Source organism: Tenrec ecaudatus, chromosome 2 (genome assembly GCF_050624435.1).
Source record: "Tenrec ecaudatus isolate mTenEca1 chromosome 2, mTenEca1.hap1, whole genome shotgun sequence".
Lineage (NCBI taxonomy): Eukaryota > Metazoa > Chordata > Mammalia > Afrosoricida > Tenrecidae > Tenrec > Tenrec ecaudatus.
In genome coordinates this window covers 98,593,368-98,737,546 of record NC_134531.1, presented here as the reverse complement: position 1 = coordinate 98,737,546, position 144,179 = coordinate 98,593,368, and the positions used below count along the sequence as shown (strand labels likewise).

Sequence of the window (144,179 nt, the reverse complement as noted above, 5' to 3'; positions counted from 1 at the left end):
GCATCTCCAGGATTCATGATTTTTGGTGATCAGCAGAGGTTGGAGAAGGTTCGGGGATAGCGGAGTTAGCGTGTTGTCTAAGAAGGTTGCAGAGCAAGGACAAGTATGGGAGGTATGAAGCTAGCAGAGGACAATCAGTTGCAGGAAGAGGCGAGAAAATGAAAGGTCGTCTGTAGAGTATTTCGAAAGGACTGAGGCTGGATGGCTCCCGGGGGGCCGCGCACAGGTGAGTAAGAGCAAAGGGTAATAGTTGAGGCCAAGAAAGTCACAGTTCTAGGGAGAGTTTGGTAAGCTGTTGTTTTATGAGACTGTTAGCTCGCTCAACCTTACCAGAAGACTGGGGATGGTAAGCTGTGTGGAGTTTCCAGCAGATGCCTAGTGAGGCACTAACTGCCTGCTGCACCTTAAATATGAAGGCTGGGCCTTTGTCTGACTGGACTGAAGCAGGCTGGCCAAAACAAGGAATGGTGTCTTGAAGAAGGTGAGCGGCGACTATGCTTGCACTTTCAGAGGAGATGGGAAAGGCTTTGATCCATCCTGAAAATGTGTCAACCATAGTGAGGAGATATTTAAACTGCTTATGCCTTGGCATGTAGTTAAAGTCTATCTGCCAGTCCTGTCCCGGTAGGTGCCCTCGCATCTGTTGGAGCTGTTTATGAGGGTGTTGAGCTCTCTGGCTATTGAAGAGGACACAGATGTTGCATTTTGCATGTACTGTGTTGATAGCGTTCCACAGTCCACTGGGGTGAAACATGGGGGTTAGAAACTTATAGAGAGTTTTTGGCCTGGTGTGCAGAGAATTGTGAATATCGGTGAGGATGGCTTCCTGTTGTAATTTTGGGAGAATGAACAAGTTACCTTTGTATATCCATCCCTCTCGTTGAGGAAGGGAGCGGTACTGTTTTCCTAATCAATGTAAGTTGGAGTATAAGTGGGAGATAAAAAGCATACTGAGCTAGGAGCAGGAAGGGGAGTTTGCATCAGGGAGTGAGCAGTATGGTCAGTGAAGGCATTACCTTTGGCCACGGGGTCGCTGGAGGCCTGGTGTCCTCAGCAGTGAATAATAGCTAGTTTCTTTGGTAGGGGGATGGCCTGTAATAGCTTAGTGATTAGCTTCCCGTTTATAAGAGGGGTTCCTTTTGTGGTAAGAAAGCCTCTTTCCTTCCACAACATGCAGTGTGTGTGTACAATTAAAAAAACATACCTGGAATCGGTGTATATGTTGGCAACCTGTCCTTTGGATAGGGTGAGAGCCCGGGTGAGGGCGACTAGTTCTGCCTGTTGAGAGGTGGTACCTGAGGGAAGCGGGGCTGCCTCCATTACTTTGGAAGACGTTACCACCGCATAAGCTGCCTGTCGACTTCCAGAGTTATTTAATAGGGAGCTTCCGTCTACAAACAGGATGAGCTCGGCATCTGGCAGAGGTTGATCTGTGAGGTCAGGTCTGGGAGATTAGAAGGTGTGAATAACTTCTACACATGAATGAGTTTTCATGGGGACCCGTTCTGGATCAGGGAGAAGAGTTGCTGGGTTAAGCAAGCTGCAATGAGACAGAGTTGTCAAGGGGTCTTCTAGTAAAAGTAAATGGTACAGTTGAATCTAAGAGGGTCGCAATTGGGGAAGTCTGTTGAGACAAAAGGTCAGTGAGGCGGTGGGTGGAAAATACAGTGAGGGGTTGTAATAAATTGATTTTTCTAGCTTCAATGGTAAGTTCGGCGGCCACTGCAAGAGCTCAAAGGCACGGTGGCCACCCGCTAACTGTTTGGAGAGATAAGCTACTGGGATGGGAGAAGAGCCCATAGGTGCAGTAGGACTCCCAGTGCTAGTTGCTGTTTTTCATCTGCATACAGAAGGAAAGGCCTAGAGGGGTTCGATAAAGGAAGGGCAGGAGCGGTATAGAGAGCTCTCTGTAACAATAGGAATGAACGATGTACAGTCTGGGGGGAGTGAAAAGTTAGGGATCCACTGCCTGAAAAAATCCCACTAGACCTAAAAAGGATGAGATTTCTGACGCAGACCGGGGAGCAGGGAGAGCTTGTACGGCTTTGATCCTGTCATATGTAATTGCTCTGTGGGTAGGGGTGATGGACAGGCCCAGGTACGTGACTTCGGTGAGCGCTATTTGAGCCTTGGAAGGAGACACCTGGTAACCTTTGGAGTTTAGAAAGTTTAGCAGAGTAGTGGCAGCAGGCATTATCAGATTCAGAGGGAGAACACAACAGCAAGTCATCTACATACTGTAATACAACCGACGGAGGCAGGGGACATTGTATTAAGTCTTTGGCGAGAGCTTGTTTGCAGAGATGGGGGGATTCCCGGAACCCTGGTGGGAGAACGGCCCAGGAAAGTTGTTGGGCTAAGTCAGTAACAGGATCATGCCACGTGAATGCAAACAGAAACTGAGAGTCTGGGTGAATGGGAATAGTAAAAAAAGCATCTTTGAGATCCAGGATGGTAAAGTGGGTAGTGCCCGCAGGGATCTGGGAAAGGAGAGTGTAGGGGTTAGGGACTACAGAGGTGATAGGGACCACTACAGCATTGATTAGGCAGAGATCCTGCACAAGGCGGTATTGTCCATTAGGTTTCTGTACTGGCAAAACAGGGGTGTTACATGGTGAGTTTACATGGGTGAGCAAACCTTGCTTCAATAATCTGTCTATTATGGGATTGAGGCCTAGTCGGTGGGTTTTGGAGATAGGAAACTGTGGCCGGTTAGGGTAAACTTTAAGATTTTTTAGCCTAATTAAGACCGGGGTGTGGTGAGAGGCTACGGAAGGGGTACTTGTGTCCCATACCTCTGGCGACCCTCCTGGAAAACGGGAGATGGCAGAGGGTAACGGGGTGCAAGTAATGGGGTCCTGGCTGCTAAACATAACCATTAGGATGCTAGAGGAGGTCGAAGGACTAAAAAAACCTTTAATTTAGACAAAATGTCTCTGCCTAGTAGTGGGGCCGGGCAAGAGGGGATAACAAAAAAGGAGTGTGAAGACGGAGTTTTGTCGAATGTGCAAAACCGGGAGAGGGTATGCCTGGGGGTTGAGGGGTACCCATCAATTCCCATGACAGAGATCTGGGAAGGAAAGGTAGAGCCTGAGTGAGAGGGGATCACAGAATAGGTAGCCCCCGTATCCACCAAGAAAGAGATGGAAGAACCTGCTGCCTGGAGCGTGACCCTGGGCTCAGCAAGGGTTACCGGAGTCGAGAAGTCAGGGCCTTTTCAGTCCATAAATCCCAGCAGCTCCATACCTTGCAGCTCTGTGTCTGGAGTTTCCTGGATCTCGGCGCCTTGGCTTTGCAGAGCCAGAGGCAGAGCCAGGGTCGGGCAGTCTGACTTCCAGTGGCCCGGCTGTTTACACTGCGGGCAGTGCTTGGTAGGAGGCTTAGGATTGGAGCAAACTTTTTCCCAGTGGCCGTCTCGGCCACATTTGAAGCAGGCTCCTGGCGGTAGGCGCTGGCTCCCCTGGGGAGCACGGCGATGGACAGGACTACCTGCCGGCCTTAGGGCTGCTACCAGGGTTTGGGAATGGAGGCTAACCATCTGTTGGACCCTCGCCTGGCGAGTGGCCTCAGCCGTCTCCCCCTGAGCGTTGAAAACTTTAAATGCCATTTTAACCAGATCCTGTATAGGGGTTTCAGGGCCCTCCTTAGCCTTTTTCAGCTTCTTTCTAATGTCAGGGGTTGATTGAGAGATGAAGCGAGAGGCTAAGATAGAGGGCCCGCTTTTAGACCCTGGGTCTAAACGAGTGTATTTTGTGAGTGCCTCCTGGAGGCAGTTAAGAAAAAGAACAGGGTTCTCATCTGCCTTTTGAGTAACTTCTCTTAGTTTGTCATAGTTGACAACCTTGTTGGAGACTGTTTCCAGACCTCTAAGGTACATGAGCATGAGGTTTCTATGAGGAAGGTCAGACCCCCAGCCGGGCTGGTAATTCCAACCGGGGCCCTCTAGTGGGATGGCATGTGCCCACAAGGGGACATTTGGGTCAATAGCATGGTCTTTGCTAGCTGGCAGCCTGCATCGGATACCCATGCACGTTCCTTGAAGGTGAGGGTGGAAGCAAGGATCACTTGGATGACATGCCAAGTTAAATCATACATTTGGGAAATGTAGGTAAATTCTTTAATAAACTTAGAGGGGTCTGCCAAGAAAGAGCCCAGGTGGGTCTCTATCTGTAACAGGTCCTGTAAGGAAAAAGGGACGTGGACTCGAACGAGTCCCTCCACACCTGCAACCTCTCTTAACAGACAAAGGGCAGCGGGAGGGTTGTGGGAGCGGGTATGAGAGGCAACCGGTGAGGACAAGGGAGAGCTATCGGGCGGGTGATCGGAAGGCGCAATGGGAGGGGGAGACTGATAGGGCGGCAGGAGCGGTGCACTGAGGAGCTCGCTAACTCTTCAGGGGTTTGAATGGCAGGTTCCTTCTGCTGAGGGGATTGCGCTAACAGTATCTGGTGGGTGGAACAATGGCTACAGAGGTCAGGGCGGGAACCAAGTCCCAAAAAACCTGCACATAGGGGACTTCAGAATCCTTACGAGTCCTCCTGCAGAAATTGTCCAGGTCCTATAGAACTGTGAAATCAAAAGTGCCAGTCGGAGGCCAATGTGACTGATTGTGAAGCTGGTACTGGGGCCAGGCAACTTGGGAGAGAAAAACAAGTCTTTTCTTCCGCAAGGTCTGAGTATACCCCAGGCTGGAGAAGATTTTTAAGAGACAGCCCAGTGGAGTCAATGGGTCAATTTTTGACTGCCTGGCACCCATAGTGAGAGTAAGAGGGAGGAGAAGATCAAGAGATTCAGCTTACAGACACTGCAGAGGTGTGAATAGGAACCACACAGCCAGGTAAAACAGCCCTAGGCTAACCCTTTGAGGGTTAGTCCAATATGAGGGGGAAGTTGCCCGCGAGGTCTTTTGCCAAAAGTCCCATCAGTGGTAGGACCATCAGAAAATGAATGCCAGCGCAATAGGAAAAAGGCCACATGGAAAGAGGGAGAGGGAGTGAGCAGAGACAAGATTTCGGTTTCCAAGTGAGCAGGACCAGGCAGGAGGCACCCAGGCATCCCCAAGTGAGTCCTGGCTGGGACAGCAGTGAAGGATGGAGGGAGGGATTGGCAAGACATCTCAAGAACAATCATTCCCTTAGGCCCCTGGGGCCAATGGAATGAGAATTCCTGGTGCAGCCGAGTGGGAAGACTCCGGTGGAGCTCAAAAACTGAAACCAAGCCCGGAGGGCGTAAGAGGGAGAGAGAGAGGGGGAGTAAGGGAGAGAGAGAGAGACAGAAAGAGAGAGAGAGACAGAGACAGAGAGAGACTCACCAGGGCAGCCATAGACTGGTTTTGAACACATTCAAGCGCTGAAGGCAAGCGCCGCGCCTAAAGGTCCTGGAGATTTGGGGGAGATAGAGGGCTCTCGGGACCCTCAAAGAAGGGGGGAGCCACACACCTATCTCGGGTTTACGGCGCCAAAATATAAGGTTTATTTGGACACTGAAACAGAATCAAAGACCCAATTAACAAAGTTTTAGAAGCAGGCTTTATTGAGAAGCTTGCGGGCGGGTTCAGCAACTCAGGGTATTGAGCTATTGAAGCCGCGCCAGGAAAAATCCTGGCGGCGTTTTTATGCCCACTGCTGGCAGGCACAGCTGGGGATGATCAAAGCTGGGGAGGATCTACGCACACAGGTGCTTCAGAAGGGAAAAGGTCATTAATCGTATCTATATGCCCGGGACGGGTGGAGTGGAGTGAACATATCTTCAGAAAACATTCTGGCTCCGGGTCGAGCTGGTTCCAGGAATTTGGGGTTGAGCAGGGGAGGAGAGGTCGGTTAGGGTTCAGTCTGGAGAGCTAAGATGGAGGTGCAGGACTCAAAATGGAGTCTGTTGTGCCAAGACCGGATATTTACCCTGTTACTTATTCCTAATTTAAAAAAGACTAAATGTCACTCATTTTTATTCTATATACTCTATATTGATTCATTCCAAATATATATATATTGAGCTCTTATTATGTGCCGGTAGCCCTAGTGGCACAGTCAGTTACAAGTTGGCCTGTTACCTTCAAGGTCAGTAGTTGAAAACTACCAGCCAATCTGAGAGAGAAAAAAGGTGCTATCCACTCCACAAAGATGTACAGCCTCGGGAACCCGATGTAGGGTTGATGCTGTTGTTGTTGTTTTAGGTACTAGAAATGTGTCGTGAAATAGAGCAGATAAAAATCCCTGCCCTCATGATAGCTCACTTTTTAGTAAGGGAAGACAGACATTAAATAAAAGAGTTGAAACATTGAAAATAAAGAGAGATGGCATAATAGTTGTGGTTTCCCTGAGTTCAATCAACTAAGAAATCCATCTGTACAAAGCAACAGCTCATGGACTGCAGCTGGCATTTGGACTACGCATGAGTACATCCCTTCCCTCCACAGTACCTTAGATCATAACTGGATATGTTGTTGATGCTATCACTGAATCATCACCCAACGGGGATGATTAACAATGCGTTTCATTTTTGTTTCTTTTGGTTTTTCCTTATTTGGAGTTTTTTTCATTTTTTAATTGGGAGTTAATACACATGAAGGGGTACCCCCCAAAATGAAACTTTTTTTTCAAAGCTATGTACTTCTTTTTTTTTTTTTTAACAAAGCAACCTTATCACCTTCAAAATACTCTCCATTACTTTTAATACATTTGTCAAATCTGCAATTCCATACTTGGAGACATTTTCAAACTCATTTTTTTTGTTTTTTTCACTTCTACATCGAGAAACCACTTTCCTAATGCACTATGCCCCTCACATCAAAAAAACCAATGAGTATCATCTTGATCTTTTATTTCACTTGACGAGTTTTTTTGGTCAAGGTGATGATGGCATCTTCCACTGGCTTGATTGATGTTTGCTCCCAGGGTCATAAGAATAGTACCATGTCTCCTCACCAGTAATGACTTTGGTGAAAAGTCTGGGTCACTTCAGAGCTGTTCTTTCAAAGCATGACATGTTTCCACTAGAAGCTCTTTATCCTGGTCAGTCAGAAGCCAAAGCACAAATTTCACTGTGACCCTTCTCATTCCAAAATCTTCCATTAAAATTTGATGAACTGAACTCCAAGATAGTCCAGAAAACCTCCCCCTCTCTTCAGTGGTCTGTGGTCAATCTTCGGGCACAAGTGTGCAGATTTTGTTGACATGTTCAACATTTCTGGAAGTTGGCAGATGTCCAGAACTAGGTTTGCCATCAATCAACACTTCACCATTTTGAAACGAGAAGATCATTTGTACACTTGAGTTTTTCCCATAGTTCTGTCTTTGTGAGCTGTGTTTAATATCACAACAGTTTCTGCGGCATCTTTCCTGAGCAGGAAACAACATTTTACAGCCACACACTGTTCTCTGAAATTGGCCATCATAAAGAAGGCAACAAGTGTTGGGGGGCTCTGGGGAGAAGGGAACTCATCCACTGCAGGTGCTCTGTCGGTATGTACAGCCACTATGGAAATTGATATGACAATATCTAAAACAAATCGAAATTGAGCTACTATATGACCCAGCAATCCCCCTACTGGGCACATACCCAGAAGAGGCAAGAAACAAACCATGGCCAGACATCTGTGCTCCAATGTTCATCAGGGCACAGTTCACAATTGCAAGGAGTTGGAAACAATCCAAATTTCCATCAACAGACAAATGTATAAAAAATCTGTGGTACATACATACAATGGAGTACTACGCATTCCTAAAAATCAGTGATGAAAGCATGAAACATATTGCTGCATGGGAAGAACTGGAGAAAATCACGCTAAGTGAAGTAAGTCAAGCACAAAAGGACAAGTATAACATGAGTCCACTGACAAGCTTAAAAGGGGGGGGCATAGGGGAAATGTTACTATGTACATAATCCCCGGGGTCATGTCTAGCAACTGTGACAGGGGCCAAACCCAATCCAGGGATACACATGGCAGCCAACTAAATAGGAGGAGGAAAAAAAGAGAGGGTAAAAAGACATGGGCGGGGGGTGGGGGAGGAGCAGGGCACTAAGCTACCCAAGGGAAGATATTATTTATATCTCCACAAGAGAGGGAGAAAGAGAAACCAGGCTTCAACCTGATGCACCAGGACATGAATACAACATACCGGTATGTACCAGGGGACCAATAAAGAGGTCTGTGGGGCCAGCCCCTATCCCAACTGTGTGGACTCCGCCCCCCCCAGACACACACACACACACACACACACACACACACACACACACACACACACACAGAAAAATGCACTTCAGAGGACACCACCAGGGCTCTCTATAGCTTGGGGAGAGGGACATGTCTGATTAGAGCACATGGGGGAAACAAAAAGGGATAGAGAGGGAGGGGAGGACATCCTGGCCCACCAAGCCCTAAGGATGAGATTCCTGCTCAGAGCAGACAATGCACAAAAAGGACCACAAGTCCAGCCCCACCACAAGACTCTACGTCCCTCACTAAACTATAATACTGCGGGGACAACACTGGAGACAGTGCACAACCAGACCTCATCATGCTGGGGTGAAACACTAAAATCATGCAACAGAGCAGAAAGGGGAGTAAAGTGATGAAATCCCCGGGGAATACCAAAAATAGACTAGAGACAGAGTGTGGCACCCACTCGTCAAGGCCAACAAACAGACCTTGGAATATTTACAGGCTTTTCTATTTCTGTTAGTGGCTTTCTTTTTGTTGTTGTTGCTATTGCTTGTTGGAACTGACTTCTTTTGTTGTTTTGTTTGGCTTTGCCTGTTTTTTTGCACTTATTAATGTATCTGCATGTCTATCTAGATAAGATAGGCAGGATCAACAATTCGGAGATGAAAAGAATGGGACCGATGTTTCTGGGGGGGATATGGGAGAAGGGGAGGAGGAAGAAAGGAAGACGTGTGTGTGTGTGTTTGGGGGAAACTTACTCAGGGACAAGGGAACAAGTCGACTAAAATCAATGGAGAGAAGGGTGTAGTGCCTAGTGGGGCTTAATCAAGGGTAATGTAGCAACAGGAATTACTAAGCCCCAATGAAGGCTGAACATGATGGTGGGACAAGAGGAAAGTAAAAGGAAATAGAGGAAAGAACCAGGAGGCAAAGGACATTTATAGAGGTCTACATACAGGCATTTACATTTGTAAATATGTGTGTGTGTGTGTGTGTGTATATATATAATGAGAGGGGAATAAAACTATGTACTCAAATCTATATGTTAAGAATTAAGGTAGCAGATGGACATTGGGCCTCGACTCAAGTACTCCCTCAACACAAGAACATTTTGTTCTAACAATCCAGGATTCTGTGATACTTACCTTCCCAACACAATTGCTGAAGTCAAAGTGGGTGCATAAACAAATGTGGTGAAGAAAATTAACGGTGCCTAGCTATCAAAAGATATAGTGTCTGGGGTCTTAAATGCTTAAAGATAAACATGCAGCTATCAAGCTGAGAAGCAACAAAGCCCACATGGAGGAAGCACACCAGCCTATGTGATTATTAGGTGTCGATGGGATCAGGTATCAGGCATCTAAAACCCAGAACAAAATCATACCCAATGTGAATAGGGTGGGTGTGGTGGGGGCATGGAGTGGCAGCCACAATTCCCATCTGTAGACAAATGGACATCCCTCACAGAGGGGTCACAGGGAAGAGATGAGCCAGTCAGGGTGCACTATAGCATTAATGAAACACAATTTTCCTCTAGTTCTTTGGTGTTTCCTTCCCCCCACTATCATGACCTCAATTCTACCCTGCAAAGAGCATTAGATCAGAACATGCACACCGCTAGAGATACGAGCCCGAAACACAGGGCCAACAATGAGAGTAGACATACCAGGAGGATTAGGGGAGGGTGGGAGGAGAAAAGGAGAATTGATCACAAGGATCAACATATAACCCCCTCAGGGGAGATAAACAACAGAAAAATCGGTGAGGGGTGACAGAGGACCATGTAAGATAAGAAAACAATAATGTATATTTATCAAGGGTTTGTGAGGGAGGGCGGGTGGGGGAGGGAAAGGGAAGAAATAGGGAGCTGATATCAGGGGCTCAAGTGGGAATTGCATGCTTTGAAAATGATGATGTGCAAATGTGTTTGACATACTGGATGAATGTATGGTTTGTGAGAACAGACATCAGAGCCCCCAATTAAAGTATTTAATAAAAAAGAAAATGAAAATGAGGTTCAAGTAAAACTTCTTTTATGAAAAAATTCACTGTGAACAGAGAGAACCTTCCCAAGCGATGCCAATAGGTGTACTAACTCAGAGCGAGTTATTCCATGCTTGCCTAGTTGGAAAAAAAATGTGTACTGTGAAAACTTCACCTAGTGGAGTGTTTTCCATTTTTTGTTTTGTTTTGTTTATTTTTGGTTTTTTTTTGTTGTTGTTGTTTTTTTGGTTTTTTTTGTTTGTTTGTTTGTTTGGTTTTTTTTGTTTTTTTGTTTTGAGGTCCTCCCCAGTACCTTTTAGAAGTGAGGATGGCAAAACTTTGTCTCACACTCTTTGGGCATGCTATCAGAGAAGACGAGTCCCTGGAAATAGACCTCATGCTTGGTGAATTAGAGAGTCAGTGTGAGAAAGACCTTTCATGAGATGATTGGCACAGTGACTGCAACAACGGGCTAAACCTAGCAGCAACCGTGATGATGGCGCTGGACTGGGCGGTGTTAATTCGTTTGGACGTCAAGTCACTGTGAGTCCGAACTGACTTGACTGTACTTTCCAACAAGGCAAAGATCGGGGCAGAGCTGCCTCATCGGGGCGCCGAGGCAGCAACTTCCCGTGGAAGCAGGCCTTCTTGCTCCCATGTACATAGGGGACATAGGCTTTCCGTTCGCAGCTGAACTCTAAACCATGGTACAACCAGGGCTGTGCTATAATCTATACATACTGAATATTATACACATTGTGAACTAAGTCCTAATTCAAAAGGTGTTTCTTGCTGTCAGTACAGGCGATCCAGCAGCCACAAGGCCATTTTGTTATGTCAAATGCAAATTTTTTTAACCTGGAAAACATTGTTTTTAATTGGGAAAGCATTTTAATCTCCAGGTTTACAAAACAGTTATTTTCCTAGAGAGCTCAGGGAAGTCAGCTTTTGAGTTACAGTTAATCAATGCCCTTTTCTAAAATAAGCTTCAAATGCAGGGGGAGCAAGGTGGCAAAGAAACCTTAATTTGTACCAATGCAATAATGCAAATATAAAATCCCTTTTAGACATGCCCGTTAGGGGTCTTTGGCATCTATATGGACTTGGAACTGATTAAGCAAATAAGGCAGTTTCTCTTATTGTTCTTAAACCATGTTTGAGGAGGGTGAAACAAAGGTTTGTAGTTCCCTTCACTCATGATCGACATCAAGCAGATTCTGACTTGTAGCTATCTTCTAGGCCAGGATAGAATTGCCCAGGGCATTTTCTGAGGCTAGTAGAAAGCCTCATTTTTCTCCCTCAGAGCAACGTGTGGTTTCAAACTGTTGATCTTGAAGTTAGCTGCCCAGTACAATATCACACTACCCCTACAAGGCAGTTCCCCAAAGGAGAAATATTAATGCATACAGATTCTCCCCTTTTTTAACAGACTAGTTCAGCCGGTTGAGCATGAGCATATATTGAGGTCAGCATTCCATCCCAGAGGTAACCCTGGTGGCAAAGCACCTGTATCCCCTTGCAGTCTCACCAGCAGTCGGTGATGGTCCTGATTTGTCCACATTCTCTCTAACACCCAGTACTTTGTTCTATTGATCTTAGCCATTGTTGTGTGGCTGGAGTGACAGCACACCGTGACCTTGCATTTCTCTAATGATGATGATGCTAAACACCTCTTCATGTGCCTGTGGACCATTTGTATTTCTTCTTTGTGTGGCATGTCTGTTTAAGCACTTCAACCATTTCTAAAATTGGGTTGCTTGTCACTCCTTACATTGTAAGAGTTCATTATATATTCTGGAAATTAAACATTTACTAGATGTATCCTTCCAACACACAGTCCTCAAATTTTTCTCCAAATTTTTAGGTTGTCTGATCACTTTTTGAGGAAAAAAAAAGGCAAATTAAGTTGAATTCTTGTGCTTTGGCTTTGCTGCTTATACTTTCATTATCATTTCTGAGACACTATTTTTAAAACAAGTTTCCAAAACAGAACTATTATGTTGCCCTGTAAGAATTTTCTGGTTAAAAAAAAAAAGAATTTTCTGGTTTACATTCTTACGTTTAGGTCTGAAGGAAGTATTTTTAAAGCAGGATTGGAGTATTTTGCCTCTAATATGTTAAGAGAATTCTTTCACCGTAGTCTGTGACTGCCCTCTCCTGTTGATTACATATTAAAGTTAAGAATCAAACCAAGTGCAAAGGGTTTTGCTACTAATTTATAAGATTCCTTCCCCAACAAATAGCTATATTGGTGCTCAGAAAGGAGGCGGCATATTACAACTTGAATCTATGTGCGTTTACACTCCATCGGTTACTCACTCTGATGCTGCTGCTGCGAGGTGCCATCCAATCAGTTCCAGCTCGTGATGGGGTGCACCCTCTGAGCCCTCAGCTGCTGCCTCATGAGCACTAGCTGTGGATCCAAACAACAGGATATCCTTCGTGATGTGACCTGTTGTGAGGACCTGGGTCTTTTTACCCAGTGTTGTAATCCACTCTGAAGGATGCAATCCTTGATCTGCATCAGCAAGTGCTTCAGGTCCTCCTCACTTTCAGCTAGCAAGGTTGTGTTATCTGCATATGGCAGGTTGTTAGTAAACAAACTTCCTACAAACTTTTTTTTTAAGATTTAACTACTTTATTATTTTTTCTTTCTTCCTTTTAAAAATAAATCATTTTTGTTGGGGATCTTACCACTCTTATAACAAGCCATACATCGATTGTATTAAGGACATTTGTATATATGTTGCCATCATCATTGCCAAAACATTTGTCTTCCTACTGACTTGATGCCACATTCTTCTTCATATAATCCAAGTCACTCCCGATTTGCTTAGCACACAGATGGAGTAAGAATGATGAGCATAAACACCCCTGACACACACCTGTCTTCACTTTAAACCATGCAGTGTGCCCTTTTTCTGTCTGTTCTACATGAGCACAAAGTGTTCCAGGATTCCCACTCTTCTCAAGGATGTCTATACTTTTATGGTCCACACAGTCAATGCATTTGCACGGTCATATGCATACTCTAAACGTACAGTTGATGTTTGAACGAAACTGAAGTTAGCAGCTTTGAGCCCGCTCTCCCCAGTGCACAGTCCCAAAAGTTGAGAGTATATGAGGGGCGACCCCAATCCCAACTATGTGGACAGCCTCCCTCCCCACAGAAGAATTCACTTCAGATGACAGCACTGAAGATACAGTTCAGGGACAGGGACATGTGTGAAGAGAGCACACAGGAGCAAATGAAGGGAGAGGAAGAGAGAGTGGAGCACATCCTAGGCCCATCAAACCCTAAGACGATATTCCCACTCAGAGAAGCCAAAGCACAGAGAGGAACATAGGGCAGGCCCCATTACAAGACATGATGTCCCTCACTGACCCATAGCACTATGGGGGACAACACTGGGGACACAGTGCAGGAATTGTGCCCCATCTGACCCCAACACATTGAGGCAAAACTCTAAGGGTGTGCAACAGGGGAACAGGCAATGAAGTCCCCACAGAATACCAAAAATAGACTTTGGGGCCAAGGCGTGGTTTCTCAACAGACTAGAGGGGAAAACACTCCTAAAGGTCAATAAACAGACCTTGAACTATTTACAGGCTGTTCTTTTCTTCTTGTTGTTGGGTTTTTTTTTTTGTTGTTCTTGTTTTGTTTTATTTTGTTGATTTGTTTTGCTCTGTTTTGTTTTTTGTACATACTATTTTCTCTGCAGGTCTATCTAAATAAGATAGGCAGGATAAACAATCTGGAGGAGAAAACAATGGGACTAACAGTTCCGGGGGAGATGGAATAAGGGGAGGCAGGGGAAACAAAGTGGATGTTAACAAACCTAGGGACAAGGAAACAATAAGTGATCCAAATCCGTGGGGAGCTAGGGTGTAAGAGGCCTGTTAGGGCATGACCCAGGGTAATGTAACCAAGAGGAATTACTGAAATCCAAATGAAGGCTGAACATGATAGTTGGACAAGAGGAAAGTAAAAGGAAACAGAGGAAAGAGCTAGGAGGCAAAAGGTATTTATAGAGGTCTAAATGCAGGCATGTACATATTTAAATATATTTATATATAATGATGGAGAAATAGATCTATGTGCACATATTTATAGGTTTAGTATTAAGGTAGCAGATGAACATTGGACCTTTTACTCAAGCACTCCCACAATGCAAGAACACTTTGTTCTATTAAACTGGCATTCCATGATACTCACCTTCCAGACACGAATACTGAAGACAAGCTGGGTTCATAAGCAAGTGTAGTGAAGAAAGCTGATGGTGCCAGGCTATCAAAAGATATAGCATCTGGGGTCTTAAAGGCTTGAAAATAAACCAGCAGCCATCTAGCTGAGAAGCAACAAAGCCCACATGGAAGAAGCACTCCAGCCTGTGTGATCATGAGGTATCAATGGGATCGGGTATCAGGCATCAAAGAACAAAAATATCATATCAATGTGAATGAGGAGTGCTGAGTGGGGACCCAAAGTCAATCTGTAGGCAACTGGGTATTCCCTTACAGAAGTGTCACCGGCAGGAGACAAGCCAGTGAGGGTACAATATAGCACCAATAAAACATACAACGTTCTTCTAGTTCTTTCATGATTCCTATCTCCCCTCCTCGATCCTACCTTACAAATCCAGCAAGACCAGAGCATGTACACTCATACAGATAAGAGCTGGAACCACAGGGAATCCAAGACAGATAAAGCCCTCAGGACCAATAATGAAGTAGCGACACCAGAAGGATAAGAGGAAGGTGAGGGAGAAAGGGGGAGAACCTATCACAATGATCTATATATAACCCCCTCCCTGGGGGACAGACAACAGAAAAGTGGGTGAAGAGAGACATCGGACAGTATAAGACATGAAAAATAATAATTTATAAATTATCAGGGGTTCGGGGGGGAAGGGAGGGTATAGGAGGGAGGGGGAAAATGAGGAGCTGATACCAAGGGCTCAAGTAGAAAGAAAATATTTTGAGAATGGTGATGGCAACAAATGTACAAACGTGCTTGACACAATGGATGGATACATGGATTGTGAGGAGTTGTATGAGCCCCCAGTAAAATGATTTTTAAAAATTAGAGTATAACTTTTGATTCCCTAAAATTAAACTACTAATAGCTTACTTTGACCAGACACCTTATCAATAACATAATTAATTAACACATACTTTGTATATATAAGAGAAAATTATATTAAGAAAACCACAAGAAAGAGAAAATACATTTACAGTACTGTACTATGTTTATTGGCACTGTAAGTTTACATAATCTGTTTACAAGTTGAATTAGCTTCATGTTGAGTATGCTGAGGATGAGGACAAAGAGGAGAGGCTAGTCTTTCTGGCTCAAGGTAGCAGAGACCAAAAAAAGTGGAATGAACGTCTGGGTCACCCCAGCAGGCAAAAAACCACAGCCATCTGGGGTGCTTGCTGAGGGCAAAGGTAATACAGAATGGGTAGTATTAGAAGGTAGTTGTACCTATCAATTACGACTATGTGATCAATTGCAAAAGCAAAGTTTGTAATTGCCAATGTATTTTCTTTTTATGTGCTTATTGCATATCTTTCTTTTGTTCAGGTAGATATATCAGATACAATTGGACTTAGTGTGTTTTCATTTATATGTATGATAGATGATTGATGATAAGTATAAGTGTGATTTCATCAATGTCCGGTCATTATATAAGTATATGTGGCTAAAGAATTGTGTACATGTGCCAGCTTGGCAAGGAGTGGATTGAGATAGTTAGTTTATTGTGCCAGCCTGGCCAATAAACACAAGTGGGATTAATTGAAGGACAGAGAGATAAATGGCTTGCTGAGCCTCGCCTTTCTTTTCTCTCGCTCTTTGATCATCAGACCAGTGTGCGGCTGCCTTGCTTGCTCTGTGCCTCAATTTACAGGCTACACTACCTGTGTGATGCCTAGCATGTGGACTGTGTTGCTGTAAGTTGAGGTTCCTTTAAGACTACATGAATGAAATTTGTATCTCTTGAGCTGAGGACTGACTGCTGGTGACCTGACGGACAGTTGGTGACTTGTCTTGCTGTTTGCTGCCTGTGCTGAGATAGCCTAGCTCTCTCTACAGAGGACTACCTGGAAGCCCTCAAGACTTGAAGGACTGCTAGTGTCTTACAACTCTCTCACAAGAGTGAGTTGCACTGAGCCATTTGTACTGCTTTATAATTTAACTGTTCATTTCTTGTATTATCTATCTATCTATCTGTATATAATTTAACAATTCATTTCTTGTGTTATATATCTATGCATATATATATATATATATATATATATATATATATATATATATATATATATATATATATATAAAATTATCAGCTATCTGGTTTTATCTCTCTAGAGAACTCTGTCTAATACAGTGATGAAAGAGGCAGGTATACTCAGTATCACTTTACAGAAATATCTTGTAATTTCTGTCTGATTTCTTTTGCATTCTTGATAACTATACCTACACAAAACATTAGAGTTAGCCTGTCCCTTCTTGTCTTAAGTCCTGGTGCTCACTTCTTTCTTATTAATAAATGACATTCTTCTTCCAGAATAGGGCACTTAGGATGGCGAGACTTTCTCTCGTGTACTTTCGGCACATTATCAGAAGGATTAGTCCCTAAATACCATCAGGCTTCATAAAACAAAGGGTTAGCAAAGAGGGGAGGGCTCTCAATGAGGTGAATCGACGCAGTGATTGTGCGGATGGCACAGGAGCAGGGAGTGCATCTTTCTGTAGGATACCAGCTTGGTAAGAGGAGGGAACAACTCTAAGTTTTGCACCTAACAATAACAACAGCCTGTGGGATGATCCTGGGAACACAAGCTTCCGCATACGCTTTGTCTTGGGGTTCTTGATTAGTGAACTTAACTTCTAGGAAGACAAAACCATGAACCCAGAGTCTTCTTCTAGTTAAAGGAGTGAAGTGCTCTGAGATAGTGGAATGTGGACTCCTACTGTGCACGAGCAGTGTTTGGAAACCGAGGTCAAGGTAGGCTTCATCAACAAGTTAGACTTGGGCAAACACCTGAGGAGGTGATGAAGTGAGCCCTTTGAAGGAAGTAAGTTCAAGGAAAAATTAACCACTCATCTTCCAAGCTAGGAACATGACTGGCAGAGTCAAGAAGTAGAAATGAGACCAGTTTGATCAGATTAGGGGGAGGTGATTGATGATTCCAGAGGGATTATGCAACCCTGAAACATGGAGCGCTTCTGGGAAAGCTATTGGAATGTAAGGTCTCTGACTGACCTGTAGGAGATTTTGAGCAGAGGAGTGACATGATTTTGACTAAGTTAGGAGGTAAATCAGGTTGTTTCTGTGGAGACTAAACTAGCTGAGTCGTTGATGGTGGAATCTGACAGTCTAATTGAGATAGTAACTTCAGTCATCCATGCAAGAAACTATGATAGGCCAGAAAATGGTGGTAACCACGTAATTGAGTCAAAGTGGGGAGTCTCGGTATATTTTGAAGTTAATCTGCAAGTGAAGTGAATTATTTAATATGCCTCTTCTAGCCAAAGTCTCTATAACTCCTGTGAAATGACCTTTTCCTGCACAGGTCTAGTAAAAAGTGGGGAGAGAGAGCAAATGCCTTGAGAATGATTGGGGCAGGGAATGTATGGATGTGCTTTATACAATTGATGTATGTGTATGTATGGATTGTGGTAAGAGTTGTATGAGTCCCTAATAAAATGTAAAAGAAGAAAAGAGAAAAAAATGATTAGGGCAAAGACTGTACAGATGTGCTTTATACAATTGATGTATGTATATGTATGAACTGTGAAAAGAATTCTATGAGCCCCAATAAATTGTTAAAAAAAAAGTGGGGAGAGACACTGATAGGGTTTACCTGTGAGTAAATGTGAACATGCTTCATTGTTATTTCCATCCCATGTGAGTATAAGCAAGCCCTTGAGGAAGTAGCAGGGGGAAATCTCACCACTAGCAAGAGGCAGGAGTAAAGCAAGTCTACAGGACTTGAGATCCCTGCACAGCGAACCGCCTTGATTCAGAAGACAGCTGCGGAGGAAGATGTGCAACATACGCTACAGAACTAGGAGCTCAAGCAGTAGACTCCCCTCTCCACAGAGCAAGCAAAACTGCGTTCTTTTGGCAAGGAGAGTGCCCTTGGAGTGGGGTGTCTTTGGGCGCTGAATTGAAATAGCTGGGTTTGCTGACCCACAGGGCTGAAGCTGAGTGCTTTGGGGGCTGAGGTGGGGCCTGGAGTGAGGTAAGTGCCTAAAGGCAGTTACTCAGGGAGCTGGGTTCCCTGACCCAAGGAGCTGGAGCTGAGTACCTTCGAGTGGAGGCTTACAACAGAGGCTCCCTGTGAGCAATTATTAGCGATCCTGAAAGAACTTTCTGACTGAACAACTGTATCCTGAGTTGTATTGTGTAATTTTCATGTTCATTGTACAAGTTTCGTAATAAGCCCTTTAATCATGACTATTTGTGAGTGCTGTGTGGACATTGTAATAAAGCGTAGACAATAAAAGTGGAGAGGATTGTACGAGACAGAGCACATTCCTTCTTCTTTAATTGCCACTTAATGACTTTTCAAAAATCACATTAAAGGCTATCGGTATGCCTCTCTCACAGCAATGCGGCATGAACATAAAAGCTTCATTATCAATATGAGATAAAATGATATTTCACTAAAAGTACCAGATTTTCAGGTCTGTTTGCATAGTTGCAGAGAGGGCTCACAAATTTCCTTTCCTTTTTAATTTTTTTAACAGTCTTTATGCTGGATCCTTTTATCTTGAAATAGCAGGCAGCTGCTGCAGCAGCCTCTGATCTATGTCACATATCACGCAATTAAACTTTTCTTGGAAAGTGTCATAACTATTCTCTGCTTCTTGGGAGCATTTCCAGCATCGCTTTAAACAAAACAACAAAACCCCTCATGCCTCCAAGTTGATACCTACTCACAGTGACCTTACAAGACAGCTTGGAACGGCTGCACGAGTTTCCAACCAGTGCCAGGGGTCTGAAAGCACCAGCTCCGTGGGAGCAGAGAGCCGTCTCTTTCTTCTGCGCAGTTGCGGGTTTCAGAGCGCTGACACTACAGGCAGCAGCCCAGTGTGTAACCACTGTGCCTTGGGGCTCCAGAATCCCCACCAGCAGTTTCGACAGGGCTCATGGTATGATTCAATGCGTAGAGGTTACTCGTTGATCTTCCAGTTCAAAACCACCAAGAGCTCAGCAAGAGACAGACGGGGCTTTCCACTCGCATGAACAAAGTCCCCCAAATTCGCAGGGGGAGTTCTACTCTGTCATAGAGGTGGGCTCCGAGTCCGTATTGACTTAAGGGCAATGAGTTTGGATTCTTGGTTTGGTAGGATACACGAAGAAAAATACAAGTAACAACCACAAAATAACATCTTCTCCCGTGATTCGGAAATTTACTAGTGCATGAGGGAAGGTTAGTGTTACCAGGTGTTTAAGAGGATACTCAGAACACAAGCTCACTGCAGTAGTGAGAGATGGCTACAAAATGACTACAGAATTGGATGCATTACAGGTAATTTTATGCAAACCTGATTTAATACTGCATTTTTACATTCGTTTATATTTCTCCCGGTTAGTGGGCTTCGAGTTGAGGGCTAAGTCCACGGCCAGCAGCCGGAATCCCCTGGTTGCTCTGCGGAGGAAGCTGCGGCTCTTTGCTCGCACAAGGGTTTACCGTTCCAGAAACCCAAAGCAGCCAGTGCTGGTCTATCCTATCAGGATGCTGTGCGTCAGAATCAACTGATGGCAGTGAGATTTGTTTTGTTTTTGTTTGCAAATGGAACCGTGTACTGTCGGTGTGTTCATACATTTTGATAAAGTATAGCTTCTTACAATACTATTGTAGATAAAATAGAATAGGTGCATATATTTTATGCATTCATAACACACTTAACTTTTTCTTAGATTTCCTTGATATATCTAGGCTGCAAGAAGAAAGACAAGACTTTCTACTCCCATAAAGTATACAGTCTCAGAAACACACAGGGGCAGTTCTACCTGTCTTATCAGGTCGCTATGAGTCAGAATCCTTTGGAGGGCAATGAGTTTGGTTATTGGTTTATCTAGGCTGAGTTTATCAGCTCTGAGTTTTTCCAAAGTTGGCCAAAACTCCAAACAATGTTCCAATATAGTTGGGGAAATTCCATGTGTACATGGCCCTGTGAAATCCAAGCCCGTGTCATTCAAGGATCTACTATATTTACTTGATATACTTTCGTGTGGTTGGAGTGAAATGGTGGCATGAGATCTGCAGAAAGATGGTGGTGGCTGGCTGCCAGGGCAGTCACATCCTACTGAAGGGGCTGGTGGTGCAGCTGCACTGCTTCCTGCACTGGGGACCTTGGTCAGTATCCAGGCCATACCAGCAATGATTCCTGCTCAGGGACTGACTGCTGCCCCGCCGAGCTCAGGAACTCAGCAGACGCCAGCCTGCAGCCCAGGTCACCTCCTAAGCCTGGCTGCAGCTAGCATCCTTGCTGCATTCTTCCACCTCAAGAGGATGGAGTAGGGCAGTCCTATGGAGCGGGGTGATAGGTCCCCCTCTGGAAACATAAGCCAGGCAGCATTCCTAACTCCAGTCCTGAGAAACGCTGGAGGGGAGTGTGGGCCAGGCAATGCTCCCACAGGGGACCCCGCGGTCACCCACTGTGGTGGTCAGTGTAGTCTGCACCCTCTTACCAACCCAGACATACCCCTGCTTCTGGTCGAAGATGAATACCACATTGTTTTTTAAGCTTTCATTCTGATTGCCCATGTTATCAGTATCTCTGTAAATGCAACATTTATTTGTCTTTGGAAACATTACATATAATCCTAGAGATTTATTTTGATACATACATAGAAAAAGAAACCAAACCCACTGCATTCAGGTTCATGCCTACTTAGAGCAGCCCTAGAGGTCCTCCTGGAACTGCTCCATAGGCTTCCTGGGCAGGTAAACCTTTACAGAGGCAGTGGGGCCATCTTGCTCCCGCAGAGAGACTGACAGGTGCAAGCTTCTCTGTTAGCAGCCCAGTGCTTAAGTCCTTAGCACTAGGCTCCTTTATATGCATATTTTATTTACATATAGATTTACATACACAGGCATGTGTGTATATATATGCCTAGATAAAATACATAAATTGTAAAAATTTCCTCCCACAGTGAAAAAGAATTGGGTAAAAGCGTCATGTGTCAGTTGTATCGATAGCTTTACTTGCACATTCAGGGTCATCTGGATTATCTACGAGAACAGGATGACATTTATAGTCATGAAAATAGTGAAATCTGTTTGCTTGACTTCCCAACCCTCCCAGCCCCACACACATTTTTAAAAAATATTTTGAGGTACTATCCCAAATTTGCCGACCAAGTTTAGCAAAGCAACCAGCATTAGAATTCACGTTGGCAAGTAACTGAAGTCCCTGGTTCAGTTTAAGAAGAGGATCGCTAATTCCTTCACTGTAAAATATTGACAGCTTCTTTTCTTTCTTTTCCTCATTTGTGTTTTCCTTGCTCTTCAAAATCTTTTAAGTTCAGATTTATCAATTCCCCTTAACTTCAACTTTTCTGACATATGGATGAACTTCCACCGCATTCTTCTGTCCTATTATTCCTATCATTTCCTGAAACCTTTCAGGACGATGCACTGCCCTGTATACACTGAAGAAGAATATAATTCTCATAGAAATGTAAGAGGGTTACCACCCCTCTATTGTCTGAACAAAGGTAGCCCATAGCAATATCCCCGAATGGTCCCAACTCCGCCTTGGTCCAAAGACTGATTTATAACTGTTGTATTGAAAGGTAGACGCACTACTTTGCTATCTTTTTTTTAGTTACAAATATGATTTTATTATGGTTTGTTTGAAAATTACATATGGTTAGAGTTATGTGAAAGTGGCAAATTGACAAGGGATGGTCTGTGGTAGTGTTATAATTATCAATTTTTAAAACAATTTATTAGGGGCTCATACAACTCTTATCACAGTTCATACATACACATACATCAATTGAATAAAGCACATCTGTACATTTGTTGCCCTAATAATTTTTTTTCCTCCTCTTTTCTTTTTTTACATTTTATTAGGGACTCATAAAACTCTTATCACAATCCATACATATACATACATCAATTGTATAAAGCACATCCATACATTCCCTGCCCCAATCATTCTGAAAGCATTTGCTCTCCACTTAAGCCCTTTGCATCAGGTCCTCTTTTTTTTCCCCTCCCTCCCCTCTCCCACATCCCTCATGTGCCCTTGGTAATTTATACATCGTTATTTTGTCATATCTTGCCCTCTCCGGAGTCTCCCTTCCCCCACTTCTCTGCTGTCCCTCTCCCAGGGAAGAGGTCACATGTGGATCCTTGTAATCAGTTCCCCCTTTCCAACCCACTCACCCTCCACTCTCCCAGCATCGTCCCTCACACCCTTGGTCCTGAAGGTATCATCCACCCTGGATTCCCTGTACCTCCAGCCCTCATATGTACCAGTGTACAGCCTCTGCCCTATCCAGCCCTGCAAGGTAGAATTCGGATCATGGTAGTTGGGAGGAGGAAGCATCCAGGATCTGGGGGAAAGCTGTGTTCTTCATCGGTACTACCTCGCACCCTAATTAACCCATCTCCTCTCCTAAACCCCTCTATAAGGGGATCTCCATTGGCCGACACTTGGGCCTTGGGTCTCCACTCTGCACTTCCCCCTTCATTTAATATGGTATATATATATATATATATATACACACTTATATATATATACACACTTATATATATATACACACTTATATATATATACACACTTATACATACACACACACATATATACATACACACATATATCTTTTTTTTTTTTTGCATGATGCCTTATACCTGGTCCCTTGGCACCTCGTGATCGCACTGGCCGGTGTGCTTCTTCCATGTGGGCTTTTCTGCTTATGAGCTAGATGGCTGCTTGTTCACCTTCAAGCCTTTAAGACCCCAGACACTATCTCTTTTGATAGCTGGGCACCATCAGCTTTCTTCACCACATTTGCTTATGCACCCATTTGTCTTCAGCGATCCTATCATGGAGATGTGCAGTCAATGATATGATTTTTTGTTTTTTGATGCCTGGTAACTGATTCCTTCGGGACCACTCGATCACACAGGCTGGTGTGTTCTTCCATGTGGACTTTGTTGCTTCTGAGCTAGATGGCCGCTTGTTTATCTTCAAGCCTTTAAGACCCCCGTCACTATCTCTTTTGATAGCTGTGCACCATCAGCTTTCTTCACCACATTTACTTGTTCACCCACTTTGGCTCCAGCAGTTGTGTTGGGAGAGTGAGCATCATAGAGTTCCAATTTAATAAAAGAAGGTATTCATGCATTGAGGGAGTGTTTGAGTAGAGGCCCAAGGTTCTTCCGCCACCTTAATTCTTAGCCTATAAATATAGACACATAGATCTATTTCCCCATCCTCCTATATATATTTGCATGTACATGTCTTTGTCTAGACCTCCATAAATGCCCTTTGACTCCTAGCTCTTTCCTCCATCTCCCTTGACTTTCCTCCTGCCCTACTACCATGCTTTGTCGCCACCTGGGCTAGAGTATACCTCTTCTCTAAGCAACCTTACCCTTGATCGTTTCCCACCAGGCCTGTCACTTCCCCCTCTCTACCATTTGGGGTCCCATGTTTTTCCCTTGTCCCTGTGTTTGTAAACACCACTTCCTCACCCCCCCTATCCCCCCACCCCAAGTCCCCCCGGAACTGTCGGTCCCGTTGTTTTTCCTCCAGATAGTTCATCCAGCCTGTCCTATTCTGACAGACCTGTGGAGACACTAACATGCATGAAAACAAGACAGAGGAAAACAAAGCAACAGTATACAACCAGACAACACAACAACAAAAACAAACCACTGACAAAGAACAGAACAAAACAGTTCACAAGAGAAAAGCTTGTAGTTAGTTCAGGGATCGTTTGCTGGCCCTTAGGAGCGTTTTCCAGTCCAATCTGTTGGGGCACCACGCCCTGACCCCAAAGTCCACTTTCAGCATTCCCTGGGGACCTTGCCACTCCATTCCCTTGCTGTTCCACTGCACTCCCCCAGTGATTTGCCTCGGTGTGGTGGGATCAGGTCAGTTGCAATTCCCACACTGTGTCTCCGGTGCAGTCCCCTGTATTGCCCTTAGTCACTGATTGGCATCATTTCTCATAGTGGGGCCAGCCATGTTGTTCTCTGTGGACTGGCTGCTCTACTCAGGAACATCATCCTCACGGCCTGGTGGGCCAGGCTGTGCTCCACTCTCTCCTCCTGCCCCCTCATCTGCTCCTGTGTGCTCTGATCAGATATGTCCATCTCCCGGAGCTACAGAGTCAATGTCGTCCTTTGGAACAAAATCATATTGGGGGAGGGGCAGGAATCCACTTAATTTATGGTGCTGGGGCCAGCCTCCCAGACCTCTCCACCGGTTCCCTCCTCCACGCTGGGATATTGCATTCACACCTTGCCGCACTGGGTTGAAATCTGGTCCCACTTTCCCTGTGGAGATATAAACAATACCCTCCCCTTGGGTGGATTAGTGCCCCATGCCCCTACTCCCCTTTTCTTCCTTATATTCATCCTTTTGTTTTCCTTTCCTCCCCTCCTCCACCATTGTCTACCATGTACATCTCTGGTTTTGGTCTGGTCTCTGCCATACTATACAGTCTTCACCCCTAAAATGTTTGTATACAGTAGCTTTTTCCCCTATGCCACTTTTGCTTTTTAAAAAAATTTTTAATTCTTACCTCAGCGGGCTCATGTTGTACTTGTCCTTTTGTGCCTGACTTACCTTGCTTAGCATGATTTCCTCCAGTTCTTCCCATGCCGCTATGTGCCTCATACATTCATCACTGCTTTATAGTGGTGCGTAGTACTCCAGTGTATATACCACAGTTTTTAATCCAATCGTCAGTTGACGGAAATTTGAGTTGCTTCCAACTCCTTGCAATTGTGAACTGTGCCGCAATGAACATTGGAGCACAGATGTCTGGTCTTGGTTTGTTTCTTGCCTTTTCTGGGTATATGCCCAGTAGGGGGATTGCTGGGTCATATGGTAACTCTATTTCCATCTGTTTTAGGTATCGCCAGATTGATTTCCATAGTGGCTGTACGTACTTACAGTCCTTCCAGCAGTGGATGAGAGTTCCTGTCTCCCCACAGCCCCTCCAACACTTGTTGCTTTCTGATTTTTTGAATTGGGCTACCTTTGAGGGTGTCAGGTGGTACCTCATTGTTGTTTTAATTTGCATTTCTCTTATGGCTAAAGATCGGGAACATTTTCTCATGTTTGTTGGCCATTCGGATTTCTGTCCCTGTAAAATTTCTGTTCAAGTCCTTTGCCCACCTTTCAAGTGGACTATTGGTTTTTTTCTTTTTGGAATCTAGCAGAGTATTGTAAGTTTTAGTAATAAGGCCTTTGTCTGATGTGTCATTGCTAAAGATGTTTTCCCAGTCTGTGGAATCTCTTATTACTCTTTTGGTGAATTCTTTAGATGTACACAAGTGTTTTATCTTCAGTATATCCCATTTGTCAATTTGTGCCTCCTCTGTGTTTGTGTCCTTCCCTATTTCTGATAGCCTGTGTATTCCCTGCGCCAGAGTTCTCAAGTTGGTCCCAATTCCCTCATTGATGGCCCTAATAGTTTGGGGTTTAACTTCACGGTCTGTGGTCCACCTTGAGTTTATTCTTGTGCATGGAGTGAGATAAGGGTCTTGCTTCATTTTTCTGCATGTTGATATCCATTTTTTCCATCACCACTTGTTAAAGAGGGCATCTGCCTCCCATTTGATATTTTTGGTGCCCTTGTCAAAGATTAGCTGTGTGTTTGCTGATGCTTTTATTTCTGGGTTTTCAGTTCTTTTCCATTGGTCTGAGTATCTGTCATTGTACCAATACCATGCAGTTTTGAGAACTGTGTCTGCATAGTATGTGCCAAAGTCAGGTAAAGCAAGCCCTCCCACAGTGTCCTTCTTCTTGAGGAGTTCTCTGCTAATCCTGGGCTTCTTCCCTCTCCATATGAAGTTGGTAATGAGTTTTTCCATTTCTTTGAAGAAAGATGATGGTAATTGTATCAGGATAGCATTAAACTTATATAGTGCTTTTGGCAGAACTGACATCTTAACTATATTAAGTCTCCCAATCCAAGTGCATGGAATATTCTTCCATTTGTTGAGGTCGCTCTTGGTTTCTTGTAATAGTGTTCTATAGTTTTCCCTATATAGATCTTTTGTTTTTTCAGTCAGGTGTATCCCTAGGTATTTCAATTTGTGTTTGGCTATTGTGAAGGGTACCACCTTTTTGATCTCTTCTTCTGTGGTCTTATCTGATGTGTATAACAGTCCGATGGACTTCTGTTTGTTGATCTTGTATCCTGCCACTCCGCCAAACTCCTCTATTGCTTCCAGTACTCCCCTTGTGGAACTTTTGGGATTTTCCATATATAAAATCATATCATCTGCAAATAACAGTAGTTTCACCTCTTCCTTCCCCAGACGAATACCTTTGATGTCACTTCTTTGCCTTATGCTGTTAGCTAAAACCTCCAGCACAATATTAAATAGGAGTGGAGACAAGGGGCATCCTTGTCTGGTTCCCTTTTTCAGTGGGATTGTGTTAGTCTTTTCTCCATTGACTACGACTTTGGCTGTTGGCTTTTCATATATAGCGTGTATTGTCTTGAGGAACTTTCCTTCCATTCCTATCTTCGCTAGTGTCTTAAACTGGAATTGGTGTTGGATGTTGTCGAATGCTTTTTCTGCGTCCATTGATATTATCATGTGATTCTTATACTTTTTCATGTCAATGTGACGAATAATACTAATGGTCTTTCGTATGTTGAACCATCCCTGCATCCCTGGTATGAATCCCACTTGGTCATGGTGAATTATTTGTTTTATATACTTTTGTATTCTGTTGGCTAGTATTTTGTTAAGGATTTTTGCATCAATGTTCATTAGGGATATCGGTCTGTAGTTCTCGATTCTTGTGGGATCCTTGCCCGGTTTGGGTATCAGAGTTATACTAGCTTCACAGAAGGAGTTTAGGAGTTTGCCATCTTTTTCTATTACTTTGCTATCTTGATGTAGCTGAAGTTATTTACCTGATGAGTGAGTCCTGGGGCATGGTCACTTAGCAGCAGAGTCTGGAAAAGGCATGCTCTTTTCCAAGGGAGCATTTATGGAATGAAACAATTAAAAAAACAGTCTTTAAATAGCACAATCATTACCTAGGCTTTACAGTTTTGATTTAAAATGCACTGCCATTGAGTCGATTCCCAACTCATAGCGACCATATGTGTCAGAGTATTTAGCCCCTTTATGTTTTTGAGACTTTAAATCTTTACAGAAGCAGACAGCCTCATCCTTCTCTCCTAGCACAACTGGTGGGTCCGAACCACTGCTTTTGTGGTTAATGGCACAATTTATAATCTACCACATAAACAGATTAGTATCTCTTGAATGGCCAATGATCACAAATATAGTTTCATAATATCTGTTAGCTTATTGAAATTTTTTTGGATAAATGTTCATGTCTGTGATAGTTGAGGTTTATTGTGCCACCCTGGCCAATGAACACATGAGGGATTAATTGAAGGGCAGGGAGATCACTGCCTTGGCAAGCCTCGCCTGTCTGGTCTCTTGTTCTCTGATGGCTGGATCAGCTGCCAAGGCTCATTTCTTGAGAGACATCCCTAAGGAGAAGCCACATGGTCCTATCCTGATGCACCTCTGGGTGCTGGAGCAGCCGTGTGGAGACCCCTGCCAGCGCTGAGATGCTTACACGCTCACTGATTTGGCTTTCCTCTTGCATTTAGCATCATTGCGTGTGTTTTGTAAGTTTGAGGAGGACTTTGTGGACTGGTGTCAGACATATGGGCTAATGTTGGACTTATGAGCATGGACAGCACTGGGTTGGGATGCTTTCTTATTGTACACTTACCCTTTATATAAAAATCTCTTATGAAATATGAGTTTTGTTTCTCTAGTCTACCCACACTAACACAATGCCCTTTGTCCATTTAAAAATCGGATTTTTTGTCCTTTTGTTATCGAGTTGTTAATGCTTTCTATGTATTTTAGAGATTAGACCATTATTAAATAAATTGTTACCCAAAACTTTTTCCCTGTCTGTAGTATCTTTTTCACTCCTTTTGTTAGATCTTTTGATGAGCACAGTAATACATTTTAGGAAGATCCAGTTATTGAATTTACTTTCTACTGTTTGTTCATTAATAGTGGTGCTTGATATTTGAAGGAAAAAAAATTAGGCCTCACATTGTTGGCTCTGTTTCCTTCCAAGACCTTTATAGTTTTAACTTTAAAATTTAGGTCTTTGATCCATTTTGAGTTAGTTTTCCTGTATGCTGTGAAGCTTTAACTAGTTTCTATAGCATTCATCTGAATTTGAAATTAGGAAGTAAAGTAATATCAAGCTTTAAAAGTCACATTTTACCCAAGTTTTAAGTTTGAAAAGTCAAATTACACCAAAAGGACTAATAAAGATGCTTTGCTTACTTTATATGATCAAATGTTCGCTAGCATAAATTATATTAATATTGATAATAAAAAGCTATATCTCATGTTATTATGTCACATTATTTACTTTATCTTTCTTGAGTTTAGAAGTAATTTTGTTTTGGTCTTGAAATTGCTTTCTCTTGATGAAATTAAAGGTAGCCATTGAGAGCATACACTTTGAGTGATTGTAAGAGTTTTGAATTCTCTGCTTAATTTGCAAAATAAGTGGTTAATCTCATGGCATGGCCATTTGGAAAACAACTGTGCCTTCTCCACTCACATGCTTTATAAATGTGAAGCTTCAGCTGTCAGTGATATAAATGAAAGTATAGTTCTATGTGTGTGCATTTTAGTTCAGTAAAAAAATACTTTCCTAATATGAATCCTTTAAAATCATTTTATTGGGTGCTCTCACAGCTCTTACAATATTCCATACATCAATTGTATCAAACATATTTGTACATATGTTGCCATCATCATTTTCTAGACATTTACTTTCTATTTGAGCCCTTGGTATCAGCTCCTCTTTTTTCCCTCCCTCCCACCCTCGTGACCCCTTGATAAATTATAAATTATTGCTTTCATATCTTACACCAACCACTGTCTCCCTTAATCCACATTTATGTTGTTGATCCCACCTGGGGGCGGGGGATTATGCATCAATCATTGTGATCCGTTCTCCCTTCCTCCCCCACCCTTCTCTCTACCCTTTTGGTATCACAACTCCCAATTCTGTTCCTGAGGGGTTTATCTGACCTGGATTCCTAGTGTTGTGAGGTCTTATCTGTAACAGTATACATGCTCTAGTCAAGCCAGAACTTAAAGGCAGGACTAGGGTCATGATAGTTAAGGACGAGGAAGCCTCAAAGAACTAGAGGAATATTGTGTGTTTCATCGGTGCCATACTGTGCCCTGGTTGACTCATCCCTTCCTTGTGACCCTTCTGAGAGAGGATGTCCTATTTTCTACAGATGGGTTTGGGATCTCGGTTCCTACCCACTTCGTTTTTATCTATATATAATTTGAGGTGTGTTGGGGTCTTCTGGGGCCTGTTGTGTGATTCCGTCGACACTTCATGATCTCATAGGGTGGTGTGCTTCTTCCATGTGGGCTGTTGCTTCTCAGCTAGATGGCTGCTTGCTTAACTTCAAGCCTTTAAGACCCGAGACGCTATATGTTTTGATAGTCAGGCACCATCAGCTTTCTTCATCACATCTGCTTATGCACCCATTTGTCTTCAGAGAGTGAGCCTCACAGAATGCCAGTTTGTTAGAACAAAGTGTTCTTGTGTTGAGGAAGGACTTGGGCAGAGGTCCAAAGTTCATCTACTTTCTCAATGTATTGCCATATAAATATATGTACATAGGCCAATACCGCTATTTTTATTAATATATTTACATAAATGCACACCTATGTCTATACCTCTATCCATAGCTTTGCTTCCTAGATCTTTCCTGTTTCCTTTTACCTTCCTCTTGCCCCACCATCAAGCTCATCTTTCTTCTGCCTCTTAGCAATTTCTCTCAGCTAGATTGCTGTTGCTCCAACACCCCAAGATCTCTATGTCCTCCTCGCTTGTTGCTTTTAATGGCACTGCTTGCTCACCACTCCTGTACCCTGCCTCCTCCTGCCCCCAGGTCCCTCTGAAACTGTGGGTGTCACTGCTTTCTCCTTGGGCTTGCTTCCCGTGCCTATCTTATATTGGTAGGCAAAACAATAATAACACAGACAAAACAGAAAGAAAACAAAAAATGAATAAAAAAAGGAAAACTAGCTAAAAACAAAACAAAATGAAAAAGCATACATAATTCTGGGTCTGGCCTTCATAACTATCTCCCCAGCAGTCCTTGGGGGTTCCAGGAACTGTCCTGCTTAGCCTGAAGTCCACCTCAGGCATTTTTTGACTTGACTTTGGTCCTGTTGCTCATCTGTTTATGTGTATTCCCTTCTTGGTTCACCCCACTGTTGGGGGGGGGGGGTTTGGACTGGACTCACTCCCCACCAATGTGTCCCCAGTATTGTCTTCTGTCACGCTTATGCTCCAGAGAGGGGGCATTATGTCTCAAGCTGATGTAAACCCTACAGCCCTAAAATAATTTTTTATCAAAGAACATGAAACTTCACATCTCTATTTTCTAGTTGTTAAGTGATCTTTAATCAGTAGGTGTTATTGGCTCCCAAACACTTCCTTTTATTGAGTAACTGATAAAATGAGTAAATATGTAAGTCCCTTGTCGTTCTCCTATTATAGTTACTGATGCATATACACTGGGCATTCAGTAAATATTTATTGTTTTTCAAAATGATGAGACAGAGTTTGTTACACATATAGAATACTAACTGGGCAAATCTTGTTTCAAATGTTTTACTGACCTTAAAGGTCATCAGTTAAGTTTTATGGGATCTTTTTATTCTTCTGAGATATTGGACTATTTATTTTCCTGATCAATTTGATGTATTTCCACCTTTAAATGTCCTAAGTCATACCAAAGGAGTCCTCACGACACTGTAGGTTAGGTGTTGGGCTAGGAAACACAAAGTTGCTTTGAACTCATAGTGATGTTATAGGACAGCGCAGAACTACTCCTGTGGGTTTGTTTCCGAGGCTGTCACTCTGTCATGCATGCAGCAAGTCTCCTCTTTCTCCTTAGAGTGACTGGTGTTCAGCACAGCGAGCTGGAAGGGAGCAGTCCAAACCATTGCCTACTATCTCACTAGGATTCACCAAAGCGAAGTTGGGGCATTTGTGGGTGGTGCACAGCCCCCTAGAGTCAGTAGTTTTTTTCTGCAGAAACTAACTTTTCCAGGTCACTTACCATTCACCGATTAATGCTGCATGTAAACGTTTGACAACCAACTCTTTGAAATAGCTTGACCTTGAATTGCAACATTTGATGATTTCTGTAGGAAGCTCTCTCCCATCGTGCCAAACTCAAACGACTAAGTTTATTTCAGTGAATGCAGAGTTTGGAAGTGGTCTGCAGCAGCACACCGTTGTATAGCACCTCTACCCATAGAGATATACTACCGGCCCAATCTCACTGCCAGCAAGTGAATTCTGACTCATCATGACCCTATGGGACAGACCCTATCAGCCTGCCTCTGTGGTTTCTTAAACTGGAACTCTTTACTGGGGTAGAAAGACTCGTCTTTCTCCCACATAGTGGCTGGTGATTTCAAACTGCTGACCTTATGGTTAGCAGCCCAAGTCCAGGGCATAGATCAAGCATCATCAAATGTGCTCTATAAAGAGCTAGATCATATTTTTTATTTGCTCAACTCTGTGTCCAGGAAACAGCTATGTAACCGAATGGAAGTGGCCATATGCTCAGAACGATGTTACTTTGAAGATTAAGGTGCACCTGACCCAAGTCATGGTATCTTCAGTTGCTTCCTATGCACATGAAAGTTGGACATTGAATAAGGGAGACTGAGGCAGAATCACCACATTTGAATGGTGGTGCTGGAGAAGCATATGGAAAGTGCCATGGTCTGCCAAAAGAATGAACAACTCTGTCTTGGAAGAAGTACAATTGCAATGCTCCCTAGGGGCAAGGATGGAGAGACATTCTCTCATGTACTTCGGTTGTTAGGAGTGAAGAGTCCCTGGAAAAGGACCTCCTGCTTGGGAGAGGGGCAGGGAAACAGAGGAAAACCCTAACAAGGGCTTCCATTCTCTGCTGTAAATGGAATCAGGACTGATTCAACCGCACTTAACAACGACGTTCCAATCTAATTTTATCTAAAAAGGAATTTCCAAAGTAATAGTGCTAAGATTGTACTAATTCTTCTGTTTTTCCTCCAGGTTCCTTGCATAGTGAATTGAGTATGAACATCTTGTCAGTCGTATCCAACAGTTGGTTTCCATTCACAGGGAGCATCGGAGAAACAGGAAGAGGAAATCATATGCGAGACTGCTCAAGTTCCCCAGAGAAGCATTTGTGAATTCTCGGTCTGAAGGAAAAAGGACTCATAAGCAGCATTCTGGGAGTCCAGAGGGATAATAGGGATGAGTAATTGGAACTCTGGATGTCCTTTGTAATAGGTTGAGTGGTGCCCCCTCCCCCAACACATTTCTCTTAATCTCAAACTTGTGAATGTTACCTTCCTGGCTGGACTTGTGTTACCAATGTGAGATTTACAAACCACAGACTTATGTACAGACTATAGTTATGAAGTAACCCCTTCAAAGCCTATTACCCTAAAAATTTGAGGTACACACCATGTTTCATTATAACAAATAGCAGGCCCTATTTTGCAATAAACATCACAATGTTGTTATTGTATTACTATGTTAAAATGTTTAGTGTATCTGGAAATGTTTTTAATGTATAGAAGTGTATGTAGACTACATATAGTTGACTGACATTAGATATTAACTGACCCTGTTATGACTTTCATACAAATTAGAATTAAAGACAGATTTAGGAATGGAAATCATTAGGGATCCAGGACTGCATGTATTTGGAAGAGTCTTTGCAGATGTGATTGTTAAGATGAGATCATACTGGATTATCTGGGTTGGCCCTAAATCCAGTAACGAGTGTCTTTACATCTTTATAAGATCTATATGTAAGAGAATACAAATTATGTGATTATGGAAGTTAAAGATGAGAGTGATATGGCTATAATTCAAGAAATATCAGCATATACCAAAAGCTGGAAGAAACGAAGAATGGGTTCTCTTGCAGAGCCTCTGGGATACATGATGCTACCAGCTTTCATACTTCTGGCCTCCAGAACTATGCGAGAATAAATTTGTAACATTTTGTTAAGTGCAGCCAAAGGAAACAATACACATTCTTATAATATCTCTCTTTTCAGGAAGTTACCCAAACTTTTCTGCATCTCATAGCCTATGTAGGCACATTTCATAACTCTAAAAGTCAATCAAATCCGTTTTCAGCCGTTGTCCAGTGATAGGGAATCAGGGAGATCCTTTGTTCTAATGGTTTCATTAGAAGTTTTCAACCAGCCCTCCATATTTATAACTCCCCCTGACTGCCCACTAGTTCTTGTGTTTCTGGTTGCTATAGAGATCTCTGCCACTCCTTGAGCCTTCTGGAGAGCCTCAGGCTAGTTCAGTGTGGCAGCCACAGAGACGCGGTATTCACATCAACCTTGAAGATTTAATTTGCTGTTCAGATGCATGGAGTACAGTTAAGGTGTACCTGACTGCAGCACTTTCGAAGATCTGTCCCAGCATTCCAGTCGTGGCAACCTGATTCCGAGACACCTCCAGCCAGTGCCTGAGCATAACAATGGCACAAAACCAAAGGAAACAAAAACAAACTCCCTGGCTCAGAGTCTATTTCTACACATAATAACCTTACAGGACAGCTAGAACCGCCCCACAAGTTTCTCACTTTTGATGGGAGTAGAGAGCCTCATGTCTCTCCCATGGAGTGGCTAGTGGTTTTGGACTGATGACCTTTCAATAAAGAGCCCACCATATAACCCAGTAAGCCACGAGACTCCCTCAATGGCACCAGTTCCTGGCCATTTCTGCACAATACAAGACTTCCTAAGGCGGCAGCTTTTGGTCCAAAATAGTGAAGCAATTTCATTGTCCTTGAATACATTTCATGCAGAGGTGACATTTCTCTCTCACACACACTCTTCATCAGAATATTCTCCCAAGTACTACTGAGAGTTTTAGTAATGGAGCCAACACCTTCCAGCAGAGGCTGTCCGTGCCCCTTATCCTATGGGCAATGAAGGAGGTCCTCGTTGAAAATGAAATAGTATGATAAAGGAGGGGAGATAACAGGATTGAGGAAGAAAAGTCTCAGACGGTGGTGCAGATGTGATAAAAGTCTCAGGCAACTGAATACGCATGGGGGGGGGGTGTACGGGATTCTGGCGAATAAATAAAGTCCTGGACAAATGCTGGCTCATAGTAGCTCTCAGCCATGGAAACAGGTAGTAGTCTTTTCCCTAGTCCCTCATGTCACATAACATTCATGGACAAACCTGCAAGTTAAGAAAACTCCTATATTGGGTCTTTAGTCCCTGGGAAAAGAGCAGCTAAAGTGAGAAGACCAACTAGAAGCTATGTAAAGTGACCCCCAGCCCACCCCAGACAATCTAATGTAAAACAGTATATCACATTCTGGGTAGAGTAATTGACCAGCTGCAAGCATTTAGAAATTCAGCATTCCATTAGCAGAAGTCAGTGTGTTTTACAGATGGACTAAAGAGGGTCGCTTATTCATTCCAAGATTGAGGAAATTATCAAACCACATCATTAATATTACACAGAAGTAAATTTTGCTGAAGATAATTTAAAAATGCTTACAGCAGTACACCAACCAGGGACTACCAGAAATACAAGCTGGATTCAGAAGAGGATGTGGAATGAGGAATATCATTGCTGTTATCAGGTGGATCTTGGCTGAAAGCAGAGAATATCAGAAAGATATCTACTTCTGTCTTGATTATGCAAGGACATTTGAGGATAATGAGGATGATAACATATTATGGATGACATAGGGAAGAGTGGGAATTCCAGAACACTTAATTGTGTTCTTGCGGTCTGGGGGCTGGCCCTATTACCAAATACTAAGTGGACGCCTGCCTCTCCCCACAGAAGAATTTATTTCAAAGGACGGCATTGAATCTGCAGCTAAGGGAGAGGGACATATCTGATCGGAGCACACGGGAGCAGATGAAGGGGGAGTTTGAGAGAGTGGAGCACATTCTGGCTCACCAGGCATTGAGGATGATGACCCCAATTAGAGCAGCCAGTCCACAGAGAGGACCACATGGCCAGCCCACTATGAGACATGATGACCCTCACTGACCCTGCAGGAACAGCACCTGAATCAGTGTGGGAATTGTGCCCGACCTGATCCCGCCACACCGAGGCAAAGCACTGGGGGAGAGCAGTGGAATGGTGAGGGAATGGAGCAGCAAGGTCCTCAGGGAATGCTGAAGGTGGACTTTGGGCCAGGGCGTGATGCCCCAACAGACTGGAATGGAAAACACTCTTAAAGGCCAACAAATTATCCTTGAACTAACTACAAGCTTTTCTTTCTTGTTGTGTTTTGTTTTGTTCTTTGTCAGTGGTTTGTTGTTGTTTTGTTGTATATTGTTGCTTGGTTTTGCTCTGTCTTGTTTCTGTGCATGTTGTTATCTCCGCAGGTCTGTCTAAATAAAATAGGCTGGATGAACAATCTGGAGGAGAAAACAACGGGACCAACAGTTCCGGGGGGACATGGGAGAGGGGGAGGTGGGAGGAAAGGAAGTGGTGTTAACAAACCCAGGGACAAGGGAACAACAAGTGATCCAAATTGGTGGTAAGGAGTGTGTGGGAGGCCTGGTAGGGCATGGTCAAGGGTAATGTAACAAAGAGGTATTGCTGAAACCCAGGTGGGGACTGAGCCTGATAGTAGGACAGGAGGAAAGTCAAGGGAAATAGAGCAAAGAGCTGGGAGACAAAGGGCATTTATAGATATCTAGATAAAGACATGTACATATGCAAATATATTTATATATGAGGATTGGGAAATAGATCTATGTGCCTATATTTATAGGTTTAGTATTAAGGTAGCAGAAGGACATTGGGCCTCCATTCAAGTACTCCCTCAATGCAAGAATACTTTCTTCTATTAAATTGGCATTCTGTGATGCTCACCTTCCTGACACAACCGCTGAAGATAAAACAGGTGAATAAGCAAATGTGGTGAAGAAAGTTGATGGTGCCCAGCTATCAAAAGATATAGTGTCTGGGGTCTTAAAAGCTTGAGGGTAAACAAGTAGTCATCTAGCTCAGAAGCAACAAAGCCCACATGGAAGAAGCACACCAGCCTGTGCAATCATGGGGTGTTGAAGGGATCAGGTATAAGGCATCCTCAGAACAAAAAATCTTACCATAGTGAATGAGGGGGTGAGTGTAGAGTGGAGACCCAACATCCATTTGTTGGCAACTGGAGATCCCCTTGCAGAGGGGTCTAGGGGAGGAAATGAGTCAAGGTGCAATGTAGCAACGATGAAAAATACAACTTTCCTCTAGTTCCTAATGTTTCCTCCCAGCCCTCCCCCCCACCCCCACCCTCCGCACTATCATGATCCAAATTCTACCTTGCAAGTCTGGCTAGACCAGAGGATGTATACTGATGCAGATAGGAGCTGGAGGCACAGAGAATCCAGGGCCGATGATACCTTCAGGACCAGTGGTGTGAGTGGCAATTCTGAGAGGGTAGAGGGAGAGTGGGTTGGAAAGAGGGAACTGATTACAAGGATCTACATGTGACCTCCTTCCTGGGGGATGGACAATAGAAAAGTGGGTGAAGGGAGATATCAGACAGGGAAAGATATGACAAAATAACAATTTATAAATTATCAAGGGCTCATGAGGGAGGGGGCAGCAGGGAGAGAGGGGGGAAAAAAGATGGCCTGAAACCAAGGGGTTAAGTGGAGAGCAAATGCTTTGAAAATGATGGGGGCAATGAATGTACAAATGTGCTTTACACAATGGCTGTATGTATGGATTGTGATAAGAGTTGTATGAGCCCCTAATAAAACGATTTTTAAAAATTGTGCTCTGGCAAAACCTGTACACAAAGAAGCAGTCAAGGGGTACTATAAGAAGTCTGCACACAGAGAACAGAACCAGAGGATACTGTGGGATTAAAATCAAACGAGGTGTCTGTCAGGGTTATGTGCCTTTGCCATGAGTATTCAATGTGAAAATCGAGCTGTTAATCTGAGAAGCTGCACTATGTGAAGACTATGACTTAGGATCAGAAAAAGATTAATTAACAACCAGGGATATGCAGATGATACCGCTTTGTTAATTGAAAGTGAAGAGGACTTGACATACTTGAGAGGATCAAAGACTTTAGCTACCAGTAAGAATTATATCTCAACAGAAAAAAAAATCTTCACAACTTCATCAGTAAACAACACCATGATAATCAGAAAAGTTTCATTTTCCTTGGATCTACAATCAATACCCACGGAAGCAGCAGTCAGGAAATCAAATGACTTCATGCATTGGGTAAAATGGCTGCAGGCGAGCTCTTTAAAATATAAAAAAGCAAAGATGTCACGTGGAAGACTAGCTCAAGCCATGGTACTTTCAATGGCCTCACGTGCACTTGAAAACTGGGCAATGAATAGAAAAGACTGAAAGAAGAATCGATTCCTTTGGATGACAGATATTGGAGAAGAGTATCGAACGTGCCATGGGCTGCCAAAAGAATGAACACACCTGGCTTGGACAAAGTAAGCCGGAATGCTCATCAGAAGTGAGGATGGGCGGGACCAGCCTGCAAAGCACATGGATGGGTGGGGGTGAGATGGGGGAGGAAAGAAAAAGACTAGATTGTGTAACTACCATGCAATGAAGGAAAGTTGAGCGGATGTTGGATCAAGCGTCAATTGACGTGATGGCGTGAGCATTCACACACTACTTTCACCTCCCTCTACCGCGTCTATAAAATGGTATCGGTATATTAAAACCAGTTCAATTTTTTCATTATTATTTTAAAAGTTGGCAAATAGGTATGTGTTAGTCTGGGTTGACTAGAGAAACAAATTCATAGACATGTATACGTGTATAAGGAAGAGCCTTATATCAGCAAGCAATTGTATCTTAACATGCCAACCCAGTCCAGATCAAGTCCATAAGGCTGATATTAGCCCATATGTCCAATAGGAGTCCATAAATTCCTCTTTAGACTCACACAGCCATGCAATGATGCCAAGTGCAGGAAGATCACAGGCCAGTGGGTAGAAAGTCTTGTAGATCTAGTGATGGTGGAAGCATATTAGCACTGTTATGGGTCTCCCCGTGACTCCTCCAGTTCCAGAGCTCTGGCTCCTTCAGTGTAGCTCCACGTGGCTTGTCAACAGGAATGTGTAGCAGAGTGTGTGTCCCACCTCCAGGGACGAAGAAAAGAATTCCTAGACTCCTCAGGCAAAAGGCTATGCCCACACCGAAGCCTCATTGACTATGACCTGATTGACAGGCTGGACTCGACCCTTCCCTCAAGTTGACAGTCGATTATGTAATCGTCACACAGTATAATTTTATTTCCCATCTTTATAACTTTTATGCTTCCCCTTTAATTTTCATTTGTCTTTTAAAAAATCCTGAAATTTTTACTTTGATCATATGGTTAACTTTACCAAATGTTTCATATCAGTTTATCAGGGTGCTTAGTTCTGGTGGAGGATAAAATAATACATAAGTTAGCAAAAGAGGTAACTGTAAGTCATGATCCGCTAACGTAAATAAATCGGGGGACTCAAAAATAACCGAGGAAGGCCTTTTAAGTTCTAAAGGCCTCTCTGAGAAAATGACATCTGGCCTGAGACCAAAAACATAACATTCCAGACATAGAAACAACCAGAGAAAAAGTCTGAAAGAAAAAAAAACAAAAACGGATTTGGCAGGTTTGGAAACAGAATGAAGGCCAATTGGCTGGATGAGTAGCAGAGAGTGATGGAGATCTGACTGGAGGGTCAAGCGGAGTGAGATCATGCAGGCTCTTGTAAGACTGTGGAAAGATGGATTTTTCCTAAAGGCTTTTAAGAAATGTAGCAATGTGATTTATGTTTTTAAAGAATCCTCCCCTCCCCCCCTTGGTGTCTATGTGGAAATTAGGAGGGGACTTCAAAATTCATGGAAAATTAGAATAAAAAGATAACAATTTCCCCTAAACTTTTTGAAGTCCTCTCATATATTGTAGGTAGTAAACAGCGAAGAAATATAAAAAATACTTAGTGATGAGTTGATTCAAATTTATGATGGAGATTTCATGTACGTATAGGCATAGGGGGGAGTGGAAGGGCAAAAGGAAGCTGATGTTAAGGAGTTCAAGAAGGAAGAGAATGTTTGAAACTGATTGTGGTAGCAATCGTACAATACTGCTTGATGTGATAGAAGTATGGAATGAAGGGCCTGTATTAGCTCCCAATGCAATGCTTTCAAAAAAAGGAAAAAGGCTAGGGCTTCAGAGAACAGAAGTGAAAGTATGACAAACGAGCAGGATGTATTTGCAGTAGTATATTGAGCATTTTCTTTTTCATACTTTCACTAGTTTTTCGGAGACGGTAATGGCTGTTGTAGCTGAAGTCATGGAATTGATTCCAAGACATGGTAATCCCATGTCACAGAGAACTGCTCCCCAGGGTGTAAATGGCTAGTCTTTATACTAATTAAGGTTTTGTGTTAACTTTGCTGGGCCAGGAGTCTCAGTGGTTTGCCAGTTAAACTGTCGTCATTGCCATGCTGAGATCTCCTTGGGGGTGTGGCCCATTTCCAAGGTGAGTCCATGCCGTGGAAACATGCAGGAGTCCTTTTGGCTAGTGCTTATGTGTTGGCCTGCTAACCACAAGGTCCCTAAGGTCAGCAGTTTAAAACCATTAGCTGCTCTGTGGGAAAACGATGGGGCTTTCTATTCCTTGATTTTTCTTTTTTGGGGGGCCTTTCTATCCCTGTCAAGAGTCATAGTCTGCGAAAACCACAGGGATAGCTCCAAAAGGGTCAACTCTGAATCAGCATGGACTCCATAGCACAGAGGGTTTTGAGTGAGTGGAAAGCATGCTTGTTTTTTGCTGGGTCTGCAGTCTGCATCTGGCTCAGAAACATCTGGTTCTTCAGACATGAACCAGTGACCTGCAGTATGGCCGGCTGCTCATTCACCTCTGCATCAGCTCTGCGTGGGCACGTTATGAGTTTTTGCTTTGACATATGATCTGTAGATGAAGATGGGGGTTTCTACTATGAATTAACATCAACTTGATGGCAGTGGGGATTTTTGTTTATATCTCTACAACTGTGTGAGCCATTTACAAGACATACTCTCTTACTCTCTGTATAAACACACATACCTAAGTTTACTGGTTTTGTTTCTCTAGAAAACCCAGTCGAAGGAAACAGACTACCCCACCTTCCTCTTGAGGAGCCTCTGAGTGATTCTGAACCACCCACCTTCAATTAGCAGTCCAGAGAGTAACCACAGCTAGAATACAGCAGTGTCTCACTACCATCAAGTCAATTTTGACTCATAGTGATGCTATTGGACAGAGTAGAAGTGCCAATATGGGTTTCATCTTCATCCCATGGAGCACCTGGTGGTTTTGAACTGCTGACCCTGCAGTTAACAGCCCAATGTGTAACTGGTATGACACCATGGTCCCTGTTGTATAATGTCTATAATTCATATGTCAGATTAAAAACTTCTCTTGTGGAGGCCAGACCCACTCTTTGCCTTTCCTTTCCTCCTGAGACATCCAGAGCTAGACACACATGTGGAAACCTGTTCCAACGTTGAGATGTTTCCACTGCCACTTGATCCACAAAACTTTCCACCCGTGTGCCTGTGATCTTCCTGCATTCGGCATCATTGCATGTGCTTTGAGTCTAAAGAGAAAATTATGGACTAGTATCCAACATATGGGATAATATTGGACTTATGGACTTGATCTGGACTGGGATGTTTTCTCAATATACAATTGAGTGTCTATGAATTTCTCTAATCAACCCCCAAACTGATAGGGTAGAGCTATCCCTTTGGGTTTCCTAGACTTTACAGGAATAGAAAGCCCCACCCATACTTCTCCCACAGAGCAGCTAGTGGTTTTGAACTGCTAACCTTATGGTTAACAGCCCAATGCATAACCCATTATACCACCAGGGCTCCTAAGAATGAGAGGATGGATGAAAAGGGACTTGTCAGTATTGATGCGCACACAAATAGAAAGTAGGTGGAGAGATGGATGCATTTGTGGTTTTGTGGTAGTCACTTTCCACGTGGGGGATCTGGGTTGGATTCCAGGTCAGTGCACCTCATGAGCAGCATCCATTGTTTCCTGTCAGTAGAGTTGTAAGTTGCTCCATAGTTTTCAGTGGTGTTAGTGTACTGGGAAAAAACCGTCATCTTCTCAAAAATCAGTCAATAAAATTATTGGTCTGATTCCCCATGCACAGAATCACGAGTCACAGGCTACCTCAGTTATAGCTACCAACAGACAGACAAATAACATATTAAAGAAAATTAAGTGCCAGTGTTGTTGTTAGGTGCCATTAAGTTGGTTCTGACTCATAATGTCACTAACACACAAAAGAACAAAACACTCGGAGGGAAAGTGCTATGTTTTCAATAAATGGAAATAATAGACCATTGGTGTGGCCAGAGGATTTATGGAGCTGAAGCCTTGCAAGTTCAAAAATAACTTTTAAGTGATGGGAGATTTTAGGTAGAGGGAATATATGAGTTTTAGAAAAAGCAATTTAAAATAGTCTAACCTTGGCAAACAAGAAGGAAATGTTTCTCCGTAACAAGAAAAGCAGCCGGATAAAGCTGGAAAGCAGTGCGGCAAAGTGGGAGGGGGGAGGGGAAGTTTTTGAGAAACTAGATTTTTACTCTTAGTCTCCTAATCACTATGATCACTTTGGATTTGAGAGAAATGGGAAAAGCCGGTGTAGTAAATATGTAGAGGTAAGAACCCTTTTTATATAACTGAAATAGACATTTATAGGCATAAAAGATAAATAGAATGGATGTGGGTAAATTGGAAACCTTATCCACTTCTGGTCAGAATGCAAAATAATTGAAAACAGTAAGGTGGTTTCTTACTGTTGGAAAAAAAAAAAGTAAAAAACTAGAACTACATTACCCACCAACTTCACTCATGAAAGCAAACTCAAAAAGAGGCTTGTGTACTCACTTTTGTTCTAACAACCTGGCATTCTGTGATGCTCACCCTCCCAGCTCAATCGCTAAAGACAAAATAGGACCATGAGCAAATGTGATAAGCAGATGGCGCCCGGCTATCAAGATAGAGGATCTGGGGTCTTAAAGGCTTGAAGTTAAACAAGCGGCCATCTAGCTGAGAAGCAAAATGTCCACATGGAAGAAACACACCAGCCTGTGTGATCATGAGGTGTCGATGGCATCAGGTAACAGGCATCAGAAGATCCCAAACCAACAAACAAAATAAAAACGTATTGTTGAGAACAAGAGGGGTCAGAGCAGAGACCCCAAATCCATCTGTAGATGGATCACAAGGAGGGGATGAGTCAACCCGGGCACAGTGTAGCACACAATGAAACACACCATATTCTGGTCCCTTGAGGTTTCCTCACCTCCACTATCATGACCCCAGTCCTGCCTTTCACTGCAGGCTAGACCAGAGAATGTGCACGGGTACAGAGAAGAGCTCATGACACACAGAATCCAGGAACAGGAATGGGAGTAGCAATACCTACTAGGTATAGTAGTAGTAAGGTAAAGGGAAGGTGGGGAGGAAGGGGGAACAGATCAACAGAAACCATGGGAGGAGATAGAGGTTGGTGTGAGATAGGAAAATAATAATTTATAATGTATCAAGGGGTCATAAGGGGGGGCAGAGAGGGGAGGGGAAAAAAGAGGAGCTGATACCAAGTAAATGTTTAGAGATGGCAATATATGTACAAATAGGCTTGATACAATTAATATATGGATTGCTATAAGAGCTTTAAGAGCCCCAACTAAAAAGTATTTTAATAAAAAAAAAACTAAACAGAAACAACTTAAAAATGGCTCCAGAAATTAAATGAGAAAGTGTTACATTTGAACCAGACTATATCTGCTATAATCAACTTAAAAAAAAAAGACTTGTGGACCAATGTTTATTGTAGTACTATTCACCATGCAAAAGGTGGAAACAACTCAAGTGTTCACCAGATGAATGGACATACACAATGTGGCAAATTCATGCAAAGTACTACAACTTAACCAGTAGGATAGACGAAGGCTTTTTTTTTTTAATATATGAAGTCTTGATACATTCTTTTGACCTTGAAAACTTTAGGACAAATCGTGAAGGAGATCACTTAAAGACCAGAATAGGCAAATGCATAGAGACCCAAGTTTGTTCCTGGTTATCAGGAGTTTAAGGTGTGTGGGGACAGGTTTATGGCAGTGGAATAATTACATTGGTTAAATGTAGGGCCGCACAGCTGATTATAATTGTTAATAAGCTGCACACCTCTAAAAAGATGCATTGGCAAAGGCTGTGATATACAAAGTGGACTGACACAATGGCTTCAATGGGTTTAGGCATGATTGTGAGGGTGGTCCAGGACTGGGCAGTTCTTTGTTCTGCTGTAAATAGGGTCTCTGGGAGTGGACAGCACATAACAAAGAGTAGCCATAGAGGCTGCTTTTGTACAAACATTTTGGTTCATTTGGATGTTTGCGATTTGGGGCTTTTCCAGTTACCGCATATACTCATGTATCAGCAGCTTGAGTTTTTCAGCATATTTTTTATGTTGAAAAAGCCACCCTCGGCTTATACTTAAGGGTCCTATCTCTGCTAATCTCACACCAGCTAAAGCTGAAGCTCTGTTTGGACATACAGATGATGAGGAATCCAGTTTTGAAGGATTTTAACTCTTGTGTTTTAGCTTGGTTGATTGGGCTAAGGATTTTGTACTTTTATAATTATTTATATCATACTGTTTTTGTTGACCCTCTTCCACGTACAGAGGTAGTTTTCCTGGGTTTTTTTTTAAACTTATTTTAAAAAATATTTTACCTACTGATGCCTCAATTAATGTAATTTTATTGGTATCTATTGTTTTTTTGAAATTTACCAGTAGCTGCTGCATTTCCCACCCTAGGCTTACACTGGAGTAAGTTTTCCCAGTTTTTTTTTTTTTTTTTTGCCAATGGTAAAATTAGGTGCCTCGGTTTATATTCTAGTGGGCTTCTACTCGAGTATGTACGGTAATTGGCCTAATAACAGGTCTAAAACCTCTGTGCTACCTCCTAGTTCCATTCAAAATGCCTGGGGTCTTAAACTAGTGACCATCAAAGGCCCAACCCGATTTGCCTGGAGCAACAGAGGAAAAAGTTGGAATTAGGACTGAGAATGCTTGGCTGTTTCCAAAATAATGACAATAAATACTGAATATTTAGCTCAGAGGCCATTGACAGTCCTGATCAAACCTGAATTTCAAATTCTCATGGTCTCTAAACTTTCCGGAGTCATGGGGAATTAATGAACTGCTGGAAAACTATCTTTATCAAACCTAAAACAGTCCCTTAAATTTTCTTAATTAAACGGAATAGTTTAGCTTAACTAGTTAGTAAAACAGTCCTCTTAATATGCTCTTTTAAGAATTATCTGTACGGTATGAAAATGACAAAAGTGGCTTGACAGGAAACCTAAGGGCACTGAGTTTATGTAAATGAGAGAAATAAATCACAAAAGGAGATGGCAATTGTAAAACTTGAAGATTGTAATCAGTGTCACTAAATTGTATGTGTATAAACTTTTGGTGTGTTCTGCTGTGATTATTCTCAACAACAAAGTAAGCTTTAAAGAAAAATAAGTAAAAGCGAGAACTATGTAAACAGATGTCCCTCCCAAAGAAACGATTTCCATTATCAATTGACTTTTTAAAAAATGTAACACAGAAAGGTTGTTGCAATTTTCCACTTACCTTTCATTCCTCCACATTCTCATTGTAAAACTTATTGGAGTCACATTCTAATATATTACCCAAAATATCAATCTCCAAGACTAAACACACTTGGAAATGTGTTTTCTGCAAAAATGTACCTGGAGCTTTTAAGTAGCATATCACTTCTCCAGGCACAATCAGCAGTTGAAAGGCAGCTTTTAAACACAAGAACAATCAAACACCACAGTCATTGTTTTTTAAGCACAGTAACACGTGGTAGTGACAATTAAGATTGTAGTATTGGACTCATGCTTGCAAACCACAAGTCTTAATCTGCTATGGCTATTTCTGAAACTGTGTGGGCTTACCATTCTACTCATCTAAGAAATTCGTTGGAGGCATAAAACGTTTCTAACATTAAAAAAAGTTTCTAACAATAAGGAACCTTTGTCGTTTTCTTAAAAATATTTAAAAAGAATATATAGTTAGTGCTCTTGAAGACTTCAGGCTGGAGATTTGTATCATTCTGATTTTCTGCAGCCGGTCTGTATTATAGTTACTAAGGAAGGAGAAAAGAGAGGTACGGAGGACACACTATTTTGCAAACAATGGCACTGTTCCCTTCTTTCTTCATGGGATGGATAGTTCAGGTTTCCTTCGGCCTTCCCTCACTGCCCACCAGTACAATGGGCAACTATTTGGAATTACTGTTTTGATATTTCTTCATAGTTTTGAACGAAACTGTTAAAACAACTGATAAGCTGAAATGTTTATTTTCAATATGCAAAACTAATTATTTGAGGGAATCATGTTAGCACAGGCAAACTTATTCTACTTGAAAAGTGGACCTCTGTACCAAGTTGAAGAACGTGAAGAATGGAGAATTATTTAAATTCTCAAATGATTTATGGCCAATCTGTAAACCTGAAAAACAAATGGGAGTCAAAGAGAATTTTGATTAGAAACAAAACAAACTCAAGGACAGTGAAACAGGGCGCCACTGTGCCTGGAAAGATAAATGTTTCCTTCAAGACACCTAAAAGATTACAGTTATGAAAGAAACTGTCAACTAAATTGCAGTACTCTGAGACAGTTACTGGAGTTGGTAGCTTTTTGTTGCGATTCAGCGCCGCACCCTTCACCCCGCCTTCGAGGGAGGGCCCTAGAAAGGAAATGATTTGTTTTGTTTTCCTTCCCTAGAACCAGGAATGGCCCACCCACAAGTGAACCAAGACAAGTGAGAGGATGCCATCAACGCGGTCTAGTTTCTCCGTGGCCCCTCCGCACAGCATCGTGTCCCAAAGAGAGTTTCTGTCGCAGGTTCCGCAAGCGTAGGAGGCCGCGAAGGAGACCGCAGTTGCCCAACAGTTGGGTTCCCAGGCTGCCCGGTGTGACGTAGCAGCCTCCGCCCTGCCCTTCCAGCCCGGCGCTCGGACGCGGCCGGACGCCCTCGGGAGAAGCGGGGCGAACGTTCCCGAAGTGCGACCAGCCACTGAGGGCAGCTGCCGCCTCGCCGTCGCCAGACTCTCTCTACCCCCGGTTCCTTCTCCTTTGCCGCCACGACGTCCAGGCGCAACCGTCCCAACTTGACCGCAGCGCCCAAGTCGGCGCGGAGCAAGCCTGCAGCTTCCATTTTCTGGAATTTAACGCCTGGCCGCAGAGACCAGGCGCCGGACCGAGGATCAGCGGGCCGCGGGCAGAGTCCGGTGGCCTAGGAGCGATTTGCGTGCGCGCGCCCAGCACTGCGCGTGCGTGCACGCGCTCTCCACCTCCGACCAACCACCAATCGCTTCCTCTCTGGGCCTCGTGACTCCACAACGTGGCTCCTCCCACCACCCGCGCGCCTGCTGAGGAGGCTCTGCGTGCGCGCGCCCGCTCGCCCGCCTCGCGCTTTGGGGAAGGGGAGTGAGCGGAGCAGCTTACGTCGCGCGGGAGGCGGAGGCGGAGGCGACGGCGACCTCGGTGGCGGCGGGTACGGTTGCTCTCGCTCGCTCTCTAGGCGTCATGGCGGCTGCCGGGGGCCGATAAGCGGCGGGAGCGCGCGCGCGGCGGCGGCGACAGCGACGACACATTACTTTTCACTCTCGGTGCCTTCGCCGTTGGTGCTTCAATCATGAATTGATTGTTGGATCCACTCCTCGGGGGATCGTGCGTTGGTGCCGCGGGCCGGGGCTTCCCTTTCCCCTCCGCGTCCTTCCCCCTCCCCCTCGCCAGACGGACACCGCCACCCCGAGCCGCCCGGAGCTCGAGGACTTGGCGGCTTAGACTGCGGGCCCGGGCGCGGGGGAGGCCGCCGACCGGAGCCGGCTCCCGCGGCCCCGCGAGGCCCGCCCGCCCGCCGAGCCGCTGGTAAGAAAGGGGGCGTTGGGTGGGTCAGGATGTGGCGGGGAGGACGGGACCGGAGGGCGGGGGCGGTGCGGTGCCCGAGCGGTGGCCCAACCGCCGGGCGCTGGGAGAAGGCCGGGCGGCTCCGCGAGGGCTCCGCGCGGCGGCCGGGCCGGAGCGCGGGGGGCGTGTGAGCGAGGAGCGGCCGCGCAGAGCGCATCTCCGCGCCGGGCGGCCGGGCCGGGCCTTGTGGGCTTGGGGCCGGCCGGGACCTCTCCGAGAGTCACTCCACTCGGCGGGCGCGCCGGTGCGGCGGCGACCCGGGCTCCCCAGCACGTGGGAGCGGCGCGGAGGGGGAGGGGGCGGCGGCTCCGGCGAGCCCGGGAGGGCGCGGGGCGGGTCTGCGGGAAGTTTGAGGCGGGAAGGGACCGGGATGGGAGGCTTGGGAGAAGGCTAGTGGGGAAGGGAGTGGGAGTAGGGGGGCCCGGAGGGAGGCTGGTGGGAGCGGAGCTGCGACGGGCACGGGGAGCGAAGAAGGAGGTTTCCAAGCCCCTTACGAGTACCGCTTGGAAAACTTAGCAGGAGCAAAGCAACTAGTAAAAGCCTGTGTAGCGGAGGAGAAGCGATTTAAGGATTTAGGGAGGAGTCATTGTTGGGACGTGTGAGAGGCTAGAAAGCGGCATGTGCTCCGAGTTTTAGAATTGTTGTGGAAAAGCTTTCAGAAAGGGTTTAGAGAGGGGATGAAGGCAAAAGGAAGTTCCAGTGTACCGAGAAAGCCATTTTGGGGGAGGGGAAAAAAGAAAGGAACGAGTGAAGAGTGAACTTTCTGGAGAGACTTTCAGAAAGGCAATTGGTTAAAAGCACCAGTACTTAGATTTTTTTCAAAGAGCCAATTACTAGTAAATTGCTCTGGCTAGGGTTGGGGCTGACACAGCATTGGGTATAAATGCTGATTCGGATGATCACTTTTTAGAGAACCTGTCTGCAGAGTTTCCTGGACTACTCATAGTCTCCAGAGAATTAAAATCCTACTCCAGGTGCAGAGTTTGCGATAATTGACTAGGTGGCAGTCTCTTTCCTCCTTTTTTAGTGGAATAGAAATGATCGTAGGAGGGAATTCTCTGCTGAGGTCGGAGGACAAGCTCTGCTCTCGGCTGCCTCGGTACTTTTTTGCCTGGGGAAGGATCTGACGTCTACTTCCCCCGCTTCTTCCTCTCCCTCCCCTGTCAGAGATCTCCTTTGTTTATTCGTGGATGGATGGGGGGGGGGGACGAAGACTCTAGAGTGTTGTGCTGAAATCTTGAAAGGTGGAACTGCTGTGTAGTGGTCCATTATTTCTACCCAAACTCCTTACTTAAAGATACAGATGCTTACTGTATTGATCATCTGTTACCTTCTTTCTCCTTCTCTAATTCACGCATCTGTACATGTCCAAAACTGTTAAATCTTATCACTCTGCTTCAGTTTGTGTGGGAGCATTATTTTGACTAAGACATTTTTGTGAAGATTATATGGTTTCCATTCTCTTCTCATGGGAACATTTTCAAAACTTTCCCCTATGAGTATATGAAGTTTTTGGTGACAGGAATTAGCATTCATAAAAGATGATGCCAACCCACCCCTCCCCCATTTGCTTGACCAAGTGAATAAGATTCTATTTTTAAATCGTATATATGCCTATCCCATAGTAACACTTTACTTTATTAATCTATGTAAATAATACTACATGGTTGCATCTAATTCCTATGGATTTTATTAGTGTACAAATATTTTAATTTCTGACAAAAATTAAGTAGTAGTGCTTCAAATTCTAGTAAGAAATCAGACACTTAACAGGAGCCTAGCTATTTTAAGTAGAAGACATCATGTCTTCCTTACGATTTTTTGTTACATTGGTCTTAGGTAGGTTGGTGCATGTTCTAGAGAAGGTAAGATTTTTTTTCTGTAGAAAATATTCTTACCCTTTTAATATATTTTCCTTAGGTAAATCAGCAGTCCTGAGGAATCTGAATGTTGAAGAAAATTACTTGAATTTTTGATATTCAAGCAGTCAGTATTTATATTCATCATTTAAACTGAGGAGATTTATATTTTAAAACTTATTTATATTTACAATGAATGGACACAGTGATGAAGAAAGTGTTAGAAACAGTAGTGGAGATTCAAGGTAAGCACTTTATTATGAAGTTTTTGTATGAGTTCTGAAAGCTTGTTTGACTCTGCTTAGTTTTCCTCATAAGCAGTGGTTTCACATTGTTGCTGTTAGGTATCAAAATAGTAAAGAGTTTCTAACAGAACTATTGAAACTTTGTTGATAATGCAAATGTTAATGATTTTGAAAAATTGGGATGTACCAAGAAGAGTTTAAGTAGCGAGACGAGAATGTTTATGTTGTTTAAGTTAGCAAGTAACTAAGGAAGGCATTACAATTTATTTGGTTGTTTAAAGTTACAGGATATTAGAAATGAGTCAAAGTGGCTATGCTTCATGTACTTAGTAGACAGGACTGTCTGTAATACTGGATCTGTAGAACATTTCTGTCACTGAATATACTTTTGTTACCTTTAATGGAGACATTTATCAAAGTGTCACTGCAGCCCATTTAAAATTTTTTTTTCCTTTCAATTGGGACCTATAAATGAACCAAGAGTTCTTACTTGAAGTATGTTTTTGCAAAGAATAAATGAATAAATTTATGGGTGGGAGCCATGTGCACTAATGTGTTCAAAACTTTTCTAAATGAAAAGGAAATTGTAATTTTGTCCATAATTTCCAAATTTTGATTTACCTGCACATTAATAAACTATGTAGTTATATGCACTCATCAAATTTACAGATTAGGGATGTGCACTATGAAGTTAAAGTGCTTAGTTCTGTCTTACGAGCTGTGAATTAAACTCTAGTCAGGATTTTGCACATACAATATTAGGATTACGGTGTTTTTGCTTTGTTGAAAATTAAAGAAAAGTGTTGCAAATAACGACTTTAATTCGTTTGGGTTATAGAAAACCCTCAATTTTTACTTATAATTAACATGTTTTATTTACCATGATAACACCTAACTAACATTAAATACAATGATGAAAGAATGGGATGTAGGAAACAAAGTTTGGTAGTTGGGGGGGGGTGTCTCTGAAAAACTGCTGGATAGGAAATAGAATAGAGGTATGTTTGACCTGTGACTTGGAAATTTCCAGAGCATGTACAATTTCGATATTCATTCCCATGTTTTTCTAGGTATATTTTAGTTTATCTGCTTTCATAGCACATTGGGCTAATAAGAACATACATGTATTTTCTTTAAAGAAAAAGTAAGAAACTGTTGTGAGAGCAGCATAGTTTTGACCAGGGGTCCTCAAACTTTTTCAACAGGAGGCCTGGTCACTGTCCCGCAGACCCGTTGGAGGGCCAGACAATAGTTTGTGTGTTTTTTTTACTATGATCAAATTCCTATGCACACTGCACATACCTTATTTTGAAGTGAAAAACAAAACGGGGAAAAACACCCGGTGGGCCTGATAAATGTCCTTGGCGGATCGCATGTAGCTCGCCGGCTGTAGTTTGAGGACGCCTGGTTTAGAAAACCAATATTGGTTTAAGAGTTTAAAAAAATCTGAATTGACATCATTTATATTTTTAGTTAACACCATGACATGTTCTCTAATGATTTTCTCAAGTATAAAAGGAGAGAGGAAATGTGTAAAGCTATAGCATACCGTCTCTTTGCAAATTGTAACATTTCTGACGAGATTGACTAAATTGATAGGTTGAATTAAAACACCATTGAATCCAGCTTTGCAAATCTTTATAGATACTTGACTTTAGTAGGTGAGTAGAAGAATCACTTGATCATTTTTTTATTAATGAGCAATGAAATGGACTATCTAGAAAAAATAGGCATCAAACTACTTCGAACAGAAAATTAGATTCTTGAGAGTAAACCTACTTGAGTAACGTGCAGAGATCACAATCTGGTCCTCCCTCACCTATTGGAGAAACTTGTTGAGATAGTTTGTAGTCTGCAACTCTGTCAAAAGCAAGGGGTCTGAGGCAGGCCTGGGAAGTCAATAAAGGGAATCTTTTACAATGAATATTCATCATAAACAGTTGCAAAATGTATTCAATTCTGTTACTTCTATGTTACTTCCTGAAAATGTGGTTGTCAGGTTACCTAGTTATTACTCTTAACTGAAGTAGAGACTGCTTCCATTTTGCTTTCATTTTGTTTCTTACTGCGCTTTTGCTATGTGTTTCCTTTGTTCTAATGTCCTTCTTACTAAGATTTAATCCTGACTCTTTCAAAGCTTCCATAATAAGGCTGTACGGATAAGGGAAATTGTGCCTAGTTAAAAGACTGAGGGAGTGAACTTTTTAGATACAGGAATTTCCATACTTAATTCTAAAAGTTACCATAACTTTTTGAGTGTTTATTGAATGTACAATAATGAGGAGAAATACACATAGATTTGAAAATGGTAATACATTATAAGTAGTTTTTTAAAGGGAAGTTTACTTTTCCTTAAAATTTTCCATCTATTTTTACGGAAGAACTTTCCACTCCTTCACTCTTTTTGTGTTTATGTGTGTAAGTTGATGACATGAAACGGAATTCAAGAAATTGTCATTTGGCAATTTTAGTCTCTGAAATTTCTTTTTCCCCTTTGGTTGTCTCTGTGTAGACAGTTCTCTTTGACCATTGATGGAAATGAAGAATCAGATGTAGGAAGAATTTGTCTCTTGACTATGCTGTGACAGATGACTTTGAATGTTATTACTAAGAAATGTGGGCCAGGATGCACCTGTATAACAGTTTCAGCACAACATAAAGCTTCATATAACTGAAGTTAGCTTTCTAAAGATATTCTTGTCAGATTTCAAAGAAAGAATTCCCAGCTGTGTGGATTTGTGGTGTTACTTGCAACCAAGTTTTTCAAATCCTGGTTAGACAATTTCCACTTCAGAATATTTTGAATGATGATTTGCTCCAGGAATAGACTGAAGGGGAAGGATCAGAGATAAATGACCACATTTTGCTCGCTTTTGGATGATTGGAAGGTGCTTCATACTCAGCAGAATGTCTACATGCATGTAAATTTGTCCAGACACATTTGAAAATTTATTTTAATCATTTTAAATTGAGTAGACTCTAGATAGTATGTGCTGAAATAATTCTTAGAGGATGTGGGAAATGGTGATTCGTTGTACTGACACTAACTTTGGAGCTGGCACTGGTGCTTTGCTGGCCTAATGTGATAGAGCTTTTTTTTTTTTTTTTTCAATTTTGCACTTTACAATATTAGGAATGCTTTATTATATTGAAAGCATGCATTAGGAGGTATTCAACTTTCTATTTACATAGAGGAATTCTGTGTTGTGCTTACATTGTCTTGTAGAAAATAATGTTTCACATTTCATCTATCTTGATGATAACTTTTAAAACAGTATTTTTGGGGAAGCAGTCATGTATAGTTAGTGAGAAAATATATCTGAGAATGCTTTAAACAAAAATCTTAAAAATTAACAGGCTTTAAAGATGTCCTACTTGACCTCATAAATAAAAGAAATATTCAATCAAAGATTGAATACAGGCCACATTTTCTACCATTTGTCTGTTAGTGTCCTGGTGACTGCTACTGTAGCACACCAGTTTGTGTAACATTGCACTTATAGAGAACTTTTCTGTAAGCAGTACCAATTATAGAGTGTCCCCCCACCCCCCATTATAGTTTTTATTTAAATTCCAAGCACTTATATGAAAAATAGGAAAAGTCATAGGATTGAACCACTGGCTCTTAATTTTTCTCTCTGTGTGTGATACCGTTAATTACAGGAAAAATGAATGCTATACCTCATTTTTGGTTAATTTTAGTTCAGTATTTGCCCTTTTTAAAAATTTTCTTTCCCTAGATGTTCTGTTCACATTACACCCATTGGCATCAAGTTGATTCTGATGCATAGTGTCACTATAGGACAGGGGAGAACTGCTCTAGAGTTTCCAAGGGTATAAAGCAGACTGCCATCTTTTCAAAGCAGATTGTCACACACATCCCCTCTTTAATTGGAGCAGGTGGTGGGCTCCAACTGCCAACTCTTGGGTGAGCAGCCAGGCACTTAGACAAACTGCATCACCAGGGCTTAAACATTCAATTTCTTTTGCTCTGACAACTCAGTAATGTAGCTGGAAGTTTAGTAGTAGGTATATGCTCCTCTAAAGTTTAGACATAAATGATGAAGGATAAGAGAACTGTACATGACTTTAAAAACATTTTTTGTACACAGGTATGAAATAATACGTAAGCAAGCACAAATGCAAAGTTGCCTCTATTTACTGCTTCAGTAGTTGCTTATTAAAGCAGTGGTTCTCAACCTGTGGGTCACAACCCCTTTGGGGGTCGAACAACCCTTTCACGGGGGTCGCCTGATTTATAGCAGTAGCAGAATTAAAAGTAACAATGAAAATTATATGGTTGGGGGGTCACCACAACATGAGGAAATGTATTAAAGGGCCACGACATTAGGAAGGTTAAGAACCACTGTATTAGGTGGATATTGTTGGTACTAATTAGTATTTAAAAATTAAGGGTATTCATAGAGTAGAGATAAGAGATGGTGAACATTTTTTGTTTCTTACATTTTATTTTAGAGATGTTAAAGTACATAAAGCTGGCAGCCCTAATTGTGACCCTTGAGCTAGTACCATTTGGTATCAGTGGGAGTTGGTTAGAAATGAAGACTCTTGGGCACTACCCCAGGACGAGTGAATCAGAATCTTCATTTTAACAAAAATCACAGGTGATTTTTATGCATATTAAATTTAGACCGTGCGGCTTCAAAAAGTTTGTAAATAAATTCCTCTGTCTTTTAATACTATTTTTCCACAACGGTTTTGATGATCAACACACGTGAACATATGTGAGATGAGTCCTCTACACTCATTCACCATCTTGCCATCGTTTGGATAGTGATACACATGCTTTTTAGAAAGTTGCTGAGAACCCTTAGGAACAACCGTGTCACAAAGAGTCAGGGTAGACATGTCTCTTACTGTGTGCTGTCAGGTTGATTCTGACAATCAGGGACCATGTAGGACAGAACTGCCACATATGGTTACCAAGTCTGTCATCTTTATGACGACAGATGCCACCACATCTTTCTCCTGCAAAGTGCCTCTTCTATCCAAACAACCAATCTAGACTAGAAGCCACGCTCTTCACCGTTTTGTTTCCAGGGCTAGTTTTCATCTCTTCAGAAATACTGATGGCAACTGGTGGCTTTCTCAGGCCAGGCGTGGGACACCCAGTACACTTTGCTTTACATGAATTATTCCAGTCTCACAAACTAATTTAATTGTTCAGGATGCAGGAATGTGCGCTTCACTTTTCAGATGTGGAAAGTAGATACAGCCATTTTTAAAAAGTTTTTAATTTTGGCTAAACATCAGGCTTTACTAAGATTTCATTGCTGTTTTCCTTTGGTGTCTTCTTTGCCCCCAAAGTCACATTGCATCTAGTTGGCCTCTCTTTCTTGATCTGCAACATTTTCTAAGTTTTCCTTACTTAAAAAAAGAGAATTATAGTGGGCAGATAATGTTTTAGAATGTCCCCTCCTGCAGTTGTCTAGTGATTTCATGAGGACTAAATAGGAATACCGTATATACTTGAGTATAAGCAGACCCAAATAAAAGCCGAGGCACCTAATTTTTTTTTTCATTTTTAAATCATTTTACTGGGGGCCCATACAACTCATCACAATCCATACACACATGCATTGTGTCATGCACATTTGTACATTGTTGCCATCATCATTCTCAAAACATTTTCTTTGTATTTGAGCCCTTATGAGATCATTTTTCCCCTCCCTTCCCGGCCCTCCCTTTCGAACCCTTGATAATTTATAGATTATTGTTATTTTGTCATGTTTTACACTGTCTGATGTCTCCCTTCACCCACTTTTCTGTTGTCCATCCTCCAGGGAGGGTTATATGTACATCCTTGTCATCTCCCCCTTTCTCCCCCACCTCCCCTCCCCGCCCCCACCCCACCCCCCAGGCACCTAATTTTACCACAAAACTACATTTAAAATGTGCTGAAAAACTCGGCTTATACACAAGTATTACGGTAGCTTAGAGCAAGTATACCAAAGAGGTGAATTATGCTTCTTTTTACATACTGTTGAAAAAATAATACCCACATTATATTGCTGCTGATATTAACTAACCTTAATCACTTAATGATGCTTACATCTGACTAGTTTCTCCTTTGTATAGATAATTATTTTCTCTTTTAACATTGTATTTTTTTGGATACAAGCTGCTTAATTGATATGGCCCATATATCAGCGAGTATAGGTGGGAATATCTACATAGACTAAATGGAATTCTTTCAGTAAGGGAGCTAGGTATTTTTCCTCATTTACTCTGATATTTATTATATAAACATGGATTTATGAAAATGTACTTTTTATTTCACATTATAAGCCAGTGTGTTATTTATTTTGTTGCTCAAATTCTAATTTTGCTCATTGGAAGCTTATTTCTATTTCCTTTATACTGGTGCCCATTCTTTTTGTTTTTGTATACTTTTCATTTTGGTACTACGAGATTCTCCGTCTTCATTTTGTATTTTCTTTTTCCGAGCCTCAGAATCAATCTATTTTCTCAGGAGTTTTGCTTATCTTGTTTTAAATTTTGTAATAATTTTTTCTATGTGCTTTTGGTGAGAGATAACATAGAAAACTAGTTTCCCTTTAAACAACTTCTACCCATATGTGAAGGAGCCCTGGGGGACTCTGGTGTGTTTTGGTAGGCATTGTGTTGCTAAAACTTCAAGGCCAAGGCTTCAAACTCACTAATCACTGAGAGGAGGAAAGTGAGGCTGTCAGCTGTCTGCTCCTGTACTAATTTACAGATTTGAAAACCCTCAATTGAATTATTAGGTGTTGGAATCAACATGTAAAGGAGCCCTATGGTTGTATTGAGGATGCCAGTTGCAAAGTGTATTCAAATACTACAGCTGCTCTGCGCAACCAAGATGAAGTTGCCTGTTCCCATAAAGATTTAGACTTAGAAAACCTGCTGGCAAGTTCTGCTGTCTGTAATGGTCCCTATGAGTTGGAATCAACCTGAGGGGAGGGGGCTGGGGGCACGGGCACGTTGTCTTTGGTTTCAGTTTTGACTGAATGTGACATTGTTTTACTTCCAGTGTGTCAATGTTCGCCTTGTTACATTCTGGTTGTTCCATTTTAATCTAGCATTATTGCCCGTGCCTCCTCCTTAGGGTAGATGTCTGTTTAGTTTCATATAGTAGGCTTTAAAAAAAAGTACTTACAGATGAATCCTGCTTACTTTTACTGGAAAATAGTATTAGAAACCAATTTATAGAAGCCAAGGATGTCTTAGTTGTTCCTCGTATCACTACTTCTCGGCCTTTTCAGTGGACAGAACTAATATATCTACTAAGCCATGAACATATATATGTATTTCTTCAGCTGGTTTTGTGTATATGTATATCTACTAAGCCACGAACATATATATGTATTTCTTCAGCTGGTTTTGTGTATATGTTAAAGTAAACATGATGCTCCCAATTCTAATCTAGTATTGATTGAGGTGAATGTGTAAAATGTCATCTTTGGGTCTGAAGGGTGCCTTGTCTAAGGCATGGCATTTTCACTTGTTTCATGTGCATGGGATAGCTGTAAAATGAATATGGAAGACCAAATTAAAGGGTTAGTGGAGAATATTGAATATTTCATGTACTGGATGGAAGCAGTAACAAATCTGTTTTGGAAAAGTATAGCCAGAATACCCTTTAGAAGCCAGGGTGGTGCGATTTCATCTCAGACTATAGGATATGACTGGAGAAGCATATCATGCTTGGTAAAGCAGAGGGTCATTGAAACCTCAGTTCCCCAATTGACTCCAAAAGTAGGCTCAAGCATAACAAAGGTTACAGGATGGTACCGGAACAAACCGTTTTCCAGTCTGTTGTGCTATGGGAGTGCTATGAATCGGAACCAACTCGACAGCATTTAACAACTACAGCTTCAGGGCTTATAGCTGTGACCCTTAGAAACGTGTCTCCCACTATTCTGTGTCCATCCAGTACTTTGCTCAACTCCAGTATAAGATATAACAATGTTTAGAGTTCAGTTAGTCTATTTCAAACAAAATGTGTTTTAAACATGCCTACAATCAATGGATAGCTAAACTAGTTCTAATTAATTACAGCTGTCTCAATCTCATTGTCCCTTATAACAAAAAAGATACTTTTTGTAATAAGGGGGACAATGATATTTGAGTTCAGGACTGATGGTAAATTTTTAACAAAGCTCAAAAGTATATACAGTATCAAATCATTGAAAATTTGCAACAAGGTTATGGAAATGCTACCCCATAGAAAACAACAATTTTTAGATGAATTGAGCATTCATTTTAAGGAAGGTTGGGGAAGAACTCATATGAGTCAAGAGAGGCAAGACCTTCAACTTCTATCAATAAAGAAACTGATGACTGGTTCTGAAAACCACTGGATAAAGACTGCAAAATTATAATTGATGCCATACCTACTTAAGTTAGACTCTCACATGGTTAGCAGTTTCACTTTGAGCAAACATTTTTGGACCCCAGCAAGCTCTTGGCTTGATGGGTGCATAAAGTGTTTTGGGTAGATTAGCTAGCTCAAGGAACTGATCTTTCCATAAGTGTTTTAAGAAAGGTCAAAGTTAGTGAAGATGATTTAATAGAACAAATTTTGCCTGGGATTTATTAGTCTAATTCAAGGAGCCATATCCAATCAAAACTGGGGCTTCTGTGGGAATCCACTTTATCACTAAAATTGAAGGCAGAGAGATTGGTGCCCAAGGGCTTATTTTGAACAGGTTTTAAGAAAACTGAAAATTGCATTGGTAAGAAAAAATCCAGGGAAGTTGTGCCAACCAATCTCTTTTTTCTCATGACAATGCATTTGCTCATTTTTTGAGGGTCCCAAGGATTGTCCTGTGATACTTTCCTTGGGTAGTCTTACCCGTCTATCTGCTAGCCTTATTCTTATCCCTTCAGGGGGAGTGGTTTTAGAACCCCCAGCAATCTATTATCCTAGAACTAGCTTATTTTTTAAGAAAATATTTAAACAGTTTTATTGACATGTAACCCACATATTTTTGGGGGCCTTGTACAACTCATCACAGTTCATACACCTATCCATTGTGTCAAGCACATTTGTACACTTGTTGCCATCTTTTAAAAAATTTTTTTCCATTTGTTAAATCGTTTTATTAGGGGCTCATACAACTCTTTTCACTGTCTATATATGTATCAGTTGTGTAAAGCACATTTGTACATTCATTGCCCTCATCATTCTCAAAACATTTGCTCTTCACTTAAGCGCCTGACATCAGGTCCTCTTTTTTCCCCTCCCTCCCTGTTCCCCCCTCCCTCATGAACCCTTGATAATTTATAAATTACTCTTTTGTCATACCTTGTCCTGTCCGACATCTCGCTTCACCCACTTTTCTGTTGTCCGCCCCCCCCCGCCCCCCCAGGGAGGAGGTCACATGTAGATCCTTTTAATCAGTTCCTCCTTTCCAACCCACTCTCCCTCTGCACTCCCAGCATCGCCACTCACACCCCTGGTCCTGAAGGTATCATCCTCCCTGGATTCCTTCTGTTTCCAGTTCCTATCTGTACCAGTGTACACCTTCTGGTCTAGCCAGACTTGGAGGGTAGCATTTGGATTATGATAGTGGGGGGCAGAGGAGCATTTAGGAACTAGAGGAAAACTGTATTTTTCATCATTGCTACATCACACCTTGTCTGTTCCAGTGAACCACCCTTTTGTCTAGCCAGACATACAAGGTAGATTTCGGCTCATGATAGTGGGGGGCGGAGAAAGCATTTAGGAACTCCAGGAAAGTTGTGTTTTTCGTTGTTGCTACATCGCACCCTGTCTGGCTCATCTCCCTGAGATCCCTCTGCAAGGGATCTCCAGTGTCCTACAAATGGGCTTTGGGTCTCCACTCCGCACTCCCTCCCTCATTTGCTGTGCTTAGATTTTTTGTTCTGATGACGCTGTAGCTTTTGATAGCTGGGCACCATCAGCTTTCTTTACCACATTTGCTTATGCACCCATTTTTCTTCAGCGGTTGTGTCGGGAAGGTGAGCACACAATGATATGATTTTTTTTGTTCTGATGATGTGCCTGATACCTGATCTCTTTGGCACCTCGTGATCACACAGGCTGGTGTGCTTCTTCTATGTGGGCTTTTTTGCTTCTGAGCTAGATGGCCGCTTGTTTATCTTCAAGCCTTTAAGACCCCAGGTGCTCTAGCCGGACACCATCAGCTTTCTTCACCACATTTGCTTATTCACCTGCTTTGTCTTCAGCGATTTTGGCGGGAAGGTGAGCGTCATAGAATGCCAGTTTAATAGAAGAAAGTCTTGCATTGAAGGAGTGCTTAGGTGGAGGCCCAATGTCCTTCTGGTACCTTAATACTAACCCTATAAATATATGCACGTAGAGCTATTTCCTCATATATAAATATATTTGCATATGTACGTGTCTTTATCTAGACCTCTAAATGCTCTTTGCCTCCCAGCTATTTGCTCTATTTCCTTTGACTTTCCTCCTGTCCTACTGTCATGCTCAGTCCCCACCAGGGTTTCAACAGTTCCTCTTTGTTACATTACCCTTGATCATGCCCTACCAGGCCTCCCACCCCCACCTCACCACCACCGATTTGGATCACTTGTTCCCTTGTCCCTGGGTTTGTTAACACTACTTGCTTTCCTCCCACCTCCCCCTCTCCCGTGTCCCCCCCCAGAACTGTCGGTCCCATTGTTTTCTCCTCCTGATTGTTCATCCAACCTGTCTTATTTAGACAGACCTATGGAGATAATAACATGCAAAAAAACAAGGCAGAGCAAAACCAAGCAAAAATGTACAACAAAATAACAACAACAGCAAGTCAATGACAAAAAGCCAAACACAACAAGAAAGAAAAGCTTGTAGTTAGTTCAAGGATTGTTTGTTGGCCTTTAGGAGGGTTTTCCCGTCCAGTCTGTTGGGGCACCATGCCCTGGCCCCAAAGTCCACGTTCAGCATTCCCTGTGAACTTCACCGCTCCATTCCCTTGCTGTTCTGTTGCACCCCCTTAGTGTTTTGCCTTAGTGTGGCGGGATCAGATCGCGTACAGTTCACACACTGTGTCTCCAGTGTTGCCCCCTGTAGGGCTATGGGTCCGTGAGGGACGTCCTGTCTCACAGTGGGGCCAGCCATGTGGTCCTCTCCATTTAATTTTTATATCACTCAGATGCCAGTGTTTTAATGATAAAAGTAAAGAATAGAGCATAAAACTTGGTGTCAACTAGTTGTCTCAAATACAGTCATAGCAAGTATTAAGTAGGTAAATAGGAATGACAATATAACAAAAGTAGAATTTATATATTTGTCCAAATTTAAGTTGTCTCTAAGGTGTTTGGCAAAACAAATACTTGACCTTAGCAATTGTTACATTACCAGTTTTGCATTTAGCATACATTGAAGGAGACATTTTCCTGTGTATAAACTTAAGTATGTGTCTGTTGATCTGTAAATAGTGTTTGGCATCCAACAATATGTACATTTCAAGTAAGTCCATGTTTGATAGTCTTGTGCCTCTCCTCAGAAGCTTTGGCAATGCATTTAGCTCATGTTTTGAAACATGGACTATGAATTATAAATTACATAGAAATAATCTTGAGATTTTGAAAATACACCCAAATGTTTGTCTGAATTTGTTAACATTAGGGGGAAAAACAACAACGAAAATCCTAAAATGATCATCAGTTCAGTTTCCTGACAATTCAGTTGAGCTAACCTTGGCAAGGACGAGCCCCACATTTACACATGGTTCTGATCCTCTTTTTGGATGGGCTGTAGTCGATAGAATCTGAAGATATATCTCCAGAAGTTTTCATCTGATAATCAAAAGTCCACTCTTCTCCAGGTTTTATTAAAGGTCCTTGTGGAAAACAGTGCAATTTGAGAAAGTCGAGTATCAAAGTTATCATTAAAAACATTGAACACTTGAAGATTTGGGTCACAACCGTGCTTCACAAAATGGAATATATTTCCATAACGAGCTGCATCCACTGTAAAGTCATCAGATTCATAGTCTAAATCAGAGATATGTGATTCTCTGTTGTCATATAACTGGCCCTGTCTTTCAGCTTCTTCACTTGTGATTACCTCTTCAGCATATTCCATGACAAAACTCATTCTTTAAATCTTCACCAGTGTTTTTGCACCCCAGCCACAGCCATTGATAGTTCAAAAGATGCAAAGAGAATGCTGGGGGCCGTTCTGTACACACAACCCTATTTGGACTGTCCCGCCCGCACTGACGCCTTGACTTGCATTCTTAGATGGGGTACCAGGGGGGATTTTAATCTGTTGGTTTTTATTGTATGCCAAGAGAATTCCAGCTTCAGCAGGACAACATTTGTCACAGAAACAATTGGTGCACGAACAACCAAAGGTAACTTTGTTAACTGATTCCAGGAGCTGGTTTGTATTCGTTAATGTCGTAGAAGTGCGAAGGTGGACCCTCTAAGTCCATGTTATCTCTACAAATATCAGTCCTGTATGATTCTTCCTTCTCTGGAGCTCATCTTGCCACCTGTGCAGAGCTATCCTTTGTTTAGCCTTCTTTACAGTGTATTCAGCAATGGCAGGTTTCCACGCTTTATTGTTGTCTTTTACAGTTACTGCTTTTCCTTTTCCCGGAGATAAAAAAATATGCTTGTCATGAGAGAATTGCTGAAGTAGTGCCGGCACGTGAGGCTTTGCAAAGGTTCCCAGGTCGTTGTCGAGCCTGGCATTCCTTTCCTGTTCACCAGATAATAGTCCATGTCCTCTGGAGCTTGGAGGCTGACAGGGACATAAAAGTGGTGAAGAGACTCAGAAACACTGAAATTAGTGTGAATTTTCAGGTTGACTTCAGGTGACAGTGGATAAAATGAATGACAGAAGAAGCCAATCTGGGATAAAACATCTGCTCTGGGAATCTTTACGACCTTGTAGTCACACAAGTACTTCCCCTCATGTGTTTAGATTCCTTTTGGTGATGCCTGTCGATTTACATGTGAGTTTTTCTTTTCTACATAACTCCTAGAGTGTCAAGTGAAAGTAGGCCAGGTACACACCAAGCTCCTCGTGACTCTGCCCCAGCCGCTGCCACCTTGTAGCGTTTTCACTTAAACTGTCATCATTCTCAAAACATTTACTTTCTACTTGAGCCCTTGGTATCAGCTCCTCAGTTTTTCCCTCCCTCCCTCACGGACCCTTGTTAAAATATAATTTTTTTTATGTCTTACACTGATAGATGTCTCTCTTCACCCACTTTTCTTTGTCCACCCCCCTGGGAGGGGGTTATATGTAGATCATTGTGAGGGAGAACCAGCTTGCTTATCTATTTATTCATTCATTCATTCATTTAGTTATTTAGAACCAGCTTGATTTTTTTTGAACCTGCTTATTTTTTTATGAGTGACTTTTAATATTATTTGCAACCGAAAGTACATGTTGTGAAATGAGCTAACTGCTTAAAGTTAGATCTAAGTGTTGAACTGTTTTCTAATGTTTATGTGGTGTGGGTTAAGGCTTATGTTTTAATAGAGATGAAAATAAAGAAACCAAGTGTAGGTCAATCGTCATTGACGTAGATTAAATATCTATACTATCTCAGAGCCGAAGTATTTTCACAAATGCCAAAATCCACTGCCTTCAAATCAGTCTGACTTCTACTCTGGGACAGAGTAGAACCGCTTCTTAGAGGTTGTGAGGCTCTTTCTTCCACAAAGTGGCTGGTAGGTTTGAATCTCCAAAACCAATTTTGATGAACTCACTGTCCTACAAAGGCTCCTTTATCATAGGGGTATTGCTACGGTGCCATCAAGTCAGTTCTGACTCAGAGCAACACCATAGCTGCACAGTTAAGATGTGAGCCCATTGTTTCAGCCTCCTGACAGAGGGTCTTTTATGCTGACCTACTACTTATCCAAGGATGAAGTCCTTTTCAGGAACTGTTGCTTCCCGATACTATGTCCAAAGCATATGAGACAAAGTTTCAGCATCTTTTCTTATAAGGAAGCATCCTGTCCTTTGTGATAGGTATTCTGATGGGCTTAGGATAAAAGCAAAGAGTATAGATTTTTAAATACTTTATTGCCGTATCATACACATTCCAATATACACATCCACATACAATCCTTTTGTTCAGTCCCATGGGGTAGGGTTATTCAGTCATTGATGCTGTCTGTTCCCCTTTCCTCCCCTTCCCCTCAACAAAGAATAATTTTTATAGTCCCGTAAAATTATGTTAGAAGATATTGCTATGTAAAGACATGGGGCCATCAAAAGAAAAGTGACAAGAGTGGAGTTACAGTCTGTATTCCTCAAGTAAGATGATTTGTTTTTGCACTTGAGGTAAATATTGCAACTTCACGAAACTTATGATACTTTGTTTCCAATTCTAAATGATTAAAGGAAAGGACGAAGTTGAATCTGAAAGGAATTTATGAGGAAAAAGCATTATAAGTAGCTGTATATAGGTAATGGAAGTGCAAATATTTTCTTCTTTCAAATTTTAGCTCTTTTTTTATTATTAAATATCTAAGATTTGACCCTAGTGTTCAGTAGCTTACCTTCTGCTTCAGGTCATCCCCAGGATATGAACAAGATATGTTCCTAACTGTGTCTTTAAGAATTTATAGTTCAGTCACAACAGTTACATACAATTCTTTCTTGCCATACTTCAGTGTAAGAAAGGACTTGAAGCTTTTTCAGTGGTTTAAAAGCAGCACATAAAACAAGTGATGAAGGTAATTGTAATGAATCTGTTGCATGTTCTAAGCCAGGACAGATTTACCTAACATAAGAGCTAGGTTTCCAAATAGTGCTGCTGAACTCAAAGATGGTATCCCACTGTTCTATTTCAAATGTGTGTGCAATTTCATAGACCTGCCAATAACCCAGTCTCGCCAGGCTCCTCAAAGGGCTCTCTGTGCCTCTTCTGAGCGCCCACACCAGGACATCAACTGTAATCTTTCCCATGCTTATGAGGATCACCAAATGTAAAAATTTAGGTCAGTTCTACTCCAAAACCATAACAGAGCTGGTTTGATGCTTTGCAAGTTGTTTATTAGCCAATATTCATAATTTGGAGAATTACAGCATGCATATGAGGGGGTTTCGGAAACTTCATGGAAAAATAAAATTAAAAGAAATTTCCCTACAAACTTTTGGAATCCTTCTAATATAAACTGTTGGTTATTTTACTTTTTCTAAGTTATAATAAATAGGTTCTTATGTACAACAAATATTGTTAATATTTTCAAAAATAAATGATGTTTAAGTGTCGATGTTTGTTATGCTGACTTAAGTAATATTTAGAATAATTTCACTTGTATACGTAAAGAGTGCAAATAATAATGACTTCTCATGTACCTAATAATGAAATTCAATTTTATCTCATGGTCAATTTAGTTTAATATATGACTTCTACCTTACTATGCTTTTTCTATTAGATTATTTTTAAGTGTCTCATCACATAATTCCTAAGTGTGTACATATTATAAGGGATATTATTGGCCAAAATACCAAGTGAGCCTTGTCAAATTCTTAAAACTATAAATGTAGATTGGTATTTTTGTCATGTCACTGATACTATTAATGATTTCATAGACAGTTTGTTTTAGAGATCATTTTATTGGGGGCTCTTTCCCATAGACAGTTAATAAAATTATTGCTTAGGAGACTTGGTGGTGTAGTATTTAGGTGCTGACTTGCTAATTGAAGGTCAGTGCTTTGACTCTCCCAGCACTCAGCAGGAGGACGGTAACAATCTTGTTCCCATCAAGTTTACAGACTTGGAGACCCGGTGAGGCAGTTAATTCTATCCTAACCTGTGAGTCTGAATTGATTTGAAAGCATTCAAGGAATGGCCAGATGAGAAATAAGGGCTCTATATACACACATTTGAAACTCACTAAATCCCCCGACTGCTGACGGACGTTTCATTTAGCAGGCCACATGCTTCACCACTGTACCACTAACAAAACACTTGTGGAGGATATTTTGAGTTTACCACCTTTGCTTCAGATTTAACATGACTTGGTCCAAATAATCATTAAAATTTGTCACATTACATATGGAAACTCGTGATTCAGTGGGTTCAAGTTTTGGCTGCTAACCCAAAGATCAGTGGTTTGAATCCACTTAGCTACTCAGTGGAAAATTGAGTCAGCTAGCTTCCATGAACATATACAACCTTGGGAGCCCAGTAGGCCACTAGAAAATCTCCACTGGTTTCATAGCAGTAGATAAATGCTTGTGTGTATTTTGTTGACAGTTTTATCATTTTTGTATAGAAATTTTATGTAATGGACTTGTAAGAATATTGTACTTTGAAAACAATTTGTCTTGGAAAGGAACTATTTGGGAGTCACTGCTGGTTTTCTGAATCATATAGAAAGATATTTTTCAAGCTTTCTTTAGTATTTTACCATTTTTAATAAAGGGATATTATTGTGGTGGATGAATAACAAAATTAAATGCAGTCTAATTTAATGGCCTTAGGTCTGATCTTAGTTACCCATCTATTCGAATCCTTCTCATTTTCCGAATAACTAGTTGTGACTAATGATAATTAAAGCAGTGGTTTACAACCCAGCAGCAAATCATGACCAGCTGCGAATTTTGGTTGCTTATTGTTTAAGTGAAAGACCATGTAAAATAGAATGCAACGTATAGTATACCTCTTGTAGACTATTGCTTCATCAAACCTTTTACTGTGTATGATGAAAAATTCCTTACGTTAATATAGATCATGATTCAAAATGTTTGGAAACCATTGCCTTTGTTCCACCAGTTTTTCATGAGTTCATTGCCAACAAAACTTTCCAGACAATATTTTCCAGGTGATCATAGTCTATAAAAAAATAACAAAAGTAAAGGTCCCAAACTAATGATTTTAGTACCTAGTAGGCAAGATATTCTGGCTTGAAAGTAATTCTAATTTTGTGTGGGGATTTTTAATAACAGCAAACTATAGATAAAAAGAACATGGATGGAAGAGAGACCTGTGCGTGGGGATATGAAGAAGTGTATCATCAGGCTATGATATTTTTTAGGTTTATCAGATACTAATGTAACCACATCCAGGCTATCTTGCTCTATGCTGAGAAGAGGGAGAGGTATGTGCTTCAGGCAGAAGGAAATGTATGGTAAAAGGTGTGGTGGCAGAGCTGAAAACTCACATCCTCCACGAAGCAATGTCCAGGTTCTCAGTGTTCTCTTGCTAGCTTCCACAAATGTCTGACAGAAAAATTCTTTCAAACAATCCCCCCCAAAACACTTGAATTCATGGATGCTTAAGTAATAGGTGCTTAAGTGGAAAGAGGGGACAAGCACAGAATAGGCATTTTGTGTAGTGTACTAATTCTTTTTAATACAAGGGGGCTTCAAAAATTAATGGAAAAATGAAGAGAAAACACTTGTGGATTTTTAGAGCCATTTGCAGAGGAAATAAGAGTGTTTTCCTGTGCATGCACGTGTGCAGCTTTATTTGATAGGTTTACAGTACCATCTTGGTATTTCCATGCAAAATAGCTTACCTTCTATCAAGGATGTCCTTTAGTATCTACCCTCCAGCTAGGAATAAAATACATATAAAACAAGTGTGGGGAATCTTTTCCTGCCAACGCCATTTGGATATTTATAACGTCATTCTTGGGCCATATTTGTCAAATGTTATACTCCCCTCTACCGTGATGGCTGGACCTGCTCTTTGGTTAGGCATGTGATGTTAGCTAGTATTGATGATTTCACAGCCTTATACGGTGTAGCCGTGGTCTAGAACTTCCCCCGCTTTTTTTAACCTTCCCCATACTTGATTTCAAATAGTGCTACCAGGTGTTTTAAAAATAGAAAAGAGAAATGAGTTGAACAAAAAAGAAAAAAACGTTCTAAGAACAAAAAAAGTGAACCAATGAATGTATTAATAGGATAAAAATGAGAACTTATAGAAGGCTTTATTATAGATGGTCTAATTTACATACAGTATTTATACACAAACAGTCTCCCCCCCATTACCTCCTTGACAATCCCATTCTACTCCAAGGCTTAACAGGACCACTTTTATTGGTCATTCCTTTTTTTATTGTGTGCATTTCTTTAGATTCCGTAGTAGACTAGTTCCAATTTATGTGGTAGAAAAGGAAATTGTACCCAAAGACATTTTCTGTCTAATACAGAATAATCTGTCATTACTTACTTGAGAACTCGTTTTTCTTATACACACAGTATAGATCTTAATATATAGTTAGTGTATTCCAAAGCACGCATTGGTGTGAAGTATGTGGTATAGTGAAAGAAGTATTGCTTTTCTGTCATGCTGACTTGGGCTAACCTAGATCCCCATTCCTGCTTTTTACTTTTCTCCCTGAACCACGAGATACTAGAGCAAAAGGTGAAACAGTAAGTAGCATGATTGACAGGAAGAAGACAACTCCGAGCCAGTTTAGAGCAGAAGGAATGCAGCAAGCTATGAACAACGATGGCAGTACAAGGACGATTTACAGAGCGATACAGGCCATCCTTTGGTGCTGTGGGTTACGCCATATGCTGCTAACCACAAATTTGATGATTCAGACCCACCAGCTGCTCTGGTAAAGCCGTGGAGTCGTCAGAATCGATTTGATGGTAGTACAGTGGTTTGGTTATGAGACATCAGGACAAGAGGCTGGTGTTTTTGATGAAGAACTTGGCTGTTGCTGGAGTGAATGAAATCCTGAAAGGTGGTGTTCTGAAAGGTGGTGGCTGTTGCCAGAAAGGTTTAGGAAAAGTTTACTTGGACCTGGACGGAAATGTTGTTGTTAAGGATAAGTGGAATGCAGTTTGGAAATACTATTCTAACTTAAAAAGAGCTATATAATTTTAGAAGGAGAAAAGTTCATGAAGCCAAGCTAACCTGATAACATAAGTGAGTGAATCGGGCATAAGATGGTTGGAAGAGGAAACTGCTGACCTGTACTCTCTCATCTAAAGGAACTAGTGCTGCTACTTAAGTACAGATGACAATTCTCGCCATGTGCAAAGTGGGACCAGTGTTTCCAGTTGTTATGATTCTTCGAAATACCTTCTGATTATTTCCCAAAGATAGTTTAGAATTAGATGAATATAAAGAAGGAAAAACAAAATAACATGTAAAAATTAGAATTAGAGCAAGGAGGAAAATATTTGTGGAAGACTTAAACCATGCTGTGCTTTCAAGTGAACGGCAGAGAAGTAATAATATTTATTATTAGTTTACTAATGCATTTACAGAGCATATGTGATTAAGTTCCATGCTAAAGATTAGGGGTACAGTTGTTAAAGTAAAATACCCTACATTGACATTAGTTTATGCTAAGAACGTATTGTGTTTCAGATACTGCTTAATGATTAAGTGTTTTTGAAATTCAGGTTTTCTTTTTAAAATTTAAATTTGCTCTTAATGAATGTAGCTACTGTTTTGAATTTTATAAATTACTTCATAAATGAGCCTGTTATGTAGAATGATAATGAGAGAGAGTTTGATTATATTGTGGTATGGTATTCCAAAGTGTACTAAGAACTATGAAGGAAATGTGCAGCCTTCTGTGTTGGTAAGAAGCATTATAAGGTCAAGGAAAAATTCAGAAATGAAGGAGGAGTATAGTAGAAGTTCTAGATGAGAGGTTGGGTCAGAGGTTAACAAGCTTCTTAGGTAGAGAGAACTGCGTATGCCAAGGCTCTGACAAGGAAAGGACATGACAAATTCAAGAGATGAAGGAAAGCAATGTGGCTATAATATTCAGAATGGGGATCAGAGAGTAGCTTGAAATGAAGTAGACATTTATGGTCAAAATTTAGCCATTTTTATCCTAAAGCAAAGGACAACTATTATAGCTAAGCTTTAAAATCAGCCACGATTTAGGCTTCCTCACACAATTGATCACTTCTGTGATGGGGTGCCTACCAGTAAATAGCCAGTGACTGTTGATTTTAATAGAATTTACTGTGATTGTGGTGTGAGAAAATTGTGAGTTTTTAAAAGTAAACCAACAAGTCTTTTCAGTGGCCAAACAGTTGTTTTGGAGCAGGATGTGAACTCCGCATTACAGGGACTCAGGAATATGAAGGTTGTACTCCCCCGCCCCCCTTTTGGGGGTGGTGAGCGGGGAAAAGCTCCACTGGGGAGAGCTTTCATAGAACACGCTTTTCTCATTAGGTAAGCATCTAGTAAGTAGTAACTTGCTCTGAGTTAGTGCACCTCTGGCATTGCTTGGGAAGGTTCTCTCTGCTCCAAGGGAATTTTTTTGTGAACCTTGTGTTTTTTTGTTGGCCAATTTAAGAGAATAACATGCGACTATGAAAATTTGTTTCCTGCTTGGGAAAAACGCTACAGAAACTGTTGTGATGCCGAAAACAGCTGACAAGGACAGCACTATGGGGAAAACGCAAGTGTATGAGAGGTTTTCTAGTTTCAAACAAGGTGAAATGTCGATGGAGAACGAACCTGGTTCTGGACATCTGTCAACTAGATGGATGAAATGTCCAAATGGATGAAAATGTCGACAAAATTCATCCACTTGTGCCCGAAGACCTACGACAGACCATTGAAGAGACTATATTGGAGCTTGGTTCAGCGGATTGTAAGGGGAGATTTAAGACTGAGAAGAGTCGCAGTGAAATTTGTACCTTGGGGTCCTACTGACCAGGAAAAAGAGTGGAAACATGCCATACTTTGAAAGAACAGCTCCAAAGTGACCCAGACTTTTTTTTGCCAAGGTCATTACTGGTGAGGAGATATGGTGCTATTCTTTTGACCCTGAAAGCAAACATCAGTCAAGCCAGTCGACGGCACCATTGTCACCTCGTCCCCCCAAAGTTTGAATGCAGTTCAAAGATCAAAATATAATACTCATTTGTATTTTTGATGTGAGGGGCATAGGGCATTTGGGGTTTGTTTCACTAGGTGAGACTTAATCAAGCTTTGTATTTTGAGCAGTGGTTCTCAACCTTTCTAATGCCACAACCCTTTAATACAGTTTCCCCCAACCATAACATTATTTTCGTTGCTACTTCATAACCAGTTTTGCAACTGCAGTGAATTGGGCGACCCCTGTGAAAGGGTCGTTCAACCCTTAAAGGGGTGACGGCCCACAGGTTGAGGACCACTGATTTAGAGGTTCTGAGAGGATTGTGTAACTGTGACCAAAAAGGCCTGATTTGTGGCACACTAGGGGCTGGTTTTGCCACCACGACAATGCACCTCCTCTCGCAGGTGAATACTTTGTTACGTGGTGATATATCTTTCTCAAAGATACTGCATCTAAGAGGCTCACGTAATATATACTGGTTAAGTTCAATTTGGTCAACAGTTGTGTGGGTTCTCTACTATAGTTTCTCATTAAAACTGATAAGCAGTTTGTGAGGAAAGATATAAAACCATTCAACTAAATGCTTTGATTATCCACTCTCCCACCCAGATTTTGTGACCATTGATCATTCTTCTGTGATGACTGCAAAGCGATCATTTTCTACCAGTGCTACCCTGTCTACATCGATCAGAACAGCTCCAGAGCTACCCAGACTGTTAGATGTTAGGCGATCTTAAGACATAATATGAAGAGCCCTTTCCAATTCAGCGTCATGGGTTCATGATTTCTTTTGTTATTTAATGAATAACCGTTACTCTTTATTTCAAATCAAATTTGGAAGTCCTTTGAAACTGACTCTTATGTCCTTATTTTCTGTTTGTCCTTTTGACATGCTCTTTCCCACCCCCAACACACACATACCACACCCCCTTAAAAAAATCCCGTAGTTTCATTTTGGCATCATAAGACAGTTTAGATTTAGCTTATTCCTTCGCTGTCCCAAACTTTGAATTGGCTGTTTCCTCATAAAGCCCTTTGTGGTGGTAGTGGTGTTAGGTGCCATTGAATTGGTTTAACCCACAGCAATCCTGCGCACAACAGAATGAAGCCGCACTGTCCTGTGCCATCGTCCATCGTTCCTGTGCCTGAGCCCATCAATGGAGCTGCTTTCCTCTTTTTCACTACCCCGCTACTTTAGCAAGTATGATGTCTTCTAAGGACTGGCCCCTTCTGACAACATCCTTGCCTCTAAGGAGCACTCTGCCATACTTTTGCCGACACATTTGGTTTGTCCTTTTAGCCATCCTTGGTGTATTCAATATTCTTTACAGCCCTATGATCCAAATACATCTAATCTTCTTCAATGTCCAACTTGCGCTTGCATGTGGGAGCAATTGCAAATATTGTGGCCTGGGTCAGGCATACCTTAGTCCTCAAGGTGTAACACCCTTTCAATACTCTGCAGCAGATTGGCCTAATGCAACACATCTTTTGATCTCTTGACTGCTGCTTCCGTGAGCTTTGATTGTGGATCCAAGCAAGACAGAATCCTTAACTTCAGTCTTTTCTCCATTTATCATGATGTTACCTATTGGTCCCATTGAGGATTTCGGTTTCCTTACATTGAGTTATAATCCATACAGAAAGCTACAGTCCTTGATCTTCAACAGCAAGTACCTGAATTCCTCCACTTTCAGGAAGAAAGTTTATATCATCTGCGTACCGCAGATTGCTAAAAAGCTTTCCTTCAATCTTGATGCCACATTTTTCATATAAATTCAGCTTCTCTGATGATTTGTTCATCATAGAGATTGAACAAGTATGGTGAGAGGCTATAACCCTGACTCACACCTTTCCTAGTTTTAAACCGTGCAATATTCGCTTACTTACAAGTTCCGAATGAGAAGAGTGAAGTGCTCCGGATTTCCCTTTCTTCTCAAGGTTATCTAGTTTATTAGGATCCACGCAGGTGAATGCCTAGTCTCTGAAACACAAGTGAACATCTTTTGGAATTCTCTGCTTTGAGCCAAGATCCATCTTACACCTGCAGTGAAATTCCTGGATCCATTTCCTCTTCTGAATTTACCCTGAAACTTGGCAGTTCCCTGTGAGTGTACTGCTGCAGCCGTTGTTAGATGATCTTAAGCAAAATTTTACTTGTGCGTGATATCAACGATATCGTACTATAGTTTGAGCATTCTGTTGGGTCTTCTATCTTGGAATGGGCACAAATGAGGATCTACCATGTCCCTTGGTCATTATTAATCCTGTTACTGTCTTTACATATTTACCTATACTATATTTCATATATGGAAAAACAAAACAACCAAACATTACGGGACCTCTGCTAAAAACCAACAGCATTTATAAAATAGTCTCATTAAAATAAAAGATTAACAAGGCTGAAAACGTTTAAGGAATATAGCAGCCAGATCTTTCTCACGTCTAGCTGTTGGTGGCTTTCATCCGTCAAACTTTTGGGTAGCAACCCAGTGCTTTAACCATTGTGCCACTAGGGCTTACTTCAGCTACTAACAACAGTAATATGTACGTATGTATATACATATATGATCAGACGGGAGCTCTAGTGACAAAGGTAATTTTGATAGAGCCATTCTGAGGCAAGTATTTATTAAAACTGTAGAAAAACATGTTATACTAGATTTCTATTTAAAGTTAAGTATACAAGTCAATGTTTATTTAAGTTAAGCATTTAAATTGTTATCAAACTCCAAGGATCAAAATCTGCCAACAAACAGAAACTTCGAAAATCCTTGCTCTGAAAAATGAGAAATAAATAAATAAAAAATGTTAGGTCCATTTTCATGGCATATTATCGCCATCTTGTGGCCATTCTGAGAATTAAAACAGAATTGGAGTTTGGTTTTTAATTCATATACATAAACTGTATTGCCTATTGTTTCTCATACAGGCAAGTGATAAATTGGCAAAGAAATGACTGTCAAGTGTATAAAAAGATGCAATCCCTCATAAATAAGTAGGAATGTGCACAAAACTCCAAACTTGCCACCATGAAGTTGATTTCAGCTAGTAGTAACTGTATAGGACAGGGTTGATCTGCCACAGAGGGTTTCTGAGATTATAATTATGTATGGAAATAGAAAGGCCTGTCTGTCTCCCAAAGAGTAGCTGGTGTTTTTGAACTTCTGTCTGTGTAGTTAGCAACCAATCTGGTAACCTCTATCCTACCAGAGCTCCTGCATAGTACATTACTGTTTGTAATCTAATCTGGAAAGAGAATTAGGAATGAGTATGAATAAAAGTCAGTTTGTTAATGGGCTGTTAATTGGTTTTACATGTCTATATAGAGATGAGAAAAGAAACTACTGATTTAGCAAATTATAATTTATTATAACTTAATAAATCACAATCTGGGAATGCTAGAGCAGAGACATACATTAAAGCAAACAAGCTACAAATAAGTTATTTTTCAAAGCTGGTAATTTAAAATTTTTCCATACATTTTCTTTATTGGTGGCAATTCTTATTCCATAAATACTGAAGCTTCATAGCCCATTAAAAGTGAGGGTCTTGGCATAAACCTCGTGTCTTCACAAATTTTTAACTGAGGATCCTATACTTTGTACATTTTTGTTCATTGTCTTGAAGATGGTGGTGGTTATGTTTTTAGTCAAAATTGTATTAAACGTTATCACCTATGTCAATTATTGCACCTGTCATTTATTGAAATAAGAAATAAACTAAATTTAATAGTTGGAGGCTTCCTTCTGACTTTTAAGAGAAGTTGAATTCCTAATGAATTTTGTTTATTTTCAAATTGTAGCCAGTCGGATGATGATTCTGGGTCAGCTTCAGGCACTGGATCTGGTTCAAGTTCTGGAAGCAGTAGCGATGGAAGCAGTAGCCAGTCAGGTAGCAGTGACTCTGACTCTGGATCTGAATCAGGCAGTCAGTCAGAGTCTGAGTCAGATGCTTCACGAGAAAACAAAGTTCAAGCTAAACCACCGAAAGTTGATGGATCTGAGGTAAAAAATATCACATGAAAGATAGTTTGTTACAAACAACAGAAACAGGGGTGAAGGGAGACAGCAGTCGGTGTAAGAAATGAAAATAATGATTTATAATTTATCAAGGGGTCACAAGGGTGGTAGGGAAAAATGGGGAACTGATGCCAAGGGCTCAAATAGCAAGTAAATGTTTAGAAAATGATCATGACAACATATGTACAAATATGCTTGATGCAATTGATGTATGGAATGTTATAAGAGCTGTAAGAGTGAGGGGGAGGCAAGGTAAAGGAAGGGGCTTGTCCACTAACCCAGGGACAAAGGAACAACAAGTGTTCTAAAATAGTTGATGAGAAGGATGTAGGATACCTTGTGGGGCTTCATAAAGGGTAATGTAGCTGAGAGGAATTACTGAAACCCGAATGAAGGCTGAACATGTTATTGGGATAAGAGGGAAATAAAAGGAAGTAGAGGAAAGGACATTTATTTAGAGGTCTAAATATAGGCACATACATATGTAAATGTGTCTATAGCAATAGGGAAATAGATGTATGTACATGTTTATATGTTGAGAAGTAATAAGGTAGGTGGATATTGGACTTCTGCTCAAGTCCTCCCTCAACACGAGAACACTCTCTTCTAATAACTGTTCTAATCACCCGGCACTCTGGGGTGCTCACCTTCCTGACAGGATTGCTGAGGACAAACGGGTGCATTAGCAAATAGTGGTGAAGAAAGCTGATGGTGCCCGGCTATCAAGAGAGATAGCTGAGAAGCAACAAAGCCTACATGGAAGAAACACACCAGCCTGTGTGATCATGAGGTGTCGATGGGATTAGGTATCAGGCATCATAGACCCAGAACAAAAATCATATCAATGTGAATGAGGGGGAGTGCAGAATGGAGACCCAAAGCCCAACTGTAAACAATTGGACTTCCACTTACAGAAGGGTCACAAGGAAGAGACCAGCCAGTCAGGGTGCAATATAGCACCGATGAAACATACAACTTAACCCCTCCCCCAATTCTATCTTACAAAGCCGGCTAGACCAGAGCATGTACTGGAAACACGGAATCCAGGGCAGTTAAATCCTTCCAGACCAATAATGAGAGGTGATACCAATATGGTAAAGTGGGAGGAGAAAGGGGGAACCGATCACAATGATCTACATATTTACCCCTTCCCAGGGACAAGGACAACAGAAAAGTGAGTGAAGGGAGACAGCGGTCCGTGTAAGATATTGGGTGGGGGTGCGGTGGGGGAGTTATAAATGATAAGGGTTCATGAGGGAGAAGGGAAATGAGCTGATAAACAAGGGCTCAAATAGAAACAAATGTTTTGAAAATGATGACAACGTGTACAAATGGGCTTGATGCAATGGATGTTTGTATGTATTGTGATAAGAGCGGTACGAGCCCCCAATAAAATGATTTTTTTAATGCTGTAAGAGTCCCCAATAAAATAGTTTAAATGAATAAATATAAGAGGCACACAAAACTAGATTATAAGGAAGAGTTTTTAAAAATTAGTGAAAAATAATATATACCCGACAGACACTCATACACACATCTTGTATTTGGGAAAATTATAGCAATTCTTTATACCATTCTTAATCTAATTTCTAGGAAAAATGTAAACTTTAATAATTCTTAGTTATCACACTCAGAAATTTGGCTTAAATATGTACTAATAGGCATGAGTGTACATTGTGAAATTGTAAAGTAGTGTGTAAAAATTTGTGGGTGTAAAAACCTATTCCCGTCAAATCAGTTTCATGTAGTCATACATAAACAGATATAAGCTTATTCAACCTCTTTTGAGTTTCAAGGCTTTCTGATGTTTTATAATTTTACATGGTTTCTACATAGAAAATCTAAGAAAATATTTCGTTAATACCAGGAAAGTTTAATAGCTGCCTGCATCAAAAATACTATGTAGAATAAGCTGTGGTTCATATTTTCTGAAATAACCGCCTATGTAATATATTAAAACACCTCAAAACTTAATGATACCCTAGGAAACGAGCCTTTGTGGCATAGTGGGTTACAAGTTGGACTGCTAACTACAAGGGCAGCAGTGTGAAACCACCAGCTACGCTGGGGGATGAAATACGAAGCTTGCTGTTCTCATACGATTTCCAGACTCAGAAACCCACGGACACTTTTACCCTGTCCTATAGGGTCACTGTGAGTTGGAATCAACTCAGTGGGAAAGACAAGTGAAATGATATTTCAAGGAGTGTTGGAGGTGCTATCAGGTTCCAATTGGACTGCTAGCCTCAAGGTCAGTAGTTTGAAGTTGCTGTGCAGGGAAAAGCAGAATCTATCCTCCTGTGAAGACCCACAGCCTAGGAAACATGATAGAGGGTTGTTATGAGTTGGAATTTAGTTGATCGCAGTAAGTGGCTATCTGTACAATCTGTGCCTTCTACTAATGTACGTACAACAGTTACCGAGGAGTCTTAATGGTAGTGCAAACAACTTGCTCATCTGCTAACCAAAATAGGGGTTATACTTGCTCTCTAGCACCCAAAGAGAGAACCTGGTAATGTTTAAAAAAAAAAAAAAATCAGCCATTAAAAACCCTGTGGAACAGTTTTACTATAACACGGATGGGGAGTACTCATGAGTTTGAAGTGACAACAGTTGATAAGTGTTGTACCAGTTCATGATGATGAAAGATACTTCAGTCAGAATATCTAAATCCGCACATTTTGAGTCTTTTTTTAAAAAAAATCATTTTACCGGGGGGCTCGTAAAGCTCTTAATCAATATATACATCCATTGTATCAAGCACATTTGTACATATGTTACCATCATCATTTTCTTTCTGCTGAGTCCTTGCTATCAGCTCCTAATTTTTCCCTCCCTCCCTCCCTCATGAACCCTTGATAATTTATAAAAATTTCCCCCCATATCTTACACTTCCTTCATCCAATTTTCTGTTGTTTCTCCCCCTACTTTCCCCTCCTGGTAGTATTTGAGTCTTATGTGGGGAAAAAAGTTGCTATCCCCAATATTAAAAGTCAAGTGAACAAAAACATGCTTAATGGCACACTTAGTTTGTATTTTGACTCATTCTTCCTTTTCAGTTCAAGTGGATTAAAATAAAAGGTACCACATTGAGTAGTGTTCCTTATAGCACATTATCATTTTATCAAAATATTCTTTTTTCAAAATAATATTCTTAAAATCAAGGAATTCTTTTTTATTAATTAGTATATCGGGGTCTTTTGCATATCTTATGACAATCCATCATTCAGTTGAATTAAACACACTTGTACATATGTTGCCACCAGCATTTCCAAAACCTTTCTGAAAGAAGAATATTGAAACCAGTCTTTGTAGCTCAATGCACTGTTTTTGTATTTAGTGAAAATCAAAATTTTACTTTAATGATAGTTCAGGGATACTGTGTTATATGCAATAAGGGGAATAGTCTTCATATATTTTAGATAGGAGTGTTGCTTATTAAATTAACCTTGTAAAAATACTGTCCATATTTTTATTACAGTTTTGGAAATCTAGTCCCAGTATTCTGGCTGTTCAGAGATCGGCAATGCTTAAGAAGCAGCAACAGCAGCAGCAGCATCAAGTTTCTAATAGTGGATCGGAAGAGGTCAGTTTTGACAATAAGGTAGTGTTTTAAAATTAGATAAAACCTGATTTAAATAAGTAGGTTCTTTATAAATTTATTTTTTTTAAACATGTGCTTTGAGATATCAGATAGAAAATAGGTATGCTTAAATGTGCGTATTCTCTTGGAATGAAATAGTGGCAAGCTTTTATGCAGTTATTCCACTTTTACGGGTCATTCTAAATTAAGCAATGAGAAATTTGTGTGCATTTGCTCCTCAAAGCAAGGCTAGAAATAAACGGAATGGAAATGTTAGATAAACATATACACATTAAGAAATACACCATTAAATCACTGGTATAGAAAAATAAAAATCATCAACATATTTTGGGGGAAAAGTATGCAACTGTAAAGAAGGTTGTTGCTTTGCAGACACACAAATCCACATATTGGGATCAGAGGAGTCAAGAAACTAAACCAGGAAGAAACGAAAAAATGGCATATTAATCGGGGCTCCTTGTTATATATCATACCGTGCAAATATAATTTCTGTGATGATAGATTTTAAAACCATAAATACTTGATTAAGGGCAATGTAACCGAGAAAAATTACTAAAACCCAAATGAAGGCGGAGCATGAGAGTGGAACAAGAGGAAAGTAAAAAGAAATAGAGGAAAGAACAAGGAGTCAAAGAGCATTTATAAAAGTCTAAATACAGGCATGTACGTAAATAAATGTATATATGTAACCATAGGGAAATAGATCTATGTACATATAACTATAGGTTTAGTATAAAGGACATCGGGTCGCTACTCAAGTACTCCCTAAACGCAAGAGCGCTTTGTTCTAATAACCTGGCATTCCCTGATGCTCACCTTCCCGACACAATTGCTGAAGACAATATGGGTGCATAGAAAATATGGTGAAGAAAACTGAGGGTGTCCAGCTATCAAAAGATAATAGAGTCTGGTTTCTTAAAGGTTTGAAGATGAACATGTGGCCATCTAGCTAAGAAGCAACAGCCTACATGGAAGAAGCACACCAGCCGGTGTGATCATATGTCGATAGGATTAGGTACCAGGCATCAAAGACCCAGAACAAAGAATTGCATAAATGTGAATGAGGGGGAGTGCAGAGTGGAGACCCAAAGCCCATCCGTAATCAATTGGACATCCTCTTACAGAAAGATCACAAGGAAGAGACGAGCCAGTGAGGGTGCAGTATAGCACCGTTGAAACATACAACTTAACTCCCCCACAACCCCCAACTGTCATCCCAGTTCTTCTACCATACCAATCTGGCTAGACCAGAACAAGTAAATGGGTACAGAAAAGAGCTGGAAACACAGGGAATCCAGGACAGCTAAATCCCTCAGGACCAGTATTGAGAGTAGGTACACCAGGAGGAGAAGGTGGGGCGTTGAAAAGGGGAACCGATCACAATGATCTATCTATATATAACCTCCTCCCGGGGGATGAACAACAGAAAAGTGGGTGAAGGAATACATAGGTCAGTATAAGAGATGACAAAGTAATTTATAAATTATCAAGTTGGGAGAGGAAAGGGAAAAAATGAGCTGACACCAAGGACTCAAGTACAAAGAAAATGTTTTGTGATAAGAGCTGTATGAGTCCCCAATAAAATTAAAATAAAACCCTTAAATAAAACACCGATATTGATAGTTAATACCACTAGCTATCTTAATTTATAATAAAACAAGTTATTAATTCCTCTGTAAGCCAACTAATGGTATAAATGAAAACATGGAAGCAAAACAAAGGCTTTAAAGATAATGGTATTAAGAGGAAAGTTGTAGATAATATAGCAGATGAGATAATTTTGATAACTGCTACATTGTAATCTTCAGTGGTACTATATTTTCCTTTGCAGGAGTCCTCCAGCAGTCAAGATTCCGAGGACTCATCAAATGAGGTCAAGAGGAAGAAGCATAAAGAGTATGGCATTTGCTTGTGTCTCCCTGTCAGGAAAATCCCAATGCTTCCATATTTCTACTCTCATGGAAACTGTTAACCAAAGTAGATTTTTCGAAATCCTTGCCTCCCATATCTAATTTAGTTAATTTGTCTTTATTTTTGAAAAACATGAAATGTTAGGTCTAAATTAGTCATCGTATTAGAATGTCTCCATTTTGGGAACTGGGTTATGTTTTGGGTTTTGATAATTTGTTAATAGCTCTCTTTATGACATAGCTCCATGAGAAAATAAGTTTCATCTCTAGAATTCCTGTAGCAATTCACTTTAATTTATTGAAGATCATGATCCAGAAGAATAATTCCTATTCTGAACTCGTGCACCTAGGTGGCCTTTTTTTATTGCTGGTTTTCTTTTTTCTTGTTTCTTGAGATACATTACTCCACGGCCCTATCTTATAGTTGTATTTATCTTTTACATCTATTATATTTCACATCAATATATTTAGGTTTGGATTTATTTATTCCATCCCAAAAGATTGATGACTCTTTAATATGAAGATTCATACCTTTAGTTTCTGAAAATTCATTTTACCTTAGAACACGTCTGTATATCTTTCTGGCAGTTCTATTCCCTAGGAAAATATTAGAACATCTTACTACATCATGTTTTTGTGTCCTGTTTTTGCTATGCTGCAAGCTGAGTAATTTCCTTAGATTTGTCTTCAGTTTCACTATATCTCAACTTTTGTCTCTTAACAGCTATTTAACTCTTTCACTTTGGTGAAATTTACTTAACACTGTTCCTAGCAAAAATATTGTTTAAAAATTAATTAATAGAACCACTCAGATACTAAAATTATTATAATTTAAATAGGTGTCTATTTGTACTTCCAGCATATAGTGATGAAATGACTCACGATAAAAAGGAATTTGTTTTTGTAATAGAAATAAAATTTCATCACCTGTACTTTAATCATTGGAGTGATATTTTGTGTGAGAGATGCAGGGCACTGGGGCAAAAACAGTAATACAGCCTCTGAAAACAGACAGTGTAGACAGTAAAAACAGGGTATGGTATAGATTCGAGGACTTCAAAATATTCATGGCACAATTCCCTATCTTTTAAATTCCTTTCTCCAACTTTTTGAAAGCCCCTTTTAAACTTCATAGGAAAATATTGTAGACAGTAGTAGTACTTTTAAATCTACAACTTGATTGGAACTTAATAAACAATGTATTTTGTGATTACCGTTTCCATTCATCCTTCTTTCCTACCCTTTCTGCCCTAATAAGCTTTATTCTTGGGTGAATGCTGCCCTTTTGATCTCATATGGCTGGTTCTTCTAGGGAGTGAATAGCTCCAGCATAGATTGATAAATGCTTCTAGTGCTTCGTCAGCTTGTTGAAATATTTTAGTTGGTGATCCATCAATTCTTGGAGCCTACTTTTTGAATTATCAGTGGTTATATAGCTTCCAGCATCAAAGGAACATGTTAGTCATCACAGTCACCTATTTAGCAACATAACTCACCTAGATAAATAATAAATAAGTCCTTACAGTGATTCATCAGCTGTGGAGACATTTTTCCATTGGTGTTCTATCAATTCTTGGAACCTTCCTTGTTTTTTCAGTGTACAGTGGACTACGTCTTTAGTACTGTTGCTTCTTGATCTTTTGTACTCTTGAAAGGGTTGCATGCTGACTAGTTCTTCATGGGAACAGTGACAGTGTATTCTATCTTTGAATGTTTCCAGCATCACACAACATTTTGCCCATAGACTCTTTGAATATTAGTACTTGATATGTGCCTTTCCCGTGTTTGCTGTCTACTGATTGTGTGCTTCCCTGTTGGGGTGCTCCCTCCAGATCTTGTGCACATTTCATTATAGTACTTTGTTTTCTCAAGCTACCTTGGGAGGTTTTCTGTCCCCCACTCTGTTAATCATTTCTTCCAATTGCTTAGCTACAGTAGAATCAAGAGCAAGTTTTAAGAGTCTTTTCTGACATCCAATTTTGATATTTTCTTCCTTTTTTAGTCTTTTTATTGACCTTTTGCTTTCTTCACTTAGGATGTTTAGAAGTTATCCTTTAGCATCAAGGTTTTCGGTCTTTTGTGTTCAGTATAATGAAATATGTTGAAGGTAATTCTCAGTGTTTAAGAACAAACACCCTAGAGTTAGGAAAGAAAGCTAATAAAACTATTTTTGTGGTTTTTTCCTTATTCTACAGACATTGAATATTTTTAGTATAAGTGAAAATTGATTAAATTTTGTGCTATTTGAGACAAATTGTACTGTGAAAATATACTTAAGCATACATACATATATGTGCCTATATAACGTACACTTTTTTCATACAGCGAAGATTGGCAAATGTCTGGTTCGGGATCCCCATCTCAGTCTGGTTCAGACTCAGAATCGGAGGATGAAAGGGACAAAAGCAGTTGTGATGAAACAGAATCTGATTATGAACCAAAAAACAAAATTAAAAGCAGAAAACCTCAGATTAGGTAAATGTGGTATATACTTAATTTTGAACTGAAAACCCTGATTACAGAAAATGTTCGTTCTTTTCATATACGTTTAAAAAACAAGATCATGCTTTATGCCAGTGCTTCTGTAAAATACTTAGGTTCTCTTCTCCCCAACAGTAGATCTAAGTCAAAAAATGGAAAGAAAATTCTTGGACAAAAAAAGAGACAACTTGATTCATCTGAAGATGACGATGACGACGATGATTATGAGAATGACAAAAGAAGCTCTCGTCGGCAGGCCACTGTGAATGTTAGCTATAAGGAAGACGAGGAGATGAAAACAGATTCTGATGATCTGCTGGAAGTCTGTGGAGAGGATGTTCCTCAGACTGAGGAAGAGGAATTTGAAACAATAGAAAGGTTTATGGATTGTCGGATTGGGAGAAAAGGAGGTAGTTTTTAAAAACATACATATTATTGGACTATTAAGTAGTATCAGAATAATGTAGATGTTTCTTAATAATTTTCCATTTTGAAAACCAAGAGAATAGGTTTTCTTTTGCTTTCTTTAGTTGTGTGCTTAGCTTTACTGTCTTCCAGAAAATATCCACCTAGCCTGCTTTATATATTATGAATGCTTCCTAAAATTCTAACTTGTCTATTTGAACTTGTGTGTAGTTGAATTTGCTATTTTAAAACCTGATTTCCCAAACTAATTTTTGGACATTTCACTTTCTTATTGGGAGAAAGATGGCGTTTTCCCCCTTGTCAAGGGTTAAAGTCTTGAAACTCACAGGGCATCTCTACCCTGTCATATAGGGTCTCCGTAACTCAATGCTGATTCAATGGCAGTGAATTTAGAATTATTTGAATAAAGTTGTAGTAGTGCTAGAGCTAATGTCATACGAATCTTTCGTGTTTCGTGGTGTTAATGAGAGTCATTACTGAACACAAAGCTGATTCCCATGAGGTGAAGGCCCACCGTACTTCCACTATTGGATTTACAAAGTATAACAGAGCACTCATTAAAGCATACTCCATAAGGACATAAGTCAGCAAAGCCTGCTTCAGGGAAGAAGACTTCCTTCTCTCAGTGGCAGGACAGGCATTTTCTCATCCACTCAGAACAGGCACCTCTTGGCCCTGCTGTCAGTTTCTGACAACCATGTTGCTCAAGCCTTTTAGAAGCTGTCTGTCTTTAGTGCTGCAACCTTTGTAGGACCCCATGCTAAGCTCTGAGTTGTCTTCTCTCTACACCTGAGCTTCCTTTATCTTCTCTCTTTTTTCCCCCTTCTCTTTGCCTGTGTCAGAAACATTTAAGTTGGCTGCTTAAATGTAAAAGTCCCTGATCAATTTCCAGGCATGGCATTCCCTCCAGTCCTACACATTGACTAGTCACTCAGTAGGCTACAGACATTTCATTTTCAGTCTGCATAGTATAGGCTCTGTCTCACCTTGTTTGTGTAATCTATGGACCATTCCCTGCAATACTCAGCATTAAAGGTAGGTTGCAGCCAAGGTCCAGACAGAATAAACCAAGGCATATAGTTTACCCCAGAAATGTCAGCCTAGCAAAAGTAAGAAATTCTGAAAAAATTAGGACAGTGTACTAACTCCTCATGGGTTAGGGAGAAATGTGTCAAACTTTTTTTCTAAAGAACACCTAAGGCAATGGGTCACAACCTCTTTGGGGAGACCCTTTCACAGGGGTTGCCCAATTCATAACAGTAGCAAAATTACAGTTATGAAATAGCAACAAAAATAATGTTACGGTTGGGGTTCATTTCATCACACTTAACTATTGCAAATATGTAGGTTGTTACTTTTAGTAATTTTGACACAGGTAAGGATGATTGTTTTAATTTACCAACTAATCAGTGTAATATTTATGTAATGTTTTTATTAACATCAGGGTACTGTCCTTGTAATTGTGTTTTTTTCCCTAATTTTTAAATTAAGGAAATCAAATTAGATCATTCAGGCCTGCAGTTCTCAATGTTTGTGAATATAAATTAACAATACGTTGAGTTTCTTTTCTGTATGTATGTGTAATGAGATTTCTCTATTTGACATTTTCTGCTTTAAGGAAAGATTGCTATTGTTATATCATGGAAGGTCTCATGCTTTTATTTCAGCTACTGGTGCTACGACAACCATCTATGCAGTTGAAGCAGATGGTGACCCAAATGCAGGATTTGAAAAAAATAAAGAACCAGGGGACGTCCAGTATTTAATTAAATGGAAAGGATGGTCCCATATTCATAATACTTGGGAGACAGAAGAAACCCTTAAGCAGCAGAATGTTAGAGGAATGAAAAAATTGGATAATTACAAGAAAAAGGACCAGGAAACAAAAAGATGGTAAATATGGTTCATTTCTTTTTTTTAATCTTTTTGTTGGGGGCTCGTACAACGCATCATAATTCATCCATTGTGTCGAGCACATTTATACATTTGTTGCTCTCATCATTCTGAAAACATTTGCTTTCTACTTGAGACCTTGGTATCTGCTCATTTTCCCCTCCCTCTCCGCCCCCTATGGTTGATTTCTTACTCAACTTTTAAAAATCGTTCAAAGATAAATTAGCAAAATTTTTGTTAATTTCTTGATGTTGGTTCCTGTCACCCAGTTAAGACTATTAGATGTACCTATACTTAATTAAACCTCTCTTTAATAATTATATAGACAGTACCTTATAAAAATGTTTTAAAATTTTTTTAATAAATCATTTTATTGGGGCTCATATAACTCTTATCACAATCCATACACACATCAATTGAGAAAAGCACCCTTAAACATTCGTTGCCCTCGTCATTCTCAAAATTCGCCTTCCACTTGGGTTCCTGGAATCAGCTCCTTTTCTTTTTTTTCCCCTCCCCCTCCCTCCCCGCCCACCCCCATGAACCCTTAATAGTTTGTAAATTATTAATTTATTTTACCTTACACTGCCTGGCGTCTCCCTTCTACCACCTTCCTGTTGCCCATCCCCCAAGAGGAGGTTACATGTAGATCCCCGAGATCGGTTCTCCCTTTCTACACCCCCTTTCCTCCCAGTGTCGCCACTCTCACCGCTGGTCCTGAGGGGTTCATCCACCCTAGATTCCCTGTGTTTTTAGATCCCTTCTGCAGCGCTGTGCATCCTCTGGTCTAACCAGGTCCGCAAGGCAGAATTGGGATCATGATAATTGGGGGTGGTGGTGTGAGTATTCAAGAACTAGAGGAAGGAAGGTTTTGAGTTTCATTGTTGCTACACTGAACCCTGGGTGATGTGATTTTTACCCCCCACCTTTGTTGTTTGAAACCTGGTCCCTTCAGCCCTTCATGATCACCTATGTTGGTGTGCTGCTATCATGTGGGCTTTGTTGTTTCTGGGCTCGATAGCCACTTGTTTGCTTTCAAGCCTTTAAGTCCCCGGACGCTATATCTCTCAATAGCCGGGCACCATCAGCCTTCACCACACTTAATTATGCACACATTCGTCTTCAGCGTTTATGTGAGGAAAGTGATCTCACACAATGATAGTTTTTGTTCTTTGGTGTCTGCTACCTTGTCCATTCAACACCTAGTATTCACTTAGGCTGTGTGCTTCTTCTCTGTGGGCTTTGTTGCTTCTGAACTAGATGACCGCTTGTTTGCCTTCAAGCCTATAAGACCCCAGGCGCTATATCTGTTTGATAGCCGGGTACCATCAGCTTTCTTCACCACGTTTGCTTATGCACAAGTCTGTCTTCAGTGATCATGTCGGGAAGGTGAGTATCATGGAATGACCATTTAGCTGGGCAAGGTGCTGTTGTATTGAGGGAGTGTGCGCGAGGAGGCCCAATGCCCACTGCTACCCTACTACCGAACCTATAAATATATGCGCATAGGTCTATTTCACCATAATCATAAATATATTTACATGTGTACATGTTTGTATTTAGGCTTCTATATATGCCCTTTGCTTCCTACTCCTATTTCCTCACACTTTCCTCTTGTCCCACTACCATGTTCAGCCTTCATTCTGGTTTCAGTAATTCCTCTCAGTTACCTTGCCCTTGGTCACTCCCTAGTAGTCCTCCCATCCCCTCCCTGGCACTGGTTTTGAACCACTCTTTTTTTCCCTAGTCCCTGTGTTGGCCAACACCTCATCCCTTCCCCTACCTCTCACACTCTCATGTCCCTCCGGGACTGTTGTTCCATTATTTTCTTATCACATTGTTGGTCCAGCCTATCTTATCTAGGTGGACCTGCAGATTCAGTAATATGTGCATACAAATGCAGATGGCTTTGACAGCACCCAAGTGGCACATAAAGAACATGGCATCAACAGCAGCAACACCAACACGCTGACAAAAAAGCCACTGACATACAAAATTTATAAGAGAAAAAAAGACAGCCCCCCCCCCCCAAAAAAAAAAAAAATTCTGTTAGTAGTTCGAGGTCTGTTTCTTGGCCTTTAGGAGTATTTTCCAGATGAGTGGTGCGGTTCCACGTCCTGGCCCCAAAGTCCATCCTTTTTACTCCCTCGGGATCTCCTTGCTCTGCTTCCCCAGCTGCTCCATTGTACGCCCCCAGTGATTGCTTCAGTGTGGTGGGGTCAGCTCAGTCGCACATACCCCACTGTGTCTCAAGTGCTGTCCCGTGTAGGGCCATGGGTTGGTGCACGATGTCGCATCTCACCGTGGGGCCGGCTGTATGGTCCTCTCTGTACAATGGGCCCTCTGAGCCGAGCTTTCATCCTCTGAGCTTGGTGGGCCCAGGTGTGCTCTGTTCCGTTCTTCCTCATTTTCTGTGGTACTCCCTTCCATTGTGTGGGGTAAAAATGTTTTCATATCAATATTAATGAAGTTTATCTTTTATTTGTTTCAGATTCTTCGTTTTTCAAACTTAGCTCACAGCTACTAGTTAGATTTCTTTCCTTTTGCAGATAGTGTTTTAGGAGATGGCTGGTTTATGGGAAATTTTTAAAGTCTCTTTCTGGATTAATTAATGTAATCTTTCAGGTTGAAAAATGCTTCTCCAGAAGATGTGGAATATTATAATTGCCAGCAAGAACTTACAGATGATCTACACAAACAGTATCAAATAGTGGAGCGAATAATTGGTTAGTAATAAATGATTCAAACTTTTTATCTTGAAATCATATGAAACAATATAAATGTATTGTTGGCACATCAGATACAGTCGTTTGCTCTGACAGAACTAGATGATAATTTTAACTTGTTTGACCTTTACGAATTAGTACTTTGCTGAGAGATTAAACGCATAAACATGTAAAATCATAAGTTACTGATTTTATCTTGCAGCCCACTCTAATCAAAAGTCAGCAGCTGGTTATCCTGATTATTATTGCAAATGGCAAGGCCTTCCATACTCAGAGTGCAGCTGGGAAGATGGAGCTCTCATTTCAAAAAAATTCCAAGCTCGTATAGATGAGTACTTTAGCAGGAACCAGTCAAAAACAACTCCTTTCAAAGACAGTAAAGTGAGTGCTTTCATTTTTATTTATTTATGGAAACTGTTTATTCATCATAAATACTACAAGTTCAGTTAGAGATTTGGAGTCGCATTTGAGATAGGATAAGAGAGAATGTGCTTGGTTGATGGATATTACAGGACATGGTGTTCCTGTAATTGCTATCGGATTTTTCTTACGTGTGAAATACTGCCTTTTGACTGGGAGAGTGGAATTAGGCCACTACGATAAATTGGTGGTGGTTGTGGGAAAGGAGTAGGAAAAACCTTGGAAGCTAGCTGTGCATACATGGATTAAGTAAAAAGCGAAGCCAGTTACATTTCCTGGTAAGTGCTTATGTAAATCAATTAAACTTATTATTTGTTGTGATTGTAAAGTACCGAGTGGTCTGTTTATTTTCAGTAGCTTGGATACCTTATTTTCTTCTTGAATTCTTGTTACAATGATAGGAAAGATTCTCAGCTATATTTAGAGTCATGAATATGTAGATTTGAAAGGAAAATTTCCAAATGTATGTTAAAAGTATATATATGTTGTAATTTCTTATACTTAATAACTACATCATAATATTTTTTTCTACCAAAGGTATTAAAACAAAGGCCAAGGTTTGTAGCCCTGAAGAAGCAACCACCATATATTGGAGGACATGAGTGTTTAGAATTAAGAGATTACCAGTTAAATGGTTTAAATTGGCTTGCTCATTCCTGGTGCAAGTAAGTATATTTTAAATTTTCTATTTAATTTGAGGGGGTAAAAATATTACAAACAGAATGAAAATACAGAGTTTCAGAAAATGTTCACTATGATTAAGGTCATTTAGCATTTACTATGTAAACTTGTTTTTTCTTAGTAGTACATATAAACATTTCATACATTCATGTTTAACATATTTGGTTATTGCAGTAGCTAAATATACTTTCATTCAGTTTAAAGTGTAGACGTATATAACATTTTGACCCACCACGGGGTTACTTCTCCTATCTTTTTCTTTTCTTTTTTTATATTTCATTAGGGGCTCATACAACTCTTTTCACAATCCATACATATACATACATCAATTGTATAAAGCACATCCGCACATTCCCTGCCCCAATCATTCTCAGAGCATTTGCTCTCCACTTAAGCCCTTTGCATCCGGTCCTTTTTTTTCCGCCACCCTCCCTCCCCGCTCCCCCCCCATCCCTCCCCGCTTCCCCCTCCCTCATGTACCCTTGGTAATTTATACATTGTTATTTTGTCATATCTTGCCCTATCCGGAATCTCCCTTCCCCCCCTTCTCTGCCGTCCCTCTCCCAGGGAGGAGGTCACATGTGGATCCTTGTAATCAGTTCCCCATTTCCAACCCACTCACCCTCCACTCTCCCAGCATCGCCCCTCACACCCTTGGTCCTGAAGGTGTCATCCACCCTGGATTCCCTGTGCCTCCAGCCCCCATCTGCACCAGTGTACAACCTCTGCCCTATCCAGTCCTGCAAGGTAGAATTCGGATCATGGTAGTTGGGGGGAGGAAGCATTCTATCTCTTTTGTCTTATCTTCTGTCACTTTGACAGTACTCTTCTGGAATGATAATCAAATACTGAGGATTCATTTAGGGTGCAATAATTCCCTTCCCCCAAAAGTGCTTAATCCTGATTTCCTTTTTAAAAAATTTTATTGGGGACGCTTATAGCTCTTATCCTGGTTTTCTTACTTGCTCCATCTACACACACTTACTTAATGTGATTGTATTCTTATTATTATACAAGGGGTTTCAAAAGTTCTTGGGGGAAAAATGCAATAAATAGATAATGGAACTTTTCCAAAATTTTGAAGCCGCTCCATAATTGGTTAAAGAAAAGCAGTTGATCTTGTTGGCCTTAAAAAATAGTGGGGTTCATCTTAATTTTTCTTATGGTGGTTTATTCAATAAATAGTTCTTTGTCTTGGGGCTTATAATTTCATTTATAGTAATAAAAGTGACATTGTGAATAATATACCAACCAGGGTAAGTGTTTATATAAACTTGTACCTGTCTTATATAAAAGGTTTTCTTTGTAAATTTGAATATATTTTATACATAATTTTTTTTCTGTTTGTAGAGGCAATAGTTGCATACTTGCAGATGAAATGGGTCTTGGAAAAACAATACAGACGATCTCATTTCTGAATTACTTGTTTCATGAGCATCAGTTATATGGACCTTTTCTGTTAGTAGTTCCACTCTCTACTCTGACGTCCTGGCAAAGGGAAATTCAGACGTGGGCATCGCAGATGAATGCTGTGGTTTATTTAGGTGACATTAACAGCAGAAACATGGTAAGTTATTTCTCTAAAATAATTAGAAATTAGCCATGTTTAAGCGAATACTTTTCCATTTGTTTTCTTATGTCTTTGCTAATCGTTTTCTCTCATTGAACATGCCACAAAGTCAGTGGAGGCTTAACTGCTTTTAACTGCCGATAGCGAGAATTAGATTTAGTGTTACTTCTCATATGCAAGAAGCTTTGTACAAACATTCCTGTTGTCTTTAATTTCCATTATCTATGAACTTTTTAATAGCCCCTTTGTGTTGTAACTTTCCCTGCAAAATTCCTAATGTACATAAAAGTGAACAGCAGAGTACATAACCCCCATATACGCATCCCCAAGCATCTCAGTTTGTAACACATGACCAGGTTTGTTTTATCTGTAACTCTACACACACTGTCCCACCACTTGTTATTGTAAAACATACCCCAGCTGTATTTCTTCAATGAATTATTATGAAATGCATTTGCACTTGTTTCAATAGAAAGGCATTTTTCCATTGGAACCCAAACCCCAACTAAATCCACTGTCATCATGTTGATTCCCACTCATAGAGACCCTATAGGACCAGGGAGAACTGCCGCTGGATTTCTAAGATTACAGTCTTCACAAGAGCAGAAAGTTTAGTCAAACTGCTGACCTTGGGGTTAGCAGCCCAGATTGTAACTCTTTCTTTGTAACTGTGTGTGTATAAATGAATCATTTTATTGGGGGCTGGTAAAATTCTTATCACAATCCGTCCATCCATCCATACATTGTGTCAAACACATTTGTATATTCATTGCTTGCCACCATTATTCTCAAAACATTTGCTTTCTACTTGAGCCCTTGGTATCAGCTAGCCAGATTTGTAAGGTAGAATTGGGATCGTGATAGTTGAGGGGGCAGGGCGGGGGGACCATTTAAGAACCAGAGGAAAGTTGTATATTTCATCATTGTCGCACTGTACCCTGACTGGCTTGTCTCCTCCCCGTGACGCTTCTTTAAGGGATGTCCAGTTGCCTACAGATAGATGGGTCTTGGGTCCCCAATCTGTACTCCCCACTCATTCACAATGATGTGATTTTTTTCTCTGATGCCTGATACCTACCTGATCACCTTGTGATCACTCAGGTTGGTGTGCTTCTTCCATGTGGGCTTTGTTGCTTCTCAGCTAGATGGTCACTTGTTTATCTTCAAGTCTTTAAGACCCCAGATGCTATATCTCTTGATGCTATAGCTCATAGCCAGGCACCAGCAGATTTCTTCACCACATTTGCTTTTGCACCTGCTTTGTCTTCAGCGATTATGTCGAGAAGGTAAGCATCATGGAATTCCAGTTTAATAGAACATAGTATTCTTTCGTTGAGGGAGTATTTGAGTGGAGGCCCAATGTTCATCTACTACCTTAATTCTAAACTTATAAATATATGCACATAGGTCTATTTCCCCATCATCATATATAAATATATTTACATATGTGCATGCCTTTATTTAGACCTCTATAAATGCCCTTTGCACCTTGCTCTTTGCTCTATTTCCTTTTACTTTCCTCTTGTCCTACTATCATGTTAGCCTTCATTTGGATTTCAGTAGTTCCTCTTGGTTACCTTACTCTTGATCAAGTGCTACCAGGCCTCCTACACCCTCCTCTCCACCAATTTTGGATCACTTGTTCGCTTCTCCCTGGGTTAGTTAACATCACTTCCTTTTCCCCCATCTCCCCTTCTCCCATGTCCCCCCCGGAACCATCGGTCCTGTTGTTTTCTCTTCCAGATTGTTCATCCAGTCTATCTTAAATTTAGACACACCTGCGGAGATAATAATGTGTACAAAATCAAGACAGAGCAAAACAAAGCAACAAAAGAAAAAACAGAAACCAATGACCCCTCGACCCCCCCCCCCAAAAAAAAAGCCTGTAGATAGTTCAAGGACTGTTTGTTGGCCTGTAGGATTGTTTTCCGATTGAGTCTGATGGGGTGCCACACCCAGGTGCCAAAGTTTATTTTTGGTGTTCCCTGGGGACTTCTTTGCCCATATGTATAATTTTATTTATAGAAAATTTTGATATGGTAAATACTATTTTGTCAAAGATTTACCATCTCAGAAACCTATAGAAACAGTCTACTCTTGTAGAATCACTATGAGTAAAAATTAGCCCAATGGCAGTGTGGTTGGTTTCTTTTTTTTTTCTTTCATCCCACCCTCCCTTCCATGGTTTCTTTCTTATAAAATAATTCTACTTTATGTTCTATAAGATCAACGTAGCATGTAGATAGACTGTATAAAATATGAACTATTTCATTACATACTCTATATAAGGAGACTTTAGAGAAATCCTCATTTCTTTTAATTCCATTTTTCCTCAAACTTTTTAAAGCCTCTTGTTATTAGTGTATGTTGATGGATTATATTGTAATTATTTAAATAAGAGTATGTTTACTTTAATATTTGTCTTTCCAATGTTTTGATAGATAAGAACACATGAATGGATACATCTTCCAACTAAAAGATTAAAATTTAATATATTGTTAACAACCTACGAAATTTTATTGAAGGACAAGGTATGTATTACCAAGGCTGTTTGTTGTGTGTTTCGACTTTTCTTTTACTGTTAAGCGTAGGATGAGGGAACAACTTAAAGGAATAAACATCATCCAGGGGTGAATCCGTGTGTTTACATGAACATTTCAGCCAAGAATGGTTTTTGCAGTTTCAAATGGCTATATGAACAAACTGAAGTATATGTGACAGAGTACATGTATTGGCCTGCAAAACCTGACATGAGTGCCATCTAGCCCTTTATAGAAGTGTGCTAATTATCGACATAAATGAAACCATTAGCGTATTTTGTAATGAATTACCTGTTGAGTTTGTGTGCTCTGTAAAGCTCATGATCATGCCTGTTACTATTTATGCAAAACACTGCTAAATGAATTTACCGCTATTGTCCCATTTAATTCTCCCATTCATTTTGAGGTATTTACTGTCCCTACTTTATGAAAAATCAAGCTTCAGAGAGATTAATGAACTTTCCTAATGTTAAAAAGCTATTAACACAGGAATGTCTATCTTAAGTTAGATCCATGTTTATGGAGCCGCATAATCCATAAAAGTTTTTAAAAGTACATACGGAGTTAGATGCTACCTGTATATATTTTCTCTAAATTGAAATTAATAGACACCTCTACTTGGATTAGGCTAAAAATCTATTAAGTTTTGACTATTGTCTTTTCTACTTTATTATCAATGTATAGTTTAATAAAAGATATAGAACATGTTCTCCAGCTTTTAGGAACATTTTGTATGTTGTGTTACTGTGATTTGTGATTCTAATTGTGAAATAACAAGTTTATGTTTACAAATTAAATAAAAAGCATTCTTTTCACTTTAAGCTGCTTTATTTTAGAATGACTTGTGTTTTGCCTACATAATAAGGGTACTGCTTTTTGAAAGATATTAACTGTGTTTTTATTTTAAGGCATTCCTTGGAGGTCTCAACTGGGCATTTATAGGTGTAGATGAAGCACATCGATTAAAGAATGATGACTCCCTTTTATATAAGACTTTAATAGATTTTAAGTCCAACCACCGTCTCCTTATCACTGGAACACCTCTACAAAACTCTCTGAAAGAGCTCTGGTCTTTGCTACATTTCATCATGCCAGAAAAGTAAGAAGAATTTTGAGATACGTAATATTAGTGAATTTCAAATGCTCGTTTTAGATAATAAGGTTATATTCTTCTAAAATTGGATCACAGATTATGGAGAAAGGAGGAATTAAGAAGGAAGTGGCATGGGATCTTTCACATTAATAATTTTGAGTTTTTCAATTTTATGAATCCAAACCCACTGCCATCAAGTGAGTTCCTATTCATTGGACCCCATACGACAGATTAGAATTTCACATAGTGTTTCCATGTCTGTAAATCGTAGAGAAGCAAACTGTTGAATCTTTCTCCTGCAGAGTGAGCAACCAGTGAGTTTGAATCACTGACGTTTTGATTAGCAGCCAATCACTTTTCAAACATCATTGGGCTCCTTAATTTTATGAAGATGCTATGTGTGCCCCATGCCCAAAAAAGCTTTTTATAATCTGAAACAGTCTTTCAGAGTAGTAACAATAAGGTGCCAGTAATCTCATTTTTTAAATGAGAAATGCTGGATTAGATAAGGTTAGATAGCTTGTACAAGATAAGGTCAGTTATACTCTTTTAATAAATTCAGAACTTTTAAACATTTTTGGAAAAAATATTTTTAATGGTAATTCCATCTTTATCTCAAAGACAACTTTTATTTTTAAAATTGCATTTTTCATGAGCTTTCAAAGTTTTGAAAGTTTCTTTGTATCTCATGGATTTCTTTGGAGAGCATAGAAAGTACAGAAGTAGAATTTACTTGGCTCTTTTTCCCTTTTGAAATCTGTATTTCAATCTCCTTTTTATCCTGTGAGAGTGTGAGTTTCACTCAAAAGTTCTGTGGATGGCATTTGCCAGTTTCCTACTCACATGTACTCACTCAGATTTGTGGAAGAGGAAAGACATACTAGCTGTCCATGGCTGCTCAATAAATAAGCACGGGCAGTAGAGACATCCATGTTAGAGGCATGTGGAGGAAGAGTTCTCAGGATACGATTAAATTGTTTTAATAATTTCATGGGCTGGCAGGAAAGTGGAAACTTTGCTTGAAATTGTGTCATGTGTTTGCCAGCTGATCCAGTGAATAGGGGACCTCAACGAATGAGAGGCCTATCTGGGGAAAATTCACAGTTAAGCTTGGGGATCCAGTGAATCTCAGTACAAAATATTTTAGGCCTTGTAAAAAGACTTACTCGAAAGTCTTCATTGAGCAGTTAATTCTTCAGCGATTCTATTGCATTTTAAATTGTAAAGGTTTTCTTCGTGGGAAGATTTTGAAGAAGAGCATGGCAAAGGGAGAGAATACGGTTATGCCAGTCTTCACAAGGAACTTGAACCATTCCTGTTACGCAGAGTGAAGAAAGATGTGGAAAAATCTCTTCCGGCAAAGGTTGAACAGATTTTGAGAATGGAAATGAGTGCTTTACAGAAACAATATTACAAGTAAGCTGTACAGTGAGCATGTTCTGAATATTTCATACGAAATCTCCTTATTCCCTCGTCCTTATAAGCTAAGCCTTTACTCCTTAGGGTCTTAGGATTTAACAGTAAGTTGTGTTTGGAACAAGTTTACTCTTGCCCCTTTTTCTTTTTTTTCCTTATGATTTATTTTTATAAAGGAAATATCTCCTGTATTCTCTATAAATAGGTAGGTAGATCCCAGATGCTTTTATAGATTTTGTAGATTTAGTCCTGACCTATTTCATTGATCATTTTCCTTGTTTGGTGATCATTTTGCTTCCTATTCTGGTTTTAAGGAAATGCTAAGTAAATTTCGGTCAAAAAGCAAATCATGAAAGGATAAATGCACTAGGTAGTTGGCTCTTGCAAGTTTGTCCAATACTGATCTTATAAAAAGGAAGCAAACAGGATGGTAGAAAACAGGTTATATTTATCATAAGAAGAGTTGAGAGTTGTTTTTTTTTAATTAATCATTTTCCTGGCAATCCATCGTTCCAATTGTATTAACAAGCACACTTATAATTTGAAATAACATGCTGCTAAAATAATTGCTCTAAGTTGTGCATCTATTGTGTAGTTTTAATTTTAAAAGGCAGTGGCTAACCCAGGCATCCTCATGAGATTTCTTTTTGGTGTGTGCAACTTGTAATTAGCAATCGAACACATGGCATTTGTGCTGCTGGAGTAAAAACGTTAAGCTAGGTGATACAGTGGACCATCTTTAAAAACAAATGTTGAGGAGAAAAGGATTATACTGCATGCTCTAATACAGTCCTGTGTTGTATTAACCTCCGTAAAATCATGCGGCCTACATAAAGGAGTCCTGGTCGCTCGATGGCTAAGCTTGGGGCTGATAAGCAAAGGATCAGCAGCGGGAGCCCACCAGCAGCTTTGCAAAAGAAAAAATGTGCCCTCTGTTTCCACAAAGACTTGTAGCTTTTGGAAGTAATCGGAGGTGGTTCAACTCTGTCCTCTTAAAGTCTTTGTGAGCTAGAATTGAATTGATTGCTATGGGTTTGATTTTGTATTAGTGTAATTAATTCATTTTTCCATTGTATATTAAGAATTTGAAAGTGATAATTTTGCTTTGATGTTAGGTTGCTTCTTATGATTTTAGGATTCAATTTTGTTTTGTTAAACATTATTTTCATGGCTTTTTTTTTTTTTTGCTTTTTTTAAAGATGGATTTTAACTAGAAATTACAAAGCCCTCAGTAAAGGTTCCAAAGGCAGTACCTCAGGCTTTTTGAACATTATGATGGAGCTAAAGAAATGTTGTAACCATTGCTACCTCATTAAACCACCAGATAATAACGAATTCTATAATAAACAGGAGGCCTTACAAGTAAGACATTTAAAATATTGTTGTGTTATAAAGAATTCTGAAACACTGTCATAATAAAAATGACAAAACTCAATGTTTTATTTGGAATTTAATCTTGGGTTTTATTTTTTAAAGGTTTTATAATTGTAACTTACCAAAGTACGTTTAGTCAGGATTTTTTCGTTTTGTTTTAAATCTTTCTAGCCTATTGTAGACTTCTTGCCACACACACAAAAATTCTCCTTGTGCTCTTTGTGGAGTTGAAAGACAATATTGTGATTATGTCTGACTAATAGTGATTATCTGAACTTATGGTACAGCAAACGGTGTTAGTTACGGATACCTTGACTTCACATTTCATCCTCTCTGTAGTTCTAGAAGACAGGTTTGGAATGGGAAGACACACCACCACCCAGCTGTGTAGTGCAGTACAGTTGCTGGGTAGTGCTGCTACATGGAAAGTAGAGTAATGGTACACTCTGTAAGGTTTTGTTGCTGCTGCTTCCAATGTATCAGTCTTTCAACTTGAGATTTTTAGAAACATTTGTAATGTTGAAATGAAGTGGAATACTTCTGTCCACCCATGCTAAATGGCAAGGATGCTATTAGTCTAAGTTATAGAATAAAGAAATCGAAAGCCTGGGAAATAAACTATTTTCCAATGATTGGATTTCAAAAATCTCCATTTAAAATGAAGGGTTGCATTTAACACTTGTTTCATTTTAGTGATTTTTTTAAAAACGTGTTACCAAAAAAAAAAAAACCGTATTACAACACTTGTGATTTATTGTTTCCCTAGCACTTAATCCGCAGTAGTGGAAAATTGATTCTTCTCGACAAGCTGTTAATTCGCCTAAGAGAACGAGGCAATAGAGTTCTCATTTTTTCTCAAATGGTGCGGATGTTAGATATACTTGCAGAATATTTGAAATATCGTCAATTCCCCTTTCAAGTAAGCATTTAATTTTGTCTGTGTTAGGATTTTGACTTAAGCCCTATGTTTCTTTTTAAAATTATGCTTGCTAACAAAATTCTGTCTGTTGTTATTTCCACTGTCTTGATTTTACATCTACAGCAAAGCAATTTTTCGTTTTCATTTTATTTTAATTCCGTGTTTCTCATCTATGCTTGCTTTAGATATTTCAAACTAGACTAAGGCACAATTGCAAAAAGAACATCTTTATGTATGAGGGCCTTCAAAAAGTTTGTGGAAAACTCCCTTATCCTTTAATTCCGTGTTTCCCATGAACTTTTTGAGCCCCCACGTTACCAGTAAGGAAAAGAGCGGGAAGAAGAGCCCTCCTGATCCTCCCTATCTAGCCTTAATACCCACAACAGAACAGTTCAGGAATGCTAAAAAGATTGCACCAGCTCGTGTAAAACTAGCTATGAAAGCCTTATTTGTAATTAAAATAAAAATAACACGTTTAGTAAGTATTATGAATCATTGAATGCTTTACTGTGTTCTTACTTTAAATCAGCCATAGTGGATAACTGAGGTACTACCGTTGTCTAGTTTACTTAATGTCCTTAGGTGGAAACCAGCCAGAAGAGAAGTCAAATCATTTGCCTAAGACTCCCCAGGACTAAGACTAGTGATTTCCCATATATTTTAATTTACATAAATGCGGGTGCTTTTAACATTGATAAGACTTTTTTAGACAGTTACCTAGTTCTGCTGTTGGTGGCTCTAAATACAGAATTTTAGTATTTTCTAGCTCTGGGGGTTAAGGATATAAATCAAGGTCTCGGCTTTGACCAATTCCTCTGGAAGCCTCTTTGCTGATTCTGGAGTCGGTTGACAGTCTTTGGCAGTAATTTGTTTTTAGATGATCCTCACATATTGTCCGTTTGCTTCTGTGTTTTTATAATTTAGAGGGCATAGGTTTAGAATTAGCCTCATACAAATAGGACTTGGACTATATTACATATAGAGTCATTGTGCTGCTCTACCCAAGGCCAAATGATTGAACCACATATTCGCAACTAGACTAATGTTAGCCCAAACAGCCGGAAGGAACCACGTGAGCTTAGCCAAGTTGAGAATTAACCATCACAGCACTATTCACATTTCCTCTGAACATCTCGTTTTTGTTATTCCTACAGTGAGCCAAAATATTTGCCATTGGGAAGTAGTCTCACAGGTTAAGTGTATAGACTCTTGGCACGAGATGTCCTGAGTGTGAACCCTGGCATAGTTTATTTTACTTAACTAATATAGTCTTATCAAAGGGTCCTGCACAGTCATACTCATTTCATGATAGCATTTAATTGACTGTTAACAAGCATATTTTCATGTCTTTTGTTTTAGCGGTTGGATGGATCGATTAAAGGAGAGCTGAGAAAACAGGCTTTAGATCACTTTAATGCTGAAGGATCAGAGGTATGAATGCTTTCAAAATTGTCCTTTTAGTCATAATTGCAGTGTGACAAAAAGAATCCTTTTTTGTCAGCCAAATTTAATTTTAAAAGAGATTTTAAAATTAGTATTCTGTGTTAAATATCCACCACTTGTTGTCACTTTGTCGTACTGTGGTGGCTTGTATGTTGCTATGATGCCATAAGCTGTTTGTCACTGGTGTTTCAAATAACGAGGCAGGGTTACCCAAACCCAAAATGAACAGGTTTCACCAGTGCTTCCAGATTAAGAACACACTACAAAGAAGGAATAGACTGCCCACTTGAGAGTAATTAGCTACTGAAATATTTTATAGACAGAATAAGAACATTGTCAGATACTGAAAACCTCATGGAAAGAAGCAGAAGAACATTGTCAGAAGAGCCCCTTGCGTTGGTTGGAAGACACTCAAGATGACTGAAGAGTGAGCTGCCGTCTCGCAGTAGAGTTAACCAGAATGATGTGGATGGAGTTAAGCCAGGGGGAGTAAAGCGAGTAAGAAGAAACAGCTACAAACATCAAAAACATTCAGAACTTGGAACATACAAAGTACGAACCTAGGAAAGTTGGAAATTGTCAAAAATGAAATGGAATGCATAAAGATTGACGTTCTAGGCATTAGTGAACTGAAAATAATTGGTATTGGCCATTTTGAATTGGGATGGGTGTCCCAGGACACTGCATTGTGCTCATAGGGAACCTGTACGTAGATCAAGATGCATTTGTTCGGACAATACGGGCATCCTACATTGTGAAAATGGAATTATATGTGTCAGGTTTGTGTATTCTCTCCATACTTACTCAATCTGTATGCTGAGCAAATCCGAGAAGTTGCGTAACAAAGGATACAGCATCAGGAATGGAGCAAGGCTTGCTGAGAGTGAGGACTTGAAGCACTTGCTGACGAAGATCTAGGATTGCCGCCTTCAGCATGGATTTCAGCTCAATGTAGAGAAAGATTGAGTAGTTGATGATTTTTGTTTTGCTTGGATCCACAACCAGTGCTTATGGAATCATCAGTTAAGCAATCAAAAGATGTGTTTCTTTGGTAAATCTGCATAAGGCCCTTTAAAAAGTGTTGTTAAACGAGGAATCTTTAGAGAACTGAGGTGTTCCTGACCCAAACCATGGCATTTTCATTTGCCTCAAATGCCTTTGAAAATTGAACCTTGAATAAGGAAGACTGAGAAAGAATCGATGCATTAAAATTATGGTGCCAGCAAATGTGTCCTGGAAGAACTATAGCCAGAATGTTCCTTGGAGGCAAAGATGACCAGACTTGTCCTGTGTCAGGAGAGGCCAGTCCCTGGAGGACATCATACTTGGTAAAGTAAGGGGGTGGGGCAGTGATAAAGAGGAAGGCTTTCGGCAAGGTAGCACCTTGGCCATAGTGATGGTCTGAAACAGAAGAACAATGGTGAGGATGACACAGGGCTGGACAGTGTCTAATTCTGTTATACATCAGGCTGTTATGCGTCAGGAAGATCAACAGATACAGCAGAGGCCCCATCCCAGTGATCTATCCTTGTTTGCTCCAAAGTAACGACTGTACTACTTTTCCTATTCCCATGTTTATTAGGCTCTCTGAATCAATTTGGGTAGATTTAAATATCTTCTTAGTTACCTTTTAAAATTGGCTTAATTTATAAATTACTTTCAAAATTCAGAAAACCAAACTTTAGGGTCACCTCGTTTTATTGTACTCACAGGTTAGAAGAATCTAAAACTTTTACCTATTTGTACTTCTTTATAGGATTTTTGCTTTTTGCTTTCCACAAGAGCTGGAGGTCTAGGGATTAATTTAGCCTCTGCTGACACTGTTGTGATATTTGATTCTGACTGGAATCCACAAAATGATCTTCAAGCACAGGCCAGAGCTCATCGAATTGGACAGAAGAAACAGGTATTTTGGATTCCTCTTAATATGTCCTTTTAGAAGGTTCTGTTAATGTGTATTTTGTCCTTGTGCTTATAAAACAGCATAAAGTCTTTATAGTTCACTTACATCTGGGGAAAATGAAAGTTGCTTATTTTTAAACAGTATGTATTTCAGTATGTATTAAAATAAGTTAGAGTTGAGAGAAGAGAAAGTGTATAAAAGAATAAAACTTAATTAAATAGTAAGTTATTTGTATATTTAAAAACAAAAAACTTGAGGTAGAGTTGACATGCCAAGACAAATTACACACTGTAAGGAAGTGTAAGGAAATATATTCTCACAAGTGAGCTAAGTATTATGTATGTGAATTATCTAAACAACCCTGTATTGCGACCTGGGAATGGGAATAGTGATTCATTAAACTGAACAGCTGCCTCATATATTAAAATTTTAAGACATGACCAGACATAACATTCCTTCTACTTAAAAACTTTGGTTACTATATTCTCCAATAGCTGATAGAAAATCAGAGGATAAATTAGGAAAAGAATTAGTAAGGCAAGACACTATACACAGTTACATAGTAGATCTCCTAGAAAAATATATAAGGTTATTACTGTCAGTTACAGATTTCTAACTGTGTTTGGAATCCTTGGCAAATATGAAATATATTTTCATTATTCATAAGGTACTTTGTTGAGTATTAATGAAATATATGAAGGTCCCTGTTACGTATGGGGTCCATTGCTGGTAGTGGGTTATGTTTTTGGCTACTAACTCACAAGCTTGGCATTTCGAAACTACCAACTGCTCCACTGAACAAAGATGAAGCTTTATACTCTCATAAAGATGTAGTTTCAGAAACCCACCGGGGCTATATGCCCTATGAGGTTATGACAAATGAGATTGATATCATTAAAAGTTTTATTGGTGACACTCGTACATAGTTGGGAATGATGATAACCTACGTAGTTATTTTCTGACTGACATTGTAGTTGCAATCCTAAAGAAATGTCTGTATTACAACCTTGCCTAAAAAATGGCAACCTGGGAGGCAGACCAGAAATTATTGGGATGTCTCATGAAACCAAAACACAAGACCAAGAAGGGGATAGGGGGGAAGAAAAAAAGAGGTGGTACCGAGGGCACAAGAGAAAGTATATGTCTAGAAGAGAAAGGGGCAACATATGTGTACAAACATGCCTGATTCAGTTGATGTATGGATTGTGATAAGAGTTGTACCAGCCCCAGATAAAATGATTTAAAAACAAAAGACCAAGAAACCAAATCCCCTGAGGCTTTTGGTTTTCCATTAACAGTACATAAATAGACCGCAGCTTTTGGCGAGGAATAGCATGTTTTAGTTTTTATTTTGTTGTCAATAGTCAGTGTTAAGGAACTCTTAAGTTTGCAACCATTTCTTTTTATTTCTCTTTATATATTTTTTACAGGTGAACATTTATCGTCTAGTTACAAAGGGATCAGTTGAAGAGGATATTCTTGAGAGAGCCAAAAAAAAGATGGTTTTGGATCATCTTGTGATTCAGAGAATGGACACAACTGGGAAGACAGTACTACACACAGGGTCTGCCCCTTCGAGGTCAGTACTACAAAGCATCCCATTAGGAGTTACAGAAACTCAGTTTCATGAAATGTTTTATCACTGTAAGCAGATGGTTAAAGTGCTGTATTAAGTATTGATTTTTTTCAATACTTGTTTATATATTTTTTATGTTCTTTGAAAAAATATCCCTTTAACATTTAGGCTTCAAGTTCCTTAGTTTTAAAATAAGTATATTAATATACGTATTCCAACAGTTATAAAGGTAACAGACAGCAGGCCAATAGTTATAAGAGAATTTTGGAAAATGTTAATGTTTCTGTTAATATTAAGTTACACGGTTTTTCTATTTTTAGTTCCACTCCTTTTAATAAAGAAGAGTTATCAGCCATTTTAAAATTTGGAGCTGAAGAGCTTTTTAAGGAACCTGAAGGGGAAGAGAAAGAACCTCAGGTAAAAAGAATATGCCTCAGGATACATACCATCTGTTTGATAGGAATGGGACACGTACATTTAAAAATAAGATTTCTTTTCTAATTACAGGAAATGGATATAGAGGAAATCTTGAAGAGGGCTGAAACTCATGAAAATGAACCAGGTCCATTAACTGTGGGAGATGAATTACTTTCCCAGTTTAAGGTAGATTTTAAAACTTTTAAAATAATTATATATGCTTCAGAAATGAAATTTATCCTTTTTAATTTTAAAGCATACTTAGAAAGATACATTTAAAACGTGTCTCAATGTTTATGTTTTAAATTTTGTTGATATGTGTAAAACTTTCCATGCCGTATGTTGACAGATCAGCAGTAACCTAAATGGGTAAGGACAGAATAATTTATGAACATTTACATTGGGGTCAGAGGAGAGAGTGGGACCCAATGACATATTTTCTCTGATTCAGATCTTACTACTGAGCCTTCTTATGATTTTTATTAAGGTTAATTTCAAGACTAAATTTAGCATCGTTCAAATGAAGATTTTAAATAAGCACCTAAATCAGTCAATGCATATACAGTATGTTCCTAGATATTAGTTATAAATACCTTTGTTTTAGTCTGTTTTTGCAGGATCCAACTGATTTCACAGAGTACATAAGTTGATTGGCATTTATTTGAAGAAGCCAGTTTTGTATCCTAGCCATTTCCTATAAGCTGGCATCTTAAAGAAATCAGTTCTTATTATTTGTTTCTTCAGCAGAACCATGGCAACGAGACCTGTTGGTGACCCCTAAAAACCATAAAATTATTCTCGTTGCTGCTCCATGACTAATGTTGCTACTATTATGAATCGGGTGACTACCGTGAAAGGTTCGTTTGACCCCCAAAAGGGTCATGACTCGCAGGTTGAGAACCGCTAAGATAGGAAGGAATAGGACTGCAGTAAGATGAACTACAAGGCACCGTCACTGCTCTCAGTCTGCTGAAACTGACCCTGACTGGATGAGTCCAAAATAACCATTGTTTCCTGTGAAGTTAGCACTGTGTGACTGACTCGTGGTGATCCCATGAGTTAGAGTGTAGAGTTGTATTCCACAGTGGGTTCTTGGCTCCAGTCCTAACTGAAACAGATCGTAATGTTTCCATTTGTGGGTTAAACCTCTAATTTTTGGGTTAGTGTACTAGACTCAAACTGTGTGCCACCTAGGTACCAGTTCTCACAACCTTGTGCTCTTATTTCTTGATTTATGTTTAAGGGGTTAGGAAAAGAATGTCTTAGAAGAACAGTGGAATAGCTAAATCATTTAGGTTTACAAAAAGCTCCAATTTCAGTAGCTCTATAAGTACTGATTTTTTTTTTACGATCATTAGATTGTTAATCATTGGTCTTGTGATTTTTGCCAAGATAACAGTCAGTATAGGTGAAGGGGCTTCAAAAAGTTTGTGTAAAATAGAATTGAAAGGTATTGTAACTTTTTCAAGCTCCCTCATGTATCTTCACTTTTTTGCCGTTTTTATTCTGTTAGCTTCTTGACCTATTCTCCCCCACCCACCCTCATCCCCCGGAAATTTCTTAATTTTTTTCAATCGTTATTAGGAGTTCATACAACTCATCACAGTCCATACATGCATCAATTGTGTAAAGCACATTTGTACATTCATTGCCCTCATTATTCTCAAAACATTTGCTCTCCACTTAAAGCCCCCGGCATCAACTCCTCATCATTTTATCCTCCCTCCCCACTCCCCCCCCTCTTTCTCATGAACCCTTGATAATTTATAAATTATTATTTTGCCATATCTTGCCCTGTCTGACGTCTCCCATCATGCACTTTTCTGTTGTCCCACATGGAGTAGATCACATGTAGATCTTTGTAATCGGTTCCCCCCTTCCAACATCCCTCCCCCCCTTCCCCCCCCCCCCCCCACAGTATCGCCACTCACTACTGCTCCTGAAGGGATCATCCGTCCTGGATTCCCTGTGTTTCCAGGTCCTATCTGTACCAGTGTCCATCCTATGGTCTAGCCAGACTTGCAGGGTAGAATTGGGATCATGATAGTGGGGGCTGGGGGTTGGTGGTGGAATCATTTAGGAACTTGTATTTTAGGAGGCAAGTTGTATTTTTCATCATTGCTACATCACACCATGACTGGCTCACCTCCTCCCCTAGACCCTTCTCTAAGAGGTTGCCCGTTGGCCTACAAATGGGCTTTGGGTCTCCACTCCACACTCCCCCCTTCATTCACTATGGTAAGATTTTTTTTGTTCTACTGATACCTGATCCCTTTGGCACCTCGTGATCACACAGACTGGTGTGCTTCTTCCATGTGGGCTTTGTTGCTTCTGAGCTAGTTGGCTGATTGTTTACTTTCAGGCCTTTTAGACCTCACACACTATCTCTTTTGATAGCCGGGCATCATCAGCTTTCTGCACCACATTTGCTTATTCACCCGCTTTATCTTCAGCAGTTGTGTCCGGAAGGTGAGCAGCACAGAATGCTAATTTAATAGAAGAAAGTATTCATGCTTTGAGGGAGTACTTGAGTGGAGGCCCAGTGTCCATCTGCTACCTTAATACTAAACCTATAAATATAGGCACATACATCTATGTCCCCATCCTAATAAATAAATATATTTTCATATGTACATGTCTTTATCTAGACCTCTGTAAATACCCTTTGCCTCCTAGCTCTTTCCTCTATTTCCTTTTACTTTCTTCTTGTCCCACTCTCATGCTCAGTCTTCATTTGGGTTTCAGTAATTCCTCTCGCTCACATTACCTTTGATTATGCCCTACCAGGCCTCCTATACCCTACCTCCTCACCACCGATTTGGGTCACTTGTTCCCTTATCCCTGGGTTTGTTAACACCACTACCTTTGCCCCCACATCCCCCTCTCCCATGACCCTCGAGCTGTCAGTCCCATTTTTTTTTCTCCAGATTGTTCATCCAGCCTATCGTATTGAGACAGACCTGTGGAGATAATAAAAACAAGACAGGAAAACCAAGCAACAATATACAACAAAACAACAGCAAACCAATGACAAAAAAAAACAGAAAGAAAAGCTTGTAGTTAGTTCAGGACTGTTTGTTGGCCTTTAGGATTGTTTTCCAGTCCAGTCTGTTGGGGCACCACCCAAAGTCCACCTTCGCCATTCCCTGGGGACCTTGCTGCTCTCTTCCCTTGCTGTTCTATTGCACTCTTTAGTGTTTTGCCTTGGTGTGGCAGGATCAGATACGGCCCAATTCCCACATTTTGTATCCCTTGTTGTCTCCTGTATGGCAATGGGTCAATGAGGGGCGTCTTGTCTCATAGTGGGGCCGGCCATGTGGTCCTCTGTCTACTGGCTGCTCTAATTGGAACATCATCCTCACGACCTGGTGGGCCATCTTGACCTATTTTTAATAATAGTTTGATAAGCTGAAGAATAAACGAGAATCATCCTTGACAATTCTAAGAATTTATTTGATCTCGTCTATTCTAATATAATGAAGAAATGGACCTAGATAGTTTGCAGTGATATTTGGTTTAGTCTAAGTTCAATATTTAGAGGGTATTTACATTGTAATATCTTATTGCGACGTACTTCCTTTTTTCCTAAAAAGAAAATTCATGTTGTGTTAAAATTATTTAAATTCTTAAGGTTGCCAACTTTTCAAATATGGATGAGGATGACATTGAGTTGGAACCTGAAAGAAATTCAAAGAACTGGGAGGAAATCATTCCTGAAGATCAACGGAGACGATTAGAAGAGGAAGAGAGGCAAAAAGAACTTGAAGAGATTTATATGCTCCCAAGAATGAGAAATTGTGCAAAGCAGGTAACTTTATTCACGTATGGAATGATTTTCTGTTCTTATTCTTCATAAGCAATAAGTGTCTACACCTTTTTTTGGTAATGTGTTTGTTAGGTTCAATAATGACTTGGGAAATTCCCCCCCTGTATATTTTGGGTGATAGTTTGTATTATTATTGTTAAATGTTGTTCAGTCAGTTCGAACTCAGTAGTGACTTGAAGCACAACAAAAGTAAACACTGCTTGGAGCTAGCTGTACTATGTGCAGTCACTGTCATATTTGAGCTAAATCCCATCTTACTCATGATGTCCTCCAGAGATTGGTCCCTCCTGACAGCACAGTTAAGGTATTTGAGATAAAGTCTCACCATCCTTCCTACTGAAGAACATTCTGCCAGTCCTTCCAACACAGATTTGTCTTCGGCAGTTGTGCCAGGAGGGTGAGCATCGAAGGATGCCAATTTAATAGAAGAAAGTGTTTTTGCATTGAGGGAGTACTTGAGTGGAGGCCCAACGTCCTTCTACAACCTTAACACTAAACCTATAAGTATATGCACATAGATCTATTTCCCCATCCTCATATATAAATTTACTTGCATGTGTATATGTCTTTATCTAGACCTCTATAAATGCCTTTTGCCCCCTATTTCTTTCCTCTTACTTCCTTTGACTTTCCTCGTGTGCCACTATCAAGCTCAGTCCCCACCAGGGTTTCAGCAATTCCTCTTGGTTACATTACCCTTGATCATGCCCTGCCAGGCCTCCCACATCCTTCTCACCACCGATTTGGATCACTTGTTGCTCCCTTGTCCCTGAGTTTGTTAACACTACTACCTTTGTCCCCACCTCCCCCTGTCCCATGTTCCCCCGGGGCTGTTGGTCCCATTGTTTTCTCCTCCAGATTGTTCATCTAGCCTGTCATATTGAGACAGACCTTTGGAGATAATAACATGCACACAAACAAGACAGAGCAAAACCAAGCAACAATATACAAGAAAACAGCAGCAACATACCCATGACAAAAAGCAAACCAAACACAACAGGAAAGAAAAGCTTGTAGTTAGTTCAAGGATTGCCCGTTGCCTTTAGGAGTCTTTTCCAGTCCAGTCCCCAAAGTCCACCTTCAGCATTCCCTGGGGGCCTTGCTCCTCCATTCCCTTGCTGTTCTGTTGCACATCCCTCTTCCCCCCCCCCCCCCCCAAGTGTTTTGTCTAGGTGTTGAGGGATCAGATCCGGTGCAACTTCTACACTGTATCTCCGGGGCTGTCCCCCGTAGGACTGTGGGTCAGTGAGGGGCATCATGTCTCATAATGGGACCGGCCATGTGGTCCTCTCTGGACTGGCCGCTCTAATTGGGAACATCGCCCTCAAGGCCTGTGGGCCAGGCTGTGCTCCACTCTCTCCTCCTCCCCCTTCATCTGCTCCCTGTTACATGGCAGGTTTTCCATGAGCACAGTGAAGTATTCTGAATTCCCATTCTTTGCAATGTTATCTGTAATTTGTTAGAATAAACACAGTTGATGGCCTTTGCATGGTCAACAGAGGTGAACATCCATTAGTCTATTTTAAACCATTAACCATCTGACAACAACAGTGATAACTCTTGTGCTACATCTGAATCAGTGTTTCTGGCAGCTCACTGCCAATGCACTGTTTGCAATAATTTTTATTTACCCATAGCAATATTTTACTTCTGATATTGATGATAATATTCATTTCTATATTTTGTTGGATCACCTTTCTTTGGGATGGGCACAGTTATGGATCTCTTTAGTCTGTTGGCCAGGACAGTGAATACACTAATGTTGCATCTGTGTTGAAGCATCTAAATGCTGTCAGTTCATGTAGCCTTTTTTTAAGCCCGGCCTTCAGTGCAGTTTGGACTTCGTTCTTGAGTACTAGAAGTTCTTGATCATATGTTTCCTCTTGAAGTGATTGAATGTCAACCAATTTGTTTGCTATAAATACTCTGTATTCTTCAATCTTTTACTGATGTTTTCCTCGCTGTTCTGAATGCTTTGTATTTCAACTGGAGTTGTGGAAATTTTCCCCAGTTTCAGTCAAATATGTGCTTCCATTATTTAACTCCGTTAGTGCACTTTTCACTGTGGTACAGTTATATGTCTCAAAATGTTAATTCAGACAACACTCAACCACGCATTTATGTTTTTGAGGCACCCAGGTGTCCCAAGTGCCAGAATGCTAGACTTTTGTTGAAACCCCTCTTGCTTAGCTAGCATTCATCAAGCCCAAACTCCTAGTGCTTTTCATCTTTGGCTCTTGTGACTCTGTCTAGTTCCTATGTTTTTGCTTCTTCATAGGACTGTGATAGAAAAGTTTGTACCCTATAAGGACCATGACTGAGGTGACATTTGCCACCTTGGCTTGTACTGCCACTTCCTGAGCAGATTCTCACTGTTGAGCAGGCCTCCCCTGTGTGTGGCTTAGCACAGAAAGTGGCATCAACTTGAGACCCATCCAAGCACTCACCTGAAGTGTAGACAGCAAGAGTGGTCCAAGTGTGCGCATCACAACAGCCCACTTACCAGCATGTTCTTGCTTTGCAGTATCCAACTTGTGGTCTTTGTATATATTGCACAGCCTCCCAGACCAAAAAGAAAAACTCGCAGCCATCAAAATGATACTCACTCATATTGACCCCTGTAGGTCAGAGAAGAACTGCCCCTTTGGGTTTCCAAATTTTTAAATCTTTTAAAGGCTGTAAAGTGACTGGGATCAAGTCACTGGCTTTAAAATTGGCAGCTAAATATGTAACTTACTAGCCACCATGTGCCCATTGTACAGCTTCTCTTAGAAGTCTCTTAATCCCTTTCCCCAAACATTTCTTTTTTGTTTTATTCTGTAACTTATGGGTCTGAAATCTTCTCATTGAAAATGCAATGATAAATTAGTATAACTATTTAGAGCTGATGGAGTCTATCCAATGCAATTTTTCGAATCAAATCATTGACATTGAGTTGATGCTGACTCATAATGACCCTGCATGAATGGAACTGCCCCTGTGGGTCTTGAGACTCTTTACAGGAGTAGAAAGGCCCATCTTTATCCCATAGAGCAGCTGGTGGTTTCGAGCTTCTGACCTTGAAGTTAGCCCAATGCATAACCAGTACACCACCAGGAATCAGAGTACCAAATAATCCCAGTAACAGCCCTCGAAACCAAGATGCCAAGAAAAATTATTTTTTTGGTGTATGTGTGGTTGTTATACTGTGTTTTTAGATTATTTGGTTGCCTTCCCCTATGTTTATAAGCCAAAAAGCTAAATTCCCTGCCATTGAGTTGACTCTGACTCATACGGTCTCTAGGACAGTGTAGAATTATCCTGGTTTGCCGCTCAGTGAGTAACCAGTATACCGCCAGGGCTCTACCCTATGCCTAGAGTTCGTACACAGTTTGAAAAGTTAGGACTAGTTCCACCGAGCCTCTATGTTACAGTGGAATCAGTTTCCATCTATTCCAGACAGAAGTAGAAACAATGAATGTTCGTGACCTAATAGTGTGGGAAACACACCATCATATTGCACAGAAGGTGATTGGAAAAAATCCTTGGTTTCAGTTAGCTTTCAGAGTGATAGGCGTGAGACTTGCGATGCATCGTGAAATCACATTCTCCTACTAGCTTATGTACCCCAGTAGATGTTTATGAATATCTGTTTCTGTGCCATTACCAATATTAACTGTTATTGATTAGTGAGACTTGGTCCACTTGATGGCTTAAAAAAAAACATTTGAGCTTTAATACTGTATATTTGTCTTGACTTTGAGTGCTTTCACTTGTGATTACAAATCACTCTATCAGTCAGTCATTTTTCTGATTACAGATTAGTTTCAATGGAAGTGAAGGGAGGCGCAATAGAAGTAGGAGATACTCTGGATCTGATAGCGATTCAATCTCAGAAAGAAAAAGACCAAAGAAACGTGGAAGACCACGGACCATCCCTCGAGAGAACATTAAAGGATTTAGTGATGCTGAAATTAGGCGGTAAGATGACATAAGAAATTTTGCTTTGACTTGCTTTCTTTAGAAAGTGAAACTTAAATATAAAATCCCCATTGCTTTCAAAAATCAATATAAAATTTGAGGAGATAAATACATGTTTTGAGTAGGAGTTGGGTGATTTTACTTTTGGTTATTCATTATAACTGAAAAAACAAGTTTGGCATCTAAATTGTGTGTATTGTTAAACTAAACAACAAACTTTTTTTTACTTTTATTTTGTGGTTGTGATCATTGTTTTTTGAACAATGAAGGTATATTTTGATACTTGAGATTCTATGTACTGAGTAATTGTCATCCTTTATGAATCTCAAACCTAACTATGAGGGAATAATTTAGGTTCATAATTTTCTAGTTACTTAACCCTGAATTGATTGCCTTTTTAAAAGTAAATATGCTTAAAGCATTTCTGAATATCTCAAATAGGAATTGAGGTAAGATAAGCTATGCAGGATAGATTGTAGTATCCTTTTAAAATTTGTTTGTTTATACGTAGTTCTTTAAGAGAAATGGAATAACAGCCTCGCTTTTGTTTACGTAATATTTCACATGTGAAATTTGTGAAAAATCTGTTCATTTTTGTATTTTGTGCATTTGTTATTTCTTTGAAGCCATTGTAACTCTTTTCTTTTAAATTATAGACCTGAGTGATAAAGTTCTTCCTCATTCATTCTATTAGAAAACTGAATACATCGTTAGCTTTTTGTTAAGGGTGCTTTGATGATGACTTGGGTTGCTGGACTTTGTCATTAGTTGAAGAGGCACTTCAACTTCTACTTTTCCTGTATCTTTTTCCATATTCATTACCCACTTAGACAGCTTTGTTTTTTCTTGTTAGCATACATCTGAATTAAAGCTGTTCAGTAGACTTTGATCAACATTTGGAATGTGAGGAGGTGTAACATGATTGATAACGATTTTGGAGACACTTCCTGTGGTAGCTTTGAACTTTTTCTTTTTCCTTTTTTTTTGGTCTTGTGGAAATAATAAAGTAATTTCTGAAATGAAATTTAGCTTCTATTGTTTTATTTATTGGTTTGTAAACCTAACATACTGGGTGTTAAAATAGTGTTACATTATATGACATTGTGTCAATTTTTTTTGTTTTTAGCATTCATTTTTAAAAACACTTCCTTGAATTAATTTTACACTAACTAGTATTTTACCTCTAGCTACATTATAATTATGCATATATTTTAGTGGATAGTGAAGCCCACATTTAAAACACACAATTGTTTCCTGTTAGGTTTATCAAGAGTTACAAGAAATTTGGTGGCCCCCTGGAAAGGTAAATTCATTAATTTGTCATTTTCACTGAATGTGTTAGATGCTTCTGCTCTATTTATGGTCATATGTAAGATGAATCACATGAAAAAAAAAACCCAACAGTGGTTAAAGAATTTTATATGAAGAAATGAATATTAACTGGTATTAATCATTTCATAGTAACTGAAACGTACAGATTGTACTCTTAATATTTTCCTTTTCAAATTACGGCATCTAACCAGTTTTTGGTATTAAGGATTGGTTGATTAGTTATGAAAAAGTTGAACAGAGGGTGGGACATTACATTCAAAATTGGAGCACATTTGATAATGAATTGACTAATTTATAAAATTCTTGAATACATAAATTTGTTTTATACTCTTACTATTTTTTATATATTTCACACTAGTTATGTAAATTATAACTTGGAGGCTATAACAGTAGAGTAGCATTTGGAGCTTGGGATAAAAGGGAGCTTAATTCTTTTAAATGACACAACACATTTGATACTTACTTGGAAATTGAATTATTTTATTACAGATTAGATGCAATTGCTCGAGATGCTGAATTAGTTGATAAGTCAGAAACAGACTTAAGACGCCTAGGAGAATTGGTACATAATGGCTGCATTAAAGCTTTAAAAGATAATTCTTCAGGAACAGAACGAACAGGTAGTATATTCAAATCAGATTTTAAAGTATGTTTTTCAGAAATAACATTGTCAACATTTACTTTTTTCTAGTTTGCCTTTGTGGCAATTCTGAACTGTCCCGTAGAATTTTAATCTTAATGGAAACCGGTGGCTGGACCTTTTCCTTCCCGTATATACCATTGTCTGGTGGGTGTGATCAACCTTTAAGCAGTCAAGCACAAAGCAGGTTTCACCACTGAGAGGTCTTTGTTGCATTAAAAGCAGTAGACTCTATGGTAAATACTAGTTGGGAGGTAACTGTAAACAATACTGTGTTTTTAATAGATACCCAAACTTGTTAAAACTGGGCCCATGTCTCTGCGTGGAGTCACAACTGAATGTGGGGTTGTAAAAAATTTGGCAAGGACTAAAAGGTTTCTGAATGCACAACAACCAAAAATTAATTCAAAGTCAAATGCAAAATGAATCCAAGGCATTGCTGCCTGTGTTGCAAATTTCTCATACAAAAAGGGGTCAAAAGTGGCAAAATTTCAAGAAACCCTAGTATAGATGACTGGTACAAAAGGTATTGTAAATATGAGCTTGAAAATTTTATTTTGCTTATTTCAACAAAGCTACTCAGATTTACAAGTACACAACTGAAGTAGTTATACTTCAACTAGATTAATCTGGTCTTTTGTATTTAGTAAATTTCATTCAGTTAGGTTGCTTATAGTCAGTCATTCATTGCCTTTGAGTGGACTCAGACTCTGAATTATACTAACTTTGTAGGACAGAGTAACTGCCCCTCTGGGTTTTCTGAGGCTGTAATTTTATACAGGAGCACAAAGCCTTATCTTTCTCCTGCAGGAAGTTGGTAGGTCGAAACTACTGACCTTGCAGTTAGTTAGCAGTTCAACACCTATCCCACTATGCCCCTGGGCTCCTCCTTTTATAATCAACAGTAAAATCAAAACAAAATCTACTGCCTTTGAGTTAGTCAGTGCTAACTCATAGTCACCTTATAGGACAAAGTACATTTGTTCCCTTCCGTTTCTAGGACAATTTTGCTTATGGTTTGCAGACCATCACTTAGCCAGCCCACTGTGCTATCTTGGCTCCTTAGAATCACTGGTAGGTAGGTGCTAAAAGGCTTAAAGTAATTTTTAAGATTTGCCAATAAGTCTCCTGTTAATATATATAGCAGGAGCTCAGGGGTGGGGGGTTGGGGTGGTTACACATTTATTTGGCTGCTAACCTGAGGGCAATAGTTAGAAACCACAGCTACTGTGGGAGAATGACAAGTAATAAGATTAATATTGGTGGTGAGCAATACTTTTAGTATAAATAATAACAAATTGCTTTGTACTTTCTAGAATTAATATAGCTTATCTTTTTTTAAGGTGGTAGACTTGGAAAAGTGAAGGGTCCAACATTCCGAATATCAGGTGTACAGGTGAATGCCAAACTGGTCATCTCCCACGAAGAGGAATTAATACCATTGCACAAGTCCATTCCTTCAGATCCAGAAGAAAGAAAGCAGTGAGTTATATCATTTCTAAAACAGCATAAAACTCTTTTGGTTATTAAATTGTGAGTATATGCTTAGACACCATTTCAAATGATATCATTAAACACTCCTACTTCATTCATGTTTTTGTGAATTGGGTGGAAGATTACAGAACAAAAATGTTTTCCATGAAATAATTCACATTTCTGTTTTGTAACGAATACATTTGTCCCAATTTAATAGTCTTCACATTCTCCCTGTGTTCATCATTTCGTTTCATCGTTCTTTTGTAATCCTCCCTACTTCTCAAGCTTTTGATGTACTTTTTGATCTTTTATGGTTGGTTATTCTAAGGTCCTCCCTGGTGTTATTCACCCTGAAGGCATATTGTTTGGCTGGGAGGTTGAAAGGCCATGGTCTTAGGGGTTCCACCTGTTGGTATCAAACCAGTTTATTTTGAGGTTTACCCCACATTTTATCCCTCTATCTAGGACCACCTATTTTGATCAATTACACAATGGTGAGCAGTAGTAATTGGGTACCACTTAATTCATCAGGGTTGTGAAGGCTGGCTTTGTGTGAGCCACTAGGACTTTGGACAGCATGTTGACTTGCATCTTCCTTTGTTCACTCTCTTTTGCTTCAGACTTTACTTGCGTTTTAGGGGACCACTCAGAAGCTTTAAAGCCCCCAGCCACCACCACTCACCAGAGTAGGATTTGCAAAACATTGTCTCTTGGCAGTAGTGTCCCTTGAGATTATGGTTCTGTGGCCCAGAAGCAAATATATTAAGATGCACAAAGTACAGTGTAGTAATTTAAATGTCTAATGACTCGCGTGTTTTTCAAAATTCTAATAAGTACTATAAATTTAATGGTTATTAACTTTAAATAGGTATAGTATCACTTGCCACACGAAAGCAGCTCATTTTGATATAGACTGGGGCAAAGAAGATGATTCCAATTTGTTAATTGGTATCTATGAATATGGATATGGAAGCTGGGAAATGATTAAAATGGATCCTGACCTCAGTTTAACACACAAGGTATTTTTTTGTTTGTTTTTAAAATTCTTTTGACCACTAAATGTTTAATTTAACATAATGTTTGCTTTTAAATTATGTTGGAAAATACAAGGAAGGCCACCAAGGCTCTGTGTAGCCATGTGTGATTGTGTGACCTTGACTTCTTTGAAGCTGGTTTTCGTGAATGGATTGCATTTAAATCATCGCTACGAATCATTTATTCCCCAAATGATATTGTTTAAGTCCTCTTGCCTAGCCATCTGCTTCTGAAACTTTAGCTATTGAGAATTCTATGGATACTTACAGTTGGACCGTGAGTCATAATTGACTTGGCAGCTGCTTTTTTTTTTTAATATAATTCAGTTACCTTAAGGGGGGGAGGAGGAAGATGATTCAGATTTACTGTAACAATGTAATAGCACTGGATACTGTTAGTGGCTGCATATATGAGAGTAATTTATCACCTCTTTTCAGTTATCATTTGAAAGGTAGCGACAAGATTTTTAAAAATAATTATTTAGAATTCATTCTTAGAAAAATAAATTTGTGATTGTGCCCTAGGAATTTCCCTAAACATCTTCGTAATTTTTTAAAATGCTATTTTTAGTGAATTATATATCCATGTATGTGGCTGTTTTCTAAACGATTATTAATAATCACTTGGAAAATTACTTTTCAGATTCTCCCTGATGATCCTGATAAGAAACCACAAGCAAAACAGTTGCAGACACGTGCAGACTACCTCATCAAATTGCTTAGTAGAGATCTCGCGAAAAAGGAAGCTCAAAGGCTTTCTGGTGCAGTAAGTTAAAATTCAGATTACTTTCCCTAAATTTACTGTCCTAAATACACTAAACCTGTAGTGTTGATTTAAATTTACAGATATATTTCTCTATTATTTAGTAATTTAATCTGGACATGGTAATAGTAAATGAACTCAACACCCAAAGTCAAAACTGGTGAATTTTTATAGTATTTGGCGAAGGAATGGGAGAAATTTGATATTTACAATGTGGGACACTCTTGGAGAGGTCAAACTGAAAACTAATAGTTTATTTGGAGACAACTGGAGAACTTCAAGTGGGCTATCAAACATCACTGAACTTAACTATAAGGGAGTTCCAATAATGTGGGGAAGGAACACCAAAGGAGATGAATAAAAACTAAAATCAGCTTGCTTATGGCTTCATCAATGACTTATAAATCATTAAAAATAATTTTTGATGCTATCCTTATAGTTGGTTGATCTTTATTTTTCACACTAATACCGTGTTTAATTCTTTACATTGACCCAATTGTGTTTCCCATAGATTGGCTCAGGTTATATATAACCAGTAAACTATAAAGGAACATCAGAGTCCTTTAGCTTGGTAGATTTACCATTGATGAATGTTTTAATAGAATTGATAAATTGGTTAAAATAAAAATACTTATTCTTTAGGGAAGCTCAAAGAGAAGAAAAGGAAGAGCGAAGAAGAATAAAACAATTAAATCTATAAAGGTGAAAGAGGAAATCAAGAGTGATTCTTCTCCTTTGGCCTCCGAGAAGTCTGAGGAGGAGGATGAAAAGGTGAGCATATGTTTTAGGAAAGCAGCTGTTTCAATGGGAAGGAATTAAATTCAGCAGTTGAAGGAGAGCCTATGGGGAGATTTTTAGGTAGTAAAATTTCTTTATGACTTATTACGCAGGATCATGTATGCAACTGAAATATACATATCCAATAGAAGTACTAGATATTACTAGAGGGATAGAGCAAAGAAACACATTTCACACACACACTTTTGCCAATCGAACCAATTTTGCCTCCTTGCATTTTATTAGCAATTTTGAATGAAACTAACTTCTTAAATTATAGGATGGTAAAGACTGCATGTAGCCTAGTTAATGGGATTCTGGGTTATTTCAGAATCCACGTACATGCAATCCATACTCATGCCAAAAGAAAAATATTAGTCTACAAGATTGGGTTAGTAATACATTGGCCATACTTGCCCTTTCCAGGATGAGGTCACATCTGTAAAACATCCAAATAAAAAACTTAAAACAGAAAGAGACAGTGAAGAAAAACCTGAGCCAGATGTTTCTATAAAGAAGCAACCAGAAGAAAAGGGGGAAACAAAAGAAAAGGACACTAAAAGAGGACTTAAAAGGGAGATAAACGAGAATAAAAAAGATTTAAAGGAAAAAATAATTACAGAAAAAGGCAAAAAAAGTAAAAGAAGCTATGCAGAAAGAAAAGGTATGCACATTACAATGTAAAATTTAGAAAATGAATAAATAAGCACAATCACACCCCAGAGAACCAATTGTCAGAGCAAATTAGTCTCCATATTTGAGTATTTAAGAGTTGATATGAGTACCTAAGTAGTAGAGATAAAAGTAGCTTTGGACACTTCTGAAGACATGTTTTATCTTTAGGATAATATTAAAGAGAGAGGCTTTATTTTTTGGTTTCCCCAAATAAAATTGAGGGAGGGGTAAAGTAGTGAAAGCCAGAATAAGGATTTGTGGAGTAAACCAGATATGATCATTGTTTTCTTGAAGCATTAATCATTTTGATTGTGTTGTTGGAAATTTGGTTTTATTTTCTGGTTTTCAGTTGAGTGAATGCAAGTCTGACAGCAAAGAACGATCAAAAAAATGTTCAGCATCAGCTGCCCCAGTTCATATCACTGCAAGTGGTGAACCAGTTCCCATATCTGAAGAGTCTGAAGAGCTGGATCAGAAGACCTTTAGCATTGTAAGTAGTAGATACTCAGACCTTTAATACTAATTCATATGCAGCTGTATATTTTGGAGTTTATGGTTTAGAGTTTGTAATATAACTATAATGCCGAAATTCAAACTGATAATAGCAATAGGATTAAAATTTAAAAGTTGTCCTCATTTTAGAACACTTAGAATAGAACTTATTTTGTCTTTATAACTTTAAAATTTTCAATCCCTGAAGTTGTTGTCTGAATATAATAATGCTTATAATCTCTGTGTTTAAAAATAGACTGTTTTTCCCTCTCCAGTCTTTCGCAGAGCCAATGTTTTATTAGATAACAAAAATGAAATATGAACAAAATATAAGCCCGTATTTTCTTACAGCAGTCAATAGATTTAAGTTTGCATTGTAAATGTTTACCAATTCAACTTTCTCAAGATGTTTAATTATTATAATTAGTGTCAGTAAAGCTATGTATATTGTTAACGTGTTAACGTGTGAGATACATTTACAATAATGAACAAGAAGAAATTGTAGCTGCAGATGCATCTATATTATAGGATTTGGTGTCTTGGTGTGGAAGTTTAGGGTCATGTTTTCTAGGGACATCCCAGTTATACTGGCCTAGCGTATCTAGTGCTTCTCCTCCACTTTCCTAGTTTGCTGCACAGAGCCTAGAGTCTCAAAAGCGTGGAAGTGGCTCTCCAGGCATAACGGTTGGTCTCTGTTCCCTTAGAGCAAAAGCCTGAGAGCTAGGAGATGAAGTGTTTGACAAATTGTCTTCACGACTAGTTGCCTCTTAGCCGTTAGACCAGAGAATTCAGTGTTGCCCATGTTTGGTTAAATTGGGGGAACAGTGAAAAAGAGGAAGGCCCTCAGTGAGGTGGATTGACGGATACAGTGCCTGCATCAATGGGCTCAAGCTTAGGAACAGGTAGAGGATGGCATAGGATTGTGCAGTGTTGCATTCTCTCATGCATAGGGCTGCTGTGGGTTGGAGCCAACTCTGTGGCCCCTAATAACAACAACATATTAATAGTATTTACTAGTATATTTTGTTATAAAATATTAAACATTAATTTTGTGTATTAATATAAGGTACGAAATTGTACTCTGAAAATACTTTGCCATCTTTTTAGATTATGTGTTTAAGAATGCTTAGAATGGAATGCTACCGTATGTGAAGTTATTTTTGTTAGTTGCCATTGAGTCAGTTCTGATGGCATGGTGACCCGTGTGTGTAGAGTAGATCTGTTCCATGAGGGATTTAAGACTGAACCTGTGTTCTGAAGCTTTCTGGGGTGAGTTTGAACTGCCAGCCTTTCAGCTTGTAGCAAAATGCTTAACCATTTGTGTACACAAAATTCTTATATTCTCCAAAAGCATATAAGGAAGTTTTTGGGGGAAGAAGAAAAACCCAAGTTTTTATTTAAATTTTCACAAAGATTGATATGGTAAATCGACACAAAATCTGGTTTTAAATTTTATTCTAAAAGGTTGTCTTTTCTACAACTCTGAAAAGAATAGAGAGGGTGCTGTGGTTGAGAGATTGAAATGATAGCTAAGTGATAGAATTCAAATTCTTAACCTTCCATCAGAGAGAAAAGAAAGTCAGTGCCCCTCAGATGGAGCCGTTGCCTGTTTTCAGTGGAAGATTATATATTGCTGTGAAGTGAAACAAACTTCAGGGGCGCTTCCAGACTAAGATGATGATCTACCTCCCACAAGCAGCTGGTGAAAACCATATGGGGAAAGATGGTCTGACAGGCAATGTTTTCTCCTGTTGGACACAGAGTCCCCCTGAATTAGTTGCAACTAACAACAGACATATTTACGAGCTGTGAGGTGACATGTATTGCTTATTTTGAATCACCCGATGCAATACGTTTACTCAGATATCATTGAAAGCGGTAAACCCTAACTGAATTTAGGTTTTTCTATATGTATTTATTGATATTCTTACTTTCTCCCTTAAAGTGTAAAGAAAGAATGAGACCCGTTAAAGCAGCTTTGAAACAACTGGATAGGCCCGAGAAAGGTCTTTCCGAAAGAGAACAACTGGAACATACTCGACAGTGTCTAATAAAAATTGGTGACCATATCACAGAGTGTTTGACAGAATATACAAACCCAGACCAAATTAAGCAATGGAGAAAGTAAGTGGTGCTTTTCAAGAAGTGTTTCTGTGACTGTAATTTTCTAACACTTTTCCCTTGTAGTTTAGCTTGTGTTGCTCATTCTGAAGTATAGATAGTAAAATATTATTGAAAGACGTGACCTGGGAAAGTTATCTTAATTGTTTTCACTTTAATCTTGAAACTTTTTATTTATGAGTTATTACTTATTCACAAATGGTTACTTATTTACATCATAATCACACTGTGATAGGCTATCGTATGATTATCTCTGCTAATTAGTAAAAGCTTTCTCATTAAAATTCAACTTACATTTTATTTTCTAAATTTATTGTAATTTCTTCTCAGTGGTCATTTGTGAAATGAATATATGATTCCCTCAGACAGAGGCAAAGTAAAAAAAAAGAATCAACTGAAGAATATTCTGAAAACAGAATTGTTTTTGCCTAGTCTGAGTGCTGTCTCCAGGATTATTTTTTAAAAAGAAAAAAAAGACTGAAGCAAAGAAAAAATTCTTCTGTATTAGGAATTATTGAAGTGCCGAAAGTCCCCTTCAAAGAACAAAGCTGCATTTATTAAACATACGAACACGAGGAAACAAAGACCTCTGGTCATAGTCGCATAGAGAACTGAAAAAGGACAGATAATGTATGAGGCATGTATAGCGAGATCCAAAAATGGTTTTAAAAGCAATTCTATTAGCATTTTATCCACATTTTATAATTCAATCATAGCAAGACGAGTTGTACAGTTGTCACCATATGAAATTCTAGAACATTTTCTTCCTTGTACTCCTCATTTGTATACTTTTTTCCCCCAATTGTGGCAAAAATATACCCAACAGAGTATTCTCCAATTCCACAACTTTTACTTGTATAATTCAGTGTCATTGATTATACTCTACGGGCTGCACAACCATTATTGATAGTCATTTCCAAATGATTGACTTATTTTTTTAATTAGTAGTCTTCTTGATCTGGTATTCACACATCGTACACGTCCAATGTTAAATTGCTTTTAAAATGGGTTGCATGTATATCATCCTAGTCTGTTCTAGTGTCCGCCACTCTACCCCCGAGATAAAATGTTTTTAGTGGTTGTCGGGTGGAGAGACAGGGGCATCGGATGGTTATCACTTAGGAGGTTTCCATTTGCAGTGATGAGAAACTGACATTGATATTAAGGGTAGGGTTGCACAGCTGATTAATTATCAGTAATATACTTGTCTTAGTGTCAATAGCATGCTTGCAATAAAAGTATTTTGTGCCATTAAAATCATTTTGACATGAGAGCTAATGATTTTTTGTAAAACTCATGAATGTCTTCCCAAATTATTGGAGCTCTGCAACAAGTTCGTGGCAAGGCTGCGCCACGTAAAACAACAGTTTGTAGATGAACCCAGTGTTTTAAGGCAGGTCAGAAAAACTATAAAGATGTTCATTGAAAGGGAAGACTGTCAAATTCCGCGAAAGAAACTGATGGAAGAAGACTGTAGAGTTAGCATTGATGTGCCAGCTACTGCAGTTGAGGTCTCACGTGGCTTTGAATCTTCCATTTTAAAGGATTATTTTGGACTCTGAACTTTTGAGCAGAACGATGCCAAATAAGTTACTTAGAAATTGGTTGGAAGAACTGATCTTTACATTAGTCCTTTACGTAAGAAGGTAGCTAATAAAGACAACAATATGCAGTGAATCCTAACGAGGCATAAATCTTGAGGTCCAATCAGAATAGTGACATACGAGGGACTCTATTGAGACAGTTAAATTTTAGGTAGAGAGGTTAACGCAGAAGGTTAACCTCCCTGGCGGTCACCCCGAGTGTGGTCGGGGTAAATGTGTACTGTCAGATGCGGTAACCCTGAGCCACACTCGGGATTGCACTGCAGAGCCATCCCTTAACTGCTCCCCGGTCCAGCCATGTCCTCTGCTGTGATTGCAGAGCGACCCTTCTGTTCCATTCTGTTCTCTGCGTGCAGTGTCACTTCACAGGGCGGAACTGGCCCAGAAATGCAAAACTGCAAATCTAAAAGAGACGCGCACACACACACACACACACACACACACAAACTGATACAGTGTAACCTGTGAGGATTACATTGTATCAAAGCAGATCACCTCAGATTTGTCCCTAGATCAGTCTCCAGGACCCTGCCTGCCCTTTTACGGTCATTTGGAAAAAATTTGCCTGGAAATTTTTTGTCCCTGGCATCAAAAAGTGTCACTTTATCACACAAGGAGTCTTAGACTAGATAAATGACAGCGACAGTGCCTTAGAATTACTCACAGAATTGAGTGATTGCAGTGCATGGGGAAATTCATCATCTGACACTGACCAGATAAGTGACGACAGTGATGATTCCGCTTCAGTGATGTGCGAACTTTGTGCTCTGTTGTCTGCGGTATGGATCAGGCCGCTCCCCCAAGCTAGCCGTTTACTGGAGCACCTGGTATGAGAGTAGACTTCGACCACAACAACACTTTGATGTGCCTCCAATTATTACTGATGGATGAGCTCATTGAAAAAATTGTTACGGCGGCAAACCGATACAAAGAGCAAACAATCCGTTACTCTGCTTCATAAATTTTTCAGAAGCAGAAAGTGGGAACCAGTGACCAAAGATGACATTTGGAAATTTCTGGGCCTAATAATACTTCAGGGAGTGGTGGGGAAACCCCTGCAGAAATGGTATAGGACCACCGATAAATTACTTGCAACTCCATTTTTTGGTACCGTCATGTCAGAATACAGATTTTTCCCTGATTATGCAATTTTTTCACTTCACAAACAAGAATTTGGGTACAAAATTACTGACATAATTAGACCGCCAGGGAGGTTAAAGCACAGGACACAGGATGATCATGGGAAGATATTTTAAAACAATGGAAAACTATTAAGAGACCAAGAGAGTTGTGAGCAGTTTTCCCCCATCACAGCAGAGCACCTGCTCACTCTGTCAGTTGCTCATCCAGCACGGTGGTTGAGGAACCTTATCACATCTGTCCCACAGCCCTTCAGGCTGCTTTGTTCCTCGAACTCAATAGCATTCAAAAGGTAGGTGATTGGAATGTGTCGACTAAAACGTTTGATTTGGTGTGGTGAACAAAGCAGGGAAGAAAACACATTTGGTCACTCTATTTAACCAAAGGTCTTTTTGAGTTTTTTAAAACAGTTTTCAGACTGACCTTTTTATATGTAAAAACTTATGGCAATACGGGCACTTTAATTCTTTAAAATTGCCTTCCATAATTTATATGAACTATTTTCATTCAGTAGTTGATTGCAAGGGCAGTGGAATCTGGTTGTCAGATTTTTGACGATGGCTTACCGTACCTACAATACTGTAATCCATTGGAAAGAGAACTTAGACATTTATTTAAGAAATTAACAAGTGGGAAGAGACCATCAAATCAGTTTTGGTTAGACAGTATATTCATGTACAGAACCATGAATGCAGAACTGATGAATATTTCACTGAATATAAATTTTATATTGTAAGAAAAATATAGGAACTTCTAGTTAATGATGTTCATGCTTAGGATTTGGGGGCGGGGTGATATACGAAACTTGATTTCATTTTGAAGCCCATCACAGAGCCATGAGCATCATCACTGTTGCATCAGATGTTGAGATATATGATAGCTTTCAAAAACCGTTTCGCAGCCTAGTTTTTTTTTTCTTTCTAAAAATTACTAACTCCTTTGTGATTTACTAATTTATACTTGAACATACAATAGTTTCTGGGGAAAATGTTAATATTTAACTTCAGCAATGGCAGATAAGATTTCAACTCAAGTGTCAGTGTCAGTGGCTACCAAAAAGGCTGTACTGAGAGGTTTTCAAGCCCTGTATCTCAAGTCAGTATTACGAAAGTACTATGATCCGTCACGAACACCTTAGTTGGAAGGGAAAAGCGGTCTAGATAAACCAGGCATGTTGATGGTCTGGCAATGTTGCTCTCCTCCCCATGATAAAATGGCGTAGAATTTTGTATTGCATTACATAGGATCATTCTTTCACAAGCTTAATCCATATTGACTGATCATATCTCTGCTTCAAATGCATTGTTCCTTGTATGCACAAGTTCATTCACAAGGATCACTGCCTTCTGGTTTAGCTTATCCTCTGGTTCATTTCAAATTAGTTTGATGAACTAATTTTCATTCCAAAGATAATATTTGGGATATATGAAAGTCTTGTTTCTTTGTAGACAAGAAACTCAAATGTGGGGGGCAGGTATCTATCAAACTAATAAGCCTTTTCTTCTTGTAGAAACTTATGGATTTTTGTATCTAAGTTTACTGAATTTGATGCAAGAAAATTACACAAATTATATAAGCATGCTATTAAAAAACGGCAGGAATCTCAGGTAAATTAATGGATTTTTTTCTTAATTCATTTCTTTGAGATTATGAAACATTTTAAAATAATTTAAAGAGTAATATTTAAGTTAACAAATATAGATGTAATTAAGGATTTATCACCATAAGCATAACACAATCATATGTCTTGTATGTAAGACCTGGTGGAAGCTAAAATTAATAGATAAAACCCATAAGATAATTGGCGTCATCTTGAAGTATGTCTTCCAAGATGTTTATTACATAGGGGAAAATAACTTATACAGGGTAAAGGAAAACTTGGCTGCCATATTATGCCAGTCATTGAAGTTAATGTCACTAGGAAAGTACGCTGACATCATGAGCTCCCCCATGATGAAACATTGAGAAACTTGGATGAAGTTCTTGCCAAAAATGAATATGAACTCAGTTTTGAGAAAATGGTAGACAACTTCAAATTGAGCACCATTCTTCATGGAAAGTACTATTTTTGCAACTTGTTTGTCTAAACTTTTTCAAATAAGATATAACAATTATGAAGCACTGCAATTGTGCTCTAAAAAGGTTAGCAAAAGATAGATTTAGACACTCAAAAACTTACATGAGGACATTATTTGGGATCGGATTTTTTAAAACACTTTATGCTTTGTAAGCGTATTTAAAGCCATTATAAAAGGTTCTTAACACGTGCGCTTTAATTTTAGCAAAACAGTGACCAGAACAGCAACTTGAATGCTCACACGATTAAAAATCCAGGTAAGGTATCCTACTCACTAATTGTTTTTGGAGAATAAAATATTTGTAATAGATTTTTCTCCCTCTTTTTGATTGTTCTAAGGAAATCAAGTTATTACATAGATTAGGTTGTTTTTACTTAAAGATACAGAACTATTATAAAATCTTTTATCATAAATAGTCCTTTCAAACTTCCATAATTTATTTGGGCATTTTTCAGTTTCTAGCAATTGTGGAGTGCTTATAAGTGGATATTCTTTTTTGTTGTTCTTATCTAGGACAATAATGCATTTTTTCCTACAAGAGCTACAAAAATACATAGTCTAAGAAGGAAAGGGCCCAATACTTAGTTATGAGCCTTCACTTTTTTTGTTTTGAGTTCACTTTTTAAGAATCAAGCGACCCTTTCTAAGCCTTCGTGCTACTTTTTAAGACTGTTTTTAAATGCTTTTGTCCAGGTGGCATACTTTTAAGAGTTAGGGTGCAAATTATCTAAAGTGGATAAAATTTACCAGTTCAAAACCAGTGGCTCCTCTGAAGGAGAAAGATGAGGCTTTTTGATGCTGTAAAGATTTCTAGCCTTGGAGGAAATGCACATGACGGTTCTATTCTGCCCTCTGTCGGCAAATAGTAAGACTTGACTCGATGGAAGTGAGTTTTGAATGCATTTCTTTGACTTTGTTTTAGCAAGTTTTTGTTTTTGCTTTATTTTGGTAACAGCCAAAACTGAAGTTATTTAGCCATAAATTTACTTTTACCACTTTCAAAAGACATTAACAAAAGTTGGGCTTTTGTTCTCTAACAGATGTGGAAAGATTAAAGGAGACTACAAATCATGATGATAGCAGCAGGGACAGTTACTCATCTGACCGACATCCGATACCTCAGTATCATGATCACCATCAAGACCGACATCAGGGAGATGCTTACAAAAAGAGTGATTCCAGGAAAAGACCTTATTCGTCTTTCAGTAATGGGAAAGATCATCGTGATTGGGATCACTATAAACAAGACAGGTAAAGTTATGACAGTAACTTGAAATTCTCCCCTTTATACCTGTCTTTATTCCTTTTGGTTGTGTTTGCGATCTGTGTTTGACCCGTTAGCAATTCAATCTTTAATCAAAACAAGTCTAATGTGAAACTAGAGTACTTTCAAGTTTCATTATTGAGAATTTTGGAGAATACCTACTCAAACCTGAGCAGGATGCGGTTACAATTTGGTATGGAAAATTCTGACTTATGAGGGAAAAATAATTTATGTGAACACTTATCATTGAGGCTAAACTGAATTTGAAATCTGAGTTGTATGGTATACAGAAGGGTATATAGGGTACGTAGGGGAGGAGTCATGTTAGAAAGCATTTGAATACTAAGTAACTAGAAAATATTAATGGCAAGAATATATTATGAAATTGTAAAGGAATATTTTTGTTGATGGTTACTAAAAACAAACTTGGGAAAGAGGAATAAGACTTTTGTTCAAATTTTAATTGTGTTTACTGCTGTAGGTTCTTCCTGGGAAGCACTGTGTCACACTGAGCACTTCAGTTACAGAGCAGTTTAAAGAAGAGACATAGAAAACACTATTTGTTTATAATGGGTGTGTTTTGTCAACAACAAACAATTAACTGATGTGCTTTGTATTTTTTTGAAGGGGCCACAGGCTGCAAGCATTTTAGAGACCCCAATAAGCTGCCATCTTTGTTCATATGTGTAATCTATAAATGATTTCAGTTATGGCTTAGAGCTAGTCAAAGTCAAGGAAATTTTTAATAGAAAAAATGTTGCAGCTACTTCCGTATGGGCATGTGAAAATGGATGCCACCAGAGGTGCTTACTCTGTGTCGTTCACTGTGATAGGTTTGTCAACAGAGATACTTTCCAGGGATTTGTAGGGTTATTTATGGATTTTTGTGTTTTGCTTTGAATTATTTTTCAAATTTTGTAATTTGTAGTATTGGTCTAAGCTGGCTCATTTCTCTCTTATTAGGTACTACAACGACAGAGAGAAACACAGGAAACTGGATGATCACAGGAGTAGAGAGCACAGGTCACATTTGGAAGGAAGTGTAAAAGATAGAACCCATTCTGATCATCGCTCCCATTCAGACCACCGATCAAGTTCTGAATATACACATCATAAATCAGCTAGGGATTATAGGTATCATTCCGATTGGCAAATGGACCACAGAGCTTCCAGTAGTGGCCCTAGGTCACCACTCGATCAAAGGTCTCCTTATGGCTCCAGATCTCCATTTGAACACTCAGTTGAACACAAAAGTACTCCGGAACATACCTGGAGTAGTCGGAAAACATAACAGAAACTGGTACTTCATCTTTCTGGACTTTTCTTTTAGCCATATGTCATAAACCAACACAGTAATTGCCTTACATGACTTGAAAGATATAAACAGATCTTCTATCAGTAGCAGTATTGTTACTTCTTTCCAGGATGCAAGGTCTATTATCCCAATAGAAGAGAAAATATTTTTATATTTAAAGATTATGCTGCACTGTGCTACAAATGTTGTAGTACTTTTTCCTTTTTTTCCTTTTTTATTTTTTAAAGAAATGGAAAATGTTTACTATTACAGGGACCTCAACACTGCCCTTCCGTATAGGCTGGATACAACTGTTTTTAAGTCAGCAATTTTAGACTGACCTCCATTTAAATTATGTTTGTATATGAACTTATATGAACTGTACACTCTGACCTGTGATCATGTTTCAGGAAGGAATAAAAGAGAGTTCTTTTCTTAATAAAGAAAAAACACTCAAGGACTTTGTTCACTTTCCAAAGCTACTTGTTTACATTGTACACTGCGACCACCTTGCCGCTTTTCACCACAAGCTTGAATATTTAAATTCTGTACTTATATATGTAAAATAGCCAGGAATTTTCTGTTTGTGATCTATTATGCATTTTTACAAACAAACAAAAAAGACTGTAAATTATTGTAAATAGAATAAATGAGCTTTCCTTACTCCCCTACCCTTCTCAGGCTTTTTTTGACTGTTCCTTTCCCTACCAACTCAGGCCTTCTTATCATTTAAAGAAAAAAAAAATCAGTGTAATAACACTTTTTAATGATATGTCTTGATGGAATCATTGTTTAGAATGTTAAAAAAAATGGGAAAGGGGCTACATAACTCCATTGGTCCTCTTTTTATATGGAATATTTTATTAGATACATGCCCCACACGTCCCTCCCTTTTTTTTTAGTCATACTGTGTTTGTAGTAATAAAATGGTGAGATATTATATGTAATATTTAAACTGCATGCTCTGGAAACATTTTTTTTCAGATGCATTTAGTTTAAAAGGTAGATGTACGAACACTCAGAATCCAAAACAGCCAAAAGTTACTGTAAATCTACTTGTTTTCCTTTTCATGTGGGCAATAACAATGTCAAATCAAATGTGCTATGCAGCCAGGTAACCTTTTAGATGAACTTGATTGACTTTTAATATAAACTGTTAGAGTGCACACTGATTGTACATAAAAACCTTATATATGAACAAATTAAATTTAAGAAAACACATACGGGCTCCTGTAACTTTCTGCTGCATTCTTACTCCCTCCAGCACTTAACCTTTTTTTTAAATAGCATTTAGCTGCCAGAAAAAAAATTTTCGATAAGCAGTTAAGTATTTTAATGTGCTAGCATGACAGCTAAATCTGTTTTAAAGACTATGAACCTTTCTAATGAAGTAACACTTTTTTTAAAATATAAATCGTTGGACTTTGGCTTCCTACAAATATTGTTTTGAATGTCTTATATTCACAGATTTTTATTTTGTTATATTAAGGTGGGATTTTTGAATGTGGAATAAATTCTTGGATGTATATTGTGATGTAACAAATTTTGAGTTTTAACTTTGACAAATTTTGAGTATAAGAGTATATTCCTATAATGTGTCCCTCTTAATTAGCTATGGGAGCAAATTACAAAAACTTGTCCATTGGTGCAATGTATTTTTAAATATACCGTGTGCAAAACAAAATTCTAATTTTTTTTAAGGCAGCAATCTCTCTCTTAGATACAGTTGCCCTGAAAAAAATGACAACCTGTTTCTTTCCTGGTTAATGAAATAACATGTGAGGGAAAAACTCGGCTTCTAAATATCGAATTTATAATTAAACATAAAGGTGATGATATAACTTAGTGCTGCACATTTCTTAAGCTTGTTCACGTTTCTCCACTTTAAATGATTATTTCACAAGATAACATTTGACTAAAAACAATATTACTTAAGTCTTAAAACACTAATCAGGGTTGGCATTTTTTAAATCATCACCTTGTAGTTGGTCCATATTACTGCATTTTTATACTAAACTGCATATTTATACTAAACTGAAAATTTCATAGGAGTGGACTCCTGTAATTGGAAGAATATGAAAAATTTATGTATTTTTGTCTAACTGGGCTCTTTGCAATGCTACATTTAGTTGATTATTTTAACCGATGAGCTAAGTTGATTGAAAATCTAAAACTGTAATTAATTTATGGAAAATATGTTCATTATTTGTGAGAAGTCATCAATTATGTAGAAAAGGAACTAGCCATAAGTTTATTAAGACACAAGGAGAACATTAATACAGGTGTACAGGGAACATTATAAGTAAGCTTATTTTTTGTACTTTTACATACTCATTCTGCACTATTTTTATACATTTATGTTTAATTTTTCAAGGATAAGAGTATTCATAGTACTGTACCAATTAACCCTCCTCTTTAATAATATACAATAAATGATTCTTTTTAAAATAATGGCCTGTTTGCTTTAAACAAAATATTCTTGTTGTAGGATATGTTAGAAAATAAGCTTCCAGACTGGAGCAGGAGTTGGAGTGCTTCAATAATTTCAGAGTGAGGGATAGAGTGAAATGAGACAAGCCTCACAATTTCTTTTTTAGTGAATCTTATTCTTGTGGATTAAATAAGACTTGAGTACGTGTGTACGGATTTACACAGACTACTGTTCATTTTCATGAGCCTTCCCAGAACCACCAGGGATAAAAGCATAATAGTTCTTTATCTTGGCACCACATTATTCTTGTTTCCCACTAGTAATCATCTTTGGACTGTAGAAACCATGTAGTTTTAAGCAGGTAAGAGGGTTTGGCAAAATCAACTGATTTAAGAACTTTTTTCAAAGACCTATCCGAAAACTGAACTGGTAAATGTAATTTCAAATTTTAAGTAGTTACCTACTTCCTCATGCAAATAATAATTCTAAAAGACTGACTTGTGTGTTTAGGCATATTCATATACCGTATACACTCAAGTATAAGCTGCGTTTTTCAGTACATTTTAAAAAAAACATTTAATTAGGGGCTCATACAACTCATCACAATCCATACATATACATACATCAATTGTATAAAGCATATCTGTACATTCTTTGCCCTAATCATTTTCTTTTTTTACATTTTATTAGGAGCTCATACAACTCTTATCACAATCCACACATATACATACATCAATTGTATAAAGCACATCCGTACATTCTTTGCCCTAATCACGCTCAAAGCTTTTGCTCTCCACTTAAGCCCTCTGCATCAGGTCCTCTTTTTTTTTTCCCCCTCCCTCCTTTCAGTACATTTTTAATGCAGTTTTAGTGCTAAAATTAGTTGCCTCTGCTGATATTCAGGTCAGCTTATACTCGAGTATATACGGTAAATCATAGAACATTAGATTTATTGTAGAGCCAAGTTTCAACTTCTACATTAAAAACACCAATGGGAGGAAATTCCATTGAATTACTTTTGCCCTAGAAATGACTAGTAATTTAGAACTGTATGCTAATTTTCGTTTTTGTCAGCAACCTCTATTGGCTTGATTTTAGTACTAGAAACTTTTGGATTCTTTCATTGAGAAAGTTCTAGTGACAGGAAATTTTAGATATATTAACAGATGAAAAGTCAAATTTAAAATGATTTTCATATTTTAGGAAGCACCTATAAAATTTTGCAATGAAGTTTTATGTGTTTGACATCCTACTGTCAATGGTCATTAGCTATTTTTTCATTTCAAATGAAAACCTCATGTTTTTGGAGATGGTCCAACAGTTTCAAACTCCCAAATGAATGAGATGCTTTTTATCCCATGTTACACCACACCTTTTGTATTACTCTAAAACTGATAAGGTATAAACACAACTAAGGAGCTGGGGAGGAGGATTCCATTGGTTTTCATAACATCTGGCAGGAAATGTAATATTGTGGGCTGCTATAAATGGTCAAATATGTAAAGTAAGTTGCAAAACTAAATGGCCACTTTTTGGGGAGGGGGGGCGTTCTCTTCACCCCGTGTTTATTTCTAGGATCTTGACTTTGGGGGTCTGCATGTCACTATATCCAGTTAATTCATTAGGTCCTGTCAGTTGGTTGTGAATCATAGCCCAGGTACAACAGTAGAACATGGCCAGTTGTGTGTGAGCTCAGTGTTGCAGCCATTGTGCCAACTGCTTCACTGAGGGTTCCTCTCTCTAACTGCCCCTCAGCTTTACTAAGCATGGTGTCCTCTGGGGAATGGTCCAAAAATAACTGATATAAAAGACTTGGAATCATTGCTTCTAAGGAGAATTCCAGCTCTTTCTAGACAGATTGGTTCTGGCAGTCAGTGTATTCAAAATTCTTCGAGAATATACCAAGTGCATTTATTCTCTGCCCTTCCTTCTTTTCCAGCTCATATATATAGTGTTTGAAAGCGCCAGGATTTGCGTCAGGTGCTTTTTAGTCATGTTGAGTCTAGGTGTGCTATATTCTGGAACGTCGGTGCTTTTCTGTACTCCTAAGACTTGATTTCTGTTCTTTTGCCCAACGATTTACTATTTTTCCTTCTCCATTTGTGTGTGGAATATTTTAGCTCTGACCTCTGAACTCATTTCTATTTAGATATCCAATAGGAATATAAGCCTAAAATTTGCAAAACCACACTTGGAAATTCTTAGGGTCTCTCACTTTTATCCTGATTTATCTGTTTTTCTTGGATTATGTGCTAAAAAAAACAACAAACCCCAAAACCTGGCATTACTGTACTCTTACCAGTGAATTTTACAGAGCTTGCTTCATTGTATATGATAGAGTACACATGTTTTAGACGGTCAAAATTGTCTTCTAGCATTGACCACTTACATCTCTGCAACTAGAATACAAGTTCCACAAAGCAAAGACTTTTGTTTTCTGCTGTATCCCCATCATCTAAATCAGTGCTTCGTCAATGTATTGTGATGTCTTTCCCAGAACACTCTGCCCCTCCCTCTGGCCACTGTTTTGTTACCTTATGTATTACTTAGTACTAGAAGCATTTGAATGCTTTATCGGTATGAGGGCGCTTCAAAAAGTTCATGGAAAAATGAAGCTAAAAGATAATGGAATTTTTCCACAGACTTCCTGATGCCCCCACAGGTAATGATTAGAAGAGTTTATTGTCTTCCAGCTATTGAACTTGACTGGTTGATAATCACCTAAAAACAAGGGTAAGTCAAAGTTACTGGCTGCAAAATCATAGAAACCTTTAATAATGGAAACTATCAAAATGTGAGCTGTTCTCAACGTGACCCTCCATTTAGGTCCATAAGGCTCTGTTTTTATCGAACCTTTCTCCAAAGGTTTCTGCACTCTTGATTTGTACCATGCCAAAGTAAAAGTTATAGCAAATCATGTGCTTTTCAAATATTTAGATTTCAGAACAAAAAGTCTGAAGGGAAGGGTATGATTAAGTACATAGAGTGGATGTAGTCAAGTTTCCCCATGAATTTCTTGGATAGGCTTCACTACCCACAATGAATGAACAAGTACATTGTGGTGGGGAAAATTTCCCTGGCCTTTTTCTCATCAGTGCTGTTTTCAATTTTCTTACAAATTCTTCCTAATAAGCCTTTGTGATCTTCCTGGGTCCTGTGAGAAAATCTTATCAAAATCATTCCTTTTCAAGCTTCCAACCCCAATAGCCATTATAACCTGAGCTGAGCTGATCTCTGTCTTGAATTTAACTGGCTAGCAGATTCCCTTAGCCACTATTTTTTGAATGGACTGACTTTTTTTTTTTTAACGGCCCAAGGCTAAAACCAGTGTATTACTAGGAGAACTTGTCTGCAGGCATCCTGTGTTAGTCTGAGTAATTTAGAGAAACAAATCCTCAGAAACTCATGTATAACACAGTTTTATATAAAGGGTAAGTGCACATCAAGAAAGCATCCCAACCCAGTGCTGCCCAAGCACACAAGTCCAACATTAACCCATAGGTCTGACACCAATCCACAAAGTCCTCCAGCTCACAAAATAGACGCAGTGATGCCGAATGCAGGAGGAAAGCCAAGTCAGTGAACGGGTAAGCATCTCACCACTGGCAGGGATCTCCACATGGCTGCTTCAGCACCCAGGGCTGGATTGAGGTAGGTCCATGTGGTTTCTCCTCAGGGATGTCTTGTAGGAAGTGAGCCTTGCCAGCTGAAGCTGGGAACTGGCTAAGGCAGCTGCACCCTGGTCAGAACATCACAAAACAAGAGACCCAAGAACTAGAAAAGCAAGGCTCACCGAGCCACTTATCCCCCCGCCCTTCAATTAACCCCACATGTGTTTATCAGCCAGGTCAGCACAATAAACTATAGCATATCTGATTGCAAAGACATGTTTAAGCATGTTTTGTTTGGAATAAACCTGAGCATTTTTTAACTGGAGCCCCAGTAGCAGTACTTTTTTACTTAGGTTGTATTAGAGGCATCAGTGGTGGAGTGGGCTATGTGTTGGGCTGCCCCATTGGAGAAGTAGAGGCTTTCTATTCTCATGAAGATACACAGTCTCTGAAACAGAGGCAGCTCTCCTCTTTCCTATAGGGTCAGCTAGGAGTCAGACGTGACTGGGCGGCAGAGTTCCCAAGTCTTGTTACAAAAAAATGAACCTATTACTAGGGGGTTAAATGTTTATTAAATAATATAACTATTCCATTGATAAATAATAAGCTCTCATACACATGAAATATTTCCTGTAGCATATATAGACTATCATTTCAATGACTACTTTGCAAACAAATGGTATGTAATAGGAAAATATGTAATATTTTCATTTGTCTCATGTATGATACACTCATTTTCAGAGGGAAGAATACAGCTTGTAGAGATAATATAGGCTGTATTTTCTAATATTTTATGAGTTGGCAAAGATTCCCTTCTCACTGATGCTTGCTTTTCGCATTAAAAAGATTTTGAGTCATGTTTACACAAACTACACACACCCTTTGAAGGTGTATACTTTTATGGGTTTTCGCATATTAATGTAGTTGTGTAACTGCCAACTTCAAATTGAAAGCATTTCCATCACTTCCGCATTTCCATCACTTCCAAAAGTTCCCCCATGTTCTTTCCATGCCCCACTTCTGGTCAGCACAGATGTGCTTAGTAAACTCCGAAAAAGAACTCACTGCCATCAGTCGGCAACTCCTAAATGCCCTATAGGTCAAATCACTGCCCTTGTGGACTTCCAAGACAAATTTTTTCTGGTAGTAGTAATTTATTAAAATGTTTAAAATAGGCATGCATTCTGCTTATACACTTAATGTGTACTATTTGTATAGTTTGCCACAATGAGAACTCATTGCCAGGGGTCGATGCCGACTAAGTTACTGTATAGGACAGGGTAAAACTGCCCCTGACAATTCAGAGACTGTTTCTTGGGACATAGTCCACATCTACAATTTGTTTAATCGTGTCAAGAAGAATTGTACAATCATTACCACAATCAATTTCAGAAGTTTCTCTTCTTGTTTCACCCATGATTAAATCACCTTTAAAATGAGTTGTGTAATCATCACATTGAGTTCTAGTGCTTCCTCCCCCTCCCATCTTCATTGTTTACTCCTGAAATCCCTTCACGCCAGCTCTCACCCCCCCCCCCCCACAAACCCTTGTATCAGGCACTATCTCCATACATCCATTCCTGTGCTTCACAAACTTGTAAATCCAACTTAAACAACAAAAACCTGAAATGAAGATAAAACAATCGTGTGTTAGGGTTCTCTAGATGGATAAAACCAGGTTGCTGATAATTATATATATATATACTTTATAAAGATAGATATATAACACAAGAAATGAACAGTTAAATTATAAAGCAGTACAAATGGCTCAGTGCGACTCATTCCCATGAGACAGTTGTGAGACACTAGCAGTGTCTTGTGGGCTGCCAGGTAGTCCTCTGTAGAGAGAGGTAGGCTATTCCAGCACAGGCAGCTAACAGCAAGGCAGGTCACCAACAGTCACTCCCCAGCTCAAGAGATGTAAATTCCAATCGTGTGGTCTTAAAGGGACCTCAACTTATAGCGACACAGTCCACAGACTACGTGTCCCACAGGTAGTGTGCCCTTTAAATTGAGGCACAGACCAAGCAAGGCAGCTGCACACTGGTCTGATAATTAAAGAGCGAGAGACAAGAAAGGTGAGGCTCACTGAGCCACATATCTCTCCGCCCTTCAATTAATCCCACTTGTGTTTATCAGTCAGGCTGGTACAATAAACTATCTCAAATAGTAATACAAAGATCTAAATACTAGCAATGAGCAAGAAAGGACCTCTATCAAGGGAAGAGCTGGAAACAACGGAATCCAGGCCAGATAAACCCCTCAAGACCAATACTGAGACTAGGCACACCAGAAGGGGGAGAAAGGGGAAGCCGATCACAATGACCTACCTATAACTCCCTCCCAGGGGGATGGACAACAGATAAGTGGGTAAAGGGAGACATTGGTCAGTGCAAGACATGAAAAAATAATTGAATAAATTATCAAGAGTTCAGGAGGGAAGAAAAAGAGCAGATACCAAGGGCTCAAGTAGTAAGAAAATGTTTTTAAATGATGGCAACGAATGCACAAATGTGTTTGACACAATGGATGGATGGATGGCTTGTGTTAAGTTGTACGAACCCCCAATAAAATAATTTATTGTAAAAAAAATTTTTTTAAGCCAGGGAAGGAATTTTTGTCATGGAACAAGCAAGCAAGAGAGCCTTACATCTAGAACAAATTCAGGTTGTAGCTAAAGGGAGGTCAACTAACCAAGTTTGATCCAGTATAACTAGGATTGCAATGGTCTGATGATAAAGGCTGTTCTAGACCTTTGCCTGTGGCTCGTGGGGATCTACCAGCAGCTTAATCCACCTAGATACTCTGCAGATGGGTTTCGGGCTTCCACTGGCCTCCACAGCCTTCCACAATTTTAATCTGATACTTTTCCCTTCATGCTATTTGAATCTTGCTGTTTCCTTTGGATCACACAAGCTGGCATGCATTTTCATATGGACTTAGTCACTCCTTGCTTAGATAGCTGCTTGTTCGAATACACGTTGTCAAGACTCCAGGCACTATTCCAATTTATAGCCGCTTACCATCAGCTTTCTTCACCACACTTCCATCGCACCTTACCTTCATTGATCATTGTATGAAGGCAACTACCCAGCCATGATGTAAGAACTAACTGTTCTTGGATTGGGGCTAGGGTTAAGGAGGAGCCCAGAATCCATCTGCTGGTCCGTGGAATGTGTACGACACAGGTTTACTTTGGTGGCCATTTTATGACAAAATTGAACTCCCATAGGATCAACTACATGAACATTAGCAACAAACAGAGAGAGAGAGAGAGAGAGAGAGAGAGAGAGAGAGAGAGAGAGAGAGAGAGAGAGAAAATTAAAGCTAAAGGCAGAAAAACAAAAACGTGTTTTGAGCCCTAGATTTTGTTCTTTTTTCAAAATTGGCTATTATAAATTTCTTGCTTTTCTACATATATCAGCTTGTCAATTTTCAAAAAAATTCTGTTGATATTTTTATTGAGATTGCACAAACCAACTTCAATTTAGGGAATTTTGGGGTCTCTTATGGACACAGTCTGTACTTCATTATTTAGGTCTTTGACTTCTCTCAACAATGTGTGATAGTTTTTGAAAGTATAGTCATGTACATGTATTACCAAATTCGTCAATGTTTTGTGTTATAAATGCTTGACTTCTTTATGCTCTTCACATTTTCCTTTCTTGCCTGCTAGCAGAAATGTTGGTAAGTCATGCCTTACTTCCATTGGAGTCAGGAAGTTGGAGGGAGATAAGGATTCAAACTCGCTATTGATTATTCTTTGTAGCACTGGTAGAATAGTGGGGTTCTCGTTGAGCTGCTAATGCCAAGGTCAGCGGTTCAAAACTACGAGCTGCTCTGAGGGAGAGCGATGGGACTTCCGACTTCTGTCAAAATGTCCCGTTTTGGAAACCCACAGGAACATTCCTACTCTGTCCTATAGAGTCCCTGTGAACCGGAATCGACTCAGTGGCAGTGAGTAAGCGGGTAAATATTAAGTATGCTGAGGAGCTCTGGTGGCACTGAGAGTTAGGTATCTGGCTGCTACTGACATAGTTGATGGTTCAAAACCATCAGTTTCTCTGTGGGAGAAAGATGAAGCTGTCTGAGCCTATAAAAACTTAGAAGCTCAGAAGCTCAGAAACTCTATCTAAGGCTACTATGAGAAAATTGATGGTATTGCGTTTTAGGGCGGAAGGCAGGCACTATTGAGGACATTCCTTGTCGTGGGGTTTTATATTGTTATGGGAGTTCCCTTCTATTCCTGGTTTGCTGATAATTGGGGTGGGGGACACATGCTATTTGTATTTGACTCTTAAATAACATAAGTGTTCATTAAGGAGATATTTGCACTTGTTGCACAACTTCTCTAATCTTAAAATGAAATTGAGAGCAACTGTTCCATACTAATTACTACAGTACTTGCCTGATATCAATGAAACCATCAAAAGATATCAATGAAACCATCAAAAGTTTGTAACAGAGAGCTGGAGGCACAGGGAATCCAGGGTAGATGATACCTTCAGGACCAAGGGTGTGAGGGGCGATGCTGGGAGAGTGGAGGGTGAGTGGGTTGGAAAGGGGGAACTGATTACAAGGATCCACATGTGACCTCTTCCCTGGGAGAGGGACAGCAGAGAAGGGGGGAAGGGAGACTCCGGATAGGGCAAGATATGACAAAATAACGATGTATAAATTACCAAGGGCACATGAGGGAGGGGGGAGCGGGGAGGGAGGGGGAAAAAAGAGGACCTGATGCAAAGGGATTAAGTGGAGAGCAAATGCTTTGAGAATGATTGGGGCAGGGAATGTATGGATGTGCTTTATACAATTGATGTATGTATATGTATGGGTTGTGATAAGAGTTGTATGAGTCCCTAATAAAATGTAAAAAAAGAAAGAAAAAAAAGTTTGTAACAGGGACACCTAATGCTGAAACAACTCTTTCAAGCTATTGTTCAAATATAGGTTGATATTGTCTGGTGTTTTCCACAGACAGACAATCTCACTGGTTCCCTCGGACCTATGGGCTCTCTGCATTTGCAAACTACAGTGGGTATAGAACACATTCAATATTTAAGAGTTCATTAAAATTAGCTTTTTCATTGAAATTGATTTTTACCTGATTTATGTATCATTCCTCTTCTTTCTATACTGTGCAAAAAGCATAAAATTTTTGTATTTAATATTTCTTAATAATTTTATTGTGATTTAGGTTTTATTGTGTTTTTGATTAGAGAGCAAGTTAGTTTGACATTCAACAATTACACGCGCTTTGATCTGTGATCTTGGCGGCAGTCCTCTAGTGCTAGTGACACAATTTCCCCCTCTCCTGTTTTGATCACTTCCTTTAGTTAGTCTTCCCATCTCTCCTATTTCCGAATTCATCCCTGGGCTAGTTAGTGTGTTCCTTCCTGGACTTATTCGTCCTACTTCTTAGACTCTAAACTTTCGAGGAAAGTTGAGCTATGGGGGGACTCAGCTCCTCACGTGGGGCGTGTCTCGGTGGCATAGCCTCAGGTGCTCCCCAATTTCTATGAGTGTCTTCCATCGTTTGAAGATTTGTTCCGCGTGTTTCTTTCCCTTGCAGGAGGGCCTCCTTGTTATTACGCATTTATGTAAACCGTGATGTTTATCTTTTTTTGCCTTTATCTTTTGTGTGTCTTCCATTACCTTGATCATGTGCTGCTGTCCCCTTTACTCCATATTGCCTTGGTCTTCACCCAAGTTTATATGTTACCCTCTAGGCCATCGGTTCTCAACTTGTGGGTCGCAAGCCCTTTCGGAGTCGAACGACCCTTTCACAGGGGTCGCCTAAGACCATCGGAAAACACATATTTCTGATGGTCTTAGGAATCATGACACCGTTTCTCTGTCCATCTCCAGGTGGGTCTGCCCACATGCAGACACGCCCACATATGAGTCCCCGGTGTGAAGACTGTGACCCATGCTACACCATGCTTCAAGCCAAAATTTCATTTATTTGTAATTACAAGTAAATATTTCACAATATATCATTACATATTGTTTTTGTGATGAATCACTATGCTTTCAATATGTTCAACAATGAAAATACATCCTGCATATCAGGTAGTTACATTATGATTCATAACAGTATCAAAATAGCAGTGATGAAGCAGCAATGAAAATAATGTTATGGCTGGGGGTCACCACCCCATGAGGAGCTGCCTGAAAGGTTGCAGCACCAGGAAGGTTGAGCAGCACTGCCCTGGCCAGTGTTTCATTCCATTGCACACAGGGCTGTGATGAGTGCTGGAGGGTGTAGTGGTGGTAGCCAGGCACCATCTCGTTCTGGAGTTCATGTGGTCTATTAATCAATGCTTTGGACTAATTGTTTCCATATGCTTTTGATTTTCTTCATTCTTCTTCGCTTCAAACAAGGAGAGTTTATGAGTTGCACACTCGATGGCCACTGGCAAATTTCTAAAACCCCAGTCACAACTAACAAAAGTGGGATGTAGACTATTATTTCTGCTTCTTGCTTTACCCTGCCAAATATAGCATTCCCTCAAGGTATTTGGTTATAGCTAAAAAGTTTTCGTAACTGTGTCCGCTGGATGCTCTACTATATTCATGGATGTGCTTCCCCATCCACCACTGCCATTGAGTCAATGCTAACTTACAGGACAAAATAGAACTGTCCCTTCGGGTTTCTGAGACTGTAGAACTTTATTGGAGCTATCGATATGAATAAATATGTGGACATTTCCTCCATCAAACCTCTGTTACTCGTGGGTATAGTCGTTGCTGCAGCTACTCTGCTTGCAGGAGGATGTCTCCGCTCAGAGGCTATTGTTATGGTGCAGTTATTCAGGTAATATTATTTAGCTTTGTTCCTGTTAACCTTCGTGTTTCCTTCCAGGTCTCCCTTTGCCTTGATCATTTTGTGGGGACCTCCCCCTTATTGTATATTGCTTTTGCCTTCACCGAAGTGTACTAGGTGTGCACCCTGTAGGCAGTGGTTCATTCTGTTCTGTGTCAGGTTGGCAGAGTAAGAGTTGAGTTAACAGCACTTCCCAACTTCTCTAGTTAGCAATTTCCATACCTGCTCCCTAACGCCCCACCCTAGCCTCCTCCTCCACCTTACCCTTCCACCATGGTAACCATCACAAAATGTGTCTTTTTCTGTGTTTGTTCGGTCTTTATAACAGTGGTCACAAACAATATTTGTCCATTTTTAATTTACCTCCTTCACTTAGCAAAATGCCCTCCAGGTTTATCCATGTTATGGTTTGAAAAATCCATCATTATTCCTTAATTTTTCATAGTATTCCATTCTATGTATGTACCATAGTTTGTTTATCCATTCTTCAATTGATGGGTACTTGGGTGGTTTTCATCTTTTTGCTATTGTGAATAATGCTACTATGAACATGCATTTACAGTTATATGTTCCTGCCATGACTCTTATTTCTCTAGGATATATACCTCATAGTAGGATTGATGGACTGTATGGGATATCTATTTCTAAAATTTTAAGAACATGCCATACCATAGTCCCCTGTGATTACCCCATTTGTACAGTCTAACCAGCAGTGGCTGAGGGTTCTAGTCCCTGCCAGCCTGTCAGCATTTGTCATTTTCTGTTTTGTTTTTTATCTTTGTTATTAATAGTGGTGTGAAAGGATAACTCATTGTTGTTTGGATGGGCATCTCTCTTATGATCGCAAGCATTTCTTCATGTGTTTGTTGGCCACCTGGTGAAGTGTCTGTTTATATCATGTCCATATTTTAACTGGATTGTCTTTTCAATGTGGAGGTGTTGAAGTTTTTTTATGAAACTGATTTTTGAGATTAGCCTCTTGTCATTGCTAAAAGTTTTCCCCTGTTTAATGGATTTGGGTCCTTTATTAAAGATCAGGTATCCATAGGAAGATGGACTTACCATTGGGTTTTCATTTGTATTCCATTGGGCGATGAGCCTCTCACTGTACAGGCCCAGGCTACTTTGACTCGTGGGGTTTGAGACTGGAAACGGGAGGCATCCTACTCGTTGTGCTTCTATAGTAGTTCTTTCCTTATCTGGGATGTGTTAGTCTGGGTAGACTAGAGGAACAGAGTCATAGAGACAATCAAATGTTTGTAAGAAAGAGGTTTATATACAAGAGTAATGGAATATTGAGAAAACATCCCAGCCTGCTCCAGATCAACTCCAGAAGTCCGATATTAGCCCGTATGTCCGATACCAATTTATAAAGTCCTCTTCACTCTCATGAAACACATGCAATGATGTTGAATTCAGGAAGAGCACAGGCCAGTGGGTTGGAAGTCTTGTGGAAACAGTGCTATTGTAAGCATCTCAATGCCGGCATGGGTCTCTATGTGGTTCCATCATCTCCAAAACTGGCTGCGTTAGGGTAGCTTTATGTGGCACCTCTTCAGAAATGTCTCACAGGAAGTGCGCCTTGTCAGTAGAGAGTCTTCAAGGGAGTGAGCAGAGAGAGTGCGTGTCTCCCACTTCCAAGGAGGAAAAACAGGAGAAGGCCATGTCCACACAGAGGCCTCATTGACTACCTCCTGGTAGACAGGCTAGACTCCACCCCTTCACTCTTAATCCTCAAACTGACACCAGATTATGTAACTACCACATGGGATTTCTTTCATATAAAGTTGCTGATTACTTTTCTGACCTCTTTAAAGAATGATGATAGAATCTGAATCAGGATTACCTTTCATGTGTAGCTTGCTTTGGGTAGTGTTGGGATTTTCACTGTGTTAAGTGTTCCTCATAACACTGGGATTCAGCTCACTTGGTTGTCTGGTGACATAACTTTTAAATGAGTACTAGAGAAACTATAACTGTATAAAAACTCAGCATTTTTCTTGTTAGGATGACAGAAATCTTATGACTATATTTTATAGAGAAGGGATATCCTTCATGTGTTTTAGTGATTTAGCTTCTCTTACAGTCAAAGTTTGTTTTTCTTAGTTATAATTATATACATTATTGTATATTATGCATACTTTGTCTTACATGCTTTGGACATGTTATCAGGAGAGACCAGTCCCTGGAGAAAGACACCATGCTTGGCAAAGCAGAGGCACAGAGAAAGAGAGGAAGGCCCTCAGTGAGATGGACTGACACAGTGGCTGCAACCATGGGCTCGAGCACAGGAGCAATTGTGAGGACGGCGCAGGGTCGAGCAGTGCTTCATTCTGTTGTGCACAGGGTCACTATGGGTCTGAACCAATTTGATGACAGCTAACAACAACAACAATAACAACATTCGACTGTATGGATATCCTATGCATCTAACCCATAAGTTATTTCAGTATGGGCTAACAAGAATAAGACTTTTCTGAACAAGTATTTACAAATTCCGTTAGTCCGGGTAGACTAGAGAAATTCATTGACAATCATATGTATAGTAAAGAGCTTTATATCAAAGATCAATTGTATAGTGAGCAAACCTCCCAGTCAAGTTCAGATCAAGTCTATAAGTCTGATAGTAGCCCATATGTCTGTCTGGTACTAGTCCATAAATTCCTTTTCAGACCCACACGCAGCACATGTAATGACGCGGAATGCAGAGAGGCCACAGGCCAGTGGGGGGAAAGTCTTGTGGGTCCAATGGCAGTGGAAGCATCTCTGCACTGGTGGGGGTCTCCATGGGGCTCCTCCAGCTCTCGGAATGGCTCCACATCAGGAAAGTGAAGTAGAGACTGTGGCCCACCTCCAGGGAGAAAAAGAAGTTCCCAGAATCCTCCTGAGAAGGCCTCGCCCACAAGGAGGCATCATTAGGCTGTGACCTGATTGACAGGCTAGACTTCAACCCTATATTTACTTATCAAGTTGACATAAAATTATGTAACTACCACACAAATTGCTTACAAAGAAATTGGTAGCCTTCACTTACATATATTTTTGTCATTGGTGAATACACTTTAAAAGAAATCTTGTGCAGCAGATTTTTCTAATGCAATCCATCTTTAGATTTCTTGACTGTGGCTTCTATCGTTATCAATTGTGGATCTAAGTCAATTCTTGACAACGTCAGTCTCTTCTCCACTTTTTAGTCTGTTGTTTATCGTTCCCATTGTAAGAATGTTTGTTTGCATTGTGTTGCGATCCATACTGAAGGCTGTAATATTTGATCTTTCACAGAAAGAGCTTCAAGTTCCCTTTAACTGTCAGCAAGCTGGGTGGTATCATCTGCATTATACATATTGTTAACAAACGTCTCACCAATCCTGACACCGTACTCTTCTTCATATAGTTGAGCTTCTCAGATTATTTCTTAACATGTAGATTGTGGTGAAAAGATATGGCCCTGACACACATGATTTTAAACCAGACAATTTTATTCCCTCTTCTGTTTAAATAACTGCCTCTTGGTCCTTGTGTAGGTTCCTCAGGAGCACAATGAAGTGTTCTGGAATTCCCATGTTTTTTAATGTTATTCATATTTTGCTATTATTCACCAGTTGAATGTTTTTACATAGTCAATGAAACACAAACTTCTTTCTGATACTCTGCTTTCAGTCAGGATCCATCTGACGTCAGCAATGACACCCTTCATGCCATATCCTCTTTGAACACTCGCTTGAATTTCCGGCAGCTCTCTGTCTATGTAATTGCTACAATCATTTTCAAAAATTATGTTCAGAAAAATGCTGTTGCATGTGGTATTAATAATATTGTTTGATAATTTCTGCATTGTGTTGGTCAAATTTTTTTTGAATGGGCACAAATATGAACCTCTCTCAGTCAGTTGGCCAGGCATTTGGCTTTCAAATGTTTTGCCATAAAATTATGAGTTTTTCCAACAAAGCATCAGCTTGTGAAGACCAACACCACTACCTATCAGTTTGTCACACTGTGGTGGCTTGCATGTACGCTGTGATTCGGAAAGGTATGACACTGGTACTTCAAATGCCCGTG

General features: G+C 39.8%; 1 protein-coding gene and 1 pseudogene across 2 annotated transcripts; one reads left to right on the top strand and one right to left on the bottom strand.

Annotated features, from left to right (window-relative positions):
- Nucleotides 1-46,326: 46,326 nt before the first annotated feature.
- CHD1 (chromodomain helicase DNA binding protein 1) lies at nt 46,327-128,778 on the top strand. Of its 2 annotated transcripts, none has more exons than XM_075541311.1 (36): nt 46,327-47,447; nt 49,407-49,590; nt 74,168-74,369; nt 77,866-77,970; nt 79,820-79,884; nt 82,224-82,373; nt 82,518-82,789; nt 84,473-84,698; nt 87,324-87,424; nt 87,627-87,805; nt 88,382-88,509; nt 89,876-90,092; nt 92,537-92,626; nt 93,544-93,734; nt 94,956-95,144; nt 96,344-96,506; nt 97,285-97,437; nt 98,797-98,868; nt 100,637-100,786; nt 102,214-102,362; nt 102,680-102,776; nt 102,867-102,962; nt 106,408-106,584; nt 110,402-110,562; nt 111,824-111,865; nt 112,384-112,514; nt 113,878-114,016; nt 114,879-115,029; nt 115,688-115,810; nt 116,450-116,578; nt 117,609-117,749; nt 119,697-119,875; nt 124,127-124,223; nt 124,899-124,950; nt 125,735-125,945; nt 126,922-128,778. In XM_075541311.1, the coding sequence occupies exons 2-36, from the start codon at nt 49,538-49,540 to the stop codon at nt 127,247-127,249; spliced, it is 5,109 nt and encodes a 1,702-aa protein (XP_075397426.1). In that variant the 5' UTR covers nt 46,327-47,447; nt 49,407-49,537; the 3' UTR covers nt 127,250-128,778. The 2 variants fall into 2 exon arrangements, with proteins under 2 accessions (XP_075397426.1, XP_075397425.1); XM_075541310.1 differs by having other exon boundaries at nt 46,328-47,447; nt 82,515-82,789.
- LOC142440912 (histone-lysine N-methyltransferase SUV39H2 pseudogene) lies at nt 61,264-62,633 on the bottom strand (annotated as a pseudogene).
- Nucleotides 128,779-144,179: the final 15,401 nt, after the last annotated feature.

Coding starts and splice junctions, on each gene's coding strand:
- CHD1 (XM_075541310.1), top strand. CDS start 49,538: ATGAATGGACACAGTGATGAAGAAAGTGTTAGAAACAGTAGTGGAGAT. Junction 102,363..102,679: donor ACAGGGTCTGCCCCTTCGAG/GTCAGTACTACA, acceptor TTCTATTTTTAG/TTCCACTCCTTTTAATAAAG. Junction 115,030..115,687: donor ACCTCAGTTTAACACACAAG/GTATTTTTTTGT, acceptor ATTACTTTTCAG/ATTCTCCCTGATGATCCTGA.